At 48.1% G+C, this 138283-nt stretch overlaps 37 protein-coding genes and 1 non-coding gene across 38 annotated transcripts in view; 22 read left to right on the top strand and 16 right to left on the bottom strand.

Moving 5' to 3' along the window:
- Positions 1-24032: 24032 nt before the first annotated feature.
- Positions 24033-25691, bottom strand: J4E88_009170 (uncharacterized protein; the record flags this gene model as incomplete). Its single annotated transcript, XM_049402775.1, has 1 exon — positions 24033-25691. The coding sequence occupies one exon, from the start codon at positions 25689-25691 to the stop codon at positions 24033-24035; it is 1659 nt and encodes a 552-aa protein (XP_049251263.1).
- A 466-nt stretch (positions 25692-26157) lies between these two features.
- Positions 26158-27567, top strand: J4E88_009171 (uncharacterized protein; the record flags this gene model as incomplete). Its single annotated transcript, XM_049402776.1, has 3 exons — positions 26158-26687; positions 26747-26928; positions 26984-27567. The coding sequence occupies 3 exons, from the start codon at positions 26158-26160 to the stop codon at positions 27565-27567; spliced, it is 1296 nt and encodes a 431-aa protein (XP_049251264.1).
- Positions 27568-30914: 3347 nt separating this feature from the next.
- J4E88_009172 (uncharacterized protein) lies at positions 30915-32531 on the bottom strand (the record flags this gene model as incomplete). The annotated part of the gene is made up of 2 exons (XM_049402777.1): positions 30915-31609; positions 31703-32531. 2 exons carry the CDS (start codon positions 32529-32531, stop codon positions 30915-30917), a joined length of 1524 nt encoding a protein of 507 aa, XP_049251265.1.
- Positions 32532-33471: 940 nt separating this feature from the next.
- On the top strand, positions 33472-41330 carry J4E88_009173 (Type I Iterative PKS; the record flags this gene model as incomplete). Its single annotated transcript, XM_049402778.1, has 2 exons — positions 33472-33517; positions 33571-41330. The coding sequence occupies 2 exons, from the start codon at positions 33472-33474 to the stop codon at positions 41328-41330; spliced, it is 7806 nt and encodes a 2601-aa protein (XP_049251266.1).
- Positions 41331-41535: 205 nt separating this feature from the next.
- J4E88_009174 (uncharacterized protein) lies at positions 41536-42755 on the top strand (the record flags this gene model as incomplete). The annotated part of the gene is made up of 3 exons (XM_049402779.1): positions 41536-41921; positions 41987-42435; positions 42553-42755. 3 exons carry the CDS (start codon positions 41536-41538, stop codon positions 42753-42755), a joined length of 1038 nt encoding a protein of 345 aa, XP_049251267.1.
- Positions 42756-45050: 2295 nt separating this feature from the next.
- Positions 45051-46324, top strand: J4E88_009175 (uncharacterized protein; the record flags this gene model as incomplete). The annotated part of the gene is given in 2 exon segments (XM_049402780.1): positions 45051-45056; positions 45074-46324. 2 exon segments carry the CDS (start codon positions 45051-45053, stop codon positions 46322-46324), a joined length of 1257 nt encoding a protein of 418 aa, XP_049251268.1.
- Positions 46325-47627: 1303 nt separating this feature from the next.
- J4E88_009176 (uncharacterized protein) lies at positions 47628-48032 on the bottom strand (the record flags this gene model as incomplete). The annotated part of the gene is made up of 1 exon (XM_049402781.1): positions 47628-48032. One exon carries the CDS (start codon positions 48030-48032, stop codon positions 47628-47630), a length of 405 nt encoding a protein of 134 aa, XP_049251269.1.
- A 460-nt stretch (positions 48033-48492) lies between these two features.
- Positions 48493-49588, top strand: J4E88_009177 (uncharacterized protein; the record flags this gene model as incomplete). The annotated part of the gene is made up of 5 exons (XM_049402782.1): positions 48493-48498; positions 48547-48562; positions 48620-48940; positions 48984-49252; positions 49304-49588. The coding sequence occupies 5 exons, from the start codon at positions 48493-48495 to the stop codon at positions 49586-49588; spliced, it is 897 nt and encodes a 298-aa protein (XP_049251270.1).
- Positions 49589-51086: 1498 nt separating this feature from the next.
- On the bottom strand, positions 51087-53929 carry J4E88_009178 (uncharacterized protein; the record flags this gene model as incomplete). Its single annotated transcript, XM_049402783.1, has 5 exons — positions 51087-52283; positions 52332-52689; positions 52741-53021; positions 53069-53385; positions 53437-53929. The coding sequence occupies 5 exons, from the start codon at positions 53927-53929 to the stop codon at positions 51087-51089; spliced, it is 2646 nt and encodes an 881-aa protein (XP_049251271.1).
- Positions 53930-55735: 1806 nt separating this feature from the next.
- Positions 55736-57499, bottom strand: J4E88_009179 (uncharacterized protein; the record flags this gene model as incomplete). Its single annotated transcript, XM_049402784.1, has 4 exons — positions 55736-55825; positions 56056-56599; positions 56645-57156; positions 57209-57499. The coding sequence occupies 4 exons, from the start codon at positions 57497-57499 to the stop codon at positions 55736-55738; spliced, it is 1437 nt and encodes a 478-aa protein (XP_049251272.1).
- Positions 57500-58376: 877 nt separating this feature from the next.
- On the top strand, positions 58377-60391 carry J4E88_009180 (uncharacterized protein; the record flags this gene model as incomplete). Its single annotated transcript, XM_049402785.1, has 4 exons — positions 58377-58418; positions 58482-58803; positions 58853-59081; positions 59128-60391. 4 exons carry the CDS (start codon positions 58377-58379, stop codon positions 60389-60391), a joined length of 1857 nt encoding a protein of 618 aa, XP_049251273.1.
- A 733-nt stretch (positions 60392-61124) lies between these two features.
- On the bottom strand, positions 61125-61214 carry J4E88_009181. The gene has a single exon. It is a non-coding gene; the product is annotated as a tRNA-Arg (tRNA).
- Positions 61215-64158: 2944 nt separating this feature from the next.
- Positions 64159-64578, top strand: J4E88_009182 (uncharacterized protein; the record flags this gene model as incomplete). The annotated part of the gene is made up of 1 exon (XM_049402786.1): positions 64159-64578. One exon carries the CDS (start codon positions 64159-64161, stop codon positions 64576-64578), a length of 420 nt encoding a protein of 139 aa, XP_049251274.1.
- Positions 64579-66687: 2109 nt separating this feature from the next.
- Positions 66688-68484, top strand: J4E88_009183 (uncharacterized protein; the record flags this gene model as incomplete). The annotated part of the gene is made up of 3 exons (XM_049402787.1): positions 66688-67190; positions 67240-67589; positions 67649-68484. The coding sequence occupies 3 exons, from the start codon at positions 66688-66690 to the stop codon at positions 68482-68484; spliced, it is 1689 nt and encodes a 562-aa protein (XP_049251275.1).
- Positions 68485-69544: 1060 nt separating this feature from the next.
- Positions 69545-71893, top strand: J4E88_009184 (uncharacterized protein; the record flags this gene model as incomplete). The annotated part of the gene is made up of 2 exons (XM_049402788.1): positions 69545-70961; positions 70998-71893. 2 exons carry the CDS (start codon positions 69545-69547, stop codon positions 71891-71893), a joined length of 2313 nt encoding a protein of 770 aa, XP_049251276.1.
- Positions 71894-72002: 109 nt separating this feature from the next.
- J4E88_009185 (uncharacterized protein) lies at positions 72003-74012 on the bottom strand (the record flags this gene model as incomplete). The annotated part of the gene is made up of 1 exon (XM_049402789.1): positions 72003-74012. One exon carries the CDS (start codon positions 74010-74012, stop codon positions 72003-72005), a length of 2010 nt encoding a protein of 669 aa, XP_049251277.1.
- Positions 74013-74311: 299 nt separating this feature from the next.
- LSM3 (U4/U6-U5 snRNP complex subunit lsm3) lies at positions 74312-74711 on the top strand (the record flags this gene model as incomplete). Its single annotated transcript, XM_049402790.1, has 3 exons — positions 74312-74422; positions 74481-74613; positions 74665-74711. 3 exons carry the CDS (start codon positions 74312-74314, stop codon positions 74709-74711), a joined length of 291 nt encoding a protein of 96 aa, XP_049251278.1.
- A 1117-nt stretch (positions 74712-75828) lies between these two features.
- Positions 75829-77836, bottom strand: J4E88_009187 (uncharacterized protein; the record flags this gene model as incomplete). The annotated part of the gene is made up of 3 exons (XM_049402791.1): positions 75829-76065; positions 76114-77679; positions 77825-77836. The coding sequence occupies 3 exons, from the start codon at positions 77834-77836 to the stop codon at positions 75829-75831; spliced, it is 1815 nt and encodes a 604-aa protein (XP_049251279.1).
- A 2678-nt stretch (positions 77837-80514) lies between these two features.
- Positions 80515-82758, top strand: J4E88_009188 (uncharacterized protein; the record flags this gene model as incomplete). Its single annotated transcript, XM_049402792.1, has 3 exons — positions 80515-80519; positions 80590-81541; positions 81601-82758. The coding sequence occupies 3 exons, from the start codon at positions 80515-80517 to the stop codon at positions 82756-82758; spliced, it is 2115 nt and encodes a 704-aa protein (XP_049251280.1).
- A 1163-nt stretch (positions 82759-83921) lies between these two features.
- On the top strand, positions 83922-89134 carry J4E88_009189 (uncharacterized protein; the record flags this gene model as incomplete). The annotated part of the gene is made up of 6 exons (XM_049402793.1): positions 83922-84561; positions 84620-85439; positions 85508-86043; positions 86686-86751; positions 86802-87564; positions 87625-89134. The coding sequence occupies 6 exons, from the start codon at positions 83922-83924 to the stop codon at positions 89132-89134; spliced, it is 4335 nt and encodes a 1444-aa protein (XP_049251281.1).
- Positions 89135-89654: 520 nt separating this feature from the next.
- J4E88_009190 (uncharacterized protein) lies at positions 89655-90587 on the bottom strand (the record flags this gene model as incomplete). The annotated part of the gene is made up of 1 exon (XM_049402794.1): positions 89655-90587. One exon carries the CDS (start codon positions 90585-90587, stop codon positions 89655-89657), a length of 933 nt encoding a protein of 310 aa, XP_049251282.1.
- A 2133-nt stretch (positions 90588-92720) lies between these two features.
- Positions 92721-94653, top strand: J4E88_009191 (uncharacterized protein; the record flags this gene model as incomplete). The annotated part of the gene is made up of 5 exons (XM_049402795.1): positions 92721-92727; positions 92777-93275; positions 93326-93936; positions 93982-94116; positions 94166-94653. The coding sequence occupies 5 exons, from the start codon at positions 92721-92723 to the stop codon at positions 94651-94653; spliced, it is 1740 nt and encodes a 579-aa protein (XP_049251283.1).
- A 139-nt stretch (positions 94654-94792) lies between these two features.
- Positions 94793-95297, bottom strand: SMD2 (mRNA splicing protein; the record flags this gene model as incomplete). The annotated part of the gene is made up of 4 exons (XM_049402796.1): positions 94793-94835; positions 94884-95141; positions 95194-95226; positions 95278-95297. The coding sequence occupies 4 exons, from the start codon at positions 95295-95297 to the stop codon at positions 94793-94795; spliced, it is 354 nt and encodes a 117-aa protein (XP_049251284.1).
- A 742-nt stretch (positions 95298-96039) lies between these two features.
- Positions 96040-99927, top strand: J4E88_009193 (uncharacterized protein; the record flags this gene model as incomplete). The annotated part of the gene is made up of 3 exons (XM_049402797.1): positions 96040-96151; positions 96205-96358; positions 96414-99927. 3 exons carry the CDS (start codon positions 96040-96042, stop codon positions 99925-99927), a joined length of 3780 nt encoding a protein of 1259 aa, XP_049251285.1.
- Positions 99928-100156: 229 nt separating this feature from the next.
- On the bottom strand, positions 100157-101806 carry J4E88_009194 (uncharacterized protein; the record flags this gene model as incomplete). The annotated part of the gene is made up of 2 exons (XM_049402798.1): positions 100157-101672; positions 101802-101806. 2 exons carry the CDS (start codon positions 101804-101806, stop codon positions 100157-100159), a joined length of 1521 nt encoding a protein of 506 aa, XP_049251286.1.
- Positions 101807-102626: 820 nt separating this feature from the next.
- Positions 102627-103433, bottom strand: ARP2_1 (Arp2/3 complex subunit, actin nucleation center; the record flags this gene model as incomplete). Its single annotated transcript, XM_049402799.1, has 1 exon — positions 102627-103433. One exon carries the CDS (start codon positions 103431-103433, stop codon positions 102627-102629), a length of 807 nt encoding a protein of 268 aa, XP_049251287.1.
- A 910-nt stretch (positions 103434-104343) lies between these two features.
- On the top strand, positions 104344-105456 carry J4E88_009196 (uncharacterized protein; the record flags this gene model as incomplete). Its single annotated transcript, XM_049402800.1, has 3 exons — positions 104344-104350; positions 104395-104519; positions 104569-105456. 3 exons carry the CDS (start codon positions 104344-104346, stop codon positions 105454-105456), a joined length of 1020 nt encoding a protein of 339 aa, XP_049251288.1.
- A 256-nt stretch (positions 105457-105712) lies between these two features.
- J4E88_009197 (uncharacterized protein) lies at positions 105713-106717 on the top strand (the record flags this gene model as incomplete). The annotated part of the gene is made up of 1 exon (XM_049402801.1): positions 105713-106717. The coding sequence occupies one exon, from the start codon at positions 105713-105715 to the stop codon at positions 106715-106717; it is 1005 nt and encodes a 334-aa protein (XP_049251289.1).
- A 1684-nt stretch (positions 106718-108401) lies between these two features.
- Positions 108402-110105, top strand: J4E88_009198 (uncharacterized protein; the record flags this gene model as incomplete). Its single annotated transcript, XM_049402802.1, has 1 exon — positions 108402-110105. One exon carries the CDS (start codon positions 108402-108404, stop codon positions 110103-110105), a length of 1704 nt encoding a protein of 567 aa, XP_049251290.1.
- Positions 110106-110315: 210 nt separating this feature from the next.
- Positions 110316-111446, bottom strand: J4E88_009199 (uncharacterized protein; the record flags this gene model as incomplete). The annotated part of the gene is made up of 2 exons (XM_049402803.1): positions 110316-111335; positions 111384-111446. The coding sequence occupies 2 exons, from the start codon at positions 111444-111446 to the stop codon at positions 110316-110318; spliced, it is 1083 nt and encodes a 360-aa protein (XP_049251291.1).
- A 509-nt stretch (positions 111447-111955) lies between these two features.
- J4E88_009200 (uncharacterized protein) lies at positions 111956-113665 on the top strand (the record flags this gene model as incomplete). The annotated part of the gene is made up of 5 exons (XM_049402804.1): positions 111956-112327; positions 112425-112526; positions 112573-113220; positions 113273-113414; positions 113472-113665. The coding sequence occupies 5 exons, from the start codon at positions 111956-111958 to the stop codon at positions 113663-113665; spliced, it is 1458 nt and encodes a 485-aa protein (XP_049251292.1).
- Positions 113666-118392: 4727 nt separating this feature from the next.
- On the bottom strand, positions 118393-119759 carry J4E88_009201 (uncharacterized protein; the record flags this gene model as incomplete). Its single annotated transcript, XM_049402805.1, has 3 exons — positions 118393-118399; positions 118423-119665; positions 119753-119759. The coding sequence occupies 3 exons, from the start codon at positions 119757-119759 to the stop codon at positions 118393-118395; spliced, it is 1257 nt and encodes a 418-aa protein (XP_049251293.1).
- Positions 119760-123124: 3365 nt separating this feature from the next.
- On the bottom strand, positions 123125-124810 carry J4E88_009202 (uncharacterized protein; the record flags this gene model as incomplete). Its single annotated transcript, XM_049402806.1, has 3 exons — positions 123125-123659; positions 123732-124587; positions 124648-124810. The coding sequence occupies 3 exons, from the start codon at positions 124808-124810 to the stop codon at positions 123125-123127; spliced, it is 1554 nt and encodes a 517-aa protein (XP_049251294.1).
- A 545-nt stretch (positions 124811-125355) lies between these two features.
- J4E88_009203 (putative secondary metabolism biosynthetic enzyme) lies at positions 125356-126447 on the top strand (the record flags this gene model as incomplete). The annotated part of the gene is made up of 1 exon (XM_049402807.1): positions 125356-126447. The coding sequence occupies one exon, from the start codon at positions 125356-125358 to the stop codon at positions 126445-126447; it is 1092 nt and encodes a 363-aa protein (XP_049251295.1).
- A 620-nt stretch (positions 126448-127067) lies between these two features.
- J4E88_009204 (uncharacterized protein) lies at positions 127068-128230 on the top strand (the record flags this gene model as incomplete). The annotated part of the gene is made up of 2 exons (XM_049402808.1): positions 127068-127839; positions 127914-128230. 2 exons carry the CDS (start codon positions 127068-127070, stop codon positions 128228-128230), a joined length of 1089 nt encoding a protein of 362 aa, XP_049251296.1.
- A 202-nt stretch (positions 128231-128432) lies between these two features.
- On the top strand, positions 128433-129825 carry J4E88_009205 (uncharacterized protein; the record flags this gene model as incomplete). The annotated part of the gene is made up of 2 exons (XM_049402809.1): positions 128433-128486; positions 128983-129825. 2 exons carry the CDS (start codon positions 128433-128435, stop codon positions 129823-129825), a joined length of 897 nt encoding a protein of 298 aa, XP_049251297.1.
- Positions 129826-131066: 1241 nt separating this feature from the next.
- Positions 131067-132148, bottom strand: J4E88_009206 (putative secondary metabolism biosynthetic enzyme; the record flags this gene model as incomplete). Its single annotated transcript, XM_049402810.1, has 2 exons — positions 131067-131184; positions 131376-132148. The coding sequence occupies 2 exons, from the start codon at positions 132146-132148 to the stop codon at positions 131067-131069; spliced, it is 891 nt and encodes a 296-aa protein (XP_049251298.1).
- A 622-nt stretch (positions 132149-132770) lies between these two features.
- J4E88_009207 (Type I Iterative PKS) overlaps positions 132771-138283 on the top strand; it is a gene marked incomplete at both ends in the record, with an annotated part of 7881 nt that continues 2368 nt past the window's right edge. The window contains 3 exons of the mRNA XM_049402811.1: positions 132771-132924; positions 132984-137096; positions 137152-138283. The exon at positions 137152-138283 is cut by the window's right edge and continues 2368 nt beyond it. Of these exons, the coding sequence (XP_049251299.1) occupies positions 132771-132924; positions 132984-137096; positions 137152-138283 (5399 nt within the window). The remainder of the gene's footprint in view (positions 132925-132983; positions 137097-137151) is intronic.

Raw genomic sequence — 138283 nt, forward strand, 5'->3', positions numbered from 1 at the left:
CGCTATATACCTATAATTTCTATATTCTAGGTAGCTTTAATAAGAGCCTTAAGAGCTCTCTTACCTAGGTAGCTAGATCTTTAGTGCTAAAGATTAGCGTTACTAGTACGTAATTATAGAACTTATAAGTAGATAATAGTATTTATAATAATAGAATTAGAAGAATAGATAGAAGAGTTATATTTAATAAATAAAAGGTTAAATCTATACTTAAGAGTTATAAGAATAATAGACGCCTCTAGAGTGCCTATTCTAATTATATAATTATAGCTTATATACTATATACTACTATTTCTAAGAAGCTTCTCTAAGATAATATTAGTATAAAAACTAAAGATAATCTTAACGCTAGTAAGTATAAGATTAGTCTTTTTAGGTTTTTTAGAGGTACTAAGAATAAGATAAAGTACGTAATTACTAATACTAATTACTAGAAGAATCTAGCTACTTATCTTAACTATTTCTCTATTAGTCTTAATAAAGAAATTAAGCTTAATTAAAGCTTTATTATTAACTAAGTAGACTATAGCTCTACTATTAAGAATTATACTAGCTAAGAGCGCGTAAGGCTTAAAGCCTATACTAAAAATAGAAGACCTAAGCTTAGTAATTAGCTTCTTTAGGTAAATAATTATTAAGACTATATTACCTAGATACTTAGAAGCTAGAGCGCTTATCTTCTAGCTAGATTACTTAATCTTCTTATATAGGCTGCTCTACTTTCTTTTATAATAGCACTTCTAGATCTTTTACTTATTTTAAGCTAAGAGTTTTATTAGTAGAATACCTAGTAGCTTAGATCTAGTAATTATAGTCTATAATTAGAAATATAAAATAGGCTTCTACTTATACTTTGCGTTAGATTTATAGAGGTAAGATTTAAGTAGTAAGCTTAACTACTTCTTACCTAACTTAGTAGAAGTAGAGAGTTAACTTATAACTACGTTAAAGATTATATTAGCTTTTCTTTTTTTAGTAGTAATTAATATCTTCTAGAGAATAACGCTAAATACCTTACTAAGATTACTAAGACTTAATGTATTCTTTCTAAGAGCTATAGCAAATAATTAATTATATTACTACTAGTAGGCCTACTTAGAATTAAACTTCTTAACTATAGTAAGAAAGTTAGTAATTATAAAAAGTTCTTTAACTTCTAAGAGCTTAAAGATTTTTACCTTCTAGTAGATTATTAGCTAGTTATTAAACTATTTCTTAGTAGTTTCTCTCTAAGTTTTCTTAAAATAAGCGTAATACTTTACATAAACTATATATTATATAGTCTAATCTATAGAAGTAAGTATAGTCTTAAGAGTCTTTATAAAAGACTAGACTATTCTTTTATTATTACTTATAGTTATAAGTAATAGATGCTTAGGCGTAATAGTTTATATAATCTAGGTCTTAATATTATTAATCTTCTTACTCTTTCTTAACTACTACTTAGACTTATAGTTCTAGTAGGCTATAAGTATAGTACTATTCTTAGTTTTATAGTTATAATCTTATAAGAAAGTATTATACTTATAGATAGATTTATTATACTTATTCTTTTAATTCTTAGTTAGCTTTACAGAGAGAGAAGCTAGAGCTATAGGCTCTAGAACTAGAAGGTTAGAGAACTTAGGCTTATAAGTATCTATATATTTAATATCTAAAAGATTAGAATTAATCTTTTTCTAGATACTCTTCTTATTATAGTATTGCTTAAGAAGCGTAAACTAGGTATTCTAGTTAGATTACTTCTTAAGAAGCATACCTATAGCTATAATAGCTATATTATAATTACTTATATCTATAGAGTTAGAGTGTAGAATTAATATAAAGATATAGAGAATAATAAAGAGGTAGGTAAGTAAGTAATTGCGCGTAAGAAGTTCTAATTATAGAACGTTTAGAGAGAGTAGAGTAGAAATAAGATTAACTAATCTTATCTTCTAGTAAGCTTTAATACGTAGTAGAAATTAGTTCTATAATTAAGTAGCTAGGCTTATAACTATTAGAGCTAGAGACAATTAATAATTAGAGATAATTAAGTATATTATAATTAATCTACTCTAAAAGAAAGTTAGAATAAAATTCTTAGCTATATACCTAAGAGCTAAGCAATTACGTGTCTATAATTAAGCGATTACAACTACTCTCTAACTTTAATAACTATAATATATAGTAATACTATATTAGTAAAGTCTATTTACTATATTCTTAAAGTAGTTAAAAGCTTTACTCTACTTATAATTACTCTTTATTAGGTAGATATAACTCTTATTATAATACTATATTATAATAAATATTAAGTATACTAATTTACGTAACTATATTATTAATATATCTAAAGCTTATATTAAATTTTTTATATACTTTATTAAGTATATAGTTTATAAGCTTAATAGTAAGTTTAGAATTAGAGTTATTACTTTCTAAAATAGCTACTTAATAGCTAAAGGCTATAATAGTATTAAAGAAGAAGTTATATTCTACTCTATAGTAATAATTATAAGCCTTAAAGTTATATACTAGGTTAAGAAAAAGCTATAAAAGTCTAGTATTATAGTATTATAATAGCGTATTTAGCGCGTAAAGAGTATAAGATTATAAAGTTTTAGAGAAGTAAAAGATATTATTTATACTAAATATATTTTCTAGACTATAAAAGTAATAAATTAGTAAAGAATTAGTAAAAAACTACTTAAGTTAGCTAATAGAGTAAAGTAATAGATAGATAACTTATACTTAGTTTAACTAAAGCTTTAAAAATTATAGCTAGTAATTCTATAATAGTATAGTAGAATATTATAACGTACACTATACTTACTAAAGAGTATCTATAGTGTAGATAGATAAATAACTATAGTAGTACTAGGCACTAACTATTACTTTACGTTAAAGTAATATATATAAATACTATATATTAAATATATCTAAATTTATAGCTCTACTACTAACTATATAACTATCTTAAAGTATAACCTTTATAACTATACTTTTAAGATTATATAGAACTACTTTATATTTACTTAAAGTTAGATATATAGCTATAAATATTATTAAGTTAGAATTACTATATAGATAGACTACTAAAAGCTTAAGCTTTTTTCTAGTATTCTTCTATAGGCTGTACTTGCTATCTAGAATATAACTAGCTAAGATAGTTTTATTTTAAGCTCTATTTAGAAAGTTAAGAGCTATAGCTATATCTTTATATTTATTAACTATTTTATTAAATATATTATTACTACTAATTTTTATAATCTTCTTAGCGTACTTAAAAGCGCTGTAATACTTCTTCTTCTAGCTTATATATAGTATATTCTACTTATTTATAATAATACTAACTACTTTATATAATTTATCTCTAGTATTTTCTATATATATTAAGTTCTTATTATATTAGAAAGTAATATATAGAAACTATATAGCTATATTATAAACTCTAGCTATAAGCTAACTAGTTTATAAGTATATAAAGCTATATTAGATATTTATATTTTTAGCTAAAATTAATTATATAACTTATTCTAGTCTATATATAGCTACGTCTATAGTATTATAAATATCTTAGTCTAATAGTATAACTAACTAGCTAAGTAAAGTATTTATATCTATAATACACTCTAGTATAATAGAGTAATATATATTAAAAGTAGATAATATACTCTATAGATTCTCTATAGAAGCGTTAATATTAGCGTAATTTATAGTATAACTAAGCTAACTTATACTTAACTAAAACTACTAGATAAAAGTAATAGCTATACTAATAGCTATAATACGCGCTTTCTAAAACTAGAAAAAAAAAGTAATAGATATAGAATACGTAGAGATAGACACTATCTCTTTATTATATATAGCTAGTATAGAAATAAGCCTTAGACTAATAAACTAGTATTAATTTAGCCTAAAAAGCGTTATAGAACTTAAAGTAATTAAAATAGATAGCTATACTACTAGTCTACGCGTAGATATATCTATAGCGTTAGCTAAGCTTATAATAAGTAGTTATTTATTTAAATATATTTTAACTATATATATAGTAATTAAAGTAGTATAGATAATAGAATATTATAGTATTAGTTATTAATTAGTAAGTTTATCTTTTAATAGCTCTACTAAAAGATTTTACTATTAAGTACTAGTATTAAAAGTAGACTCTAGATAGTTACCTAAGAATATTAATATATTTAGAGCCTTTAATAGATTCTTAGAAGAATACTTAATTAGTAGCGCTTTAACTTTATTCTAGAGAATAAATCTATCTACTAAGTCTAATATTACTATAATCTTAATACCTAAGTAGTATTTTATACTTTCTACTATTAACTAGTTAATCTTTAAGAAGACTATCTTTATTTATAATTATCTATATATATACTACTTATTATCTATACTCTAACTACTATCTATTTATTAACTAGAACTATATTATAGTCTAAGTTAAAGGCGTACTTTATTTATTTTATTTACTATCTAAGATATTAAGATTTAATATACCTAGGCTTTTTACACTAATACCTATAACTTATAATAGCTAGAACTAGCTTTTATTAGTTTAGTAGTTACCTATAGAGCTAGTATAGTTTAAGAATATAATTAGTATATCTAGAACTTTTATAAACTATAGAATAAAATTTATCTAAGTAGCTAAAGCTTATATTACTAACCTCTATATATTATATAAGGTGTTTATTTAAGAGTAGAAAAGAGTAGCTAAGAAATACTTAAATAAGTTTAGTATAGACTATAATAAAAGTAAAGATAAGAATAGCTACTAAACTATATAAAGCTAGTAGAAGTGTTACTATATAGAATACTATAGAATAAAGGCAGCCTCTATACGTTAGCTTTACTATACTAGACTATATATATCTTTTAAACGCTATCTAATATTAATATACTTAGTAAACTTATAATAAATACTCTTATTTTCTATTCTTTTCTTAAATATATTCTTTATCTTTATTCTACTCTACTCTAGCTCTTATACCTATCTTATTATTACTATAACTAAAGTAAGCTTAAAGTATATTTAAAATATTAAATTATATTCTAAACTTTAGTATAGCTATATCTAGACTAGCGCTACTTATTTTATAAGTAATTATTTATCTACTCTATTATAAAGAAGCTATCTTACTACTTTCTATTACTACTAGCTACTAAGTAAGCTTATAACTTATCTCTATAATTATCTTTATTAATAAGTTTAGTAATAAGTTAGCTTACTACTTAGCTATAATTTTAGTGTATACTATAATCTTTTTCTATTACTATATCTAGCTCGCGCGTATTATATATAGAAACTATCTTTTTATACTTAGCTTATTCTAGATAAGTATAACTAAATATATTACTATATAGTTATTCTAACTTCTTATAGAAAATACTTAATACTATAGCTATTAGATAGCTTTAAGGCTCTACTATTACTTTAGCCTAAAGTATTATTAATACTTTCTTCTCTACTATACTATACGCTATAAAAACTACTATTACCTTCTATTATATAATCTTTAGCTATACTACTCTTATTATATATACTTTTATAGCCTTATTTTTACTTATATATTAAATTCTTTTTCTTAAATACTTCTTTACTATATACTTTATTTTTAATATTATCTAGTATATTATAATATTAATCTAGTATATTATAACCTATATTATAAGCTACCTACACTAGCTTTTAGAATAATTACTAATAATAAGTATAAGATTAACTTTAAGAATAGACTAATTTACTATTTAGTAGTTATTTTTAGTATTAAAGTCTTTTTATAAAGTTAAGTATATTTTTAGTAATAAGTAATATATAATAAGTACTCTATTTAGCGTTTTAATTATAACTAGAAAGTTCTATTTAGAAAGTAATATTTTTCTATTCTATATTTTAAGTAACTTATATATAACTAATAGACGTTTTTATTATAAGTTATTATATACTCTTTAAGCTTTATACTCTTTTATATAGTTTTAAATTATATACTCTTTTATAAGCTTTCTATACTAGTAATACTATCTCTATTTATACTCTAGTATTTCTATACTACTAACTAAATATATTCTACTAGCTATCTCTATCTAGTATAGAGAGATTAAGAATTAATAGTCTAAATATTCTATTCTCTCTTTCTACTAGCCTTTTCTCTAAGAATATTACTTTTTTTAAATTACTTATATATACTCTTAGATAGCTAATAAGTATATTATAATTCTCTAATAGAATTCTAGCTAGGTTATAAGCTAGATTTATATAATATATAGCTACTTTATATAAACTTAGCTTAATTATATTAAACCTCTATATAAAAGTAAGATAGGTTAATATAAAATTATATAAACGTAAACTTCTACTAAGTAATTTAGATAGAGCTATTACTTATAAAAAGTTTCTTTAAGTTTCTATACTAGTAAAGCCTATACTTATATAAACTAGTATAGTCTAGAAAGATCTAAAGAGATCTAGAGTAGTTTATAGCTAAGTAGTTATAATAAAGTCTTTTTTCTTTCTAGAAGTGTATTCTATATAAGATAGAAAATTAAAAAAATTTAAGAAATTATATAAGTACTAAGTCTAGGCTAAAATATAGCCTATATATTAATATTAGAGAATCTCTTTTTAGGCTATCTATCTAGACTCTTTACTTCTACTTATTATTTAGTAAGTATTTCTAAAATCTTTATATATTAGAATTAGTCTAGACTACTCTAGATTAGAGTAGATCTAGGCTAGCCTAGTATAGTCTAGCTTTACCTTTCTCTTTCTTTTACTAATAAGTATAGAAGTCTATTAACTAATACTATTAACTATTATAGATTAAACTTATAACCTTAGTCTAATTAGAACTAGCTTTAATTAAGTAAGAAATATTAAAAGTTAGCTATATAGGTAGATCTACCTATACGCAATATCTTATATAATAGAGATATATATCTAATAATTATAGTATATAGATACCTTTATACTATATTATATTAATCTATATCTTTAGAATACTCTATATTAGGCTTAGTTATTAGAAATACGTTTACGCGTAATAGTTATTACTACTACTACTAATTAGAGTAACTAATTACTATATTAAGTAAAATATCTAAGATTATTATTACTAATACTTATAATAGCTATAAACGCTATATTACGTAATAGTTAAGTAAGTTAGTAAGTAACTTACTAGAATCTTCTATAACGTGTTACGTTATAATAATAAGAATTACTTAAGTATTACGCTAGAAGCCTATAGATAAAAAAACACTAGGTTTACTAAGTAAATATTTATTACTTATAAAAGTAATTACTAATACTAGTAGAAAATAGGTCTATCTAATAAGAATAAGTAGATAGAAAGTAAAGGCTAGCTTTCTAATAAGCGTAACTATATAGTAAGCTCTACACTAATATAAGAAGACTATTATAATAGTAACTAATTCTATATAACTAGATACTTAGAGTACTTTAGTCTCTAGTACTACTTTTAGTAATACCTAAGACTAATTATTATTAATAGGTCTACTAGCGCTTTCTCTTTATATATAAGCGTAACTTTTCTATTATAGAGAGAGCTTTCTATTAGTAGTCTATCTATCTACTTTCTTAGTTCTAGATAGTAATAACCTAAAGTCTATAACTACTATAGAGTTAACTTCTATTAAAGGTAGATATACTCTCTTAGAGTATATATAAGATACTAACTACGTATATTTCTATTAAACTATTAAGTTAGAGTAGTATAAGTTCTAGAAAGACTCTAAGGTTAACTTTAAGACTAGTACCTTTTTCTACTCTATTAGTATAGGCTAATATTATACTAAGAGTAATATTACTTACTATAATAAGATTAATATTACTATTACTAACGCTAAGAACCTCTAGAAGAATATTACTTAGTACTCTAACTTCTAGTAGAACCTTTTTATTAATACTTTAGTTAATTTATATAACTATATAAACTTTATCTATATTTACTTACTATATAATATTAAGTATAAGAAGATAGTTAATAAAATATATATTTAGATAAGTAAGATAGAGTTTACACTAGATATTATATTATAAGCTACTAAGTAACTAGAAGATACTATTACTAGTATCTAGTATTATAAAAAGCTTACTAAGATTTATTATTTTACTTCTAAAGTTAGTAGACTTAAGAAAAGTACTCTATCTAATATCTATAAGAACCTAACCTATAAAGCTATTATTTAAGAACGTAACACTTTCTAGACTAAGTATAATAAGTTAAAGCTATAGCTTAAAGAATATAACTATTATAATAATAAGTTTAAAAGTAGTTCTCTATACACTAAACTTAAGAAAAACTTTTAGAAGAAAATTAATAGTACTAACTAGTAAGCTAATAAAGTAAAGGCTTATATAGAAGTTTATAATAAGTTTAAAGTATAAGTAGACTAATACTATAAAGAGTTATCTAACTATAATATTAAGTATACTAATATAATAAAGAATAAGAATAAAGCTTATAATATTCTTAATAATACTCTTACTAAGGCGTAACGTAAGACTAAAGCTATAACTAATTAGCTACTACTTTATAAACTAAAGTACTAACTATTTATATTATTCTATTATAAGTACTCTTATAAGCTAGTTTAGTAATAGTAATAAGCTTCTACTTCTATATCTATATCTAGCGCTAACTACTTAAGTATTAACTTTTAATAAAGTAGCTATACTTTTATTTATAAGCTATTATAGCTACTATTCTTTTATTAATAAGTACTTTCTCTAATTCTATAAAATCTCTACGTGCTTATAGGCTCTACTACTATACTATTCTATTTTTCTCTAGTACTTATATCTACTATTAGTAGAAGTTATATCTATAAGCTACTTAAGCTTAAGATCTTTAAAGAATAAGTTAATAATAACTATAAGTAATAGCGCAAGATAGTAGTAGCAAAGTATTAGATATATCTAGAAGACTAGTAGGCTATAGACTATCTTAAGTTCTATATCTAGTAGAAAGTATATAAATATATCTATAACGTAAAGGTAAAGTACTTTCTTAACTACTTAGAGATTCTTAATAGCTAATATCTTATATATAACTAAAAAGTAAACACTAAAACTATAATTACTAATAGATTACTTAAGTATAAGCTAGATTAGAAGTTTATAAAATAGAAGTCTAAATTTACCTTATATATATAACTATTAAAATATAAGAATACTATCTAAATCTACTATATACGTAAGTTTATACGTCTAGAACTTACTATTACTATAACTACTAGCTTCTATAAAGATAAGACTATTTAGTTCTTCTTACTATAGGTATAGTATATTAATTAAGGTTACTAGTAGATTAACACTAGCTATAAGGTATCTATACTAATAGTAAAGACTACTACTACTAGATAAACTTCTAAATTAGTAAGCTTTAAGATACTAGAGAGTAGTAGTTATAATAATACTACTAGTACTTATATCTATAAGAAGATAGCGTTTAAGTAATCTAATAAGAATAAAAAAAAGCTTACTAAGCTAAAGCTTTGCTTTAAGTATAGTAAGAATAATTATTAGATATATTATACTTTAGCACTCTACTATAGTAAACTCTTTACTTTTTCTAGCTAGATTCTTACGTTAGCTACTATATATATTAATACTCTTAACGCTACTAATAAGAATATAACTATAGATAATAAAAAACTATTAGATAATAATAACCTAGTTAATAATAAGAGCTTCTATGTAAATAATAAAAAGCTACTTAATTATTTAAACTAAATACTCTTGCGTAGAGTTACGTGTAGAAGCTTAACTAGTATATAGTAAGCTATTACTAGTAATATACTTATTAAATCTATTAGTAAACTAAGATTACTATAGCGTTGCTACTTTCTTTATATAAAACGCTAATTATAGAAGAAATATACTTTCTATCTTTTACTATATTAAGTAAATAACTATTAAAGAACTTTAGTAGATAGCTAGAGTTTCTAGAGTCTACTATAATATAACTAGATTATTAGTAACCTATTATAATACTTATTAATACTAGTACTAGTGTTTACTTTATAAACTAGAAGTAAGCTAATAATTATTCTCTTAAAATAATACTAGTAGTATAGCTTATTTATTTATCTCTTACTAATAGAGGTAAAGTAGCTAAACTTACTAAGGCTATTAACCTCTCTATCTATTATAGTAGCTATATCTATAATATTATATACTATATTATAAATATTAGTAAATATAATATTATCTTAGGTATAAACTAGATAGATTATTACTAACTATTATTACACTTTAGTAATTAATAATTTCTTACCTTCTCTAACTAAGTCTATAAACTTAACTACTTATATAAAAGCTTACTAGAGATAGTATATAATAATAGTATATATTATAGCTATATCTATTTAGTTAAGAGTAAGTATAAAGTTAGAGAGACTACTTAGAAGAATAAAGATAGTTCTAGTAAAGCTACTAAAACTATAGTAGATATCTACCTTATCTCTACTACTACTATAGCTACTATAGTAGCTAAGCACTCTAAATAGGTAATTTAGATTAAATCTTAATACTAGAACTAGCTATAAGCTACTACTAATAAAGAATATAAAAGTATTAGAGTAGCTACTATTTTATAAGATAATTTTAAGAAATATATAAAGAAGATAAAGTAGCTCTCTATAACTTAGAAAGAAATAGGTAAGATAGTTTCTAACTAGGTACTAAGTAAGTTATCTAACTTATTTAATCTATATCTTACCTACTAGTTACTTCTATAATAACCTAAAGTAGACTATTTTATTAATATCTTACCTAATATAGCTACTTTTAAATCTTATATATATAGTTTTACGTATATTAAGATAGAAGTAGTTAAGAAGTATATTAATAATATACTATAGAAAAGGCTTATTAAGGCTAGTAACTTCTTTTATATATTATTAGTGCTTATTATATAAAAGCCTAGTAGTAGTCTATAGATATATATTAACTATAGAGTATTAAATAATATAATATAGAAGAACTAAAACGCTCTACTAGCTATTAAGAAGACTATAGCTTAAATAGCTAAAGTCTAATAAATAATATTAGTTAATATTATTACTACCTTTAATACTATTTAGATTAAAAAAAGAAATAAGAAGAAAACTATCTTTCTTACCTAGTATAGATTATATAAGTATAACGTTATACTTTTTAAACTTTATAATATACTTAGTACTTTTTAGAACTTTATTAATAAAATTCTCTATAAATATCTTAATATCTTTTATAGCGCGTATCTTAATAATATTCTTATTTATAGTAAGAATATAAAGAACTACTATTTATATATTCTTAAAGTTCTTTATAAAATATAAGCTATAAACTTATTACTAGACTTTATAAAGTATAAGTTTAAGATTAAGTATATTAAATACTTAGGTCTTATACTAACTACTAATAGTATTATAATAGACTCTAATAAAGTTTCTATAGTATTAGTCTAGAAGCTACTTAGGTTTATAAAGAATGTTTAATTATTTCTTAGGTTCTATAACTTCTACTAGTAGTTTATTAAAGAGTTTTTATACCTAGCTAAACCTCTTATAGAATTAACTAAGAATAGTAGTTAGAAGTACTTTTTTTTACTTTCTAATAGCGCTATAGCTAAAGCTTTTAAGTAATTAAAGCGCTTATTCTAGAATATAAAAGTACTAGCTTACTTTAACTCTAACTTAGAGATATAGCTAGAAACTAATACGTCTAACTTTATTACTACTATAGTACTTTTTTAGATACGTAATAGTGTTCTCTATTCTATAGTCTTCTTATTCTATAAGATAATATTTACTAAGTATAACTATAAGATCTATAATAAGAAGCTTCTAGCTATAGTCTAAGTATTTAAAGAATAGTATTTTAAGCTCTTAGGCACTAATAATTCTATTTTTATTTTATCTAACTATTAAGCTTTCTAGATATTTATAGCTAATAAGCGTCTTAACTATTAATAGGTAAGATAAACTAAGTTTTTAGTAGAGTTTAACTTTAAGATTAAGTATTAACTAGAGAAGTAAGGTATAAAGCCTAATACTCTAATACAACGCCTAGAAAACCTATCTACCTCTACTAATAATAAAAAACGCTAGTATTAAGTATAAATAATCTTAAAGCTTTTATAGGTTAACCTAGAATATTATATAGTAACTTTATACTTCTATACTAATAGTAGAGCGTTTTATACTATTTATCTTACTAATACGCTTCTAGATAATCTATATAAGTTATCTATTAACCTAGTCTTAATAATATACCTAGATAGTAAAACTAATAACTTTAGTAATAACTATCTCTTTGCGTTAAGTCTTACTAATAATAAAGTTCTTTCTATAGAAAATACTCTAGCTATATAAGATACTAGCCTAGATAAAGCTAATATTCTTAATATAATCTAATAAGTCTACTCTAATAATCTAGTTACTTAGAACGTATTTAAAGCTAAGTTAGAGAGGTAGTAGTATATTCTCTACTACTTTATCTATAGCCTATAAAGAATATACCTTAAGCTTAGTAATTACTTTATTTATAATAGTATATTATATATTAAAAGTAAAGTTTATATCTCTAACTCTTTAACACTACGTATATATATTATTAAATAAGCTTACTAATCTTTTTATAAAGAGTATAGTAGTAAATATAGTAGTTATAATACTTTAAATTAATAGTACTACTAGCTAAAGATAATTAATAATATTACTTAATATATTAAGAACTATCTCTTCTACTACTACTTTAAACTATACTATAATAGTAAATATAGTTTACTCTACTCTCTTCTAGTGTCTAAGAGGTATTAAAGTAGTATTAGTATAGATTATATTACTTACCTACTACTTTATATAAATAATAGCTATATATATATTAATATTCTTATTATAGTTAACTAGTTAAGTAAGAAGAAGAAGTTTATTCTAGTAGTTAATCTTAAGGTTAATATATTAGTATAAGTATTTATAGAGTACGTCTAGCGTAAAAAAAGCTACTTAGATAATATTATTAGTAACTAAAGCGCTTAGTTTCTATTCTACTTTTAGACATATCTCTACTAAAGGCTAGATATATACTCTAAGCTATTAACTAGATATTATCTAGAAATAGATAGATAAACTAAAAATATAAATATATAGCTTAAGTAGTATCTACACTCTTACGTTAACTATAAGTAAGATAATTAGGCTCTCTTTCTACTAATAGCTAAATTTAAAGCTAATAATACTATTAATATAAGTACTAAAAGCACTACGTTCTAACTAATAAAAGAATATAATCTAAAATATAGACTTAAGCTCTCTAAGCTAAATAATAGCCTTACTATACTAGTATAATAAAACTAGAATAACGTAGATAAGTTTATAGAGAAGCTTAACTTATTACGCTAATCTCTTTACTTAGAATTATAATAGACTTAATAGAAGTAGGTATAGTATATAAATAATAATTAGCTATCTACTTCTAAGTTTAAAGTTAGAAACTAAGTAATACTTAATACTAGAAACTTCTATATAACGCGTTTAAGCTCTTTATTAGATTATAAAAACTATAGTTCTTTTATAATTACTAAAGTTATTAATAATATAGTCTATAAGTTATTATTACTATCTAAAATAGATAAGCTCTATAATATATTCTACTCTTAGCTTCTTTACTTATATAAAGAAGTACCTCTACCTAGCTAACTCTATAATACTATATCTACTAAGTTTATTAACTCTAATAATAAGAATAGTACTAACTATAAAGTAGAAGCTATTCTTAACTTATAGTTAAATAAGTAATAGCGTAATTCTTACACGTAAGGCGTTTTTCTCTAATACTTAGTTAAATAGACTAACTACTCTAAAGGTAATAATAATCTATTATAGAAACTCTATCTAAATCTTATAAGATTAACTAATATTATTAATTAGTTTTATAAGCTAAAACTAACTAAGCCTAGACTATATAAGAAATTTATAATACTTATAAGTAAGTAGAACTTACTTATAATAAGCGCTACGTCTAAATCTAGTAGATAGTTTTAAAAGTTATCTAAACTATTATATAGTAAGTATTTACGTAATACCTTATTATATTAGTTAACCTATAGTAAGAAGAATACCTCTACTACTTATTATAGTAAGACCTTTCTTAAAGGCGCGTCTAATAATAGTATAGTAATTATATAGTAAGTAGCTATTACTATAGAAGTAACGCGTAATATAAAGATATAGAGTTAGTAGCGTAGACTAGAAGCTTTTTACTATACCTAGTTAATAATACTAATATACCTAATGTTAATATATTATATATTACTAATATAGTAATACGTCTAAAGGTTAATAAGTTTATAGTAATAGTTTAGACTATACTTAGTACTCTAAATATACGTTTATCTACTACTACTTACTCTTCTCTATAACTATACTTTTTCTACTAATATAGAACTTTCTATAACTATAATAATATAAAAACGTAGATAAGATAGACCTAGATTATAATATATATAAGTAAGGCTATACTTAGTATAATTATATAATATAATTAGTATATAATTTTCTTTATATTTATACTTAATATTTAGACTTATAGTAGCTTTTATAAAGTAAGCTAAAAAGAGATTCTATATTTACTTTAAGTAATAGAACCTACTCTTTTTAAAGAGAGAGGTAGTATTATAGATTAAACTTATAACCTTAGCCTAATTAGAACTAGCTCTAATTAAGTAAAAAATATTAAAAGTTAGCTATATAGATAGATCTATCTATATATAATATCTTATATAATAGAAGTATATACCTAATAATTATAGTGTATAGGTGCTTTTATATTAACTATAATTTAGCGTAATCTTACACTATCTATCTCTATCTTCTACTATTTAGAGTATTCTAGTAATAACTAGCTATTTTTAATTCTAATCTAGTTTTATCTATACTAATCTAGTTATAATATAGGCGCTTAGAGCCTAGTAACTAAAGAATATAACTACTAAAGCTAAACGTAATTTAAATAGTTATATATACTATAGTAATATTTTATATACTACTATTAAGAATAACTAGTAAACTAATTTAGTGCTTTACTACTATCTACTAGATAAGAACTATAAGATATAAGTTAGTGCTTCTTTCTAGAGCTATCTAGACTAATCTATACTAATCTAGATCTTATAAAGTAGAACTACTATAATAGTGTTTTATACTATTAGTAAAAAGAAAGCCTTAACTTTTCTATACTATATTAATTATAACTTATCTAGTTAAGATTATTTTTAAGTATATAATACTATTCTAGTATAATTTAAACTAATCTAAACTAATCTAGCTACCTAAGTATACTATTTTTAGTATTATTATAATATAAGCTAAAATCTATAAGATATACTTTTAGACGCTTTTAAACACTCTAGTTTATAATATCTTAACTACCTCTAATATAGATAAGTTATTTCTAAAGTAGAATATTATAGCTTAGGCTACTACTTTTACTATATAAGTAATCTAGAGTTATTTATACTAATATATACTAATCTAAATAGAAATATATTATCTAATATATTAATAATAAAAATACGCTTTTATACTCTAGTAAGTATATCTAGTTTAATACTAAAGTTCTTAGAGTTATCTAAAAAGCTAAGTTTTATAGTAATACTAATAAAGCTTCTAAAACTTTTAGTAAGCGTATAAGTATACCTCTCTTTATTCTAATCTAAACTTATCTAATTTAGTTTAAAAAAAAAAGAATATAGATTTTTTTAAGAAGAAGATTCTAGCTTTAAAAGCTAAGATTAAAAGTTTTATTAACTTACTATTTTTAATTAAGAGTAAGCTATCTAAGGCTACTAAAGATAGCTTTAAAGCTAATTACTTTACTTTACTCTAAGTTAATTTAGCGTAGTTTAGGCCTATTTAGAGCTATTTTTAGATTAATTTAAGTAGTTTTATTTTAGTTAGTATTTTCTAGTTATAGAGTTTAGCGTCTAAAATACTCTAGTATAGATTAGTCTAGGTTAGGCTTTCTAAAGTTCTTTCTAGTTCTAATCTACTTATTATTATTCTTTATATAGTAATTAGTTACTATCTAATCTAAATAAGTCTAGATTAGTATAGATTAGCTTTAGCTCTAAAAACATAATTCTTAATTTTTTTATACTTATAATTAAAATTTAAGTAATTTTAAAGTCTATTATACTTAGAAAATTTATTAATTTATTTAATTTAATATATTCTCTAGTCTACTTTATTAGAATATTAGACTAAACTAATCTAAACTTATCTAGCTCTTTCTAGGCCTACTCTAGTGTAATTATCTCTAGTTAAAGTATTCTTAGAACTTCTTAAACGCTCTTATAGCGCTAAGAAAGATCTTTTTTAAAAGTAGCTATTAATTATTAAAGTTTAAGTAGTCTATCTATTTAACTAAGTATATTTAAGAATTTTTTATCTTTTACTTCTTAAGTATTTTATCTACTTTATATATATTATTATTTATTTATAAAGTAATATAATAGAGTAAATCTTAGTCTTTTTAAACTAGACTAGTATTAAAAGCGTTCTCTAGTAAGCTAACGTAGAAGACTAAGTAAATTCTACTATCTTTTAAAAGATTTAGTTAGTAGGCTTACTTACTAATTTATTTTATTACTTTAAGTAGACTTTAGTACTTATAGTTTAGTTTTTTCTTAGGTCTAGTTATATAGATATTATATATATTTAGTATAACTTAATTACTAATCTTAAACTTTTTAGGCTTATAGTTTTTATTATATACTTTTTATTAGTACTCTTAGACTCTTACTAAGTTCTATTATACTATTTTATATACTTTTTTATATAGTTTCTAGTCTTAGAGCGCGCGCTTAAATAGTCTAGTTAAATCTAAGCTAGTTAACTTTAGTATAGATAGAATTATATAGCTATATACTAGCTTAAATAGAGTAATACTAGTTAAGTTATCTTTAAAGTTATTATATATAAACTTAGTATTAGCTAGTAAAGTTATCTAGTTATTTTACTTATAGTTTATATAAGCTCTAAAGTATTACTCTAGAACTTAATTTATACGCTCTATTTAGCTATTAGTCTAGAAGTAAAAAGCTATTAATAGTAGTTATTTAGTCTCTAAGTATTAAGTAAAAGTACTTTAGTATACTAATATAAATAGTACTTCTCTATTAGTAACTACTAACTTTAGTAAGCTATAAAAATATATAATCTTCTAATAGAAGGTTTTAGCTAGTTCTAGTATATCTAAGTTACTTTTAGATAGTATAAAGTATACTATTTTAGAGAAGTAGTATATAACTATAAGTATACTATTATACTCTTATTCTTTTAAAGTACTTAGAGATAACTTAGTAATAAAGTCTATTATAATATTCTTTTAGATATTAGCTAGTATAAATAGTAACTATAGTTTTTTATATCTAGTATATCTAGTAGATTTTATTCTTACGCAGATTATATAAAACTAATAGTAGTTCTTAACTATCTATTAGATCTCTAGCTACTAAAATTCTTTTAATATAAAATCTAGAGTTTAGGTAAATCTAAAGTAGCTTACTAAGAGGTTATTATAGTAAGCTTATAAAACTTTAATATAACTTACTTTTAGAATATAAAGTTTTTCTTTATAAAAAAGTATATTATCTAATTTTATACTTTATTAGTCTATCTACTATAGTTAAGTATTATTTAGTATTAATAGTACTTTTTTAGTAAAGTTTATATACTTATTACTAAGTATACTTTTTTTAATAGTATTACGTATAAAGTATAGTAGCTTAGTTTAGTTAGTAGATAATATTAATTAATCTAGAGTAATAGCTTTAGTTATATCTATAACTACTCTAATCTAAAGTTTTCTTATCTTTTTTAAAGTAACTATACACTTTTTAGAGCTATTTATATTAGTTAACTATAGCTTATACTAAAGCTCTACTAGTAACTTTTTATTACTACTAGCTAAACTTACTATATTTTTATCTAACTTATAATTTAGGCGTTTAAATAGTTTATTAGTAGAGTTAGTTTATATAGAGTAGTAGACTATAGTAAAGTAGAAAGTAGCTAGCTATTTTACTTATTTAGTCTACCTATATAATAGTACTTTAGTAAATATAAACTTTTATAAATTATAGTAGTTTATATAAAAAATAATATTATAAGCTATACTTTTAAAATAATACTTTTAGTATTTAAAAGCTTCTACTACTATAAGAAGTTCTTTATTATACGTATTATAATTACGCTTAGTAGAGATTATCTTACGTAAATAGTATATAATTAGGTACTATAGATTCTTACTATTAAGTTCTAGTCTAAACTAGTTTAGAATTCTAAAGATTATAAAGTTTAAGATATTAGTTTCTACTTTATAAAGTAGGCTAAAGTTAAAATAGACTAAAATAGAGCTTATAGTAAATCTTTCTTTAAGAATTTTAAAAGCTTTAATAGTATTAGATTCTAGCTTAATTAAGTATAATTCTTCTTATTATTACTAGTAGCTACTCTTACTTACCTTAAACAGCCTTTAGATAATCTAGTAGAAAGAAGTAGCTATTTTAAAAAACTTTTTTATAAAGTACTAGTAGTAGTTAGTAAAGCTTAGAAAGATCTAAATATCTCTAACTAAAGTAGGTATAAACTAGAATTAAATAGTATTAATATAGTTAGTTTTTATTTTTACTCTTTATAAAGTAACTATAAAATCTAAGTAGCTTACTTTTTAGATATAAAAGTTATACTTAAAGAGCTTAGTATATAGTCTATACTAGATAAGTCTAAATAATACCTTTTAGATTTAGCTAATATATTTCTTCTTATTTTAAAAGTAGATAAGAATATTATTAAAGTATATAATATAGTAAATATCTAGTAAGTCTAATAAAATTAAGTTAATATAATTTTAGAATACTATAAGAGTATTAGTAAAGCTAAATAGTATTATAGTATATTTAAAATAGCTATATCTAGTGTAGAAAGCTATTTTCTACTTATTTCTCTTTTTAATATAAATATAATAGTAAGTATTTTATAAGTCTAGTTTAGTATAGATTAATATAGATCTAAGTTAATTAAGAGACTCTTTTATAAGTAGTAGTAAGTAGTAGTTTTTTATAGTAATTATATTAAGGCTATAGTAGTTTATATATAACTAGAGAGAGCTATTCTTCTTTTTTATAAATAGAATTAGCGCCTCTATCTTAGAGATAAAGTACCTAATTTATTCTTTAGCTAAATTCTTATTAATATATTTATATATTATCTTAGCTTCTATTACTAATAGACTATAAAGTAGTTTATAAAGTAAGTTCTTTCTTTTCTCTAGTTTAATTACTATTTTATATAGTTTATATTTAGCTAGAATAGTAGCGTTTTCTTTAGAAAAAGCTTTTACCTAAAAGCTATAGTACTAATATAGTAAGATACTATTATCTAGACCTATTTAGTCTACTACTAGTAGAAAACTATTATTATTTTTATTAAGAAGTATAGCTATAAATTATTTAGAGGTCTTTAGAGTAATTTTATAGTATTTAGTCTACTTTATAAATTTTATAAATTTTAAGATAAAGTTTAAAGTAAATTACTATTACTCTAGCTATAGTATACTTAAAATTATATTAAATTCTTTAAAAGCTTTTAGATAAAACTCTCTCTACTCTTCTTAGATAGTATTATAGCTATTAGTTATAGTATACTTTATATCTACTTAGCTTAATATAGCTAGTTCTTAGCTATTAAAACTATAGAACTAGATTATACTATCTTATTATAGTACGTATCTAGCTTTACTAGCTATAGCTTAACTAATAAAGTTAGCCTTAGTACTACTATTAAGAAGCGCCTAGATATAGATAAGCCTAAATTTAGCTAAAATAGTACTTTCTATAGTAATTAAAAATAAGTCTACTATCTCTAGCCTAGTTTTATACTTACTACTTATAGTAGTAATAAAACTTTTAAAGTATATAATAAGTCTTTTAAACTATAGAGTTAGATAGCCTAAAAGTATACTTTTCTTTTCTAGATACTAGTAAAGTTAAAATACTTTTTTTTATAGTACTCTTTATAGTAGTAGTTATAGTATTTAACTTAACTAATATTCTTTATACTTATTTAGGCTACTAAAGTAGTTATAAGTTTTCTCTTAAGTAGTATATATAGTTTTATCTTTTAGCTAAGTAGACTATACTAGTTAGTATTATACTATATTTACTTAAAAAGTAACTAGTCTCTTCTAGTATTATCTATACCTATCTAGATCTATCTAACCTAAAGTATAGACTTTAGAGCTTTATACTACTAGTTAGCTTTAGTCTTTAGTACTATAAAGCTATACTACTTCTACTTAATATTATTTAGTTATTTATATATCTTTAAGTTAAGAGTAGAGTAAAAGTTATAAATATAATTTCTATTAGTATTATTAAGAGTAGCTTAAGTATTAAGCTTTTTTTATTATATTTTAAAGTAGTTAAGAAACTTAGTAGAAATATAATAACGCTATTTTATATTTTTAATTTTCTTTCTAGCTATTTACTTATATTTAAAAAAAAAAGCTAAAAAACTTTAGTATAGCTAACTTTAGAGTAGCTTAGATTAAAACTAGCACTTTTAGATTAGCTATAATAGCTTTAGCTATTCTTTTCTAATAGTTAAGTTAGTAGTTTCTAAGCTATCTAATTATAAAGTTAACTTATATAGTTAAGTTAGTTAAAGTAAAGTTACTCTTAAAAAAGTATTTATAAGCTTTAGTCTAGCTATTAAGTTATACTCTATTCTTACCTTTAAAATATATTAGAGAGTTAGATTTTAAAAGTAGAATTTTAAAAAGTCTAGTTTAGTATAAAGTACTCTTAGTAGATATAGCTAAAGCTAGTATTAGTATAGATAGTAATAAAGTCTAAAAGTTACTACTAGTAAGTATAGCTTTAAGAGCTTTATATTAAATATATAAAGTAGTAATCTTTATATACTATTTAGCTTCTAATAAAAGCTATTTTTTTTATTTAAGCTTTTACTAAAAAGTTAATAGTATTAGTTTATTAATAAGTATTCTCTTCTTAACTAGTAGTATTTTTATAGTAGATATTAGAGCTTATAATTTTTTTTTAGTAGTAGTTAGAGCTAATAAAGTATTAGCTAGTCTAGGCTAAGTCTAAAAAGCTATATTTTTTACTATACTATATAATTATAATAAACTTATATTTATAGTATTACTAATAGTTATAGATAAAAGTTTATATTATAAAAGTAAGATAGGTTAATATAAGATTATATAAATATAAACTTTTACTAGATAATCTAAGTAGAGCTATTACTTATAAAAGGTTTCTTTAGATTTCTACGCTAGTAGAGCCTACGCTTATATAGGCTAGTATAGTCTAAAAAGATCTAGAAAGATCTAGAGTAGTCTATAGCTAAGTAGTTATAATAATATTAAGTATAATAATAAATACCTTATACTAGTAGAAGAATTATAGTATTACTTTTTATTTAAAAGTATTATAGAGATTTAGAGAGCTATCTATATAGTAAATCTTAATATAACTTTTAAGCTTATTAGTTTATAATCTTAACTTATAGACTTTAAGTTTCTAGTACTAAATTTATAAGTAGCTACTTATATAATAAATACTTTAGTAGATATATCTAAGTTACTATCTTACTACTAAGTTTTTATATAGTATAAGATTAACGCTATATATAAATTACTAAGAACTTTATTAACTAAAGTAGCTATTACGTATAGTAATAGTAAAAGTAGTTTTTAATACTACTTTATAGAATATAAATAGTATATTTTTATATACTTTATTTAACTATTATCTAAAGTAACTAGTTTTAACTATTTCTTTTACTAGTTTAACTACTAAAACTAATATAGCTTATAAATATACTTTTTCTTTTTTCTAAAGTATAAGATTTCTAATAAGTTTTATATAACTAAAGTAAAGAAAGTAAACTTTAATAGAGCTAAGTTCTAGCTATACTAGCTTTATATAAATTCTACTAATAACTAGATTTAGTAAGTTTATAATATTATATAAGAGACTCTATAAGTATATAGATCTAGTAGAATTCTTTATTAACTAGTCTAGAACTTACTTAATTTTCTAATATAAGCTCTATTATAGAACTATTAGTTACTAATTAACTATATTAAAAGCTTTTATAAAAAACTCTTTTATACTATTATAGTTTAGTATATAGTATATTAATTAGAACTTATTATTATTCTTTTATACTTTAATCTACTAGTAAACTTTCTTTACTATTATTTTAGATAGACTTCTAAGTAGTAATAAGCTTATTTTATAAAGTAAGTTATTTTTTATACTATAATATAGTTATCTTAAAGTACTTTAGATATTTCTATTATTATATATACTAAGAACTAGAAGAGAACTTTATATAGTTCTTTACTTATAGTAACTAAATTTTAATAACTTAATATAAGCTTTTATAATTATTTATTACTTTTTAACTTTTTTAAAGTAAAAAGTAGTAAAACTTATAGTTTTATTTTTATTATTTTATTTAATAATCTTAGCTTTATAAATAAGTAGCGCGCTTTATATAAGTTAAATAAAAGAAAAAATAAAAATAAATAGTTTAAAAGCTAAGTACTATTACTTATAAAGCTTCTTAATACTTATTTTATTTTTATAAACTATTTTATTTCTACTAAAAAGCTACTACTTTTTAAGCTTAAACTAAATTTCTAAAGTAAGATTTAGTAACTTCTAAATTAGGTTTTAAGCTTAAATAACTTTATTTATTTATAAGCTTATAGTTATAATTTAAACTACTATAAAATACTAATAAACTACTAAGTTTTTTTTTAAAAAGTTTATTAAGCTTTTATAAATAAGTACGCGTTTATTAAAATATAACTAAACTTTTTATAAAACTTATAGTATTATAAATTAGGTATTTTTACTTTATTATTTAATACTTACTTTAATAAATATACTTACTTTGTACTTACTACTTTAGTCTAATAGTAGAACGATTCTAGAGGAGTAAGTGCGTACACTTAGTATGTAGACATTAGCTGACTCGATGCGATGGCGCTTAGACAGTGGTGGAACCCCCCACCCGGCATGCTTTTTACTATGCGATCGAAGAACGAGCGCGATGAGGAGATGAGGGTCTATCGCGAGGAGCGAAAGGCAAAAGAAGAGAAGATTGCAAGGGGGGAGATTGAAGCGGAGGTGCCTGTTGCGTGTAATAGCATCAAGAGTGACTATGATCTCAGCCCTCGCTAGGGTTGGGTCGCGGTTACGAGCGGGGAGTATGAACTGCTGCATGCTTTTCGGTCACGAACGAAGTGATGAAGAGTTTGATGTCATCCTCGTGGTAGTGTTAGGGTGGTGATTGCCGCTTCGAAACGCATTAGTCAACCTTGGAAGACTCTAGATACCTGGGTAACGCGCAATGACATGTCCGAATGGTATGACAAAAGTTCGAGGCTGGGAAAGATAGCGGTGTCAACTACAGCTTGAATGAAGGCACGTTGTTTGCTATAAGTGTAATTGGCGCATGTGGGTGTGTGTCTGTGGCATGGCCCACGGAAGGTTTGAACGCTCGTGCACCAGTCGACATAGGGAAAGGCCGATGCTCGATCGGGCTAATGGCTTGGCGCTGCATCTGGTGATGTCATCTCAGCGCTCCTTTTCTCCTACACGGCCAACCAGCATATCACCAACCTTGGAACTCTACTTTGTACGCTTGTCCGCCGTATCGCGACACTCAGCATCAGTCACAGATACAGTTAAAATTTGGGGCTCATGATGTGTCACTGAGGAGCATGCTTGGTGGTATGAAGGGAAGGTTGTTGATTAATCTATTAGGGTAATTGTACATTTTAACCGGTGCAAGGCATGCTTGCATCCGTGTTGGTGTTGTAGTATCCGCGCGTTTCCTTCCGCCCCTGATCTACAGAGGCTAGCTGTGTGCTTCTGGCAATGCAAACTGACAATGGAGAAGCAGGACAGGAACGGTAGTTGACCAAAGCCAGCTTAGGGAGCAGTGCTATCAGCATTCTTCTGGAAGAGTCGCTTGCGAGGCATGAAGATGCTCAAGACCAGGACAAGAGCGCCACCGGCAATAGTAAGGCTGTAGGTCTTGCTGATGGCACTGACAATGGCAGCAAGAACGCGAGTCTTCAACTCTGGGGATAGGTTTTGTACGATATCCGATCGAGCACCGAGGATAGCGGCCTGGATATCGGCCGAAGAGACGTCAGTCAAAATGCCCTCGATTCTGTTCTGGCTTTGGTTGAGAAGGATAGCGTTGGCGATGGCTAGAGCAAAGGTGATGCCCACAGACTGAGCCAGAGTGATGAAGCTGATCGCTGGCGCAATATTTTCAAGCTCGACGACTGCCTGGGCAACTGAAAATGGCGCCTGGAGGAACATACCGACTCCAACACCCATCAGGATTGTGAAGCCGTACACGCGAGCCGTAGCAGTGTCCAGATCGATTGTGTACATGAGGGCGGAGCCGATCACGACCAGGGCGCCACCACCAAGGAACCAAGGCATGACGTATCCCAACTTGGACATCAAGCCACCATTGATGAAGACGGTAACGACCATGACGACGATATAAGGGAGTAACCGCACTCCGGCATCGAGGGGACCGTCGCCCTGGGTAAACTGGAAAAAGATTGGGACCATGTAGATGGGCACAAAAGAGCACGCTCCACCGGCAGCGGTGATACTGAAGAGAATGAGCACCATCCGTGATCGGAAGAACTGCACAGGGATGATGCGACGCGCTTCCGTTGTGAGTATGTTCCAATACTGTTGTATGCCCAGAATGATGAACAGAACACCGGATACGACAAACAGTGCGATAACCCGGCCTGAGTCCCACGGATACGAGATACCACCCATGTTGATGGCAACAATGAAAGTTGTCAGCGCGCCGGCCTGCAGTATAGTGCCTGGATAGTCCATGTCGGTAATTCGCGAGCGGAACGAGACACCGGGCCGAGGATCCTTGCTGGGAATGAGGAACAGGTAGACTGGAGCGCACGCCGCGCCGATGAGTAGGTTGATATAGAACGCCCATCGCCATCCCACAGCAGACTCGCTGAAGGCACCTCCGATGACTGGGCCCAGGACGATGCCGAGACCCCAGGTAAAGCCGGTGCCAGAAACGTAGACCGGACGTTCAGACATGGTGGTAGTGCTCGCAATAAGCGTCATGCAGCCGACGTACAGACCAGATCCTCCTAAGCCCGTAATGGCACGGCCGAGAATCATCACGTTCATCGACGGCGCAGCGCCGCAGATGGCGGAGCCAATCTCGAAGATCGCAACATGGAAAATGTAGAGCCACTTGGCATCGAATTGGCCGTAGATGCGTCCCCAAAAAAGAGTGGTTACTGTAGCGCAGAGCAGGAAGCCAACACTCAGCCACGACAGCTGCTGGATGCCGCCGAATTCCTCGACAATGACAGACTGGAGGTCCGCGACAACCGTAGCGTCAAGTGCGTAGAGAAAGGTGGAGAACAGGATAGACACTACAGTCAGGTACCATTTCCAGCCAGAGATGTCGCGCGGAGGCTTCTCCGGTTCCGCTGCATTCCCGAGAGTGCCAAGGGTCGGCTCCGCTGGCTTCTCGTCGTTGATTGAACGCGCGACTGGTGTCGAAGAGGTATTGGAATCCATGAGAAAGAGATAGAAACAGAGGTGTAGGTTGAGTGTGATTTTACTGGCTAGAGTACTGTAAATACATGTTTCTTTCAGATGTTTTGTCCCCCAAATAGAGCAAGCAGCGTCGGGGTTGGTAATGCACAACATGAGAAAGTGCCAAGGACCGTAAAATGTCGGCCGAAAACGTCGGTCATGTAGGTAAGCAGCGGGATTACCAATTTCACCCTTTCACTCCCACGACTCCCACGACTCCCACCCGACGACCAGCAGCGATCGGCTGACTGGCCCGGACAAGCGACAAACATTACGCACCCGATGTCTGACAACAAACCGGGCCCGACATGATGCGGCAGCTGCACAACCTCAAGCAAGAGCATGATGACCGAAATGATGACTGGCGGCTTGTATAATTTGAGAATGCGTTCTCAAAGCATGAGGGACAGTAATTCATCTTGATCAACGCGACACGCGCAGCGCCATCATGTCAACACAAGCAAACGGTATCGGCGTTAAATCCGCTCCTAACTCCGAAACGGTCGACTTGCTCGCCCTTGCTCAACAGGTTACTCAGCATACGCAGGCAATCGCCGACTATTTGGTAGCAAACAAACATGCATCGCCTACGTTTGCGTCAGACTGCATCGACCGCCCAGAAACGATTGAGTACGCTGAGCTTCATGGTAACTTGAAGCGCTCCCTGGAAGACCTCCAATACCTCGTCGAGGGGCCCAAACGACACTTCCGCGCACTTTGCTGCCAGGGCTACGAGCTCGCAGCCATTCAAGTGGCACTGGACTTCGACTTCTTCAGCATAGTTCCCGCGCATGGCAATATCTCGCTGGAAGACTTGGCGAAACACGCAGGTGTTGACCTGGACAGGACCAGCCGCATCGTCCGCCTCCTGATCACCGAGTCCATCTTCCGAGAACCCGCCCATGGCTATGTCGCCCACAGCCCCAGCTCATATCTTCTACACCATGACGAAGAGATTCGTTCGACGGTGCACTACACGTATGTCGGAAATCGCAGCTGTGGTACATTCGTCCGCACACTGACCCTCTTCAATACAGGGTTGATGAGATGCTCAAGGCTGCATCTTCTACAGCTGATAATGTGAAAGCATCGCCGCTTGAGTACAACAGTGCACTCACGCCGTTTACCACTCGACACGGCCTGCCCATCTTCGAGTTCTACGAGAAGGATACCCAGCGTTCCATTCGCTTTGCTAAAGCCATGGCCGGGTGGGCTAAGCGTAAGTCGTCCTCGTACTGAACCCACCTTCCGGCCTAACACTGATGTGCTTCTAGTAAACTTGAACATCAACGTCCTCAAGGAGGCCTTTCCCTGGGGCAACCTTAAGGGCACTGTAGTGGACGTGGGTGGTGGTAGCGGCAAAGTCTCCATCACCCTGGCTGAGCATTTTCCAGCTCTCAATTTTGTGGTGCAAGACTCCGCCGATATGCACCTAGCGGGTCAGTCTTTGCTCACTGATGAGACCAAGAGGCGGGTTTCCTTCATGCAGCACAGCTTCTTCGAGCCGCAGCCGGTGGGCAACGCAGCTGCTTACATCTTGCGGGCGTGCGCGCTCAATTGGTGCGACCAGGACGTTGTCACCATGTTGCGTTCTCTAGTCCCCGGACTCGAACGCTGCGAGCCCAGCACTCCACTGCTCATCAATGACCTAATTCTCCCGGCCCAGAGTTCGGTAACACGCGACTTTGAGCGTGGCCTGCGTCAGATTGACCTCATCATGTTGGTGAGCTTTGGTGGCAAGGTGCGCACTCGGGATGAATTTGAGGCTTTGTTAAAACAAGCGGATGATAGATACGAGGTTCGCAGCTTCCGTCCAGAAGGTCTAATGGGGCTGCTTGAAGTGTACCTGCAACGCTAAGCAAAGCAGTTGCAGGGTCAGGCAGATTCGGTACACATGCGCGTCGCGGTAGTTTAAAATTGAAATATCCACCGCTAAGATTGCTTGCTTGCTTCCGGTGAATCATGTACTGTGGTCCCAGTTAGATATAGTGTGTAACGTTTGACGAAGCCGGTTCAAAAGATCATATTACTGCTGATGACGCGAGTACGCAACCATCAGTATGCAGTCAGCCCTACTGTATACTCATGCATTGATTATTGGATATGAATGCTTTCGGATTTTTTAGACTGCCGCTGTAGTGCATCTTATCTCTAGCCATTCACCATAACGGGCTTGATGTGCGCCTTCCGTCAGCGCCAGTACTTCCGCTGCAATGCGTGCCGTTCCCTTGCCGTTCCCTTGCTTGGCAGGTGCAAGGGTACCGCGCCAGGCCCTGCAGTGACCACAAGAAATACCACCACCCCACACTCGACCTCGATTCTCCGCGCTTGCTGGTCGTTTCTCATCTTTTTCTGTCTCCATGATGCAGAGCACTGGAAAGAAACGCATCGTGTCGTCGTGCATTCCGTGCTACACACGGAAACAAAAGGTGCGACCGTCTTTTGTTGTTCTCACGTGCCTTGAACCACAACTTTGGGCCGGTGAAGGACGTACCAAAACGCACGAGGGCAATTTAGGCTAACTCAGTATCGCTAATATGTAGTGCAACCGTCGCTATCCCTGCGATCATTGTTCTCGTCGCCGACGCCCGGAGGAGTGCGCATACTACCCTTCGCAGGCATTGCAGGCTGATCACACGTCGCTGCGGACCCAGAGAGTAGAGAATCGTGGGAACGAACATGAGCAACTCACCGCGGATGACGATCTCCAGCCGCATGACAGCAATGCCAGTGGGTCTGCCACTAACGCCCTAACGAATTGGAACAACGCAAGACCGCGAAGTTCCACACCTGGCCCAAGCAGCAACTCTGTTGCGGAGTCTTTTGGATACTTCGAGTACAGCGAACGCAATACAATCGCCTTGATTCGTAAGGTAAGTCAATCGCACCTCCAACTGCATGTCAACCTAGGAAAAGACTGGACAGGTCTAAAGCCTACATTAACATGGACACACGCAAAGTAAGTGGCCTAGTGTTGGTGCAAGCTCTAGACCTGTTCCGCTTTCTCCTTGTGTGAGGTGGTTACTGTACCTGAACAAATGAGGCAATCGATCAATTCATCATCCATCTAACAAGCACCGGTATAAACAGCTAGGACTGAATAGCGGCGAACACCACGGCAATCAGGACGTTACCCGAGAGGCGTCCCCGGAGGTCGAACAACAAATGAAAGGATTGCCTGATCGTCAAATCTGCGACTTCTTAGTCCAGTATTATATCGACGAAATTCACTGGTAAGTATCCGCGCGTATTTCCTTCGTCAACCGTACGAAAATCGTAACCATGAGTTGCGAGGAGGAATACTTCATGTCCTTATCCTTGTCACCAAAGGAGGGAAGATTTTGCTAAAGCTGATGTATAAATATAGGAAGGAGCAGCTTGTGCACCCACCATGGTTCTTAGCACAGTATCAACAACTGTGGAGCTTGGGAACTGTGTCATCTGTCTTCTACGTAGAGTTCGTGGCACTGGTCATGCGAATGTGTTCGTACGCATCCCAATTCCTTCCTTCACCGTCACATCCTATCGACCGCATTCGCAGAATGTCTCTGTCTGAGATCCGCACATTGTGCGATGATATCGCGGAGAAGCTATCTAGTCTATGTGCGCGACTTGATGCCAGAGGCTCTTTACTACGCGTGCAGCATCTGGCGTTCTTGGGACTGCGACTTCAGTGTGAAGGGCAGAACATGGCTTTCTGGGAAACGCTCAACAAAGCTGCTTTGGTAGCTCAGAGGGCCGGCCTCCATCGAAATCACACAGTTCATATGCCAGAGATGCATGGGCTGGAACAGGAGATGCGACGGAGAGTGTTTTGTAACCTCTACATTTGGGACAGGTACGACGATATCTTACTGTTATCAGTGGAAGTGATCGCATGTCCGTTTTGTTATTCTGACGAGGTCAAACCGTAGTATGCTCTCACGCCAACTCGATCGCATCCCGTTTCTTCCCGCCGCTCTAGATGCGGACAATCTACCGCGAATGCATCTTACACCCATTCTGGACGACGACAATGCTCCAGAAGCATTCTCAGAACGAATGTTGCAGGCTCGCTTGGCCGCTTTCTGGCGGAAATTCCCCTCGACATCGTATACAGAGTATGACGCGACTGCGACCGAGGAAAAGTATGAGCAGTTCTGCTCTGAGTTCCTTGCCAATATGCCTGCCGCGTTCGCTCTTGAGCCAAGCGAGCAGTGGGACGAACAATCGCGACGCTTACCCATTCAGCGGCAGATTCTGCATATCGCCATATACGAGAGTCTATGCCAAAACTATCGTGACTTATTGCTCTGTACAGCTGCTCAAGTTCAAAGACTTCCTGCGTACAAGCAAGTCCTGCTAGCCTCGCAGAAGAAGGCACTAGCGGTGGCAGCACTCAAGGTGCTGGATGGAGTCTCAAAGCTGCACGCGAAGCTGGGAGGGTCTCATACCAGATTTCCGGGCATCATATTACCGACATTCGAAGCTGCAGTAATTCTGGTCGGCGTGTGTGAGGACACCGAGTTCCCGGCTGGTAGGGTAGATGGCCCGTGTCATACATCCAAGATCGACCCTCTCGGGTCAGGCACGCCACATCTCAGTCGTCAACGGTGCATTCAGGCTACTAGCGATGCACTCGGTCGTCTACGCACCCTAGCTGAAGTCAGCGTCATGGCTGAAGAAGGTGCGAATGCGTTGTCCTGCCTTCTGAATGAGAGAAGCGCGTCCAGTTCCACAAGCATGGTGCAGCATATTTCCAGCCTCAGCGCAGAAAACGCATCATCACCACTGGACATCGCAAATCTGATCCAGGCACATCAGCCGACGGGCGACACTTCTTCGTGGCCGGCGTCTGATGCGTCTCCCTCAATTCTGGATGCGGGTGCGCTTAACGATTTCTTGTATAGTCCTCTATCGGACATTGCGCCAAGGTAGAAATGATTGCTATTGGGATAATTATGCTGTATTTACGCGAACAGAGGAATAAATTTGTTTGTCAGTGATACGCGATGATGCGCACCGAGGTCTACCCGTTTTGCGCGATTGTATGGCCTCCCGAGGTCGAGGAATGACGCTCAGTCACGTGTGAGACGGCGTTCCGAAGTCAGCCCGGTCGCCCGCGTCATCAGCAGGCACAGCGCGCAGGAGCAAAGACACGAACGAAGACCATCACCTTTCCATCGAGTACAAGGTACCCATACAATGACCAACTATCTAGACAACTCACAGAGTTCTTCTGCCTCTCAATCGCAGATGACACTGGTCCGCCCGATGGACGATACCGTAGCTAGCCTTCGGGTCAGCCAAGTCGGGAGACACATCCAACAAGTCGAAATTCCAGACCACCAAGCAGACCACTAAGCGCAGCTCCAGATACGCCATTCTTCGCCCCCAGCAGCTGCGAGGGCCCATGCCAAAAGCAATCTGCGGTACCGCGTTTGCGTCGAACTCAACTCCAGCAGCAGCAGCAGCACCCACTTTGTGGATTAGCCAGCGCTCTGGATCAAAAACCCGCATGTCGCTCGTCTCCCGCCATCCTCTCGACTTAACGGCCGTTGCACTACGACGCGCACTCTCCACATCGAAAGCTGGCGCGTGAAAGCCTGGCCCGTTGGCAATCATAACAACATTCGTTCCTTTGGGGATGCGGTGGCCAAGAACTTCCGTGTCGCGCTTGGCCTGCCGGGCGATACTCGTCGCGTGGAGTCTCAGAGTTTCCTCCAGCACGGCTTCAAGATAGGGAACGCGCGACGCGGTCAGTTCTGCGAGTGTCGGGACGCGCTTCTCCGCATGCGCATCGCTGCATGCCTGATGCAGTGCATCCCGCAGCTTACTCTGCACGTGCTGAAGACGCGTGAGGTAGATGAATGTCCAGGCAAGTGTCGTGCTGGTCGTATGCAGACCAGCTATGAATTGTCCTGCGATCTGAAGCATGATGCTTTAGCTAAGATCCAAACCTGAAAGAGATTTAGGCTATCCATGACTTACCTCGTCCATCATGATAGGATTACCGAAATCGGCCTTCCGGTTCTGCTTCTCAGCGGCCTTCTTTTCACGCACCAGCATGTGCTCGATTGCGGTTCTTGGCTCGTCCGTAGCTTCAAGGCGTTGAAGAGCTCCCTGGATTTGTTCCTTCACAACTTGTCTCTTTACAGCCGTCACTCTCTTATAGCTGGGTGTCTGACGAATGAACCACATCGCGAGTTTGGGCGACATGGCTTTGGTCACAACATCGATCTTGTCGACCGTCTCATACAGCGCGGAGATGAACTCGTGGACTGGAGCCCTTGGAAACCGCACTTCCCCTCTGGGCCCTACTGCCAAACTGGTTGGGGCTATCCGTGACAGTGTCTCGATTTGTGGGCCGAGTGCGGTGTGCTTGAAATGGCGATCGAATACGAATGACAACATCCCATCCAGCGCACTATGATCCAAGTCATCGTTGACATCGAACGCGGAACCGTTGGCGAGCCTTGTCTTGGTATCCCAGAATCTGATGAGATTCATCGTATTATCGAACATGACGGGCCCAACCACGTTATTGAGAAAAGTCGGGCTCATCAGATCCTGCAGCCACGCTCGCGTCGTCCTCCATTGGGGGCCTGTCTTCATTCGCGCATGGAAGTTGTCCATGGGACTCAACCCGTCCGTGATGAAATTCGATCTGTCAAAATCCGGTCGCCGGGTCATGATATCGTACGCTTCGATAGGGTCAGCGAGCAGGACCCAAGGCTTTGAGAACGGCTCCACGAAGACCTGACATAGCGGGGCCTGGAGCTTGTTGACCTGCTTGACCAGCCACACATTAAGTTCCCGAGTGACGCTGACTTCACGTAGCATATCTGGTGCATCGCCCAGCAGTCTACGTGCTGAGGTCTGGTTGTAGGGGATTCCTGGGAGTGGTCGAGGGAGGAGGCTGCGATAGATGGCGTACAAAGCTCCAAGGCAAGCGGCGACCCCGAACGAGGTTGACAATAGCCCATGTCCAGAGACGTCAATCGATTGAAGGAATATCATGACTTCAAGAAGCGGTCGCAGCTTGCACAGATTGAAAGATAGGTAGTATTCGGATTCGTGTTCACGGTCTGCAAAGCGTTCCAGTGTTCAAGCCAGACGTCTATCAAATACCGGCTCAACACAGCGGCTTCCATGGGCAAACGCCACCTCGGCACAGCTATCACGATAGCCAATTTGGCACACAACCAGCTGCTCAACCGATATCTGCACCGAGAATTTATGCTGTTTCGCCCGACGGACTACGGTTCAAGCGACCTGGCTAATCTCTCCTTCGGAAGTACCGCCAGCTGATCGCCGACCACAATACGTACCCCCACCCGCAGCGGTCTATGATGTTGGCGATACTCACCTTTCGAGCTCGTACGCAAGGGATGGCCTTTCTCCCCCGTATGCTCCCCACATCTGTGCAGAAATGCTGATAGTTTGCATAGCCGGTTTCGGCCGAATTTTGACGGCTAGTAAGCTGACGGGATTCAGCTGCGAAGACTGTCTTGGCATGGGCTTATCTCGTTCTTTGGTAATGAGGCCTATCGGCGCAACATCAGCGGATTACACACGATCTTCTGCCCGTTCATGTAGCTGATCGATTGTAGAGACCGGAGTGTGGGTTCCCCGAGAGGCAGCCTTGGAATTGATAGGACCGTTCAACACATATATCCTCTCAAATTGAAGTGCATTGGCTTGCTTGAACCATTGCAATAGTTCAGTATCGTTTTGCTGTTTGTAGCTTCGCACTTTTACAACGACTATTAGACGATTGAAGATGGCTAGATCAGAAGACCCTGAGCCTATGGCGATAGTCGGGATGGGTATGTGATCGAGCAATACCTGTATAACATGAGCTTGTGCTGACGCAGTTCAGGTTGCCGCTGGGCTGGAGGCGTCCGTAATCCTACGGACCTGTGGGAACTTTTGCTAAACAAACGCTCCGGCTACCAGGATTGGGCGGCGCCACGCTTTTCGGCAGAGGGCTTTTATCATCCGAACCCAGAGAGACCAGGCACCACGGCAGCAAAGGGAGGCTACGTGGTGACTGAAGATCCACGACTATTCGATCCATCTTTCTTCGGGATCTCAGGCCTCGAAGCAGAGACTATCGACCCTTCTCAACGTAAGCTACTTGAAGTGGTGTACGAGTCATTGGAGAGCGCAGGCGAGACGTGGGAAAGTGTTAATGGGACACGCACGGGTGTCTATGTCGCCGATATATCCTACGACAACTCGTATGCGCAGACACGTGACTGGGAGTATGCCAGGCCACATGCTACCACAGGGGTGTGTCACAACATCCTCAGCAACCGCATCAACTACGTGTTCAACTTGCGCGGGCCAAGCGTTACGCTGGACAGTGCCTGCACGTCTGCCATGTACGGACTCCATATGGCGATCCAGGCGATCCGGGATGGAGACTGCGACTCGGCGATTGTGGCGACAGCGAACTACATCATGGATCCAAGCATGCAGATCGCCATGGACAAGTTGGGAGCTCTGTCTGGTACATCCATGAGCCATGCCTTTGATGCCGCAGCTGATGGCTACGCTCGTGGAGAGGGCTTCGCAGCTATTTACGTGAAGAAGCCGCAACAGGCCATGCAGCACGGAAATCCGATTCGTGCACTCGTTCGCGGCAGCGCTATTGGCGCCAACGGTCGTTCCAGCGGGATAACGCACCCAAGTGGGACTGCTCAGGAGGACATCATCCGCAAGGCGTACCACAATGCTGGTAAATTGTCTCCTTCCGAAACTCCATTTCTCGAGTGCCACGGGACGGGCACACGGGTCGGCGATCCACTCGAGGTAGAGGCTGCTGGTAAGGTGTTTGGGCCGGGACGATCCAGCTCAGAGGAGGATCGTTTGTTGATTGGATCCGTCAAGACCAATCTTGGGCATACTGAAGGTGCTGCAGCTCTTGCAAGTATCTTCAAAGTCGTACTCGCCCTTGAAGCCGGGGTGATTCCGCCTAGCATCGGTGTGACGACGTTGAACCCCAGGATCGATTTTGACAAGGCCAAAGCGAGGGTCGTTACCGAAGTCATGCCATGGCCAGAAGACAAGCTGCGACGCGCCAGTGTTACGTCTGCTGGATTTGGCGGTTCTATCGGGCACTGCATTCTCGACCACGTGGAAGTCGTATATCCGGACTATGTCAAGCCGGGTATCGTCAACAGAATCAGACCCGTCAATGGGCACGCGAATGGCCATGCGAACGGCTCGACTCACAGCCATGGGAATGGCTTGGCGGTATCTCAGCTCTCTACGCCTCAACCTCCTACGAAAATTAGAAAAGCAGATGTCAGCACACGTGAACTGGTGCTGTTACCTTTCGCTGCTCACAGCGACACTTCCCTCAATGCCAACATAGACGCACTCGCTCGTGTCATCGATAAACATTCACTAGGAGACGTGGCATACACACTCGCAGCGCGACGTTCCAAACTTGCACAACGGACTTTCCGCATCTTTAGCAAACACGACGTTGCGCAGGGACTGGTGAAGAATGTGGAAAAGACCTTCTCAAGTCCGCCCGATGAGTCGCGTCTAGCTTTCGTCTTCACCGGGCAGGGCGCGCAGTGGCATGCCATGGGCGCCCAACTCTTCGACTACAATGTCTTCCGCACGTCAGTCGACTATCTGGACCGTGTACTCGAATCTCTACCTGGAGCGCCGTCCTGGAATATTGCAGAGATACTTTCTGGAAACTGCGAACCGGACCGCGTGCAGATGCCGGATGTCTCGCAGACAGTCTGTACAGCGGTACAGATCGGTCTCGTTGACCTCCTTGCCTCATGGTCTGTCAGCCCTGCAGGTGTCGTGGGACACTCCTCTGGCGAGATGGCAGCTGCTTACGCGGCCGGTCGCATTACTGCCGCTGAAGCGATTGCTGCGAGTTTCTTCCGCGGGCAAGCTGTGGCGCAGAATAAGAAGAAGGGCGTCATGCTGGCTGTCAGTCTAGATCGTGAGCAGGCCAATGAGTACCTTGAGGGGCTCGAGCAATATATCAAGATTGCAGCTGTCAACTCGCCCGGCAGCCTGACGCTCTCTGGAGACGAGGAGGCTGTGAAGCGGCTCGCTACGACCCTCACGCACGACGGCGTCTTCAACCGACTTCTGAAGACGGGTGGAAATGCATATCACTCACATCACATGATTGCGCTTGGCCATGCGTATGAGACACTGCTCACCGATGGCATGGCGTATCTCGAGAAGTCCGGACTGAAAGACCAGCGCCCAAAGTACCCTCATATCCCTTGGTCTTCATCGGTCACTCCTTGGAAGAGTCTTGCAGGAGCGAACCTTCCGGTTTCATACTGGAGAGCCAATCTTGAGTCACCCGTCCAATTCTCAGACGCAGTCGCCAGTTTGGCAGGGCAGGAAGAACTCGATGTCAAGGCGTTCGTGGAAATCGGACCGCACCCGGCGCTAAGAAGCCCGCTTGACCAGATTCTAAAGAGCATCGGCAAGCCACTTCCATATGCGTACGCGTTGAAGCGAGGAGAAGACAATGCAAGATCTTTGCTACAGCTCGCCGGGTCACTATTTGGTCTCAACGCTAAGATCGACTTGGCTGCCGTGAACGCGGTAGATGCAGGTGTTGGGGCGCTAGAACACGGCACTACCGCTATTGATCTTCCGCCATATCAGTTCACGTACGGACCAGTCGCTTACTATGAGAGCCGGGCTAGCAAGGAATATCGTCTTCGTACCATCCCCAGGCATGACCTTATCGGATCTAGGGTAGCTGGCAACGCGAAACTTCGACCGCAATACCGCAACGTGCTACGTTTGAAAGACCTCCCCTGGTTGAGTGATCATCGTCTGCTGCCCAATGTTGTATTCCCGGCTGCTGGATATATGTGTATGGCAATGGTGGCGGCAACGCAGCTCTACCAGGCAACCGAGGACGCACAGCCAATTCTAGGGCACTCACTTCGCAACGTCAATATCAAGTCAGCACTGAACATCCCTGAGGATCAGTATGGTATCGAGATCATGCTCAGCCTGGTGCTTGACGACAAAGCTACTGCACAAGAGCCGGCTTGGGTCGGTTTCTCAGTCAGCTCCGTTACACGTGAAACGGAGCAATGGACGGAACACTGCACCGGAATGGTCAAGGTGGACATCTCTGAGCACTCGCAAGTTGAAACGATGAGTGTAGCTTCCGAATCTCGAACGGTGAATGCGCGCAGCTGGTACAAGAAGTTCGCTGCGATAGGTCTTGGCTACGGCCCTGCGTTCCAAGCCTTGTCTGAGATACGCGCCGACCCGACCAAGAATCATGCCGCTGCCAGACTCAATCTACAGACTACGGCGGGCATGATTAGAGGTGGAGAATCTGAATATGCTATCCATCCCGCCTCATTAGATGCCATGATCCAACTTGGCCTCCTCGCATCCCATGGAGGCCAAACGGACAAAACGACGACAGCATTCGTTCCCATTCACTTGTCTGAGCTGCGTGTCAAGAGTAATATTGACCAAGCATCGGGTACAGCGGTCGCATACGGCGAGTTCAAGGGCCTTCGATCTGCGTACCTCCAGCTACAGCTTCAGGATGAGGCGGGCGATATCCTTGTGGACATTGAGGACCTCCGTTGCGTTAGTTACAGCTTAGAGGCAACGTCTCCAGACAAGACCGGAGCCAGGGGCTTTTCGAGCCCGTTCACACGTATGGTGTACAAGCCAGATTTCGGAAGTCTCCGTAATGAGCAGGCTCGTTTACTATTCCCAGCACCGTCGGAGAATGTCGCTCAAGGACCAGTGCTTGCTCAGCTCGATAGTATGGCGTCGCTCATCGCCATCGACGTGACTGAGACGCTCTTGAATGACACTGACTCAATGGAAATCGATGGTTTGGGAACAACGGAACGCTATATCGCAAAGCTTCGACAGTTGGCCAAGAGAGGTCAAGCTGAGCAGTCAACAGAACTCTCGGCGGAGGATCGCAAGCGACGTCTGCGAGAGGCATATGAAGGCCACGGTCATCTTGTCGAAGTCAGGTGTATGCAGCGGCTTCACGCACACATGGTTGATATCATGGACAGGCGCAGAAGTGGCGAAGCGGTCCTGGCTGAAGGCGGGCTGCTGACTGACTTTTTTGAGAAGAGCCTGTTCGTAACGGGGGTTCACACTCACTTATCTACTGTTTTCGACTCAATGGCTCATGTCAATCCGAGCCTTCGGATATTGGAACTCAAGGGCGGGAAGGGTCAGACGGCGCGCTTAGTGCTCGAGACGCTCAACAGTGGGAACAGTATCAAGCGATACCGCGACTACACAGTAACAGATACGAGCGAAAATGCGCTGCAGGCGGCGCGATCGCAGCTCAGCAATTACGGCGATGTGCACTTTTCAGTGCTGGACATGGAACAAGACACGCTGCCAGCGGGCTTCGAGGCGGCGTACGATGTGGTGTTTGCGTCGCAGGCCGTGCACACGGCTGCATCGGTTGCAAAAGCGTTGCAGACGGCGCGCAAGCTACTCAAAACTGGCGGAAAATTGGTGCTGGCCGAAGTGACGGGCAGCAGTGCGTGGGTCGACATGATCGGCGGTGCACAAAAAGGATACTGGCACGGTGTGAATGACGGACGCATGCAGCGGCCTTTTCTCGATGTGGCCGGCTGGGACGCGACGCTGCGTTCGGTCGGGTTTAGAGGAGCCGAAATCGTGCTGGACGACTATCCCGCGCCTTGGACCCAGTCGAGTGTTGTCGTGGCCGGCGTGGTCGATATGGCTGAAAAAGCTGTGGATGCGGCGCGTGTGGCTATTCAGCCTGTGCATCTTCTTCATAGCACAGCACAACCACCGCCTCTGCTCGCTCAACTAGCCCGTGTGCTGGAATGTCGCGGAGAATCGACGAAGACGGTACGACTTGACAGCTCGGTCCGCGAATTGCCTGTCGACGCTCGTGTAGTGGCTTTCCTGGATGATGACCATCTATTGCTCGCTGCCGATGAGCGCCAGCTGGAGCTCTTCCAGCACCTTACTCATCATACCAGTAGCATGCTATGGCTCACCTCGACAGGCATGGCAGTCGGCCGTAGTCCTGACGGCGCTATTGCTGGCGGTCTACTACGCACCATCTCAACTGAGGCACCCACAGGCCGCTTCTGCTCAGTCGATATAGACGCCGACCACTTTATTCTGGACGATCTGCAGCAAAGTGACGAACTCCTTCGCGTCCTGGTCGACTGCGAGCAAGCCTTGCAGCGACCCATTAATAGCGAGACGAGCGAAGACCGCGAATTTGCCTGGCATGGCGGCTGCCTGTGGGTGAGTCGCCTGCTGCCCGAGCCTGCGTTGTCTGCTTATGCGGAGCCTCTCGTTACACCAGCTACTCATGGCGCTGAGCTTCTACCACTGGATACACAAGGCCCTGTCCGCGCTGCCTTTGAAACACCGGGTATCCTCAGCTCCTTGTACTTCCGTCCCTACACAGAGCTGCGCAAACAACCCCTGTCATGTGACTACATTGAGGTTAAGGTTACTGCCGTCGGTCTCAACTGGAAGGATCTAGTCTTGGCTACTGGCCGCTTCGACGGCAATAACTTGTCATCTGAGTACGCTGGTATCGTCACTCAGGTCGGCACTGATGCTGCAAGCTCTTTCGCGGTCGGAGACCCAGTCTACGGCCTAGGGAAAGGCCATTTCGGCAACTATGCTCGCGTACCTTCAGCTTTCGCTTGCAAAGTAAGACCCACCGATGATCTTGTTCACATGGCCACCATGCCTGTTGTCTACATGACGGCAGTCTACGCATTCGAACACCTTACCCGTCTGCATCAGGGCCAGAGTGTCTTGATTCAGTCAGCCTCAGGCGGTGTCGGCCTGGCTGCCATCCAATTCGCCCGTGCCAAGGGCGCCCAAGTTTTTGCTATGGCTGGTTCGCAAGAAAAGCTGCAATTCCTTGTAAAGACGATTGGCCTACCCCCTGCGAATGTGTTTTCGGCACGTGAAAAGGCCGAAATGAATCGTGCTGCGGCTGCCACGCGCAACGGGGGCTTCGATGTCATTCTCAGCACTGCTCAGGGTGATATGCTTCATGAGACAGCCAAAGCACTCGCTCCACTCGGCCATCTAATCGACATTGGCCGCGCAGACGTCGAGGATGCCCGTGCAATCGGCCTTGAGCTGTTTCAGAAGAGCGCCAGCTTCTCATCTTTCGATCTTGCCCGTGTCGTAGATCGCGACCCTAAACTAGGTGCCGAGCTTATGACCGCGGTGGACGCTCACTACCGTGCTGGGCGCATCAGTCCCATCCAACCTCTGGCTATCTCGGACATCTCCCAACTCCACCAGACGTTGCTGGCTTTCTCCAAAGGCAAACATGTTGGCAAGCTAGTTGTGTCATTCGCGTCAAACTCACTGATACGCATGGTACAGGCACCACCAGCCGTCACCTTCGACCCAGCAGCCTGCTACATCATCACTGGTGGACTGAGCGGTCTGGGACGGTCTATTATCCAGTGGATGGGTGATCGTGGTGCACGAGAGCTCGTTATCTTGTCCCGCCGTGGTGGGAGCGCGCCCGAAGCGCAGACACTTGTGGACAGGCTCGCCGAATCTGGTATTCGTGTACATCCCGTTGCTTGCGATCTCGGTATTCGAGAGAGTGTCGCAAAAGCCGTTGAGTACGCATCCACCATTGGCGAACTCAAGGGCATCGTCCACTGCGCCGTTTCCTACCAAGATATCTCTTTCGACAAGGTGACAGCCCCTGGCTGGCAGGATGGCCTCGCCGCGAAAGTACTTGGCACGCGGAATCTACACGACACCACCAAACACTTGCCGTTGGAATTCTTCGTCATGACCACTTCCATCCTCTCGGTTCTGAGCTTCGCGACTCAGGCTGCGTACACGGCCGCCAACAACTTCCAGGACCAGTTCGCACGCTATCGCCGCCGTCTGGGTCTGCCTGCTACGGCTGCTCAATTCGGCCTTGTCAACGACGTTGGCCACCTAAGCACCGACACCACCACATTGGATTTGATGGCACGCAACAAAGTCCTGACTGAATCTGAAAGCTACTTCCTCCGCCTTCTCGAGCCAGCGTTTCTTCCCCCTTCCAATGTAACTGCCGCTGACCCCCTCGCCGCCGCTACCTACGTAACATACATGGATCCGGCACACATGCTCGCAAAAGAGCGCGACGACGCTGAGATGGGTATCCGAAGCGTCGCAACACCTCGCTGGCATGGCGACGCTCGCGTTTCCCATGTGATCCGTGCATTCGAAGATGCTTTGCGCCAGGAAGAGGGCGGTGCCGACTCTCCACAGAAGGACACTGCACGCTCATCCACAGCGCAGGTCCGCGACGCATTCGGTGCTGCTGTGCAAAAGGCTCGCAACGCTGCCCCTGGCTCAGATCAACTCGCGTGCCACGCGGAAACCCTCGCACTCGTCACATCAGCCATATCCAACGCGGTTGCGACTATGCTCTTGCTTGATCCAACGACTGTGAATTGCGCGCGTGCTGTGTCGGACCATGGCGTCGATAGTTTGATTGCAGCCGAGTTACGAAATTGGTTCCACGTTGCGCTGGGGTACAAGGTTGGCATGGTGGATCTATTGGATTCGCGCACGAGTATTGCGGCGTTGGCGGAGCGGATAGTACACAGTGTGTAGAACGATTTCGAGTATAGAATGCCGTAGAGAATAGAAAAGAATTGTGATCATCCTTCGTATTCTTGGCTTCTTCTACGCTACCACGCTAATGGGAGCTTGAATCGGCTAGCGCCGATCAGCCCCTGGTGTTCGCATGTGATATCCGATGCCCCAGGTTCCTGGAAACCGTCGTGCAAACATCGTGGGCACTTTGTTTTGTGGCGCCATGCCTCGTCTAATCACTGCTCGCAATGTGGTCATACTCGTCAATATCGTCCTGCTCACCGCCCTCTTCGTCCATCTGAAGTTCGCGCTCTGGGACAAGACGGCGGCCTCAGCTGGATCGGCCAAGTCGCACCTTCCCGACGAACTCTACGACGAGCAGCAGCCAGACGAGTCATCGCACAACCCGAAAGGGAAGCCGCTAAAAGCAAACGATGGCATCAAAGCGCGTCGGACCGCCGTCGTCGTCGCCAGCCAGAGTTCCGAGAACGCAACGTGGCTCGAGGAGTACTTTCCGCACTGGGAGAAGAATATCTACCATGTCGACGATCCGAGCGCGGAGCTCACGGTGCCGAAGAACAAGGGCCGAGAGAGCATGGTCTATCTGACGTACGTCCCCATCTATACTATCTTTCGTCCCATGTCCAGCATGCTAACGAAGAATACGCGCGCAGCTACATAATCGACCACTACGCGTCCCTCCCCGACAACGTCCTCTTTATCCACCCCAACCGCTACCAATGGCACAACGACGACCCGGACTACGACGGCCTCCCCATGCTGCGCCATTTCCAGCTGCCCTACCTCGAGAAAGAAGGCTACGTCAACATCCGCTGCGCCTGGTCCCTCGGCTGCCCCAACGAGATCAAGCCGTTGGCCGAAGCGGGCGAACACAGAGAGGCCGTGCATGCGGGCGGACAGTACAAGAAGGCTTTTGAGAGCCTGTTTCCGGGGGAGAAGGTGCCGGATGCTGTTGGGGTGAGCTGCTGTGCGCAGTTTGCGGCGACGAGGGACAAGATTAGGGAGAGGAGTAAGGAGCAGTATGAGAAGTATCGCGATTGGATTATGGGGACTGAACTGGGGGATGCTATCAGTGGGAGGGTGTTTGAGTACTCCTGGCACAGTAAGTCGACATCCGCTGGCATTTTGCGCCCTACCCCACGACCCCGCCCGTCATGAGGCTCTGCGCGCTTTTTGCTTCTTCCAAGTGGCGTGGATCATGTGCTAACATGATTGATAGTGATTTTCGGTAAACCTCCGGTCCATTGCCCAACCGCGAAAGAGTGCTACTGCAAGACCTTCGGCCTATGCGACCTGGACTGCCCGGATGCGGGAAGTTGTAAGGGACGATACACTTTGCCGCCCTACTCGAGCCTACCAAAAGGCTGGCCATACATTGGATGGGAAGGTCAAGAACGCCAACGCGCTGGCCCAGAGCAGTGATGAGTGCTCGTGGCTTATCTATGAGCTATTGTGATCCAGTTGCTCTGGAGGACGAACATCCACGCCTACAGACTGGACCCCGCTGCGTCGCTTCACTATTCCGCTTCCGTCTCTATGGGCCGATTGATTGCATAGCTCCATGCGACGAGGCACATGAGCAATCGAGACGATCGGTCATGCGCGGCTGTACACGTTGCTACGTGCCACGAGGTTCGGAGCCTATTATTTGGGCGCTGCAAGAACTGGTCAGGCCATACACTTTCGAGGCGTGTAACTGTCTCGATGGACCGACGCGATTTCCCAGTACCGTTCAGACACCATCGAAATAACGAGGCACATATTCATTCGTCGTCGTAGGGGCCACTTGCTGCATTGACGGCCACTTGGTCCTCATTCGAGTAGCCCCCTCACTAAGGATTTCCGCAAGCAGTGTCTCGATATCGTTTTGTACCAAACGGGAAGAGAGCAACACTTTGCGAGAATTGATTACATGGATAGCCGCATGTATACGATGCCCGATAGCGTACGGCACAGTCCACTACCTGTTGGGGCTCACTGGCAGTCTCCTGGATTTTCAGGCTCTAATGCACTATCACCTCTAGGATCACTCCCCGATTCCCCGCTTTCCCGAGAGGCCTCGTCCAAGCTAGAGATTGCAGTGCGGGCCAAAGGCGTTGAGCATGCAGAAGACTACATACATGGAACTGTGCCTCAGGCTGTACGAGTACAGCACTGGACGAATGAGAAGTAGCCTTGATCGGCCCTGGACTTAGCCTGGCGGGTCAAGTCTTCTTCGCGAAGCCGCAACGGTCGTAGGACAAGGCTGAGTATGTACTAATCGTGCATGGATACGCACAGCATGATGGGGTCCAGAATCATTCGGTTTTGTCGAAGCGATATCGCAAAGCATGCCGATCCATCAGCTGCTCATAGCTAGCACTTAGTCTTGATCCCTTGGTTCATGGTCGTGTGGGGTTACTAGCAGGCTAAGAGTACGAGAAGAGCAGGGTTGTGTGGCGTACCTGATTTTGCCTGACAAGAGCAGAGCCGCATGCTTACCGCTAGTGGAACTCCACTGATGCGGCTCACATGGCACAACCCAACTCTTGTCGCACCCAACATCGTCGTATCTCAAGACGCATGCGACACGGCAAATGACCACCCTTGATCGGTATGAGTTTTGGAACACATCGTGGCCCCAATTCCACCCACAGCATACCATCGGGTCGATATAGCCTGTTATTTCTCAGCCTTCCGCCGACGCAACAAGGAAGTGCAACCAGGGATTACGCTAAATGCAAAGCGCTGACGCTATTCCCATGGGTCAGACTTTAACCTAGCATGAAATCGCGCCCTACTTGAGATGCGGCTCTGCAACTGCGAGGCATTCAAAGCCCGTGCTTTCTGCACATCCAGCGAGCAGTATTCTGCAGCTGACTTACGCCACCTACTGTTAGCTTGAAACCTTTTTCTTGTCCAGATCTCAAGATCTTGCTTCTTCTTAGCCAATTACTCGTATGGAAATTCGCTCACGTGCCCTATTTGCCTTGTCTCTATACATCTCTATCTCGTTCTATGACGACTTCCCTTGATCGACTACCTTTTGATTTACTCTTCTGTATCACCTTCGATTTGGATCTCGAGGACATCGTTCATCTCAGCCAAACATGTCGACACTTAAGAGCCGTACTAGACGAAAGGACAGTTGTCAGGCGTGCTGTCGAGGTCAGATGACGCCAAACGGTCAATCTGCTTACACCAAAGGCTGACGCTGCTTATAGATCAACTATCCCCACACCGAGGAAGCGTCTTTAGCCCGAACAGAGAAGATTACCTACAAGCAAGCCTTTCAGGCTATTTATGACAGAAGACATGCTTTGTCAACTGCGCACCCGTTTTCGGCTCGCGTTTTGGGCCAAGGAAATAACTTTTTGTACCGACAGGGGACTATATGTGTTTTCGACGCTGGGGTGATCCACGTCACGGATCTCAATTCGCAGACAGAAGCTATTCGTCTCGATCTCCGAGCTATCATCCGGCCTATCTTGGAATCGAAGTACAGAGCTTTTGGTAATATCAGCGTGCGCTTACTTTACTATGCTGATGAGATCCTCTCTGTGCATGCTATACCAAAGTACAACTCGGATGACAGCCATATATTCGCCATCAACACGGCTGCGAACCTTGCGGATGGGCAAAGAGTGATCGAATCGGTGCGGCTAAGCGAATGCTCTAAGCTTTTTGTTAGACATAATAAGCATTGTTTATACTACGGCACACATACTGGAATCGGCGATGACGGTCATCACAAATGGGAGATTGAAGGCATCTCACTCCATGAAGACTTTCGGATAACCGAACGCGAAAGACCAGTACTGCTTGATAAGTTTCACGGATCTGATGTCGGCTCCACCATCGCATTCGAAATCCACAACAACTACTTTTACGCTGTCTCTAACCAGGGCACCTTTGAAGTTGAAGAGATCGATTATACTTCTTTCTACCATGTGGTCCGTTTCCCACTGGACAAACCAGATGAGGTTCAGAAAGACGAGCGCCTCTTTCGTCGACAGCACAAGCAAGGACCAATCCACGACTCATGGACCGATCTTGCACTACAGCTTGATGAACGTACAAACGAGACGGTGATTGTGGAATCGCGTCGAGAATGGGCCCAAGCATCTTCTCGCCAGTCGCGCACCTTCTACGTCACTAAGATGGACTTTCAAGAAGAGGACGATACCGATGAACCATCAGATGAACTACTCGGACCTGAGGATGATCTCTTCCTCCCACTCATAGATTCATCGAACAACCCCCAATGGAAACCAACACCCGATCTCTACAGCTGGAGCCAACACCCTGAGTTCTCCCCCACAGATCCTTCACCCCGTTCCTTCACCCTGTCCCGAACAAAATTCCGAGCCTACAGCTACCCATGCACCTCCTTCGTCGATCTAGTCGAAGACGACCGCTGCTGCAACAACCCCTCGCAAGCGCCATGCCTCAGACTGCGAATAGGATCTCGCCGCGAACTAGGTCTCGCCTTCACTTCCACTCACAACAGCACCAGCAACAGCAAAGGAAAAGCCCCCATCGACGACACCAAGCCCTCCTTCGTGGATACGCAAACAATCTACCGCCAGTCGCCCGTCCGCATGTGGCCCCCTCCCTCGTCGCGCTGCGCCTGCTCAGCTCGCCTCCACAGCATACTCAACCCAACACTCCCCACCATCAACTCATCATCATCCACCACACGAAGCGTGACCGGCGTCCTCGACTCCCAACGCCTAGTCTTCATGATCAAACCAGGGCGCTCTTACGGCTCCAGCGAAGACAACACATCAGGCAGCATCGTAGTCATAGATTTCTGCCGTCCGCTCACATCTGCGAACACCGCACCCTCAGCATCAAGCTCATCGTCACTAGCGCTGCGGCCATCGTCGCTGGCACGCTGCGATAGTAAGATGGGGGATGAGTTGGTGACGCCAAAGAGGTGTGTTGACCCGTTGGTCTGGCATTGGTCGGATGATTCAAAGGGGCGCTGCAGGCGAGGCACGTGTCAGTGAGTGGTTGGGGAGAGTTTGCCGTGGCCTTCTACAACTGGTAGGAAGTAAAAGGCAGTGAGTAAGTGAGGCGACGAACGAGGGAGTGGAAGGTCGCAGTTCGGTGCAGAGGTGTTGAGCCTCACAGTAGGCAAATGGTGCGCAGACCAGGTTTGTATCGGTTTACTCGGGGGTTCTATTATGTTTTTTTGCCTTGCTGCACGTTCTTATACGATGCAGGTTATATGTATGTGCATATGCACGCCCTTTCATCTTCTCGGGCTCGTTTGGGGTGGTTCCGGTGAAGGACCCCGCACGAGGCTGCGTTGGAGGAGATAAGGGTTGCGAGCACGCCATTGTTGTTTGGTATTTAAAAGTGTGTTGTTGGTCTTTTTTATTTATTGCAATACTCATATCGTTGCTCGAATCTGTTACTTTGGTGTGGTGTTGCCGTGCAATGCTGTTGAGATGCTACACGATGGTCGAATTGAGACATGACCAACAAGACGCGCTCGGTTCTCACTCAAGTAGCTCTTTCCACACGCGAACTCACGGGCAACGTCGTATGCCTTCCTTCGCAAGCATAGCAGAAGCGAAGCTTGACAATCGATAACGCATACGACATTGGACAAAGTGTCTTGATTGGTCTATACTATATGCCGCATCCGCATGCGTAGTCCATCTAAAAAGAAATGCTGCCAATGCCCAAAGCGCTCGTTTGCTATTAAGTCTAGACTCGAGGATCGCGACATGTGAAAGGGAAAAAGAAATGATGACAAAAGTGACGGTGTGATGTTTGTTTCGCCGTGGAACTCCAAGCTATGAGATAGATGATGTATGGGGGAGCTCGGTTTCTCCAAGATGTGCCTGGGCAATGACACAAAGGGTGGCCACTGTATTCTGACAGCACAAAATACAGTGGATTACTCAACGTGTCTGATACCCAAGGTACAACTGTCAAGATACGAGCTCCGTGGTAGGAAAAGGTGCAAAGTGGACAGAACAGCCTAGTCGGTCCGATAGTGGAGAAGTATGTACAATCGAAATGAAGTAGCCGCGGTAAGAATATCGGGCAGTATAGTCGGTAAACGCAGCGGTAACGCGTTTCTACACCGCAGACGCAAGCGAAAGGTATGGCGAAGAAAGTTTCCGGTGAGAATGGTGGAGTGATGACCTCGCGGAGTTTGAAGACTTTGATGGACAGACCCACTCCATTGGAAGCATGCACATGTAAAGTAGACCGCTCACGGCCGACTTTGACCGGCAAAATGTTTTCGCGGTGGTGTTTGTCGTGTTACGACGGATCTGTAGCCAAGTCGTATAGAAATTATAGTTCCATTCCGTCGAGATCTCGCATCACACACGCCATCTGTGCCCGTTTCGCAGCCTCAGCAAGCAGCGCAGCCTGGTTGAGGTAATTTGTAGTCTCAGCAGCTGTCTGGCCGGCTCCCGACCTGTTCGGTTGGTACTCGAAGCTGTTCTGCCGTTGGGCCTGCATGCGAGGCTGCTGCTGCGACTGTTGCGACTGCTGGTTCAGGGAGCCAAAGTACTGGTGGTTCTGGGGGCTCGTGGACGGCGAGACGGGTGGTGCAGATTGCGTCGAGGAGCGTGAGGAGGCGTGGCTTGAGGCGGAGGTGCTGGTGTAGCTTGCGGCTGGGGTGCTGGAGGACTGGAGGGCAGAAAAGGCGGGTCGGCTGGGGGCGCCGTAGTGTTGTTGCGAGTAGTTGGACATGGCTGCGGGAATGGCTGGTAGGGTCGTGGTGGAGTCTTTGAAGTCTTCGATGAGGGCGAGGAGGAGCAGAGGAGTGGAAAGGGTGTACACAGTGGTGAGGCGAGGGTATGGGTAAAGTAAATATGGACCCGTGGTAGCTCGATATTACCCTGTATTGGCGATCTTCTGCGCGTCACCCGGAACAATCCCAGCGAATTCGTCTAGACGTGTGCAATAAAGGCTGAAGTCGGGACAAGGTGAGGCAAAGCAGGATACAGGCAAAAGGAAGGTGGAATCGCCTGCAAGATAGGCACCACAATCCATGGCTTTACTTGGACCGCGGCTCAGACTGCTAGCTCGTGAATTTCGTCACAGGCCAATCTGATCTGCCGACGCTTGCCATCGCATCGAGACGCCAGGTCTCTTTAGTTTTACGCGGATTGCCTCTTGCAGGCAAAGCATTGCTCGCCCTACTCGCATCATGCCCGTAAGTCCTCGTTGAACCTTCCCCAGACTCGCCTACTGACCAGGGCAGCTCGTTTTAATTTCAGGTTCCACCTTCCCCTCCATGCTTTTCCCCCCGCCATTGAGCTAACCCACAAACGAAGGCTTCCCTTCCGCGGGCAAGACGACCAGAGCCCTCCAGCTAAAAGACTACTTCGAGGCCAAGATCGCCAGTTCGCCTCCTGATGCGCGCACTTCCCGCCTAAAAGTCCACCTCATCAACGACCAGTCGCTGGGCGTGTCGCGCGCCGTCTACCATACCGCCAAAGCCGAGAAGGATGCACGTGCGGAAGAATATTCCGCCGTCAAGAGAGTCTTGTCGCGCGATGACATCGTTATCGCCGATGGCTTAAACTACATCAAGGGTTTCCGCTACCAGTTGTACTGCGAGGCCAAGGCCCTGCAGACTCCAAGCTGCGTTGTCAGTATACCGTGTGCGCTGATGGGATGCGCGACTGACAGTCCTAGAGCTGCACATAGGCACGCCCGCCGAACGATGTCGCGAGAACAACAAGAAGCTCTTGGCGGATAAAGATGCCGACGGCGGCTATGAGGAGGAAGATTTTGAGAACCTCATCTTCCGGTACGAGGAGCCCAATGGTATGACGCGATGGGACAGTCCGCTGTTCATCGTCGTCGAGGAGGACGAGAAGCCGCCGTGCGACCAGATATGGGACACCATAGTCAGCAGCGATGGCAAGATGAAGACTGTCAAGCCGAACCTTGCAACCGTGCTGGTGCGTACTCCAGTTCTTCTAATGTGTTGAGATGCCTCTAACACACAGCAGAAACCAGCGACAGAGCAGAACTACCTCTACGAGCTCGACAAGACGACCTCCGATATCCTCGCCCAGATAATGGTCTACCAGAAAGACCACCCAGGTGAAGGGGGTGGAGAGATAGCCGTTGCCGATGTCGAGAAGCCCATCGAGCTCCCTGCGACGCCAATGACACTCCCGCAACTCCAGCGCATCCGCCGCCAATTCATCACCCTGAATCGTCAACACAGCTTCTCCAAAGCACGCATAAAGGAGGTCTTTGTCGACTACCTCAACGCCGAGTTCCTGCGCTAGACTGGCGATGTCGGAGCCATATGGAGCAATGTGTCTTCGGACATGCTTTCATGCATCGCGACAAGGGAATGTCAAGGGACGAACGGAGAGACTGGATGTCGATAGCTCAGCGGATACTGACATGTTGGCACAATTCTCGAACGTTCTCCCAGCGACGACGCATACCACCTCTCCGAATTCTCCCGACCACACGATACCCCTCAACACCAGCTGTACGCCATAACCACGTTCGCAACGATGATTGGCATTCCAGTCTCTGCACTTACCACAATATGGTGTGATCCACCCCGCATTTCCAACGCCCACGCGCTACCTGCTCCAAAGGGCCGACCCATCACCAACATCAATCAGGAATAAGGATGAAGCCTGTCGGACCTGTCAGAAGCGAGTGACAAAACTTTCTCAGTCTCTTTTTGTGATTGGCTACAATACCCCGATTAGCTCCAACTCCTCTATACGAATGTAGAATATGTACATCATGGGAAACAGATCGCGATGTATGACGTGTTGCGTAGACTCCGATCAGGAAAGCCAGCCAAGGACCTTCCCGTCGATCATGACGCTGTGCATGGTGATGTCTTGACCAAAATCCCTTCTTACGAGTACGGGGCAGCCAGCAGTCGAACTGAGCTGAGCTGAGGTGATTCTATGCAGGCGCCCCATTACGTGCTATATACTCAAAGTCATCTCTTACATCCATCCATCCCTAGCGCTACGCCACACTATCTGCCCCAACTACCGTGTCATTTCAGGTTCTCCCATGTGCCAAAGCCATGGCGTTAATAGGCGTCTGTCTCAAGCAACACCGATTACGCAGTATGCCTCCGATCGCGAAACCCTTGCATCGTCATCCCCACAACTCCACTTTCCCAAGCAAAACAATGCAAGTCAACGCAAGGGCCAAAGTGGAAAGCTGACGCTGGAATGGGCTGAGGCTGACACCCCCCGCATATTTCTCCACGTGCGAACCATGTGGGTCGCGCAGTGGGCTAGCTGGGGTGCGGGGTGTGTATGTAGGGGTGTAGGTAAGGGTTGTCTTGTGGTAGTAGGAGGGTGTGTGGCTGGAGACGCACGCGAGGGGAGAGGTATAACTTCCTTTCATCCGGCGAGGTTCATCCTAGGGCGGGAAGTGCCGACAATCGGAGGTTTGGGGACATGGTGATGTACGAAGAGCGAGATCAGAGGCTCAAGGCGATGTAGAAGCGACCTTACGAAAACAAATGAAGGTAGTGAGTTGGAAATGTTGAATTAAATTAACCAAGACTATGTACAAAGATTTCCATTGGAAAAAAAGAAAGTAGCTCGTCCCTCCATCCCAATTCCCATCGTGACTCTCTTTCGCTCAGGCCAGAAGCGTGGTATCTCAAAAGCAGCAAAAGCTCAACCAGACCTATATCGTCAACAGGTGAAGAACCCTCAAACCTATGCGCCAGACACCCAATCTCCGTTTGTACAACCCATCATAATCATCGTGATATCGTCGACTCTACCACCACGTTTACAAACCACAGTAAGTAGCATCCAATCCCGTCAACCCCGTCGTGCTGTCGTAGTCACCCGGAATCATAATACCAGGATACAATCTATCGCTACCAGGCGTAGACCCGTAATCACAAGCCCCGGTGCTGAATTCCTCGCCACTGGTCAGGCTCTCATCGCTGAAGCTGAGGACGCTTTGAGGTGGTGGGGCTTCGGAGCTGTAGGCGCTCCAGTTCCAGACATTTGGCGACCATGTCACGTTGCTGTTGTCTGTGTTGGCGGATTGCGGGGCTACGTCGACGAGGGCGTCGGCTGGAGGGCCGCCGTAGATTGTGTCGTAGATGTTTGTTTGGCCGTTGTCTAGGGAGGAGAGGAGACGCTCCCAGTCCGAGGTCGAGACTTCGGTTTTGATGCCTTGGTTGTTTTGGAGGGCGTAGCTGGCGAGTGGGTCGTTGGCGAAGGAGAGGTAGTCGATGTTGCGTTGCTGTTGCTGCTGCTGTTGTTGCTGGTGCTGAGGTGTTGGCTGACTTGGGCGACGCTTGTTTGGCATCGAAAAGGATGCACGATGTGACAGCGGGCTCAATGTTGGTTCTGAACGAGCGACAGGAGGCTCGGATCGAATGGACGACAAGCTTGTCAACGAAGCATTAGCATGCGCACCCACGCTGGGCGAGAGGGCAGGCAAAGTCGCGCGACGAGGCTCTTGGTCTTGTCGGGCATTTTTCATCATGCTTGGTGAGAAGCGGGCTGCAAGAGCCTTGAGCGACTTTTGGGTAGCACGGAAGGTATCCAGAGGCGCTCCCATGTGGCCCTCTGAGTTGTGTCGTGATAGAGGTGGGGCTGGCATTTGCTCCACCTGAGGAACAGCCACGATGCCGCAGCCCACGCGACGGAACTCGGCATAGCCAGCAGCATTTCCACGCTCAAGCATGTCCATTACAGAACATACCAGGCGGTTGCTGTCTTTGATCAACTTGCCCTCGCGAGCTAGCGTCAAGGTCTGGAAGAGCAGGCCGAAGCCGGCTTGGACGAGAACCTCATTGCGATTGAGGCAGAACGAGAAGCTGAGCTTGCGCTCGTCGAGGAGTTCGACAATCTGCACAATGTGCTTGCAGGCATCGCCAACGGCTACAACGGCCGACGAGCCCTTGTCGCCAAGATTAGCAACAACGGCTGGGCGGTATACAAGCGCCCTAATGTGGTGGTAGACGAGAGACTAGGCTTGTCAGCATTCGGTAGATGTACCAGGAATTGAAAGACATACCAAAACAGGTGATCTGCTGCTGGTGACGTTGGTGCTTGGCTTGTCTTGCGCAAACGTCAGCTTGAGGTGAGGCGCAAGGTTAGCCTGCCAGTCTTCCAGCTCGTCGGAGAGCGACGCGATGGTGCGGAACGAAATGTCATGTGATGCCGATCCGGGGTAGAGGTCCGTCAGCACCTTGGACAGGATGCGCGACAGGCGGAACAGAGCCAGTGCGCTGGAAAGTTTGGTGTACTCGCCGGGCAGGGTCGGCAGGAACCCCTTCTCAGTGACGTATTCGTCATCGGCATCTACCGGATACTCGCAGTGCACATCTTCCTCTCGGATCAGCTTCGGTAGTCCGAGGTGTGCAGCGGAGAGACTAGGAGCGGTCAGTAAATGTAACGGCGGGGTTCGGCCGAAGGCTACTTACCAGTCGACTGTGTACAGCGACCAGAACAGCTTCTTGCGCGTTTCGCTCGTCAGTGCATCGAGTGCGAAGCGCTTCTGGGATTGATGTAAGCCAAGACGTTGCGACAGGCCGACAGCCAAGCCCTTGTACTTGAGCACCCGCGAGTAATCAGCCCTCAGCAGGCAGAAGATCTGGGCAAGGACAAGGCACTGCAGCGTTGCGACGTCATTGTCCATCAAAAAGCTCTCGACAGCGCTCTGCCACTGAGCCTCGAAAGACTCTACATCTTGACCGTCGCGTGGCTGGACAAGTTAGCATTTTACTAGACATGGTTGCGAGGTTTACATACGTCGCTTGACAGCGCGGCAATGCCAAAGACCAAGTTGAGTTGCGCAATCGACTTCTTGTCGCTCATAGTATCCGGGCTAGCCACATACTGCTCGTATAGTGACAAGAAGGTCGGGCGATGGAGAATCGGGAATAGAGGAGCCCATTCTTGGAAGAAGATGTTGATCATCTGATCTGAGACAAGACGTGGAGGGGCCTTGAAGGAGACAATGCGCTTGGGATGAGTCGAAGTCGGTCTTGCTCCAGCGCCGAAGAAGGCGCTCGAGTTGATGTCGGTGGAAAGTCTGCCGGTCTCTTGTGCTTTTTGCTTGAAAGCCTCTGTAAAGTGTTAGACGCGCTGCACGTCACTCGACAGAACGTGTTTCTTACCAACAAGGGTTCGTCCACTCGAGCTGCCCACGAAATACGAATCTCTGTTCAGGTCGTCGAGCAGAAGCGGTGCCTGCTGCACCTTGAACGTCTCTTCTTTCTCTTGTGATTCTTCTCGCACGTCAGAAGAACCCGGAGAGTGTATGGATGGTCGTCTAGCGGTCGAAAACGCTGCTGGCGAGCGCGCGTGCATGCGTGATAGCATGTCAATCTTTTCGTCTTTCTCGTCAAGGAGATCCTTCAGGTCGCGAACCTCTGCCTCGAGTATGCGTACGCGTTCTTCCAGCGATTCCGTGTATCCTCTGGGAAATGCGCGTCGACTGAGCTTGTCGCTCGTCTTGCACTCGAATCCGACATTGGTGCATTGCGTGCAGCTGGGGCGGATGCCGTCGCATCGTATCTTCTTGGAGCGACATCGGTCGCAGGCTTGGGCGATGCGGCTCTGGCAGGCGGAGCCGACTTTGATCACTTTCATGGGGAGTATTCCGGGCATTTTGGCGTCGTTCGTTACGCGTCGTCGGCGGTGTCAGGTGGTATTCGTCCAAGGCCCAATGGGCGATCACTGATAGGTCGTGTCACGTTCTGTCATCCGCTGCTCCGGTACTCGAGTATCGTGCGGGTATCGTAGTTGGATTTTGAGTATGTGGTCGCCAGGCGTATCACAACTTGAATGCACAAGGGCAGAGCAAAAGCAGTCAGGGCGAGTGCGCAAGTCAGACGGGCGAGGAGGGTTGGCGGAAGAATCGGGGACGGCCTGGCAGATGTAAGCTGCCACCTGCCACCCTGGCTTAGTCTTTCTCTGGGGAATTTGTGGGCGGCTGCGGGGCGACAGGCGCCATCCCACAAGGGATAGCACGAGCAGCACATCTTTCGCCGATACTTTCTCGTCCACGCCTGTTCACTAAACCTTAAACCTGGCTTCGCTGCGATCAGCGCGCGGGACTCGTCTGCTTGTCAGAATTACGACGGCCTTTCTCGGCACTCCTCACCAGCCTCTCACAACGGTGACTAGAGCTTTCTGCGGGGTGGTGGCTTCGACGACGGTGAACACCCACGCTCAGATCATGCGAGGACGTCGGTCCGATTGCTGTGATTGAGCCACCCATCACTCCCTCAATTGCAACCTGCTCTAGCCATGTGCAGCGTCCGAAATATCGCGCCCGTCTTAACCGGATGGGCATCGTCTACAAGGGCAGCTAGCAGACAGCCATTCGCTAATAGCCGCAATATTGGCTGTCCGTGTGACTCCAACTCATCAGCGCACTCTATGTGTCACATTCTAGAAGACAAAAGGATCATCGTCCCTGTCGACACGGAACGCGCAACCTGTATACTCTGTCAATACAGGCTTAAAAGGCGGTTGTATCGACCAGGGACGGATGATGAGAGTGCACTGAGTGGGCGGCGCGGCACGCCGCTTATCTCGACTAAGCCACATTGCGACCTGCAAATCAATTCTCCTAGACGGGATCAATGGCATCCTCGCGTGTCTATGATGGCTATTTAGCCGGACCCTGCGTGTAAGGCTGAAAAAGCAATTGATGGATGTCTCAATTATTAGACAGTGGCTGTTCGGCAGGCCGGCCATATGAGCCGTCCGTGCCACATTGTTCGTGTAGAACATGACAAGAGTGTTGTTGTTGGTAAAGGGATATAAGTATCGTGACTGGCATGGCCGACTATAGCAATGACTCCTATTGAAAGCGACATGTGCTCTGGCAGTGGGAATGTTGCCAGAGCTATATATACCAAACATTGGCTAACGACCGTTACTACACGACATCATTCTCCTGACTATAATCATCTCAATACGCCGAAGCTGGACTGTTGCCGTCCTACTCAGAGTCCACGCCTAGTCATATTCTACGCCCTCCTGATCGTCGTATACCTGAGCGTCATCTAAATATCGTTCTTACAACATGGTATGGACAGCCTTGAGACAATGCCGTTTCCGGCAGCAAGTCAGATCAGGCCATCAATGACGATTTGAACCACCCACCCACTCAACGGCACGGATAGCCATCGAAAGAAGAAGTGGTTGCCTTATCCTTTGTAACTCGCAATATCTCATTCTTCCCTTTACGTGGTGTACTATCATTTGCGAAAAGTTCGAGTAGATCTATCAGTTGCTTTGAGGCACAACAAGGTATCAAGCAGTGTGAAATGCATGGTGGAGAGCCGATGCTTCTATTGAAGTTCTACCGTAAACGTACTGCTACCCATGTTGCAGTAAATGCAGGGCGCGTGGGGCTCCACCACGTTATATGAGCTCGTCTATTTGGAGTGGGGTCTTGGGTTATCAGGAGAAATCCTCTTCTTCTTCGTCCTCTCTTCCCTCGTCCAAGCCTAGATAATGGACAACTGCCTCTGTGTCGAGGAGTTTGGCTTTCTGTTTGTCGTCAGTGCGGTTCCGGCGAGAAGATGCAGGAACAGTAATTTGGTAGTTGGTAGTCTGACAGTCTGGGCTCTCAAGCGCATGCAACCAAATTTGGTGCGACGCCACACCACATAAACTGTCGTCGAAGGACATGATGCGACACATGCCCTCTAGCGGTGTAAGGTCCGAAACGTACTATGATGGAGCTCGCACTGCGGGGTATAGAGAGAAATTGGTCTTACCTGGCTGTCAAGAGTAGCAACTGCACGCTTGAGCAAGTCTAGCTCCAAACTTCGGAGTCTCTCCGCAAGTCGCCACGGCATGTCCCGCATTGTACCCGTCCGTTTGGCACCCTCTGTTTCCTGGAGCAGCTCGATCTGCGCATCAACGCGATTTTGTAGGAGAACCGTGGCACGTAGCTGGAAGACATCCCATAATGGGTCTTGTTCAAGATTTTCTCGGAGCTTCACGGTATCGAGTTCCTGCTCTTTCCAGAAAGATTGGACTTCTCTCTTGCCATCGGTGGTTTGTCTGACCTTGAAGTCTAGACCATCTTCTTCGTTGACTACGACGAGCCATATGAAGTCACTTTCCCAATCTATGGTACCGTCTTCCTCAAAGATGCGGAAGCCCGGTGCGACCTTGGACACGTAGATCTTCGCGGGTCTGAGGGGGTCGTCATCCGGGATATCAAGGTCTAGAAATACGACTTTCGCAGACGTCATTGCATCCTCGAGGAATCCGTACGAAAAGATGTTTTCGCATGCGCCTTTGTCGTCGCCGTATCTACATTTGTGAGCGAGTATCCTCCGATTCGTCATGATGACCTACGTGATCGTTATCTCGTCACCAGCTTTAACTTGTTTGCCCTCTCGAAGTAGCAATAGACCATTCCCGTTACCATCAGTCTCGTACAATGCGGCCGTCGCATCACCAGACGCGTGGTTTGCCATGTCGACGCAGGGGACCATGCAGTCACCAGTACCGGGAAATTCCAAAGCTCTAGATCTGTACATGGCATCGACGCACATCCAGTCGTCGAAAGTCAGCATACCATTATCTTCATCCCACCAGTATTTTTTACACCAGCTGATGGATTCTGTCGCAGTCCGCAAATTTTCGAACTCGCGCAATAAGCTGTTGAGCTTTGCGCTGACTGCAGGTTTGAGCGTGGTTCCAACGAGAAGCTCCTGTTCTTCCTCGCTCCAGAAAGTGGGTAGCAGCTCATCTGGAAGGAACTTGACGTATTCCGTAAGAGGATTGAGCACGCCAACATCCTTTGTATTGGGGCAGCAGATGGTTGCTTGGAGGAGTAGAAAAGTAAGAACGGCACCTCTTGTTGTCTGTTTCATGTTAGTGCCGGGCACAATTGCATTTCTTCTGGAATTGCCACACCCTTCCAAAATCTCCAAGGGCTTCGAGAAGTTCGCGCAGATGATGATCGGACTTTGCGATAAGTTCAATATTCTGACGAGAAATGATCAACTCCTTGGGCACGACAAGTAAAGGCTCAGCTTCGCCCCCTTGAAGCTTCTCGTCAGCAATGACTGTAGACCCTCTGTCCTCATAGCCTGGCAGCGGGCCTACTTTGACGCCGTTGAACTTGACGCCATTGAACGTTGCCCAGGTAGGTAAAACATCAATGGACTCTTTGAGCCACCCCTGGGTCCTGCCTCTTCGGATCATCGTAATCTTGATATGGTAGATGAGGCTTTACAGCGCACGGGCGCGGCCCACTGCTACTCTGCGACACACAGGTTTTGTGGGTCGCCAAGGATCCCGCCTCAAACAGCGACAACTCTGTGGAGTCTGTACGATGACAGCTGACTGTTGACAGTTGGAGTAGCACAGAAGAAACAACAACGGCTCGATGGCTGCATGCGGTGAGGACGATCGCGATGCCGACGGGCTCTAGTGCGGGTCGCGCAAATTGTCCGCGATTACTGCAGCAATCGAGATGCAGGCTGCCTTTAGGAGTCCGTACACTGGACCCTGTGAGGTCATGCAGACACGACGACAGCTGCAGGTCCAAAGCCTCGAGCTGCTGGTTCCCTAAGAGACGGAAACAAACAGAGTCGTAGCCGGCGGGACAAGAGATGCTGGTAAACGAAGAGATATGTCTCAGGACACCAATAGGCAGTGCGTCATGCAAACAGCAGGGAGGGCCTCACCAGTTGTTGTGTTGTTATGGTGCTTGGGCCAAGACGTCTAGAGTTGTTATGATGGCGTTGCGGGCATCCCGAAACCATGGAGTGGAGCTAGCGGGCGCGTCCGTGCGTCTGTAAACAACAACAACATGGAGGATGTGCTTAAACCTCCAACCATCCGCCGTCACACATCTTTACAGCTATTCCTTACTCCGACCGCAGCAGGACACGCAGACGCAGACGGCACTTCCGCCACCAGCCATACCGACGACGCATCTTCCTTTGCGCTGCGCTGCCGACATCGCTGCTCTCGTCCCAAGTCGGCATCTCGTCAACGTCCTTCCCAGCTGTAGTCAACACCTGCGGGTCGCACCTTCTTCTTCGCAATGGCTTCACCACGCGATCGAGTGGCCAAGATGTCGCGCGCATCCACCACCAGCTATGGTCAGGTGATCGAGGTGAGCACCACAACACACACCAAAACAAAGCGACTGCGGGACCCGTTCTGATCGATCTCCTAGTACATCCAAGACAGACTCTACCTGGCATCCTACACAAGCCCGCCCGATGCGAACACTCCGTTCCCGTACCCCAAGCAGAGCCAATCGCCCTCCAAGCGGTCGTCGCGCGCGCAAGTAGGTCCTACTGCCGCCGGCCCCAAGGCGCACCCTCCCGTCTACTTTAGTATCGACAAGACGCTCCTGTACAACGCCTTCCACGGCGACTTTGGCCCACTGCACATTGGCCACCTCTACCGGTTCGCGGTACAGCTGCACGAGGTTCTGGGCGATCCTCTCAACGAGGACCGCGCCGTCGTCTTCTGGAGCAGCGCCGACTCGAGGAGTGAGCTACTCCACATTCCTCGCTCAATAGCACCCGTTAACATGCCTAGGTCGCGCAAACGCTGCCTGCATTCTCGCATGCTACATGGTGCTCATCCAGTCATGGCCACCTCACCTTGCTCTGGCGCCCATTGCCCAGATGGACCCGCCGTGCATGCCCTTCCGCGACGCCGGCTACAGCCAGGCCGACTATGTTCTGAACATCCAGGACGTCATCTACGGTGTATGGAAGGCTAAGGAGGAGGGCCTCTGCGGTCTCAAGGACTTCAGCCTCGAGGAGTATGTCTACCGAATCACGCCTACCAATGAATACTGACAGGTCTAGGTACGAGAAGTTTGAGCGCGTAGACATGGGCGACTTCAACTGGGTCACTCCCAACTTCCTCGCTTTTGCCTCTCCCCAGCAACAACCCACACACGAGATCCCGACCTCATCACCGATGTACGCGACGCTTCCCTCCAACATCGCCGAGATCCAGCGATCTGGACTCCCTGGTCCCTTCAAGAACGTGCTCTCGCACTTTTGCGCGCGCAACGTTGGACTCGTCGTACGCCTCAACTCGGAACTGTACTCCTCTTCATACTTCACCAAGCTCGGCATCCAGCACTTGAACATGATCTTCGACGACGGAACTTGCCCACCGCTGTCCCTCGTACGCAAGTTCGTCAACCTCGCCCACGAGATGATCACAGTGCAGAAGCGCGGCATCGCAGTCCACTGCAAGGCTGGACTGGGACGAACTGGCTGCTTGATCGGCGCGTACCTGATCTACAAGCACGGCTTCACCGCCAACGAGATTATCGCATACATGCGCTTCATGCGCCCGGGCATGGTCGTTGGCCCCCAACAGCACTGGCTGCACCTGAACCAGGGTACTTTCCGAGAGTGGTGGTACGAGGACCAGTTCAAGGCAAAGTACGCGCAGACCGTGCCATCGACGCCTACCAAGTCACCGCACAAGCAGCGCCTCGCTAGCAACGGGCAAACCTTCACACCGCCCAACGGATCGTCCAAGCGCGCCGCGCTCGGCGAGATCGAGTCGAACGAGCGAAGCAACTCGGGCCACATTGGCGTGTTGGAGGACAACCTGCCTGCGCCGACACCTGGACAACCGCGAAAGACTAGCAAACTTTACGGCAACGGCTCGCGGTCACCACAGCGCATCGACGAGAACGAGCCCTTCACCAGGTCGCACACAGAGGTCAGAGCGGACATTACACGCTTCGATGGCGAGTCAGACGAGGAGTTCCACCTGCGCCAGATTGCGCGACGCACATCATCGCGCTCTCCTCAGCGCTCGCCTACCCTCAAGGACAAGCAGCGTCGCGCATTCAGCACCACGTCCGTCGTCCAAACGTCAGTCACCCACACCTCTTTCGGCTTCGGTGAGGAGAGCGATCTCGAGAACACTGCGCCGGCTGGCATACGGCCAAAGACACCAAAAGAGAAGAGCGGCAGTGGCAGCATCAACATGGGCAAGATCCGATCGAGTCCCTCGCGCCGAAGCACCGACGGCAAGTCTGCTGTACGAAAAACCAGCGGTCGTGTCGGAAGCATGGGCAACGCCATCTCCCGCCCAAAGTCATGAGCATCGTCACTGGATTTTGCGTTTCTGATCCCGCATCTTCATTCCGGGAGTTCTAGCACGGCGTCTTGGGACACGACCTTCATCGTCACTTCGTTTCTCGTCTCAGTCAATTCTTCGTCGAACAGCATGCCATCGGGCTTGACGCTACACATGTCGTCTGCGGGCGGGCGTTTTTGGATCACTACAAAGAGTGCATAACGGAGTTGGGTCATCATTCTCGGAGTTTACTGGGGGCGCATGGTGTGCTAATGTCTCTTTCTACTGTCTCATTACCCAGTCACTTGTTGCTGCATCTTTACTTTAGTCTTGTCCCTTTTCGCGGTAATCTGGCTGCGGATATGTTCATGACGTGTATGAGTTGATGACTACTTCTAATTGTCCAAAAACAATGGCATGTTCTTCTCTATCATACTTGACATGTCTGATGAATTGTGACTGGGACTTTTTCTTTGCACGACTGAAGAAAGGTCTATTCTCAAATTTGGTTGACGAAAGATTGTGCTGCATACAAGTATCTATCTAACCCTAAGGATATGTTACCCCAATATCAATCAAGATAATACATCCAAGGGTCCTAGACGTTAGCTCTGCTATTTCTACTAAGCCCCTATATATTTGGTGGTGGCGTATAGGTGATAGGTCTCCAACCGAAAAAAAAAAGTTGCATCTCGCCATCATAACCAGCAAAATATTTCGTTCAAGTCAGTGTACACCACTGATCGTGAGCGACATACGATCAGCACGGGACTCGAACCCGCAACCTTGGCCTTGGAATATCTGTAGGAGATAGGAGGGCCACGCGCTACCATTGCGCCAACCGACCGGTTGCCATGAAGAGTTCTTGTGGTGGGAGATGTCTATGTAGCTGTTGAGCAACGAGACGAGTCTACCTGTCCCTGACCTCATAATCTATTTCTGGATTGTAGCAGCCTGGGCTGGTTGGATGTGTGTTGTGCTATAGCGGTGAAGTTTTTGCTGGACGATGTGGAGGGAGGTATGTAGGTGTGGGGATGGTTTGGCCGAGGTTTGTAGAACAGAGCCGAGATGCATACAGTATATCCTAATTGAGCCGCTGAATGTGATCGATCTTATTCCAATTGTCACAAATGGGCATATATGCGACAGAACTCAGATTGAATGAGGAGGTTGTCGTTGACTTGCACGCACGCCTAGATAAGATTAGACGGCGATGACGCGATCGACAATTTTTGGTCAACCTAAACCCCTTGCAGCCAGAACAGTAAACAATCATGTAATACCAATTCCCTTACCCACACAACCTACCCATGTAACAAGTACAAATAGTTACCGCCGTGCAGTTGAATTTTTAAAGTAATTTGTTGTGGATAATTATTGCTGCTGCCCGGCAAGCTTCGGCGACTTCCGTTCTGTGCACACAAGAACTTTGGAAATAGCAGCCAGGAAAGAATCGCGACCCCAAGAAGTGACTGGATATCAACGACCATGGTATGCAGCCAAGGGTTTTCGCTTAGTCTGGACTAAGATGTCTCTCGAATACGTGGCTGACAGGGCTGGCTGCTGGTGTAGGTGCACGCCGACGCGTCCGATTTTGCCGATGGAATGAGTAAGAAGGAGGTTTATGAGCAAGTGCTTGAGCAGGCGAGGTCGCTTTTTGATGGGCAGAGGAATTGGGTAAGTTAACTCTCAAAAAAATTTCACGGATGAGGAAGATGAATAGGATTGCTAACATTGTGTAGGTCTGGTGAGCTCCTACCCTTTCCAAGCGACAAATGTCCCTTCCTAACCAAGACTTTCACCAAACAGCAACTTCTCCAACACAGCATCCCTCCTCTGGCACGCGTACCAATCGCTGCCCTCCCCCTCCTCCTCCGTCAACTGGGCAGGTTTCTACTTCACTTCCCCAATAAATGCGTCGCAACTCCTGCTCGGCCCCTTCCAAGGCCAGGTAGCATGTCAAACCATCAACTTCGGGCGCGGTGTATGCGGGACTGCGGCGAAAGAAGCAAAGACGCAGCTAGTGGCAGATGTAGAGACTTTTCCGGGACATATTGCTTGTGACGGGAGGAGTAGGAGTGAGATTGTTGTTCCGGTTGTGCAGGGTGGGAAGGTATGTTCTTTTTCTTTTGTTCCTTGCTCCAATGAGGGATTGAATGATGAGGGATAGGCGAGCAGCTGAGTCAAAAATGGGCATGAAAGAGTTGCTAACACGTGCACAGGTTGTAGCGATTATTGACATAGATTGTGCGGAACTGAATGGATTTAACGCGGAGGATCAGGCGGCTTTGGAGGAGTTGGCGGAGTTGTTGGCACAGTCTTGCGATTTTTGAATTAAGGACATGGGTATGATAGGGGAATTTTCAAGATAGGGTATAAGGAGATAAAATAGACAGGGTAGAGGGACTGGTAGAATCGTGCATTACTGCATATCGGAACTGTAATTACTCTAAACGCGTTGAAGCAAATACAATGGGTTCAAGGACGCGCCTTGGTGGAACATGGACGTGGCGGCGATTTCTGAAGATACGCTCAATGGACCACGTTGAAAGACCAGGACGCTGTGCATACTTGCCATCTATAAAGTCCTCACTTCTTCATCAGATTCTTGTCATATGTCAGTGCTGTGTCGACAAACCATACTCACCTCTTCTCTACACAGAAGGTTGCCTTTTTCCAGCCATGATTGAATCAACGTCCTTCAATATCCGACGGCCGCGTGCCGTACTAGCAATTTCTCTTTGCATATTCGCCATATAACGTCTGTGGTTCTCTTCCTCTATCTCGCATGCCATTTCAGATATCCATCTTCCTTGAACATCCCTGAACATATCTCTCTTGTCCTTTTCTGTGGGATCCCTAATACGTGGTCGGGTGGAAAGCGGGATCTTACAGAAGACTACGCCCCACCCGCGTACACTCGATATATGTCTCCATACCCAGCGGAACTTTTCGTCGCAACAGATCTTGTTGCTGTCCATGCCGTGCAACCGAAATTGTTCGGTTCGTTCACCGAAGAGGAGAACCCATCTTTTGGGTCTCGGTATTGAGCCAGTCGTTCCGGCATAGCTTGCCATCTTATTGGCTAATTTCCTTGTCGCGTGAATATATGGATGTGTTTGAAAGAATTGGTACGTATCGGATTTGTCATGTAAGTGGATAGTGAGAGTATCGAACCAGAATTCCCTGAATACGAGGGATGGGTCGTTGGAATCAAACAAACACGTATGCGTACGATAGCAAATAGTTAGGTTGCGCCAACCACAGAAAGAGTCAGGTGGAGTGTACACCATCTCCAGTCCAGTGCTTTGGCGTACAACATCGGCTACTTCAGAGATGGCAGTGGCCATGCGTTTGCAAATCTCTGGTTCGAGCTCATGTTGTATTGTCTTGCAGCTGCAGAGAAGACCGGTAAATTGGGTTGGTGGACTATTGGATTTTAAAGGGATGATAGGGACAAGTTCGTCGTAGATACGCAAGCGCAATTCGCAAGGGAGCCCCAATAGAGGGCTGAGCTGGAGCACGGTATCTTCCATGGCGCGTCGAGATGTTGGAAGGCAGGGAAGTAGGTCTAGAGACTACTCCAAGATGAAGACATGTAAAGTGGGTGACCTGACGTCGATGTAGCCTCCAGGGTGTTCAGCTCTTTCCTAGGTTGACGTGGAAGGAAGTTTGTCGATGTTGACGATGCGCCCGCCCCACTTTAACGGTATCACGTGCGGACCCGTTATTCGATCTCGCGCTCAGCCATCCAAAGCTGCCCGCTCTCCATACACCGGCGCAACATCAACATGCCGTCCTCGGACTACACGGCGGCCACAGGCGGCGCGCTGAAACTCAAAGGTGGCGGCGGCGTCGACAAAAAGAAGAAAAAGAAGAAGCCAAAGACTACCGAATCCACGAAACCCGCCGAAGATACGTCCACCAGCGTCGCGAAACGGTCGCCGACCGACGATGACGCGCGCAAGTCACCTTCAGGCACACCAGGCCGCTCAATGTCACCCGAAACTGCAGAGCGATCGATACGAGAGGGCGGCGGCAGGCAGAAGACAGAAGCGGAAAGACGGCACGACGAGATGCGAAGGAAGAGAATGGAGGAGAGACTGAAGAAGGAGGGAGTCAAGACACATAAGGAGAAGGTGGAGGAACTCAACAAGTACCTGAGCGGACTGAGCGAGCACCACGACATGCCCAAGATCGGACCTGGCTAACGCGCCTGGGTGGTGGCTAGCTGCGACATCACGGTGGATCTGCTATACACGAACGCATTTCGAAGACTATCAAGTACAACGCGACGAACATCCGACAGATCGAAAAGAACGAACTACTCCGATAACGGCATACCTTCATCTGCTACGCGTGCAGACAGGCCACGGGGATTTCTGCGACTGTGTATCCGGCACAAGGATATAATCAGGAGGATGGATGAATGGATATCCTGTCGACGGGTTTTGATACTGTGTGTATAAATATCATGGAATTGTACTCTCACGATCTGATACTTGTAACAGTCATTTGAACCCTCCAAACGGGCAACGAATTGCAGACTCGTACTTTTGATCCACGGTGCCAAATACAAAAGAGCTTTCTCTAAGCTTTGTCAAGCTCGAATTCTTCTCTCTTGCGCTAGTGCAATGAATGTAATACTTCATTCAAGGAGAAAAACTAGAATCCCGGGGCCTACGTTGAAGTTGGGCTCACTACTTTTCATGCTTCCAGGCTGATGTAAGCTGCAGACCTGTTCGGCTTTTCTTTGTGTGAGGTGGCAGCGGCTCCTCAATTTAACTAGTCAAGTCTTCAAGCATAAGCCAGGTTCCGGTGGCTTTAACTGGGCGCATGCTGACCGCGTCTACGCGCCTGAAACATTCCAGAAAACATATCCATTGGACGTTGTGATCCGCTGTCAGCCTTGTCGGTGCACAAAGCCTTGTGAGGACACAACTCTTAGGCTCTCGGGATGGTCACATGTGCAAGTATCACGCCTCGAGTACACCCACCTGCCCAAAAGACACCCAAAAGACCGCATGGGATGACGCTCGAGTCAGCTCAGAGCACTCCGGTCTTCGTGCTTCCAAATCGGTGCATGTCATTGGAGGAACGAGAGTCTTGTGCCATCAGTCGGAACCAGTATACGAATTGCCACGGTTATCTGCAGGCTGACGACTCCAATCAAACCCTTGCACGCAGTCTGGCGACACATCTGGCCGAGTAGATTGCGCAAATTGTCTGTGCAGTGACTGCATCAGTGCGGGAGGGGCGGGGGCGTTCTCGCACAGAACGCACGTCTTGTTCCCGCCATTCGCGGAAGCCCATCGCGAAAGTCGTGGTCCAGAGCCATCTCGCACTTCTCATCCCACCGAAGACGAGACGGACTGCGCGAACGCGTAGTGACAGCGATACCACCGCAATAGGTCCGCGCGCTAGAATGTGTTCTAGAAAGGCGTACAATCCGCACGACTCTCGATGCAGCACCCCTAGTAAGCCCACGATAGTGGAAACTGTTGTGATGGGTTGTAGCTTGGATCCACCTGCCGAGAATGCTTAGCGTGTACTAGGGCGCCCGATAGCTGCTTGCTTCAGCGCCATTGAGGCTTGTCTCAATGCCAAATCGCACCTTAAGCGAGTTGGAACGCCCGGCGCCCCATCCTGCGGTCGCGTGCTGGTCGAAGGCGCCTCGGTGTATCGAGAGGTTTGCTTGACAATACTCTGTACGAACGGTATCTGCGACGTGTGAACAGCAACGAGAAAAGGCTGGTTGTTGTACGACAATTTGCGACGCAAGCAGGCATGCATGCCGTGCATAAGCTGTACCCCTCTTTGAGTAGACAAGGCTTGTATCGAAGCTTGTCACTCCAACGTCTACCCCAGTACAGCGATCCCATCCTTATCAGCCCCGGGCGAGGTTAAGGCGATTCAAGGCGGCATAGCCCATACCGAACGGCGACACCGTCTGCATCTTAATCGTATCATTCGCTCCCAATCACACCATTGACCAGTAGGCTTTCCAGACCACACCGGAGCTGCGCCGCGACTAGTCTGCAGAATGACAGTCGCCGCTGGGGTCCAGCCCATGCTCTGCTTTTGCGAGCGGTTCCCGGGTGCTGGGACGAGGGTGCTGCGAAGTTGAGAAGGGAACCCTCGCAGGCGCGTAGGTATAAATGCCGTTTCGTACCCCCATTCACCCGGCTTGCAAGGCTATCTTCTCTCGCGCCTCTACCCTTCTTGTGCTCTCCTGGGTTCTTTATCCCTGGTAGACTCAGGCTCAGTCTTCCACTTCGCTGAGTATACCTCTTGGTGTTCTTATCTCCCTGTCGCCCGATATGTCGGCCAACGACTACGAAAAGCAGCAGTATGTCGCTGGCGAGAGTCCGTCTGACCATGCTGTGGGCGATGTCCACGACATTAAGGACCACGCCCTCAATGAGGCTGCTGGTGTCTATGGTTCCGCTCAGAAAGCCGAGGACTATGGCTACGTCCAGAGAGGTCTCAAGTCGCGCCACATCCAGTTCATCGCACTCGGAGGTACCATCGGTACTGGTCTGTTCCTCGGTATTGCCAGTGCTTTCGCCAATGCCGGCCCCGTCTCTGTCCTCCTTGGTTATACCATCACGGGTGTCGCCGTCTTCGGCATGATGCAGTGTCTTGGAGAGATGGCCACATGGCTCCCGCTTCCCGGTGCTATCCCGCAGTACGCTGCTCGCTATGCGGACCCCGCTCTTGGTTTTGCCGTCGGTTGGAACAACTGGTACAACAGCTCCATTACACTCTGCGCCGAGATCTCTGCTGCCGCTCTCTTGATCAACTTCTGGGATCAGGAAGAGAAGTAAGTTTAACTGTCCAATCGACTTCCAACACTTTCTGACTCCAGTTAGGTACAATCCTGCGATATGGATCTCCATCATCATCGTCATCATCGTCTTTCTGAACATCTTCGCCGTCTCGATTTACGGAGAAGCCGAGTTCATCTTTGCATCCATCAAGATCATAACAATCATTGGACTGCTTCTTGCCGGTCTAGTCATTATGCTCGGTGGAGGTCCTGACCATGACAGGCGAGGATTCCGTTATTGGAAGGAAGGTGCGATGAAGGAGTACGTGGGCACTGGGAATACGGGTCGCTTCACGGGTCTCTGGTCTACACTTGTCAACGCAGCGTTCTCGTACGGTGGTGTTGAGATGGTTGCAGTCGCTGCCGGTGAAGCCGCCGACCCCCGCAGGAACAGTAAGCAACGTCTTGTCTTGACTCTTCATATAACAATTACTGACCTTGTACGTCTCTAGTCCCCAAAGCTGTTCGCCGTGTCTTCTGGCGTATTCTGTTCTTCTACGTTCTGGGATCGTTCATCATCGGTACCTGTATCAGCTCAAACGACCCTCAGCTCACCGACGAGAACGCCAAGGGTGCTCAGTCATCTCCCTGGGTCATCGCCATGAAGAACGCAGGAATTCCCGTCCTCCCCCACATCGTCAACGCTGTCATCTTGACATCCGCAACCTCATCTGGCAACGCTTTCCTGTACACCGGATCGCGCTATCTCTTCAGTATCGCACAGAACGGCCAAGCCCCACAGTTCCTCCTCAGGTGCAACAAGAAGGGTGTCCCGGTCTACGCTGTTGCAGTCACAGCCTCAATCTCGCTACTCACATACATGAGTGTCAGCGCTGGTGCCAACAAGGTATTCGGATGGTTCCAGAACTTGACCACCATCGCGTCGCTCTTTACTTGGTGCACCATCACCTACACATACACCCGGTTCCGTGCGGCATGCATCGCCCAGAACGTCGACCGCAGCACCATGGTCTTCGCTAGCAAGTGGCAGCCATACGTTGCGTGGACTGCCTTCGCTTACTTCGCCCTCATTATCCTCTTCAATGGCTTCAAGGTCTTCACAACCACTCCTTGGGGACCCGATGAGCTGACCAGCTTCTTCACTGCCTACATCGGCGTTGCGATCTTCGGTCTCCTCTATGCTTTCTGGAAGATCTTCAAGCGGACCAAGATGGTCAACCCGGCCGAGGCAGATATCTGGAGCGGCAAGGCGGCGCTTGATGCGGAGGTCTGGCCTGAGCAGATCCCGCGCAATGCGCTTGAGAAGTTCTGGTTCTGGCTTTGCTAGATGGGTGGCGGTGGTATTCGCTTGGGTGGCGTCTTTGTCTTGTCGAAGTCGGTGTATAGAAAGGACATGTTTGTAGCGACTATTATGTTGAATGAATCGTATGAACAACTATATCGTTTTGAGAAGTGAGGAGAGCTCAACAGTAGTTTTTGTGATCTGAATTACTATACACCCAAGGCGCTAGTCGCGCCCTACGCTTACGAAGGTTTGCCGTCGGGCAAGGCGTGGTGCGCCTTAACCAAATACGCGGGGCGCGATCCTCTCCACAGCGCAGGACTTTCAACCCCGGCTGCTATGAACTGCTCCTTCGAGATAATACTCTAATGCTGTGTTGACTGGTTTGATGTTCGCCCGGCACATCTCCGTCGTATTGCTTTGCTGCCAATCACATGCGATGTCGTCACGAGGCACCGTTTGATTGACCAATACTCCGATCCATGCGACAAGTATTGGGGTGCCTGAACGCGTATGCAGTGTATTCATAGGTACTTCCAGGTCATGTCGCAGTGTCGTAGGTGCCTTGGGTTCTTGCAGACTGTCGTGCGACAGTCGTAAATACAGTGTAATCTTTTGATACAACAGCCCAAAGGTACGGACAGCAAATTTCCTAGGGATTGCTCCGAGACGCTAGAGCGGAGATCGTGTGTCGCGCATTGCGGGCTCAATATTTAGCCACAAGTCATCCACTAGACCCACAGGTTTGCCTAATTGGTGCTTCGCGTGTCAGACCCTGTCGCGCGACCTTCGATCAACGGCTTCCCAGGCATCCACGTTCGTCATACATCAAACACCTTACTAACTCGGCACATCGAGTATTCGAAGTTGTCGCACATAATCAGCGACCGTCAATCTCCGCTCCAGCGCGTGTCTCCGACAGACCCTCACAAGATCTACCGGCTCTTGCATGCGCTAGTCGATCTTCCATTGATTACAAACATGGAATTGCGCAGTTAGCAACGTCGAATCTGGATCAAAGACGTTATGCGTGCGCATCTCAAGACGACAGTCATTCAAATATATCATCCTACTACAAGCGGCAAATTTGCCTTCGTCAACCAGAATGTCGGGCCTTGGAGATGACACCAAGTCGCAAACGCTCTGGACCATGAACAACCAACTCGTCAATAGCCCAGACGCGGAACAGCCCCGGAAGTCTCAAGACCAACCATTAAACCGCGCCTGTGAAGCATGCCGCATTTCCAAAGTCCGATGTCTCATGAACCCGGACACAAGCTCGACGCAGTGCCAGCGATGCGCCAAGGTGAACAGAACATGTGTTTTCGCGCCGCCAGCCAAGAGGAGGCAGAGAAAGAGAACAGACGTACGAGTTACGGAGTTGGAGAAAGAGATACAGCAGATGCGAAGTCTTCTGAAGACCAACGCCAAATCATCGAACGATGTTAGCGAACAGGAATCCGGCGATGAGGACACGGACGATCAAGGCCATGTGAGAAAGAAGGAGACGCCTCCTAGCGTATCAAGTCGCCCGAGTGTCGCAACAGCAGCGTCAATGACCACAGCATCAACCATGAAAGCCCCTACTGTCGACTCTACGTCTACTGGCGCGCCGACAGACTTCCTGGGGTCTTCTGATAACGACATTATAGATCGTGGTGTCATCTCGGAAGATCTAGCAGTCGAGCTCCTGAGCATATGGCGCACCGAGCTCGTCGCTGCATGTCCAGGCATCACGATACCCAAACAATGGGACGTGTTTGATCTCCGAGCAAACAAGCCTGCGCTCTTCCACGCAATTATGGCCGCGGCTGCGCATTCGAAAGGTTCTGCCCTGTCTGACAGACTACATGAAGAAACCGTCCTTCTCTACGCACGTTCCGCCTTCATCAAAGGCGAGAAGTCGGTTCAAGCTATCCAGGCGCTCATCGTCACAGTCACATACTACTCACCATCAAAAACACCAGGTCAGCTGCAAATCTATCAGTGGGTCAACATGGCCGCGTCGATGGCTCTGGAGTTGGGCTTGACATCCAAACCCAGAACGCACGAGCAACTCCCCAAACGTGCGATCCGATCGCTCCAGAAGATCTCTTCGCCCGAGGAGTTGCTTGAGCACTGCCGCACTATCCTCTTACTCTACATCATCAGCGCAGGCTTCTCTATGAGACTGAAACGCCCGAACATACTGCTGTTCAACAGTTGGATGGAAGAGTGCTTCAACATACTGGAAAAGTCGAAGCTCTTGGACGATAAGAGGATAGTGGCGTGGTTGAAGCTTCAGAGGATAGCCGACGAAGCAAATACGGCCTTTGGCTTCGACGATGCTAGCACAAGCTTCAGTCTCTCAGAGTTGCGCATGCAAATTATACTACGAATCTTCGACCGGCGAATGCAAGACTGGAGGAAAGGGATTCCAGACGACGTTATGACGCTGAACTTACAGATAGAGTACTACTCCGACATGTTATCCATGTGGGAGTTTGGCATGGATGGGGGTCGCTACGACGGCAAGTCCTCAAGTAAAAGTCGCATCCACCCCAACTAACACAACCCAGTCATCGAATTCCGCAACCGCCACATCACTCTCCCCGCCCTCGACGACGACTGCGTGCAACCCGAATCCCTCCTCTCGCGCTCCGCCCTCCAAATCAACGCAACCACAAAATGCATCTCGGCCGCCCACACCATCCTCGACTTCTTCATCGCCGTCCCCTGCGACAAACTGCGCAAATCGCCAAACGCCCTCTACGTCCGCGCCGTGTACTCTCTCGTTACCCTAATGAAAGCAGAATACGCGGTAGGTACCGACGCGGAAATGGGCGAGCTGCTCGAAAGCCAGAGCCTTAAAGTGAGTTATTATCTTGACACTGTGCTGGATAAGACGAATGAGGCTGGTGGGCCGCAGGAGTGTAGAGTCAGGGTGCCAAGCCATTGGAATTTCTTGCTGCATGAGAAGTTGAAGAGTTGGTGGGATGAATATCAGATTTGGAGGAAGGAGGGGAGGCATCTTAAGAGGAGGAAGAAGATGGGGGGTGGAGATGAGATGAAGACCGCAACCGGGAATCAGACTCCTGCGTTCGCGGAGCAGAATGTGCAGGTCGCGAACACTTCAGCGTCAGAGTCTGCTATCGATTCAAGTCAGGTTGCAGCACAGCAGCAGCAACAACATCAGCCCGCTCCTCCTTCTCTGCCGACATCTTCATTCGCACTGGGTAACGCGTATCCCACACCCACACCATGGAATGCGAATGACATGGCCATTGACCCGCAGCCGATCAGCGATCAAACGGCATTTACCACGGATATGGGCGACTTCTCCGCGGCGTTTCAAAACGGAGATTTATATCTGTGGAATGATATGACGGCGGACAATTTCGGGGGATGGGTTCCACAGGGGGGATCGTATGGTGGTGGTGCGGGATTTGGGGGTATGAACGGGGGCATGTTCTGAACAATTCAATTTCGTCGTGAATATATTGAGGGTCGTACTGCAAATGTGATTGTATTCCATGCAAATACCGTCTGAAGCACATCATCCCTGACACATATGGTCACCCTATCTACAATTTCTTCAACCCGCCCTCAACCCACTCGATGACTTTCTCCAGTAACCCAACATCAGCCTTGGCCTGCTCCAGCGCCTCTTCACCCTCAACAACAAGTGCGCCACCACCCGATGACAGCTCCTTCTGGAACCGCACAGCAGTCTGCTTCAGCACGTCTAGATACTGTGACTGGATGCTATGATTGCTGTTCAACTCCTTGATACCAAGTGTCTCATGTAGATGCTTCGCCTGCAGTAGTAGATAGTAGAAATTGAGTGCTGCAACGTAGAAACCAAGTTCTTGGCGAAATTGCATCCATGACTCTTCTAGGACGGCATCGGTGGCATATTGCTTGGTGAGATCTGGCCATAGGAAGGGTGCAACGGTAGATAGAGCGACTGGCGTGGCGAAGATGTTGGTTTCTTCGTGCTCGTCGTCTGCTGATTGGGGACGCGGGGCGTTGGCTTCGAGGGTCTCGCCTTTGAGCCACGATACCGCGCTTGCTTTGAGGTTCTCGTATGGGCAGTGTTCTAGCGTGTCGCGGATGAAGGTTAGGCGGACGAGATCGTGGGGATGTGAGCGCAAAACCGTTGTGGTGAGGTAATGCGCATGCCCGCGCAAGCTTGGCGACGGCGAGTTTGCGGAAATGAGCGAGATTGTTTGGAGGTATTGGGCAAATGATTCGTCGTCTTTGGGCTCGCCGATGTTGTTCTTTTCGAGTGCGATGAGGCCAAATGTAAGAACTGTGTCGAGCAGTGCTTCGGGCTCCATACCAACGGTCTGCTGCCCGAGAGTTCCGATGAAGTTGCTGAGTATCGTGGCGTGTCCTGGGAAAATGGCAATTGACGATGACTCGTCTTGCTTGGCTGAAGCATACAGTTCCTGTTTGACATTTCGCGCAGCGATAAGCAGAAGAGCGCCTGTTCGTGAGAGCGGTATATCGGCAGCCGTGGCTGGGGGCTCATCTTCTGTTCCTGGGATACCTCGCTTCTCATCCTCCGTATCCATCACAGTCCGCAGCAGCTCCTTGTACTTCAACCCAAGATCCTGAGTCAAGGCTACAATCTGTCCAAGAATCGCAACCCTAGAGGTCAGATCCTCTTCTTCTGCGAACCTATCCGCATATTTCTTGTAGTTGGGCTTGTTCGGTATCCGCCGGGGCTCGTACCGCTCCATCAGTCTGCTGGCCCACGCGAGACCTGGAACATCGTCGTCTGATGTCAACGACAAGACGTAATCCTCGAGAATATGCGTGAGGAATGACTGGAGTAGGCGATTGACAAGTTCGTTCTCCTCACTGCTCGGCGCGTCGCTCTGTGCCTCCGGATCTGGCTCCGACTGATTGGTGTTTACACGTAGCAGATTTCCGCTGCTTCGTCTTGACGGCAAATGCGGCCTCTTAGTGCCGGAAAGCGTCTTGACGAACTTGACAGCGGATAGGGTGAGGTCTTCAATGTGTGTGTTGGCCCTGTTGTATGCGAGCAGTGCAGCCTGCAGACTGGTAGAGAGGAACCGGCTTGGATATTTCGTCTTGACCCGACGATGTAGCGTTGCAAGTATAGTCAAGAGGACCTCGAACTTTAGTACCGGAAGTGGCGGGACTACGGCTGGTTGGAACGCAGGACTTGTACTCGATTCGCCCATTCCGACTTCTGCCGCTTTCTTGCTTCCGCTGATGTCTGCATCATCATCTTCTTCGTCGGTTTGATCGTGTGGTTCCTCGAATTCCAGTAGCCGCAGCGCCTCTGTCACTTTCAAGACACACTCTCTGGGGTTGCCCTTTGCGGCAATGTCTTGCAAACAATCTTCTGACAGCGGGAGCAGCGGAAGGAGCAGATGTATCAGATCCCAGCCGATAGTCGCAGTAAGCTCTGCATCTTGAAGAACCTCGTGTAGGATCGGCAAGTTCTCCTCGGACAAGTTGTATTCAATAATAGTAAGATAGGTGATGGGATCGGTAACCGGCGGACGTGAGGCTAGAAGCGGATGCTCGTCCTTCTGGGCAGGAACCTGGATCTCGGCCATGACTCGTGCTCTTGCTTGTGTGTCCGAGCTGCGTATACTGGATGGCAAGTAAAGTCGAAGCGAGCGAGAAGTGATCGAGAGTAAGGCGACGATGGAAACTGGGATGTTGAGGGTGAATGTACCTAGAAATGTTGGATTGGGGCTGGGCCCTGACGCAATGCCTACCAGCCCACCACTAGATTCGCGTGCATGCTAGTCCCCGCTTCCGCCAAGACGATCGCTCCTGCCAAAGTTCACCGCGGAGGCGCCTTGTAGCTCTCACACGACGAATCGCATCCACGACAGACACATTGCCCGCCATGGACGAGAAAGAAGAGACCAACGAGCCCCTCGACCTTGTGCGCCTCTGCATTGACGAAGTCGTCATTGTCAAATTGCGCGGCGACCGCGAACTCAAGGGCAGACTACACGTGAGTCGCGATGCAGCAGCTTGTATATATGTACATGCATAGCTAACAGCATGTCTAGGCATACGACTCGCATTGCAACCTCGTCCTCGGAGACGTCGAAGAAACCATATACATTGCGGAGGAGGAAGACGAGGACCAGGAGCCTCGCGTGCGGACAGTCAAGAAGCAGAGCGAGATGCTCTTCGTCAGAGGTGAGAGACGTACAAGACTTTTTAGATGACGTGAAGCTGACGGTATGCCAGGTGACTCGGTAGTCTTGATTGCACCGGCAGCGGAAGCAACGCAATGATCAGCATTTCACAGTTTCTCGCACGAATCGGATTTCGACATAGCAAGGGCGCAAATGGGTTGCTGAGGTGAAAAGGGCAACGACGGCACGAAACGAAGCAGTCACGATTGAGATACCCGAATGCTTGGATGGTGGGGCGCATTCGCTGGGGCACACTTGAGGTGGAGGATAGCAAACGTGTATATGGAGGTTTCGGGCGTTCAGCACAGGCATGGACGTGTCATCTGAACCTCTCTCAACGACCGTGAGATGATGCCCACCAAACAAGCAAACATCATCAAGTACAATGGAATCCCATATGAAGTCTCAAACCTAGGCCAGAAGTACATGCACATCCACAATCGAGTTCGCTCACTGCAAGGTGTTCGCACTCATCACTCAAGGTCAACGTTGTTGAAGATGTAAGTATTAAGCGCTTTTCTTGACTCTACTGGAAAGCCCATACTAAGAGCTTCATTGTGCCACGCGTAACGCAGATAGAGAAACCCCATACGCACATAGTGCGGTGTCCATGTAACTCCTGTGCGTCGAAGAATCGCCGATCGCTGAAACCCGACCCAAGAGGAGTGACAAAAGGAGAAAAGGGAAAAAAGACGGCCACCAGAAGGAGAATACCGCGTGAGTTGGAGAATTAGACTAATGGGAGTGGGTGTTCATGACCTCGTTTCGTCGTGATACGGCCGGAAGCGCTTTCCAAAGCAAGTAGATACAGTCGAAGGGAAGTTTGCCAGCTGCCAGGGTATGGGTGACGGTGACGAGAGAGTAAGAACCAGTGACGGAGGGAACGAAAAGACTCAGGCCGGATAACCATAAACTCCATGCACCGGGTGTCCGAACGAAGGTTGGACTAATGTAGACTGGGAAGATTGCTGGTGTTGACCCTGTTCCAAGAAGCCGCCAAAGCGCCGGGTATCCGTGAACAATAAGCAAGAATGGAGAAGATTTCGATGGTGACCATGTTGGTGCTGATGCTGAGTTGTAGCAGACCGGTTGACTTGTACTGCCTGGCTCTTGACGGGCGGGTGCTGGTGGATGCCCTCGGAGAGATGCGCGATCACACGAGCCCTGAGCCACGTTAGAACACAGTCAAGTCAGAGCCATGTGGAGACAAGTGTATTCACTTTCGCCTCCAAGTTTGGCTGGCAAGGCTGTCCCTAGACACAAATGGCAGCGAGAAGCCCTTTGAGACCTCTGCCTCGACGAATATGGAAGCACGCTTATAGCGCTTGTCGGTGTACTTCTCGTACACAGCCGCGTGATGCTTTTGTGGGTTGTCGCAGCACTCGAGGATGACGGAGATGAGGTGTCGCAGTTGGGTCAGTGTGTAACCGGAGTAATGTACGTGTGCTTGCGACTAGGGGATGTTAGCATGGTCTGATATAGTGCATGGGTACAAGCTTACCCAGTCACCCTTCTTCAGCATGAAGCGGGCAAGGCAGTGAGCACCGGCCGACAGGAAGCTAGGAGCGCAACCCACGAAGCGCTCATCCATGACGGTGATCTCCAAGAAGTACTTGGATAGGGTACGAGTCTCCAGGTCGTAGTCATCTGCTTTGCTGATACGGCGAAGGAAGCTCATTGGGCCAGGCCAACCCAGCTCGAACTGAAGCATGCTGAGCATGAAGCGCTCAGCCTTCAGGACCTCATCGGCAGTGTAGGCACCGTCGACCATGTATACGATCTCTTGTACTGACGGGCAGTTGATCTCCTCGTACTTTGCAGCGACGAACAGCGCGGTGGCGCCAACCAGCTGAAGCTTGCCAAGTGAAACGACCTTGCACGAGAGGAAACGGTCGACGTAGTTGACGGCGAGGAAAAGAGTCTCGGGCAGAAGGGTAAAGCGGTTGTGAACTTGAACGAGCCAGTCCATCAAGACGGATCGCATCGACCATTGGATCTCGGCCTGGTGGTCCATGTAAGAAGCGTTGGGCTTCATGCGCTCTTCAAGGGCGTGCATGTACTCGAAAATCTCGTCGCCGTATTCAGCGACCATGGAGGTATCCCACTGCTCATCCTCCACGTCTTCGGCACTCCGATTCGCTTCGACGAAGATGCGAGCAGCCTCAAGTTCGCGTTGTGTCTTTGCAGTGACCCTAGGCGCAAGGACAAGGGTGACACCGCCGGTTGTGTTGTCGCCGCGCGATCGCAGAGACCGAGCAGTAGTGTAGCCGTCGGCATCGTAGTACTCTTCGTCTTCCTCCTCGTCCCAGTACTCTTCCTGGTCGAGACCGTTCAGGCCGTTGACCTTGGCGAGTTCCTCATTGCGCTCCTGCTCTAGGACGCGCGCCTGCTCCTCGAGAGCATCTAGGTATTCGTACCTGTCGTCCGCCCCATTTTTTGACTCGGCTTTCTCTTCCTCTTCAGGGATGGTCGTTGGTTGCTGGGACTGTGCTGAGGCACGGTCCACGTTGGGAAATGAAGATGGCTGGGTAGGGAGAGGTTGGCGAGCAGGTACATCTACGAGAGTTGTTGTGTCGTTAAGGGGTTCTGATTGTGGCTCCTTGAAGACGGCTGTGGAGGACTTCTTGGTGATGACCTTGCGGACTTCGGCGGCTGGCTGGCTGACGTTGACGGTGGTGGATTTGGTGACAGCAGACGCGACGTCGCTTGCCTCTATTGACGCGTTCGCCTTGGCTGTGACGTTTGCCAGAGGGCGTTGCGCCGGTCGTGCTAACGCGCCAGCCTTTGTGGTGATCTCCTTGACCGTGACGGCAGAGTTGTCCTTGAGCACCTCAAGACCCTTCTTCTTCCCATTGACCTGCATGTCGTCCTTTGTTATGGGTTGCCGCGTGTTGCTGACGTCTCCAAACACGGTCCGCTTGGCTGCGGCCGCCTTGATGCCGCCGACCTGCATCAGTGTGGACAGCGCTGGTGTCGACTTGTTGCGCGAATGCAGAGTCTTGCCGGCAGGTAATTGGGGCGGCGCGTTCTCGTCGCGTACTCGGAGAGCCCGCGCAGGACGTTGAGGCTGTGAAAAAGTCTGTCAGCGGCTGTGAAAGGAATGTTGTCTGGGTGACCATGAAAATACTGGAGATGAAGTCGCCAGCCTCGGAACGCGTCCACGCACCGCCATGCCGCCAGAGTGAGAGTAAACGAAGAGAGAGCAGCCTTACCTTTGCGTCCATTATGTTCTGGTCAGTCGATTAAAGACAATAGTCTCGGAATGTATGTTGTGTTGAGAGCGACGGTTGCGAAGTGGACGATAGGGGCAGCGGAGGTGGAGCGCTACAAAACAGTGGCCGATATAAAGAAACTCTCCATCTAAGTTGGCGACGATGAGATAGACGGGTCGACGTTGTCGAATGGCACGAGGAGTGGTGTTGACGACAACAAGAGCTTGTAAACTTATATGGGAGCTTGGAGCTATGCGCGTTTGGATGGGCAATGTTGTTTATTTACTGGACACTATCCCCGAGCGGCCCTAGTGATGATGCACGGGCCGCACCTTCCCGATATGCTTCCGGAGCTGACAGGCACGTCATCTCGCCGAGGCAAACGCGAACTCCAACATCATTACAAAAGACGTCCTGAGATTGCGCTTCCGCACATTGCGAATCTCCCGCTCTATAAACTTTTGCACAGTATCCAAGTGCTACCGAGAGTGTATTCTGACACTTTCAAGGTTTTCAGACACCTGACTGTAGATATACACGTACCCCGCCAAAAGACGCGCTGGTGGTGGATTAAGTCAGCTAGAATCGCGGAATCACGTGACGGCCATCATTCTGCGACCCGGTTGTAAACATCCTGTTTATGCGCTCTATTGCCATAACAACCCATCTCGTCATACTCCAGGTGCTTTGGATGGCCTCAATTGTGGTCGCGATCAGAAGGGTGGTCTGGAACTCGTAAACACGACCCGCCGTCGGGCGCCCACACCCAGTCGATCAGCGCACTGCCACCAGATATCAAACGGCAGCCTGCGCTTGCCTTTGTTGCGCCGGCGTTGTCCCAGGCAGCCTGGAGGAAGGTAATGCGTCTGGGGAACGTTGAAAGGCCTGAAACTGGCGCCGTTATCGCGTCTTTCCTTTGCTTTGTCCCCGCGGGCTGTATAGGCCGAGAAGCTCACCGCCGACTGACTGTGTGGACCGATCCCATCCGTAGCGAGATCGCATGGAGCCAAAAATGCGCACAACGTCTTTCGAAATGGTCCGCGACCGGGATCCCTTCTGAAACGTGTTTGCGCAAAGTGCGGGAGACATGCTGTTCAGACTTCTTGATCGACCCCTCATCACTTAGAGTGGTTGTCCGAGCTTCACGCCACGGATTTGCGAAGTCGCATGCCGCGCTACATGTGTACCCTCGCCATGATCCGCTCGCGCACATGCAGGGTCGGAATCTGAGCAGCAAGATAACAAACGGCGATAATCCGGTCAAAGCATGGCTTCCACACCACAGCGGGTGTGTAGACTATCCGCGGCTTGATTCCTGCGCTTGCGCTACCATCGTCATGAAAGTGTGGGTCCGAGATCATCAGACGATTGCGGGAGCACATGTAGACATAATTCCTTGGTCGCGTAATTCATAAGTAGCACGAGCCTCTAGGGAATCCTGTGGCGACTCATTCAGGGACGGTTGTCTGCAAAGGGGAACTACGGAAGCAGGCGTGTGGCATTGAGTGTCACACGGAGATCTCTCCAATAGACGCCCGGCACCAGTTGCCAACGAATCCACAGCGCTTCACCCACTTTCGGGACCGGAAGCTTCCTTAGCCCTCTGACTAGAATTCTGTGTGAAGGCGACCCGGAATGTAGTATTCGAGTACTCTATGTGCTCGAGATGGCGCATCGGGGTATCAGGGTGCTAAAGCTCGTCCTGTCCATATTCACATGGAACGTACGCATCTCGACCAGCGCGCCGCATATCCGCCCATTGGCCATGTTTGACCTTGTTGAGATCGGCTCTCTTGCGCAGGTATAGTCAACAAGCGATTGAGTTGTCCTGTGGCATGCATTCTAGTCCCCCTCTACCATTGGGCGCATAGCTGCCGCCGAGTTGTCCCATGTTTCGACCTCAAAGACAGGCACACCAGATGGGACGAAAGCTGGGGACCTCCTCAGCTGCTATGCACTCTTCGTCCTTTTGCGTGACTGAGGGACTGAGGTGGGCTGTTTCGTGTAGTAGTGTATATACTAGTTACCAATGGAGGCGCAATCGCATATGTGCAGCGGGGAGGATGCGCTGTACTGTTTAAACCGTTTTGATGATATAAATTTACATGGCAGATTCTGGAAGTGTGTGTAAAGGCGACCGCTCTTTGGTTTGAGGCGCATTCGGAAAGTACGTCGTGACCTGGAGTGGTCATTAGTCGGTGTCTCTCTTGTTCGCTTGCGAACATCTCCCATCTGCAACCCACCCTCCACACCATTCTCCTCCGTCCCACACCACCTCCTCTCTGTAAGCCTCAACCCTTTCCATCAAGCCTGTGGCCCGTCTGAGATCGCACTCTGGCGCTCAGATAGAGTCAATCCTGCCCTGCGCATTCCGGTCGCTAACCTGACGTGCGCAGCCAGCGGCGGTACACTCACGCAATCGGATCGAAGCATCCAGTGCCCATCCAGCGCTCTAGACATATCTGTTGGTAAGTACATCTCTCCATAGGCCTTTGCGACCGGCTTGGGCCCGACAGGTGACTGCGACGCCGCCCCCTGGGGGTTCCGCGCTGTCGTCACCTTCTCCCTGTAGTCCGCAACTGGCCAGCGGTGACGAGCCCCCAACCGCCTCCAGCCCACCACAGGCTGCGCAGAACAACGCGAGAAGCACTCGGAAGGCCATCAAACCTCATCAGCGACCATCTGCTAACATGTCGTCCACCAGACTCGACGCCCGTTTATCCTTCCCCGACCGCCGTCCGTCCAAGCCCTTGCGACACCGGCAGGATCGGTGCGCCGCCCAACCACACACACATACACAAGCTCGTTTTAGAGGCTTTGGAATACACTCTCAACACCAGAGACATTGGCATGCAAGTTTCCAACATGCTTGCGGAACCTCGGCCTGCGGGCGCACAACGCTGCCCTGAGGTGGAAGAGCTCCTAGCGGGCCGACACCACGACGCCATGCAGATGGACTCTGGCTACGACATGCTGCCCCAGAGAGAAGACTCTGGCATCATGGACGTCTACCCGAGCACCGAAACCGGCTCGGCGCACGACTCCCTGTCGCCCTCCAAGCAGACGCCCAAGAAGCACGTCAGCTTCGAGCTGCTGCTCCCCCAGTCGCCAGCACACAAGGCCCGGCTACCCATGCGGGTCGACATATACCCGCACGACACCACAGACTCCATCATCACAACAGTCAAGAACTTCTACGGTCTGTATGAGCGTCGAGGCGTCATCTTCGAGGACCGCCACGGCAACACGCTGATTGCGCGCTTCGAGAACTTTGAACATGGCATGACCGTCTACGTCCGAGTCTCCCCAGAGACTCTTGATGCAGACGACTTCTCTCCTGATCCGCGCCAGCAGACCATCTCGCCCCGTCGCGCTCGACCCCACCTCGACGAAGCCTTCCAGATGCTACCGCCGATCCAGCATCACCAAGGCTCGAGAGCGGGGTCCCGCCATGCGCGCCAGAGCCACTCCCCACATCGTGGTCGGAGGAGCGCGTCCATCAACAAGCGCATGCGCCCGTCTATAAAGAGTCGCGGAAACAGCTCACACGGAAGCTTCGCTGACGCCAATGGCGACGGCTACAGCGACAGCGACGACGAGCATGGCTCTGTCAGCAGCTCGCGACGCTCAAGGAAAGAGCCATTGGCGAGCGCTGAGATCAGCGTTGACAACATTGTCGAGGGTGGCCGCCGAAAACGTGCCAAATTCGACAGCTCGGTAAGTACCTACAGTGGGCATGTATCGTGCATTAGTCTGACACTCGTTCCTTTCATTAGGAGCTGCCTCTGTTCGTACCGCCTCAAGTTCCCATGAATGCTTCACAGTCGTCCGTATCCCCCCAGCGACGCATCAGCGGAAACACTGCTGGCTCGCCATACTCTGCCAACCAGCAGACATTCTCATACTCGCATCCGCTGCCCTCCCCGCAGAGCTACGGTCAGGGCGACAGTTCATATCTCCAGGGACTAGTCACACCATACTCTGCGGCTAGTAGCCAGGCTCAGGGATACAAGTCTCGCGCGCGTGGCTCGGCTCAGCACTCCCACTACCGCTACTCCGGCAGCGGTGGGGTCCTTCCTACCCCTGACACCACTCTTGCGAGTATCAGCGTCATCTCTGATGAGGATGTCGCTCGTCAGCTCATGCGCTTGGGTGATGCGTCCAACTTCTCCGGCCACGGTCGCACGTCTACCTCTACGCTCGATGATGCCTTTAGCGGAAAGGCTGCAGCATCTTCAAGTGACGAGAGTGCTGATGGTAGCGATGACGAGAGTGAGCTTCCTCCTCTCCCGTACAACATGGCTCGTGCAATGAACGACCATACACGTGTCTACGACGAAGCCGAGAGCAGTGGTGAGGACTATGAGGACGACCGAGATGGCTCCTTCAAGGGTGCCAGTGATGAGATGATTGCCGATGAACACAACCACCGCGTGCACGCCGGTATCATCAAGGCTCGCTCCGTGTCGAGCAAGTCTGGCAAGTCCGGCAAGCCCCGTGCCACCTCAAAGAGCAAGTCCAAGGTCAACGGCACCACCAAGGCCCCAATGTCACCATCTTCTCTCCCCTCTCAGTCGCGCAAGGCTTCCAACGCATCGCTGAACTTCCAGCATCAGCTCGGCGTCGATGAGGAGGATCTCTCGAGTAAGCCACGCTGCCAGCGCTGCCGCAAGAGCAAGAAGGGCTGTGACCGTCAGCGACCATGCCAGCGCTGCAAAGACGCCGGCATCGGTGCCGACGGATGTGTCAGCGAAGACGAAGGCAACGGCAGGAAAGGTCGCTATGGACGCCACATGGGGGTCTCGGTCAAGAAGAACTCAGTCTCCTCGGCGACCTCCATGGCGCCTCCCCCAATGCACGACTACCACATGCCGATGCAAGACGCGTACTCCATGAGCACAGCACTGGACAAGAGCAAGAAGCGCAAGAGGTAGCGGTTACACATGGTCAACTCGCATCATGCGTCTCGCTACAAAGTAGTCTTCACCACACTTCACTCACACTCTTCTCTGGCGTTTTGAATAGCGAGCCCCTCGCATTGCATTATTGGGTGGTATCTTCAGCGACTGCCCGTCCTCTCCTTTCAACAAGAGTAAAAGTGTCTTTTCGCACGCTATTCTTATCGTTGCGCAGCGATGCGTGAGCACAAGTTGAAATTGCTATGGTGTTCCCGGTTAGAGTTGGGTGGGACTGGTCAGCGATATGGGCGGCACAGGCTGGGTAGAGGTTTTGGGCGGATTGGGAATGGAGTGTAGGGGTTGTCTATGTGCTTGCTTTGGCGACTCCATATGTTCTACTTACGACTTGTTTGATACAATAGCGATTTTGTGTGCAATAGTCAACAAAGAAATTTTAAAATCAGACGGTCGCTACATATGGTGATACAGCCATGAAATAAATGACTACTTCATACGATCAGGTATACTACCCAAAATTTAACGACTTTGTACCAACAACAGACGTCGAGGTATTCATGCATCCAGGAGGATCGTCGTCAAGGCCACTTATGTCATCTGCATGTACCTGTACGGCACGACCCTATGCACCGGTGAGGATTTGGTAACGGGCACCCGGGGGTACACAGCATAAGCGCAGGCTCTGAAACGTCATGCGAACCTCGTGCCACGACAGATGACAGTCGCGGCGACCAAGGCACGTTGATGTCATTCGATAGTCTGGGAAGGCCATGAGCTATCTACCACTAAGCCAGCACCAGAGTGTCAGCCTTGAGGATCGGTCCGGGCTATTTTGAGACGAGAGGGAAAGCTTAAGTCGGCAGGACGGGATAAAAAGGTGGGGTTGCAGCTTCAGGACTAGCGCGAACTGACAGCCAGCCCCGGAGGCTGTGCATCGTTTCTGCCTGCAATTATCCCTCGCGGTCAGGCGTGCCTCTTGTTGGGCGGACAAGCCTCGTCTCGTCATACTCACAGCTTACACGTTCCTTCACTTACTCTGCTCACTCACTCTGTAGCCTCTCTCTCACCACGCAATGAGAGGGTGCACGTCGACGGACACCACCAATTGATGCTCCTGTTGACTCCACTGAGCACCAGCCACACCTAAAACACAGACCGTAGATCACCCGAACGCGACCGTGATGGCTGAAGGGTCGATCAAGTCGAGGATTGCCGCGCTCAACCTCGAGGAGGTGCACACTCCTACACCGGGCGCCAAGCCGACCTACTCGTACGATGCTTCGACTGCAAAGAAGAAGCCACCGCCGCCGCCGCCCAGCGCGCGCCCTCCCGCCTACTCGCGCCAGACAGTCAATAACCCGCCAGTCCTGAGCAATGCGCCCACCTCCGCGCGACAACTCGGCAACCAGCCCATAGTAGTGAACGAATCCGAAAAACCAAAAGTCTCGCCCGCGCTGCCCCCTCGTCCGCCTCCGCGCAATGCCAGCACGCCTCGCCAAACGCCAACACTGCCTCCGCGCAAGGCGTCTGAATCGAGCGTGCGCAGGCGCGAGTCTTCTGAGTCAATTTCCACAATCGCGTCAGGCATATCAACGCTGTCATTGGGTTCTGTGAAGACGAATGGCTCAGGATATAGCAATGGAAGTACAGGCACGGTATATCAGGTCAGGGCTCCGGCCTATGACCCGTCAAAGCTGCCACCGCTGCCAGCCAAGAAAGCACCCGAGGACCCTAAACAGAGCAAGGCGACGTTGAATGCTATGAAGAGCAAGAGGGATTATGTGTCTCCTCGGGAACTGCCCCCTCAGCTCAAGACTCCCAGTAAGTAGACTAAAGTTGTGGCACGCATCAAGAGCACTGCTAACATGATGCCGTGCAGACCTACCGGCAAGACCCTCTCTACCTCCTAGACAGTCCATCGTTCGCGAGCGATCACCTCAGCCTGTGCCAGCGCTGCCACAGAGGCAATCCTCAAACGACACCTCTCGAACAAACAGACTGATCGCACCACCGCCGCCGCGACGGTCAGCGTTGGACATGGGCTTCAACAATAAGGCCGCTACACCCCCACCTGTGCCTTCAACTCGCCCACCAGCAGTTACATCCGATTCCGCCCCGGCTCTTGGTGCACCACCACCTGTTCCCATGTCGTCCAGACCGAACCTCAGCGCCCTCATGGCTTCCAAGCCGAAACCAGGTGCTGCTCCATCAAGTTGCCTGAAGTGTCGGGACTTCTCAGGTCCAGACAATCACGCTGCGCAGTTCCCTCGTACCCAACTTCCCAACTCAGACGTGGGCTGGCTTGCTCATCAACTATGCTCACAGTTTCCCTCACCTACAGACAAGGCTCGAGCGATCTTCACCTGGCTTCATCACAACGTCGACTACGATACTCACTCGTTCTTCAATAATTCGGTTATGCCTACTACACCCGAAAAGACAATTGCATCAGGTCTGGCAGTATGCGAAGGTTATGCCGGTCTGTTCGCTGCTCTGGCTCTGAAAGCTGGGTTGGAAGCTATGGTATGTTCCGGTGCGTGCAAGGGCTACGGCCACGCACCTTTGGAGCCTGGTCAACCTACACCACCTTATGAATCGACACATGCCTGGAACGCTGTCAAGATCGACAACGGAGAATGGAAGCTTATTGATCCCTGTTGGGGAGCTGGACACCTAGGGTGTCAGAATAAGGGCGAAGGGTAAGTTTTTCGAGATGATACTTCTTTCGCATTTCAACACCCGTCAATCAAGGGCTAACATGCACTAGATACGTACGAGCCTTTGCTCCGCAGCATTTCATCATGGACAACAACGAGTTCGGTTTGAAGCACTACCCTGGAGAAGCCTCTCACCAGTTCCGCACCGATGGACGCATCATGTCATACGAAGAGTTCATGCGACATGACGAGGGCGGGCGCCTCTTCCTCTGCGGCAATGGCATGAAGCTCCACGGCTTCGGCGAGCAAACCTTTGAACCATCACAAGCCAAGATCAAAGTAAACGACCCCTACGCACCAGCGGTAGTCCGGTTTCAAATGTCATTCATCTGCCCGCACTGGGATCCCCAGATCAACGGAAAGGGCCCGCCCTACATTATGCTCCTAAGCATTGCCGGCAGAGACGGCCGGAAGCCAGACTACAAGCCGTTGAACACTGACGGGCGCACTTGGTGGCTCGACTGCCCGCGCATGGACCTCGGTGCGCCGGGCCAGAAGATTTCGATTGTGGCCGTAACAGAATTTAATAAGAAGGATGCACGGGGTTTGAGCCTGGCTACTTGGAACAACAAGAGGGCATACTCGTGTATGTTTGGCGCAGTGGCCACGTGGGAGCTTGTTTGATGCGGGGCTGGGAATGTCGCGTTATCAGTCGAGGCGCACGCGACTTGCGCCTCGCGGTTGATGGAGCGCGATGACATGGAACGATTGTATGGATACCCTGGACTTTTTGATTTGCTTTTAGGTGATGAGGCGGGCTTAGTTAGATGCATACGCGTAATGAACATGAGTTATTCTTCCTTCTGTCTCCTTTCCAAGCGCACGTCATTCAAGGGAAAGTTGAGCGCGTGCCTCGCTGGGTACCATGACAGAGAGAAGATACACCAGAAGTCTAGCTTGCTCTTACACATTCCAAAAGATCCAGCATCTCAAGCTCTTGTAGTCTTTACCCCCTATTCGCTTTCGTTCGTTTTCTTCCATGTGCAGGGTACCTTGGCGCAACTTGTAACCGGGTGTCCCTTTTATGCTGAGCATGTGAAGACGGCCGTTGAGGCTAGACTGTGGCTGACCACTGCGTTAGCGCGAAAGCACGACCCGCGAAATAGTTAGGTTGGGGTTACAACGGACTCGGGATCACCGCTCCACCTCCAACACGTCCGATCTACCGCAAACATGGCGAGCGCTTTCGTCGGATTGTCGGTCGCGGTCACGCTGCAGTCTCCCCCAGGTGCTGTCGTCGTGGGCGTGGTCAGCGCCGTGGACCAGCAGACAGCTACACTCGTTCTCCAAGATGGTACACCGCAGCCAGAATTCGTGAATATGGGCATACGCTGACGTCTTCAGTCTTCTTCCCAAACTCGGGTCACCGTGTCGCTTCCTACACGGTAGAGGGCCAAATGATTGCAGACATCAAGGTCAATCCGTCCGCGCCCGCTCCTCCCCAACCTCTGCCCACGCGATCAGGCCCGCAGGCATACTCACACTCGCAGTATCCTCCGGGCCATATCCAGCGCCAGTCGCAGCATATGGGCCAACAAGTTCCGCATCTTGTTAGCCAGCCGTCCGGGATCCCGCCTGCAGGCGCACCTGCCTACCAGAATGCTCGTCAAGCGCCTCGCCAGACTGCTCCTCAGCCAGCTCCGGCCGCGCCGTTTGTCGATCCTGCGATTCTCAGTATGGGAAAGCGCACTTCTACCGCCCCTATCTTGGGTGGTCCTGTTTCCGCAACCCCCCAGGAAGCCCCTGCGACGCCTATAAAGCCCGTGGCTGCTGCGAGCGCGGCGACTGTACCGAAGAACACGTCCTCGTTCGCAAGCCATGCGAAGCAACACAACGTCCGAAAGCCGAGTGCGGCGACTCTGGAAGGCCCATTCTCGTCGCTGGATATTGCGGACGCTGAGGAGGCGGACAGTGAGGCGCGGACAGCACAGGTGAATGCGCGAAGGGCAAGCATCACCAAGACGAGGACCGGCAAGCCTATGGATGACCCCAGCCCGCAGAAGAACGACGACAATGGCAAGAAGACTCGAAGAGGGGGCAAGTCTCGTAAGAAGGAACTTGCCGCTCAAGAGAGGAAGAACGGTGATGTTGAGGCGGTCAAGAAAGGGTATGTGGGATTCTGGGTTCCATGTCCTTTGTCGCATATCCAGGAGCTAACATCTACTAGCAAAGGCAATGGTTGGAGAAACACTCCCATGCTACAAGCCGCCGAACAGCCACAGACGAGAACTCCCGGAGTCATCGGCGGCAGAGTCGGTCTCGCAGCGGCGAACGCGTCGAATCGCAAAACCAAACGGCAACAGGCGCTCGAAGCTACGAACGGCTGGGCTACGGAAGATGCGACCGATATCCAGGACATGCCTGAGTTCGACTTCCAGAGTAACCTCTCCAAATTTGACAAGCGTACGGTGTTCAATCAGATTAGGAATGAGGACACCACTGCAGACGAGGACCGCCTGGTCAGCTTCAATCGCTTGGCAAGACCTGGTACACACGGAGGAAAGAACCTTCATCCTACGGAAAACGTGTTGGATCGGAAGCTGAAAAGCACGACCAACACAAGCTCTGAGGAAGAAGAGGAGGACTTTGGCAGCGGACGTAACTCTAGACGGGCAATGTCCAGGGCTTCAGTCAAGATGGCACCAACACGGCAAGGCAGCGTACAAGCCGACATGGATATGATGGGCTCAGGCGTGTTGCCGCGCACTAACCGTTCGTTCATCAACCGCCCCTACACGTCCTCACACGCTACCGGTAGCCCCAGGCCAGGGCGCGTTGCTACACCACCAGAGTCGCCTCTCGAGTCTAGCGCTAAGGGCTGCTTACGACTGGTGTCTAACAACCGCAAGTGTTTCGCTATTACTCCTGGCGCTATGCTGGCAGTGGAAGAGACCGCTGAGGTAGATTTCGGCCTCAACGAAGACATCATGGCTGAGAACTCTGGACGAGGTATCGCAGAAGTTGCTCTGACTGCTATAAATCCCGGAGGCATGCGTCTTTCGCGCGCCAATCCAAACGCCAACCCCGTTATTGTAGTTCTCGCAGGCAACCACCGCGGCGGCGCACGCGCAGTAGCAGCGGCACGGCACCTCGCCCAACGCGGGCCAAAAGTCATGGTCGCCCTCCTCGGCTTCGAACGCAACGCAGACTGGGATAAGGACATACGCCGTCAAGTCGAGCTCTTCCGCAAATTCGGCGGCACCGTCCGCTCCTGGAACGCTACAGAAGAAGCCCTAAAGCGTCTTCAAGCACCACCGGAACTTATTATTGATGCTCTGCTCGGCCGCCACAAGGAATTTGAAGCCCTTGGCGACCAAGACCAACGCGTTGTTCTCAATATCGTCGGCTGGGCCAACAAATCGCGTGCAGCATGCCTCGCGGTTGAAACACCCTCTGGCGTCGGCGGTTCGACAGGCGAAGTCTCCATACTAGAAGGCGAGCCCCTCGAAGTCCGCGCAAAGTACATCGTTTGTCTCGGCGCGCCACGCACAGGGCTCGTCAAAGCGCTACAAAATGGCTCCGGACGCGATCCGCAGTGGCTTATCTGGATCGTGGATATCGGCGTCAATCGTCCTTGGCGTAACGCTGGTATCAGCGGGGGTAAAGGCATCAAGTTCGGCGAACAGTGGGTCGTCCAGGCTGTTTTTGAGGAGCCTGGTGGTATACCGGGGGCTTAGGATACCGAGGTGTTACCAGCTGAAGAAACAGAAGAAGTAGAGCGGAGCCCAGCAGAGCGAGAGCGAAGACGGAAGCATTACTTTGCGACACAAACCAAGAAACTTATGGCGAAACAGTGGAGGAGTGGGTTTGATTGAGTGTGGCTGATGGAGACATCGAGGATTGGTTTTTGCATTGCGTGGGCGTTTGAGGTATTGATATGTGAGAGGGCTTTGGATGCTCTTTTGCTTGTATTTGGGGTTGGGGATAGGATGAATTAACGGCATTATGGTTTGGGTTAAGTTGGGATGGAATGGGGATACCAAAAGCTAGATATCGTTGAGTAGGATGTGCTCGAGAGGCAGTGGTGTGCGTGGATAGCATGCCACGGTAATACATTATACTGAAGAATTGTGTGTTTCTCATGTTTCTAAAATTCCGAGACACAGAGGTCTACACTGCTATTCAATCGTATAAAACCGCATCTCCAACTCCTTTTTCGACTGCAAAGACCCGGTCCCAGCCAAACATTGAGCACCACTAACTATTCCATGCCCTCTCTCCACCCAATCCCGTAACAAATTCAAGCACCCTCCTCACAAGATCCTGCACAACCTCTTCCGGATCCCCATCAAGATTATGATGTGCACCCGGTACCACACCACCATCTTCATCATCCACAACACCACCGCCTTCCCGTATTATCCTTGTCCAGCGCTGGAGTAGGGCTGCTCGGTCGATGCTCGCGGGGACGTAGGGGTCGTCGGAGCCGAGGAGGAAGCAGACGGGTGTTGTTGGTGGTATACGGCCGAATGTTGAGGTGAAGTGGGAGTCGGGCAGATCGCTGGAGAAGTAGTCGTCGTCGCCACCTTTAGCGAGGAGGGAGTATGCGCGGTAGGCGTTGAGTGGGCCGCCCATATCTTTGAAGACGGAATTTCTTTCTGGTGATAAGATTTCTTCGCCTTTGCCTGCGTCTACTAGTTCTTTGGATGACCGGATCGCGTCTTCTAGTTGCTTTCTCCTTTCCCCTTCTTTGTAGTAATCTTCCCACGCCTCCCTATCACTTACACCACCCTGTAGTATCACGCCATCTACTTTGTCCCTCCCCTCTGCTCCCTTGCCAAGCATGTATTCCATGATATCCTGACACCCCGTTGAATGTCCCATAAGCACAATCTTCTTGCCCGGTCTCAGCTTCTTGAAATGTGCCACACATTCCCCTAGTTCAGTCGCGTCGCGCGCCAGGCTACCGGTGCCCCAGCCGCTGTACGAGGATGTGAGGAGGATTTCGGCGAGAGACCAGGTGGGTGGGAGTGATGCGGCAATTAGGGAAGGGTAGGGGACGGTGAGGAGGCCGTCTGTCAGCCCGCCTATCCAGAGGATGGTGTTGTAGGAGGACGAAGGGTGAGGCGAGGCATGTTCGAAGGCGATGAGGCCTTTGGTGTATTTATGGGCGGTGCCAGGGTGCGCCATCTTCGCGTTGAGGTTTAGATATAAAAGACAAACGCGGGTTGTGGTATTTTGAGATGATTATTTCGAAGTTCAGCAATACGACGCGTAAATTGAAAGATGAGACGGATTGCCTGAGGACGCGATGGCTGGAGCTCGACGCGACAGGTTGGTGGGGGTGCAGATCAGAATCTTATCAGATGGTGGGGTAGCTTCTCAACGCCGAACCTTCTCCGCGAGCCCCCACACGCTCTCCATCTTGGCGGCCATGCACGTAGCTCTTGCTCTCCCACTCTCTCATCGTGGTGTCCAACCCAGATCGAGCCGAACCCAGGTCGCCTTAATTCTTTGTGACTTTCAATTGCCGCTTTCGAAGATGCGCTCTCCATGTCGGGTCGTCTTCGTTTGACAATTTGCCCAAGTTACGTATAATATCTATCTTCAGTCCGGTTTCCGCTGCTGCTGCTCCTGGCTTGTGAGGCGAAAAACACAAGGATTTGACGTATCTGGTTCGTACCATCGTTTTACAGTGCTCGCAATGTACGCGATGGGTTTGGTCCTGCTTTTCTGCTTTGACGACCCCGGTCTCGGCATCGACTAACCGGTTTATGGTGCTTTCCTCAGAAATTTGTCTGTGAAGACACGCTGTGAAATCGATTTTTTGTAGGACTCTACGCGCTTCTGTATGTAAACCCGAGCCTTTTGCTTTCGAAAAGCCTATGGTTATGTCACTTCTCATGACATAGTCTCCAGACGTCTGATCGTATGTGACGGCACAATTGGTGAAGTATATCTGGCTTTTTTTCAACTCTGTTTCGCAAGTATAGCACCGGAGACCAAAGTACATGGCCTGCCTACCCCTAAGAGATACAGCTCTTTCTACCTTATCTCTCAAGTAGTCCAGAGAGTAAGACCTGTGTGGGCACAGTCTGAGTGTAGAGGAACATTTGCGTTCCTGCCGTGGGCGACAGAGCATGCTCTCGATGAAGTGCGTATCCTTGTGTACATCTGCACAATAAACGCACCAGATCCCCGGTCGTTTGTGGGCTTCTCTGTAGAAGTCGTCTCTCAGAAGCCGAAGATAGACGTCGATCTTGGTATCGCCGACTTTCTCTTCTGGAACAGTGATGGATGGGAAACTTTGGAAGAACTTGGCGCCTGACAGCGCAAAGCAAGTCTTCTCGGCGTGATCCAAGTACCCCCGGATATGGGCTAGGACCTCGTAGGGAAGGGCGTATAGTGGACTTCTCTTTGCATTGATTTTGTAACGTTTCTCAGCGCACGAAACGGAGGTTTCCAGCTGAGACATGATTGTTGAGGCAGGCGAGTAGTGAATGTAAGTGTGAAGCTACATGAGATATTGAGATTCTCCCAGATGTGTGCGAGTCCATGTGGCTCCGCACAAACTTCGTGGTAGCGAAGGTACCATAGCCAGTCGAAGGCTCAGACAATCACGGGTGTGTGCCATCAACTCACACTCTGGGTACCGCTCCATAACTGCAATAGCGGCCTAACGGTAGAAATGAGCGTGTCTCGCCATCTCCTCCACAAGCGCAAGGGCTTCGTGCCCAGTTGATGATCACCACGGCGGCAATCGGTCATTCATGCCCAAAGTCGTATTGTTGGGTAATGAGCTCTGGGCGCGTAGGTGAGGTCCGATTGTCGAGTGCCGAGATCGAAAAAGTAAGCATGGTCATATACAAGAAATCCAGTCTCCCGGACCTGTTCCGCAAGAGGCTCGTCGTAGTTTTCAATGCTTGGTGTAGGAGTGGTCGGAAGACCGAAACTTGGTACGGCATCGCCCAGAAAAGGAAGCCGGCACCTATGCTTGCTGACATCTCGGGGTTCGGGGGAAGGAGCGACCCCACAGTAACGCAAAGCTACCCCTCACGCATCTGCGCAACCCCACTTAGAGCACTGGAGCTCTCCAAGTGCCTGGAAACAAAACGGAACGCGGACGCGATTCCGTGTGGCCACTGGCTATGTCGGCATATGTCAAATGACACGAAGGAATGGTGGAATGATTGCTTGTCGTCGGGTCGGGTATTGAAGGTTTCTTGGTCTTTCGTCATGCTACTTTTGCGATTTCCATCCGCTGTGTTCCGTCGTTCTACACCAATTCGCGCACTCCACTGAGCTGGACATATAGTAATCACAATGTCATGTATGCATTCCCATCAAAACCTATGCGAGCAGATAGTTAACGTACTCAGCGAGACACTTCATCCACGACCCGACACACCTCGTCAACACCGCGCTACTCAGCATCCCTCAGACGAACCCATCCGTGCAATGCGACATCAACAACAAGATCGTCTACCGCAAGAATGGCGCATCGCAAGTCAGCATAGTTTCCGGAGGTGGTAGTGGTCACGAACCCTCATTCGCATCCTTTGTCGGCGCGGGCCTTTTATCCGGAGCAGTCGCAGGTACCATCTTCGCTTCGCCAAGTGCAGAGCAGGTGCGAAGATGTATCTTGCATCGCATTCAAAAAGACAAGGGCGTCCTCGTGATTGTAATGAACTACACTGGCGATGTGCTGAACTTCGGCATGGCGGTGGAGAAAGCGCGCGCTGCTGGTATTGAAGTCGACATGGTGGTAGTCGGCGACGATGCGGGTGTAGGGCGTGCGAAAGGAGGTAAGGTCGGACGCAGAGGTATTGCGGGAACAGTGCTCGTTCAGAAGATTGCCGGTGGGCTTGCTGCTAAAGGGTATGCACCACACCAACATCATGCCTATAAGGAAGCTGACATCCTTGTAGAGCGAATCTCAAAGATGTAACGCAGATGGCCCAGCTCGTCGCAGACAACACCGTCTCGATCGGCTCTTCACTGGCTCACGTCCACGTGCCAGGTCGCCGAGAGGCAGAGGAAGACGAGCTGGCTGAAGGCCTAGTCGAGATTGGAATGGGCATCCATAATGAAGCCGGTTCAGAGCGCAAGAAGATCGATCTACCTGGTCTTGTAAAGACAATGTTGTCGCATTGCCTGGACGTAGCGGACCAGGACCGAAGCTTCTCCAAGATCACCGACAAGGACGATGTGGTACTACTGGTCAACAACCTGGGAGGTGTCAGTCCACTCGAGCTAAGCGGAATCACGAACGAAGTCGTCGAGCAATTGGCGGATAGCTTCAAGATCAAGCCAGTGCGTATTCTAGCTGGCACCTTCATGACCAGTTTGAACGGATTGGGCTTCTCCATTAGCTTGCTTAGAGTCGCCGACGCTTCAATGCTCGAGCTGCTTGATGCGCCTGCCGAGGCAAGTGGCTGGTCTGCGGCGATTAGTAGCAGCACATGGGCGAGACGGGGAGAAGCGAAGAAGAACGAGGAGCAGGTGGATGAAGAGGATATTCAGCCAAGTGATCTGAGAGGTAAGTACCTGCAGAGCTGCGTATGACGCCCGCTAACTTGAGTAGTCAACTATGCCCAGGCCAAGTCAACCTTGACAGTTGCGCTGAACAGACTCATCAAGGCTGAGCCAGACGTCACCCGATATGACACAATAGTCGGAGATGGCGATTGCGGAATCGGACTCAAGCGCGGCGCAGAAGGTAGGCTATCATCACGTGTGCATTGATGCCTGGCGCTGACATCCAACAGCAATTCTCAAGATGCTCGAAGCGGCAAAGGAGACAGATGATCTGCTGATCCTCATGAATCACATCATTCAAGTGGTGGAACTGGCTATGGACGGCACGTCAGGTGCAATCTACGCCATCTTCTTGAATGCGCTGGCGCATGGATTGCGACAAAACGCGCCCTCGTCGCCACAGCCTGTCACACCCGCAATCTGGGCCAAGGCCCTTGACTCATCGCTCAAGGCACTGGGCAAATACACTCCTGCCAAACCCGGTGACCGAACGCTGATGGATGCCCTCTATCCGTTCGTTGAGACGCTGTCTAAGACGGAAAGTATCGACAAAGCGGCTGCGGCGGCACAAGGTGGCGCGCAAGGGACGAAGGGTATGAAAGCGAGCTTGGGGCGAACGGTCTACGTTGGAGGCGAGGGTTTCCAAGAGGTTCCAGACCCTGGCGCGCATGGCCTCGCGGAGCTCCTACTGGGCCTGAGTGACGGGTTGAAGAAGTAGAAGTTGGGGTATCGTTGTTTGATTCGTTCGGTGTTCCTCGCCGATTTCGCGACGGTTATGTAACTTTTAATTCATTCCAACTCCATTTCGTGCGCTCGATCTGGCGCTACCGTCCCAAATCCCCAGTGCTTCCAAGCTCTTATGATAGCAATACAAGAATGACCGAGTCGCCGCGTAGGAACCTATAAAAGTCAGCGCATGCGCAAATGTAGAGTGTAATTTGAACGCACAGCTTGGAGATGAAGCGGTCCTTGTTGACCTTCCTTCCGTAGCTGCCGTTGGCTAACCGTGGAGTCTCAGTCCACATCTCTTTCGCGTTCTCGAGAACCATGTTGCAATGACGGTCGAAAGCCTTGACACGTGCGAGAATCTTGCGGTTGTTTCGGCACGAGATCAGGACTTGTGTGCGCGAGCGGACGGCGGTCTGGAGGATGGAGAGGGGGCCGGTGGTGAGCTCATGTTCTTCGACCTGAGCAACTTCGTACTCGCTAGGCAGCAATGTCAGCACAGGAATTGTTGTGGATTGGAGGGTGTACGTACGTCAACTCCGAACGCGGCTTGGATAGAAGCTCTCTGCGCAAGGTTAGCTCATATAGCGGTGAATGTTCTAGCAGTAATACATACTGAATCTTTGCGTCCACCATGGCGTCGATTTGTGCAAGGTAGCAGGGGGAGGTTTGCTATCTGGGGTTGGAGCTGTTACAGGTTAACTTTCCAGCTCTCGAGCTTCTGCCTGCGAATTTTGATATACGATGCTCAGGGAAGTAGCGCGCAAGGATGGGGCAGCGCAAAAGATATGCACAGACCAAGAGCGGAGAGACTGACCTAGTTTTAGAAAGGAGGAACACCACGGCAACGCGCTTGGATGAGGTGGATCGGTCGGCGACGATATGAGGCAGGGCGATGAAGTGAGCGAGCTTGGCAGAATCGGATCTGGAGCTACACTTTATCCGCAGTTGGAGCCAATCAACGCGTCGGGAGTGGGGCTGAAACTTTAGCATGGAAGGTGCGTCACGCGTCTTTGTCCTCCCCGCGTTAGCGCGAAGCGGGTAGCGTCAAACCTCCGAGCTCGTGCATGCAACTTCACTTTCACCACACGACCTCTTTCACGACGCCCTCTACGTTCCTTCTCTCTGCCACTTTACGCGTGCTGTTGCCTAATTCGGATTCATCTACACGCGAAAATATTTAAAGACCCGTTTACCCCGCCAATTCGTCTTCTTGTCGCTTTTAGTCTCGCTTTTTAGTTCACCTCGAACGCGTTCGCGATGATCGCACGCCAGCCACCGATCGCGATATAACATAGACCACCCCGTCGCCCCCGACAACCTTCTTCTCTCTTCTTCATCACGGCCCGCCTATCCTTTGTCAATCTCATAGGCAGCCATGTCGACGCCCTCAAGTACCACGCCGGATCCTGGTGCGATGCAGCACGCGCCCACACCGTCCGCTGCCGAGGAGAGCACAATGGACGAAATACCGCGCAGGCAAATGCGAGGCAAGCACATCTGCTCATTCATCACGACTTGATCTAACACAGCTGCACCACAGTCAAAGTACTCTACACATTCGATGACCAGAACAAGTCAAACTGCCTGGCCCGTCTGCCAAGCGTGCTGAACGTGCCTGTCGTGTCGCTGGACGAGACCACCGAAGTGGGAGTCATCGAACTCAAGACCTGTATTCAGGCTATTGTGACTGCAAGGTGGGCCGGCTCCTCCGCTTATTGGTTAATTGAAACAGCTTGCTCACTGTCACAGCCCCGAGCTCGTAGCCAAACTAGGCCACGACTACACCGTATACGCTTACGACTTCTCCGAGTACGAAACGCCGCTGGTTGGTCAGGGCATGCTATCATGGATCCTCGCTTCAGCATCGCCGACTCCCAATGCCCCCGCCAAAGATTCCCAGACCATGGTCACTGGTCGCGTGTGCAAGAACATTCTTGGCATCTTTTCGAACGGAATCAAGGAAACCCTGGAGGTCAAACTGAAGCTGGTGCCTGTTCCGACATGCATGCAAAAGGAATATGTCGAGAACATGGAGCGGTACCACAGCCTCAGTCAGCTGATGCCTGAAGGGTTCGATTACAACGCCTGGTCCGACTTTCTCAAGGAGAACCCTGCATTGGGTCACCTGGCCCAACCCAGCCCATACCCCGCACAGCCTTCACCACGTCCTTCCATTGGTGGTGTTGAGCCCTTTCACCAGATGCTTACTCGCCAAAGCCCGTCACAAGAGCCACCCCGGAACGACTCCTTCTACGATCAGTCGAACATGTCCTTCATGTCTCAGCCGACTAGGGCTTCCAGTCCTGCTATGAGCACTCTCTCATTCCATCACTATCAGTACAATCCACCCTCCCGACCAGCGTCACGGACCTCTGTCAGAAGTGAAGGTGCACAGCCGACTCAGCAGTTCCAGTTTAGCGATCCTTATGTCATCGAGCCACAGGAAGACGGACCTCCGAAGAAGAGGGCACGGATCACGCAGACCACGAGACCGAGGAATACACCGCTCAACGCCCACAATGATTCGCTGCGCGTTACAGCGAGCACAGCGGCATCCGTCCGCCTACTTAAGCCTTCTCTCAGCAATTCAGGAGCCGCCTCAGATATGGTGCCCCGTGCGCCAACGCCTCGCCCCGGTGAAAAGTTCAGTCAACGAGGATCACGTCGCCCACCCGCCCCTAGTGCTTTAAGACATGGATCCATGGATGGAGGACGGCCATACGTGTCTCCGTATGAGAGTAGCGTCTTCTCAGACAATGCGATGGAGTCGGCAGATGAAAGAGATGGAAGCCCAGGAGATACACCGATGCCGTCATCCCCGCCAATCGCACCAGTCAGAACCACATCGCCCGATGCCTCAAGCCCCGACCTCCCAACACAACCTCCAAACGATTCCGGTTTCGTTAGCGACATGCCGGCTAGTCGAGACGGCGATAGTATGGATTTTGAAAAGCTTTGGAATGGACAATCCCAGGATCATCGTCGCGAATCTGTGACACAGCCAGTCACTCAGAGCATCGAGATGGATATGACAGCCCATACTTTTGATTTCGACACCATGGACCAGGACATTTTCAACTCAGTCTATTTCCAAGGAAACGACGCAAATGATGACAGCGATCTGATCGCAAGGCTGTCCATGGTACAGCAGGATGATAACCTCGGCGATAAAAACGCTTTACAGAAGTCACGAGCTACGGTATCGACAGCCGGTTCGCCGGATGGCATGATGTCGCATATCTCCCCGACTGCGGAGAGTGAAGCGCAAGTCTACAGTCGCTCTGCAACCCCAAACCTCCCGCCGAAGCAAACTAAGCCGTCTAAGCCGAGAGGACTACCAAGGTCACACACATGGTCTGGAGCAGAGCCCATGTCTGATGCGCCCACGCCCTCCGAGTGTGGCTACCCACGAAGTGGATCCGGCGCGAAGAGGAAGAGAGTTATCAAAGACCGGCTGGACGCGGCTATTCGGAAAGGCGAAATGCCACCACACTGTGTGAACTGCGGAGAGATCGACACAGTCACATGGAGAAAGGCCTACACACGCGTAGAGAATGGCACACCCAAGGACATTGAGCTGTCTACCGATACTGCTAGCACCGACATCATCGCATACGAAGTGATTGAATCATCCTCTGAGGACGCTGAGCCGAAGTACCGTATCTTCAAGAACAACTTGACACGCGAAGACAAGGACATCATGGCTGCGAAGTCTTCTGAGGCATTTGAAGAACTCAACCTCTGTAACCCGTGCGGACTCTGGCTTATCAAGAAGTTTTCGATGAGACCGCAGAAGGTATGGGATCGCGCTGCGCGTCTCGCCAACCGCAAAAGGCAGCAGAAGGCGGGCTCACGCTCCAAGTCTATGACTGGTGGTGATGATCTCATGTCCGACGCCATCATGCCAGAGTCTGACGCTGCTATGCCAGCTGAGCAAGATCAATCTGCTTCATCCATTGACAGGCCGGTTGATGGAACAATGGCACCGCCAGCTGTCGCACCCAGCAGGGGTGAGCTCGACCCTGAAGAAGCTAAAGCTGCCTTCGAGCGAGCCATTGAGTCAAGCCCTGCTGGCGTTAGAGGGAGCAAAACCTCTCCTATTGACATCGACCAAGACCTCACGCCAAAGCCTACAAGGCGGCTACTTTTTCCATCACCTAGGAAACAAGGTCGGCGTAAGACGCTAGCCGACCCACCTCCAGCCCCCGTCGCTGCGACTCCAATTGCCACCCCAATGTATGTCCCTGACGATGACGCACCCAAGAAGCCCCGTTGCCAGCGATGCAAGGAGCTTAAGAGAGGCTGTGACCGCGAACGACCGTGTGGACGTTGCGCGAACGCTGGTATAGGACACGATGGCTGCATTCCGTGCGAGTCAAAGACTATGTGGTACTTCAAGCAGCCAGTGGCGCAAGTGGCCATCGTCGACCAAGAAAATCCGGATAAGGAGAACTGCCCACCACCCCCTGCCGCAGAGACAGACGATCTTGCCCACCTTTTCGAAGACCCTGCTTCTCGGAAACCTACGCCGAAGAGCACGCCTAAGAGGGACCAGATCGCCCAAGATCCTCTAAAGACCCCTACTCCAAGCACGCGCAAACGTGTTGCTCTGACGCCGAGACGAGGTGCAGGGAACGGAGATGCGCCTTCAACGCCATCCCGCAATATCCTGAGTCCTCGTGTCACCCGTTCGACAACAGCTGCACCTGACACACCGTTCACCCGTCAGCTCAATGCTCTTCTATCCGACCACCCGATCTCGTCGCCTTCCCAGACTATCGACTTCTCGGCTTTTCCCACATTTACAACACCCGGTCGCAGTGATGCCCAGTTTAGCGAGTTCCTGGCTGATGACTTTCTGTCCAGTGACATGCCTGTGAGCAGCTCGCCGTCGAAGAACGGCTCACTGGGACTGGGCTTTGACCTCTACGAAGACCCCAACACTTCTACTGTGGGCCTGTGGAGTGGCGATAACATATTCGACAACGAGACCATGATGTTGGACATGGAAAACGGCTCTAAACGCGGAAGTGTTGACGGAAATGCCGGTCCGGATGCCTCTGCATTACTCAAGATGAACGTCGGTGGCATGACTGTCGATTTCGCCGCCATGATCGAGGAAGTCGTCGGCGCTGCCAACAAGGAGGCAGATATCAACGAAGTCACGAGCAAAATCCTAGACGCTAGTATCAAGCTTGAGCCCAAGAGCCCCGAGGACGAGAGGGAGGATATGGGGAAAACACCCGAAGAGCCCACGGTTTGAGGCTGAGGGACATTCACGGCGTTCACGATTCTGCATACCCCTTGTCACACTTTCTGACTTTACCGGCGTTTAGCGATTTGCAATAACACGGCACGAACACACGAGGAATGATTCCATTTTTGTATACTAGTCCATAGATGATTCAGCAAGCCTTGCTCCAAGCAGACAGGCTGCGAACGAGCAACGAGCGTGGAACGCGAGTCTTTATATACCCAATGAATACTTTAGATTAGACACTCTTGCTCTTCTTCATCGGAGTGTACATGTCATCTGAACTGCTGGCTCGCATGGTGCGAGGGCAGAACCGAATAGTCACCCCTTGTGCTTCGAAAGCATTCTCAACCTCTTTTAAAACCTCCGAAAATGCCCCCCACAATTTCGATTTGCGTGTGGTGTGTCTCAACACACGTACGTCTTTGAGTAGGGGATACTTCTGCGCACAGTCCATAGCTAGACTCATGAGTGCAGCCTTCGGACACCTAAAGTACGGCCAAGTTGGTTCGTACACATCGAGGTCAAGCCGACGTAGATCAGGCGGAAGGGAGTTGAAGATTTCGTGCTGTTGCCGGTCCGGGTTCGTTGTTTCGTCGCGATAGAGGGTTACTATATCGGTTCTAAGATACTCGAGGTTGCGGACTTGTTCCAATCGTAGGCATCCTGCCGCAGCTGTGTTGTATATGTTGGGCTCATGCGACAGGTTGGTCTGTAGAGTGAGGCTCTCCAACGATGTGGAATGTTCCATGATAGCTCCGTGCAGGGTGGGATAGTGTAGCGCTGGTACTCCGTATCCGTTGTGTTCGTAGATGGCTCTGCTTATTGAGGGTTCGGTTCTGGTTCCGGCGAACGTCAAGCTGAAGTCTTTGAGATTCCTGATAGAGCGGAGGATCATGGCGACATGCTTTGAGTGGATAGCGCTGTTCTCGATGTGGAGATACTCGATAGGTGAGCTTCGAGGCGGGAGCCTTGCCAGCTGTGCGCATCGTGCCAAGGAGGGATTTATCGGTCGAACAACTCCGTGATTGAATCTGTCCTTGTCCACAAGCTCGCCTTTGAAGCTCAGTGTACGTAGAGCTGGTAATCGAAGGGCATACAAAAGGGCTTCCAAGTCAATGTCTTGATGGCCAAATCGTAGCGTACGTATGTTGGCGAAGCGCTCGGTAAGCCTGGGATCGGGGTATCGCCTCAGCGTGGACCATAAAGATGGCCCGTATCTGCCGTCGCTCATGCGAAATCGAAAATCCGTGTCCATAATTTCCAGGGCTTCTACCCGTGGAGTGAGCACCAAGACTAGAGCTAGTGCGGAACATTTATCCCTCCAGTCGCTAGACTTCCAGTGCGACGGGATATTGGATATGTTGAATACCCGTGCGAGATTTGGTGTCGTCAACGGACCCGACAGCGTCTTGTACCATCCTGGAGTTTCGCTTGGCTTTTTGTCCCAGACGAGTCGCTTGATGTGTGTGACTAGAGTGGGGTCGTCCTCTAGACGCTGAACGAGCTTTCTGCAACGAAAGTGATCGGTCTTGATGGTCTTGTAGAGGTAAGACTCTGTGAGTCGATTGAACTGGCGGCTGGTAGCGGATAGAGAGAGGAGAGTCTGTGTGGTGCCGGGGACATATTCTTCATCGATGCCGGAGCCGACTTCGTCTAGAATTCCGCAAAGGAGTTCTTCGGGAAAATCGCTCAGGCTACACTTAGACAGCTTGGAGTTCGACATGATGAAAGAACAGGGGTTCTGTTCTTGACTGCTTGAGATTGCGGATGTATTATGGCAGTTTTGCTTAGTGGTGGTGACCGAGAGAGGGGTTTGTGAGTTGTGAGATGAATAGGTATGAAGTAGAAGTAGAGAGTATTTATAGGGAAAAATCTCTTACAACATTGTCGCATAATATTCTGCTCGCCTGACTCACAATGGTATTCGAACTTTGGTTGTGTGGTCGGATGCCAAACTGCCGTCTTCTTGCTGGTAGTTTGAAGTTCCTATGGAAGCGATGAGGGAAACGTCTGGAATGAATAGAGTGCGCCATTAACTCAGACTGCAGCCTGGTCCTAGCTCAGACTACTCATGAAGAGTGTACTTTGGTATACGTTATGATTGAGATAGCTTTGGTGTTGTTTACTGGGGTGTTCGGCGTGTCACCGCAGTACCGTGGTTATAGGAAAGGTCCACCGTGCTGGGCTAAGTCGAAATCCCCTACGAATGACAAGATCCTGTTCATGGCAGACGCTTAATTCTCGGCAGTCAACCAAAGTACATCCTGATACAGGTCGCAGGGTGTGTAAAGTAGGTATGCGTGCACGCTAACCTAGGAAAAACCTGAACACCCTAGAGCGTACGTTGACGTTGGGCCATCCACATTGCAGGTCTTTGTCTTGATGTAGTCCGCAGGCCTGTTTAGGTTTTTTCTTGTATGAGTGCTCAGGTGCCCGGGCAGATCGAACCACGTGATGGCGTTGCCTAATCGCGTTTGGTGACGTAAGTCTTGGCAGGGTATGTGGAGCCTTCCAAGGTTGCGCCCACAGACCTTAATCACGACACACAGTTTGAGAGTTGGCACACGCGGGAAACTCATCAAGTAATCTTGTTATGATTCATTCTTTTGTTCGAGCGATGGCTTCGAAATGGGCTCTCTATCAAATGCGCTGGAATACATACAATGCGACCGTCATTCGTTCATCATCACTATCTCAGTCTCGGCTTACTGCGATGATCCACCGGAGATGGTCAGCACTTGACCGTTGACCCAGCCACCGTCAGCTGATGCGAGGAAAGCGACGACCCTCGCAACATCCTCAGGTACGGCACACCTTCCAAGCGGGCAGTGGTTTGCCATGAGAGTCTCGATCTTCTCCGCTGGCCAGTCAGGCGAACCGCCGGGGATGTAATGCCAGGCGTTCTGTGTGAACATGTCCGACTTGATACCTCCTGGTGCGACACCGTTGACGGTGATTCCGCGCTTTCCGAAGTCGGTTGCGAAGGCCTTGATGAAACCGATGACGGCCATCTTGGAGGCGTTGTAGAGGGCGTGGTCCTTGACACCGAGAAGACCGGCAGCAATGGAGCTCATGAGGATGATGCGGCCGTTGTCCTCGATGTGCTTGTATGCGGTCTGACCAACGAAGAATTGCGCTCTTGTGTTCAGGTTGAAAACGTGGTCGTACTTCTCCTCGCTGATCTCCTCTGTTACGTCCCAGCTCTCGGTTCCTGAGTTGCTCATGACGATGTTGATCTTTCCGAATGCCTTCTTCGCCTCCTCGAATAGTCTGTTGATCTCACTGACTTTGCTGACATCGGCCTTGATGGCTACGGCTTTGGCACCGTTGTTGAAGCCCTTGATGATTTCGCAGACCTCGTTCGCTGGGCCTTCGGATGAAACGTAGTTAACGATGACGGAGGCGCCGCGCTTGCCGAGCTCGATAGCACAACCCCTTCCAATGCCGCGACCGGCACCGGTGATGAGAGCGACTTGTCCCTCGAGGGAGGCGGTGGGAACGTTGATGACCATTTTGATAATGTGTTGGTGTTTAGATGATTATGGATCGGTGGATGATGGGATAGAGAGCTTCAAGGTAGGGAGCTCGAAGATGTTGAAGTGGTGGGTGAATATGGACTGGGTATACTGATTACCTTTCTCATCTTGCGCTGCCTCTTTATAAACATCTTGAGTGTTCAGTCTCAGGATTGAAACAAATGGTGTTCACGGTATGCGGGCACGGGCGGGGATCCGAAGAAACGAACACCGAAAATAGCTGCTTCAGGGACCTGCGGCTCTACACCTTCGCGCCCGAAGCTCTGGTCGTTTTAGCTACACACAGCTAAACCTGCCGGTAGACTCTGCACTCCCGTTTCAAAATGTCGTGGATGAAGTGCCGGCTGTCGTGCGGACGTCGGAAGGGGGAGGGGCCATGGTTAACCCCCGAATGAGGGTGTTCAGATCTGCCATGGAGATGCGAGACAAAGTCCGGCGTCGCAAGCACTTCTATTCATACCATCGGTCTTGTTCATAAGCGTTTACACTGCTATCAGGTGCGACGTCGAAGTTCGAGTTTCTTCGCAGCTAAGCTCTGATCGTCGGCACGATGCAGGGCGCATCAGCGGATCTACCCATGGCGCAGGTACCACTGCCAGTTTGACGGACTTTGCCATTGCCCTGCAGCGTTCGCGGACGACGTTTGCGACCGTTCTGTCGAAGAAACGGCCATGCGAAAACAAATATGAAAGCGCAGAGGTGTTGACGCGAAGGATGAGGCGGTGACTGCATGCCACGGGCTTCGGACTTATTGGTAGCGCACGTCACTGTCTGCCCCTCTGCATCTCCATCTCCAATCCACAACACAGCATCGCCAGAACCAGCTGCACTGTCCACATAAGCAATCATGCATATTCTTGTAAGTCCGTCGTATCTTACTAAGCCAATGGCAAGTACTGATCGATCTAGGTCACCAACGACGATGGCCCACCATCAGACCAGTCCTCACCCTACGTGCATTCGCTCGTGTCAACACTGCAGAAGCATGGACACACCGTTTCAGTCGTTCTCCCACATACCCAGCGGTCATGGATAGGCAAGGCACATCTTGTGGGCAAATCGGTATGACACACCACTTCTACTACGCCGCTCGCCATACTCACTGCCACAGATACAACCGACGTACTACCGCCCTGCGCCCCTCCAAACCAACGCCGAAGGACGTCTTATGAACCATGGCACAACCCATAACTCGCCTCTACCGCCCTCTTCTAATGAAGAAGAATGGGTGCTCGTCGACTCCACACCCGCATCCTGCGTACAGATCGGTCTCTACCACTACTTCTCCGACCGCGGCCCAATCGATCTCGTAGTCAGCGGCCCGAACTACGGTCGCAACAGCACCGCCATCTTCTCTCTATCGTCAGGCACAATAGGCGGCGCGATGGAGGCGGCCGTATGCGGCATGAAGTCGATCGCCCTCTCGTACGCGTTCTTCGACCGCAACCACGACGCTAAGATCATCAGCGACGCCAGCGAGCTCAGCGCAAAACTCATACAACACCTGTGGGACAACTGGGACACAAACACACACCTCTACACAGTCAACGTACCGTTGGTAGAGAACGTGGGAGAGCGCAAGATCCTCTGGACAAACATGCTGCAGAACTCGTGGAAGAGCGGAAGCTGTTTCCAGGTCGTCGAAGTACCCTCCGAAGCAGACGACACGCCATCAGACATCGAGGGACAAATCCGCAAGCAAGAAGAGAAGTTCGGGAAGAAGGAGCTCAAAGCGAACTCGGAGATACAGGGTGGAGCCTCTGGCACGGACAGTGGACGAGAGACGCCTTCGGGCCAGGCGCATATGCGGTATACACACAAGCACTTCAAGTGGGCGCCGACGTTCAAGGACGTGTATGAGAGTGTTGAGGCTAGCGAGCCGGGCAATGATGGATGGGCGGTTGCGCAGGGATACACGAGTGTGACTCCGTTACGGGCAAACTTCATGCATGTGAATGGGTTTGAGGGAGAGATCAAGCTGAGCGGTGGCTCGTCGTAGACTTGGACTCTTGATAATACAGTCAATCGAAAGTGGGTATTTTAGTGTCAACACATAGGCACAGGCCGCTCAGACTCTAGAGTCACCCTTTTGATTCATAGCTCTGAGTGCGCAGGCCAGTCATATCATCGGCACAGTCAGTGCGGACTTTTAACACCATGCAACGCAGCATCACTCTTCACTCACACGAGTACCTCAGAAAGACATACTTAGAACGACCAAAGCTCAGCTACCGAGCGACATTTGTCTGCACGATATGACGAACGAGCCGCAGAACAATCAACTCGACATCGAAGAGTCCACTGCTTTAAAAAATCGCGAGAAGGCTGACGACATCACAAAGAGGGCCCGGAACCTTACCGAACGTCGCATGGCCAAATACATTACGATCTTGAACAGATACGATAAGAAAGAAGAGCGCCCCCGGCTCAGGTACCCGGGACGCAGCCGTCTTCTGGAGGAGTCTATTTGTTTGAAAGTGTGGGGAAGAGACACAGGACTATATCAATACAATGGAAACAAGAATTGCACGCCAAAGCACGACTTCCGCAACCTTCCTTCCGTTGCAAAATCATCGATTACCGATTCCCTCAAAGAAATGGGCGACATACTAGGCTACATGCACGGCGACGTCAGCAAGAAGAAGATGTCCTGGGCCGAGGAACATCATAAACTCATGAGTCCTGACTCAGACGACAGAGATAGACTGGATCGACATGTCGATGATTTGAGAAACATCATCGTTTATCTAGAACTATCCGTAGACCCAGACGACGAATCAAATACCTGGAGAGGCGAGGCGAGTCCCAGTTTCAAGACGCTTTTCCGACGCTGTGCAACTGAATACACGACAACTTTTAAGCGTATCGACAAAGGCAGCTCGAGCCTGAGTGACAAGCTACCATCTGGACATATCGAAGGCCCGCGCAACGAATTCATCAGATGGGGCCGTGAAGCCGGAGTTCTTCGCGGGGGTAGAAAATCGTTGGAGGCCAAAATCGTCGAATCAGACAAAAGCGAGAGCCGAGATCAAATCGTCAAAATTGTCTTGTGCATCGAGTCGGCCTTGGGGGCGATATCTGAGTTACTACCGGAGAAGCACGTCTCGGGAGGCGATCTTACGACAGCAGACGCAGACAACAATTCGAATTTGACCCTTAGCCTTACAGAACGTGCGAAAGGGCTGATAGAGCAAATGGCGATGCTCCGCCAATACAACGAGTCTTTGACTAGAGAGACAGAAAATCTCGTAAGGAGATAAGATCGGATCGAACAGCTTTAGTGCGGAGGACGCGGGTTATACTGCGACATATCCGGTGATGAAGGGAGGGTGTAGGATTGATGTGAGGATAATCTGTAGCGGAAGTGGTGGAAATGTACAGCGATAGAGCCTACATGTGGTATATGATTGTTGGCAGTACATCGTATTATGCCGACGGGTATGACGGAGAGATCAAGTCGTGTTGGTCAGAGATGGGGTCAGAGATGACAAGATCTCTGGATCATTCCTGAATGAGTCTATGGTACTCTTAGAGTCACGCTTTTGATTCATGACGATTGCGTAGAGTTTGGTCATGCACAGTCATTGTAGGTATTTCAGAAGATGAATAGCAGCATAGACTTTCCGCTCTCACCATTCATTCCGAGATCCTTCTACTACGGCATGCATTCAGCAAGTACACCAAATCAATACATATGACAAAGATGAGGATACCGGTGAGTACCGATACGAAGCTGGAGAGGATATTAAGTTAACATCTCCAACGACAAAGACAATGATTCCGAAGAACAGGCCCGAGCCGAGTTCGAGCGAGATGTTCGGTCGGCTGGGTGCGGTCAACAAGAAGCTTGAAGATTGGATCGATGCGAACCTCACTCCCATGACGATGTATAAGCGCTGCCTAGCCGCCTACGGGAAGCTGTGGAGCAATATCGACGACCTCGATAAGCCGATAGATAGCGGACCGACACTCGAAGCTACTGGACGCCTGTGTAAGGATCTAATCACATGGGCGGAGATAACCGGATTGTGTTCGAAAGAGAAAGTCTCTCTCGACTACAACACTTGCGCAAGTCCCAGACTGAGAAAGCAGGTCTTAAATCATGTCTTAAAGCCACTCCATAACATCGAAGCTGCGCTCAAAACAATGGCCGCAATCGCGCAAGAAAAGGCCGCCCCAGGAGGACTGTTGGCCTTCGAACTAGACTTGGCACCGGACTCAGGATCGGCCCATGTCCCTACGACAAAATACGGTTCTTTAAGCTACCCAAATTCACAGGAAATAAGGCTCACACAAGCACAAGCGAGCCGACAGCTTGTCTACAACCAGAGTCTTCTTGGGATATAGATGACGCGCAGAAATGGTCCGCCGGACCAAGTGCCTCCTGAAGCCCGCAAGTGTGATACAAATTCGAGTATCTTAATGGAGGAGGGTTTGGGAGAACTGTATGGGTTATATTTCTCATATTTCGAGATTAGGGGGTCTTTGAAAGAATACTCATCGAAGAAGGGTATAGATCGAGAAGGGGATTACTAGCGATGAACATAATGGTGTATCTATAAGGTGGATTTTTTATTCGACGGACGACTGCTGCAGGCAATTTGAACACCCATTAATGAGTCTGAGAGAGAGATCAAGCCTTGTTACTCATTTAGGGTTAGATGTGACGACTTATTGATTTGAAAGGCGTACACGACAAGGTTGGCGGGTCGATACTAGATAATTCTGTAGTGCTATACTATTGGAGTCACGCTTCTGATTCATGACTGATGACTCGACAGACTAGTCATACGTTCTGAAGAGTCAGCACATAATATTTAAGGAGACACAGAGCGGCACACTTTCTGACATACACATACAAACATAAACAAACTCCAGCGACTCCTAAATTATCGATTCACTACCACAATATCACGGCAAATCAATCTCATCGATCTGTACGACATGGTAGACGAACAGAACGCGGGTCAGAATGATGCCGACGATTCCATCTCTTCGAAGTCCTACATGGAACCAGCTTCTAAAGAGCAAGCCTCGTTGTTGAAAAAGGCCAGACACTTTACCAAAGATTGCTTGATTGACTACAAAGATATCTTAGTCGATCTCAAGAACTTTGATGAAGTGATTGAGGGAGCAACACTGCCAACTGAGAATATGAGGGCACAACGCTACGTTCTTCGAAGATGGGCAAAACACGCAGGACTGCATGGGGAGAGAAAAGAGCCTCTGAAGTACGACTTTTGCCTCGTCGATGCGAAAAATCAGGGTGCAATTATCCACACTCTTGATGATCTGAGGGTCCATATATGCGGTCTCGAATCGGTTATTCGAGAAAAGCAAAGATCGTTCGTAAGCCAGAGGGTCCAGCAAATAGAAGGACTCATCGATAATCTGGAACAATTGGTCAAACCGCATCCTACGAGCCGCACTATCAAGACGATTTATCGGCTTTGCATTATCGCCTACGCTCAACTACTTCGTACTATCAAAAAGGCTGAGAAAGACAACGAGGAGAATATCTCACGCGAAGCCATCATGGAAAAGTATGATGATTTGACCGAATGGGCGGAACAGACCAAGTTAATCAGAGATGACAACGCCTCTCTTGACTGCCAGGTTCAGAATGACCCGGAATTACACTCCCAGTTTAACAGGAAACTCTACGAGATCGAAGATACTCTATTGTTAATGGAAAAGTTCATATCAGGAGACTACGCTCCAGATTCAGATGACTCCGATATGGAAACGGCGAATTCGAAATATCAGAAACTGATGAAAGAGTTCGAAGCGAGTCTGGAGGTCCTTGCCGAGAGGAATCGGTCTCTTTGGAGTCTTTGGGAGTCAATGGCAGCGATGGAACTTGGAGACCCAGGCTTAGATGAAGAACACCTTGACAAGCTTCCGGACAGCGATGAAAACGAGACCTCCGATGAAAACGATTCAATCAAAACGCTTGCTCAAAGTTGCGTTCGGGACTACGTTACGGTCTACGAGGAGTTCAAAGCCGCCTCAGATGGTTTGTTCTCGGCTTGGATGATGTTACATAACAAAACAAGGTCTGATGGGAATATCACGACGCTACAGAGTGCGACACTTGATGCGAAGAAGGTGTACATGGAGAAGAATGCGTCACCTGGATCTGTCTTACAGCAACTAAAGGTCTTCACCGACTGGGCCAATCGAAATGGTGTGTTCGAGAACGGTGAAGATTCGCTTGCTCACAGGCTTCGGAAGCCTACTCCAAACTTGAAGGACCCGTTACCAAGCCAGCGCATACTTTCTGAGCAGGGTGACATCATCATGAAGCAATTTCGAAATACCAGGACGACTTTGGGCTTGATGTCTGAGATTTTGATTGGAAAACGTAAGGCAGACGAAGACCTCACGGACTCGGGATCAGACTCGGAAGAGGATGTGTACGATACGGGTATGGAACCAACGCCCGAGCTCCGGCGGCACGTGGATAACCTCATATATTATAACGAGAAGCTTCTCCATATGACGGAGACCCTTGGCGGCCCGGGCCCAAGTGTAGAGAACAGTTATAAAGTTATCGAGAGCGATGGAGACGTTGTCGAACCAGAGCACTCTTACACCGGGAATAGGGGAACAGGAAAGGCATCCCATTACAAGCTAGTAGTTAGATGAGAATGACCGGGCGTGTCGTCATAATGGTCGTGGTATACAACCTTCAATTCACTGTCTTACAATTACCTCCTGGTATATGCTGGGGTATCAAAATGCTTCCAATACGCCGTAATCTCAATGCCGTAAACCAACCCATGTGCTGCAATGCCATGCAAGCGCTATCCAGTGCTGCAATTCTGTAAACCAACGCCATGTATGCAAGACCGATTACTACTCGAAATTGAAGAAGGCATCGTCGAATTGCGACTGCTCGGGATTCTCGTATTCCTCCATATTGAAGAGATCTTCGAGGTTGTCCGTAGTCATGGTGTCCATCATCTCGTCGTTGGTAGTAGTAATCGGCTCTTCCTTCTTCTCCTCGACGGGCGGCTGTTCGGCGGGTTTGGATTCCTCGACCTTTGCAGGCTCGGGTTCTGGTTCCGCTGGCTTCGCGGCTGTCGCATTGTCGCTCGTATTCGCTGTCGCGTCGGTATTCATATCTAGGCCTGGCAGGTCGGCCATGGTGAAGTCAATGTCCATGGCCGAGGCTTGGTTCGCGTCGTCATCGCTGTCCTTGGCGAAATCTTCGAGACCGCGTAGCAGCGAGGGTCCGTCGTTGCCATCATCGAGGTTGAAGTCCATGTCTCCCGAGGTATCCATCATGTCGTGATGCGGGTTGTCGCCAGATGTGTCCATCGCGTCGCCGAACATGGCATCGAAGTCGAACTCGGACTCTTGCGCGTTGCCGGTGGTGGGCGTGCCGTCGAAAAGGGGGTCTTTCGGGGGCTCGACATCGGTCTCGATGGGCGGCGGTGGTGGTGCTTTCGCGTCTTTCGCGTCGTCTTCTTTCTTCGGGGGTTCTTCTGCCTCGGGCTCCTTTGCGCTCGCTGCCTCGGGCGCCTGTTCTGGTTGCGACACGGCTGGCTCGGGCGCTGCTGGTGTCGCAACCTTTTCCACCTTCACAGGCTCTTCCTCGACGGGCGCAGGGACATTCTTCGCCTCCGCTGCCAGTCGCGCCTTCTCAACCTCGTGCTGCTTCGCTGCGGCCTCCTTCTTCTTTCGGTCCTGCTTCAGCAGCGCCATGTCGCGGCGCAGGACGGTCTGCGCCAGGCGGACCTCGTTCTCGAGCTCGTCGAGCGCGTCGTGAAAGCGCTCAGTAGCAGACGGCACGACCTTTTGCAGCTGCTGCCTCATGCGCCCGGTGCCGCCGCCCGCCTGCTCCTCTTTGAGGAAGCGCCCAGAATGGAGGAACTGTAGATGTTAGCGCGATCGCAGAAGCAGACACGTGACACAACATACCACAGCATTGAGCATGCTCTGGAGCATGTCCAGGTGCTGAGTGGAATTTACGGCGGTGGCCATGGTGGGCATGCAGGTGCTAGGCAAAGGTACGGCCGTTTGTCAGTGATGGGTTCGGCGCGGGACCTCAAGAGGGTCCGCTAGCAGGCTGGGCTAGCGGCAGTGCGGTACTACGTTCATAGCTCCCGCTCCTTCGGGTGCCTTGTGGCCTGCGGCGCTAATTCTTCGAACTCGCCCGCTCACCTCTCACACCTCTCCTTCTTCACCCCACAGTGGAGATTATAGCTTTGCCGTCACAGCTCGGCGCAGCGCTCGTCTCTCCTATCTCTCTTCCTCTTGTTTTCCCTTGCCTTTCCTAGTGCTGTCCGCTCTCTATTGGTAGCCTTAGTCGCGCTTTCCATACTGACTTTCCTTGCCGCCTACCCAGCTGCCACCACCCCGCCCGCCAGCCTCGACCTCCCCGTGGCCTCGTCGCCCTGACCGTCGCATCACCGCCGACGTCTTCGATACCCGCCGCCGCCAATTGCGCCTCTTGCGACTCGTTTCTTGTGCGCATCCCCACGACAGCAGCCATGGCCGACCAGCAGAACCCCGGGGCACAGCTGCCTCCTCCCCCTTCCGCTGGCGCTCCCGGCTACGAGAACCAGGGCCAGCCGCAGCAGCACATGCCGCCGCCGCCGCTTGCACCCGTCATTATCCCCCAGAACAACAACCCCATCCCGACCGCCATCAGCTCGCCCATGTCGGGCAACCCCATGAGCCCGACCAGCGGCCAGCCTGGCTACGTCCCCCGTCGCGCCGCCCCCGAGCCCAACAAGCGGGCGCTATATGTTGGTGGACTGGACCCGCGAGTCACCGAGGACGTGTTGCGTCAGATCTTCGAGACGACTGGCCATGTCCAGAGCGTCAAGATTATTCCAGACAAGACTGCAAGTTCTCCTTCTGTAAGATAACACTCCGCACCTGCTGCATAACTCTTGACAGCTGGCCGGGCTTATCTTGCAAGTGTTGCAACATTCATGTGCCGCTGACCGCTAACAGTTCAACTCCAAGGGCTTCAACTACGGTTTCGTCGAGTATGATGACCCTGGCGCCGCCGAGCGTGGTATGGCCACCCTCAACGGCCGCCGCATCCACAACAACGTAAGCGCGCTCGCCAATTACGTGTGGGCGGTTCTAACAGATGCAGGAAATCCGTGTTAACTGGGCCTACCAATCTAACAACACAGCCAAGGAAGACACATCTAACCATTTCCACATCTTCGTCGGTGACCTTTCCAACGAAGTCAATGACGAGGTTCTCCTCCAAGCTTTCTCCACCTTTGGTCCCGTTTCCGAGGCTCGCGTTATGTGGGACATGAAGACGGGCAGGTCGCGTGGTTACGGATTCGTCGCGTTTAGGGATCGCGCCGATGCTGATCGCGCTCTCAGCTCTATGGACGGAGAGTGGCTTGGCTCTCGCGCCATCCGCTGCAACTGGGCCAATCAGAAAGGACAGCCTTCCATTTCCCAGCAGCAGGCCATGGCCTCCATGGGTATGACGCCGACCACTCCCTTCGGACACCACCATTTCCCCACCCATGGCGTGCAGAGCTACGACATGGTCGTTGCTCAGACTCCTCAGTGGCAGACCACGTGCTACGTCGGGAACCTCACTCCTTACACTTCTCAATCTGACCTTGTGCCGCTTTTCCAGAACTTTGGTTATGTCACCGAAACCCGCTTCCAGTCTGACCGCGGATTTGCCTTCATTAAGATGGACACTCACGAGAATGCGGCCATGGCTATCTGCCAGCTCAACGGCTACAATGTCAATGGCCGTCCTCTGAAGTGCAGCGTAGGTTGATTCGTTCTCTTTTGTTATTTCTTAGCTCACATTTTTAATCTAGTGGGGCAAAGACCGTCCTCCGACTGGCCAATTTGAGGGATACTCGCCTGCGGGCGGGCCCAACTCAGCTTATCCTCAGACGCCAAGCGCGTACTTTCCTCAGTATGGTGGTGGGCCACAAGGTGGTCCCATGTCACCCTCAGGTGAGCGGCACCGGAGGAAGCTGCAGTATCGAAACAAGCAATCTAATGCGCGGGCAGGACCCAGCCCCGGCGGACAACCCTTCGCGCAGCAGCAGCAAGCCTTTGGCAACCCTGGCATGCCTTACCAGCAACAGATGCAGCAGCCAGGCAGCGCTGGCGGCTACGGCCGTGGCGCTCCCCAACAACCTCAATGGGGCCAATCTCCTCAGGCAGCCTTCAACCAGAATGGCTTTGGAGGATACCAGGGCTAAGCACCTCGTTTGTTAGATTTGTCTCTTCAGCGCTGTGCCCTCTGTTGTCCCAACACGCCTGTTTGCTTACGGGGGCGCTGTTTTGGATAGCTCCGATTTCTGGTCATATTTCATCAGCTACTCGGTTTTATGTTCTTAGGGAGTCGTTATTAATTCCGTTGTCCAAAATGGTGCAAGCGTTGTTGTCTTATGGCATGGCTGGTACATTTCTTGTGGGATCTGGTTCACGGTCGTTTGGTTCAAAATGAATCTCCTATCTCGTGTTAGTTTTCTGTTGCTTCAGGCCTCGGCTCTGATTACCCCTTCACTATCTATTATGACGTTGAATCTTCTCCTTGATACCAGCGAATTCTCTTCTTGATACCAAAGCGAGTTCTTATGATACCGGAAGTGGATTTCTTGTGGCGCGCGCTGGTCGTCGCGGTATGACTTTGGATAGTATACTATACTGTGGACTAGATGGTAGTACTGATGGTGACGGAGGCGTAATAGAATGGTACGAGGCACTGAAGCCACAAGCACACAACACGTATTCTCGCCAAAGTGAGGTCTGCAACAGTACGTCATAGAGCCGCCTAGAGGCAGCCAAATTCTGTACCTGCGTCAAGGTGCCTGGGATCCTGCATGTTCCATCAAGCTTTCAGATACACCGCAGAAACACCGTTGTGATGACGGCACGTGACGTACTGTCCTAGCGCATCCGCATTGAGACGTCGTGTCGCGTTTTGTGGGCCCGTCCGCTAATTGATGCTAACATTCACACCCCACCGCGCCGGATGGCATGCACACACTCGACATCATCTCGGTAATCCTTTCTTTTGTCGGCGCTCTCTTTGTTTGCTGTATGCTTGCCATCCTCGGGAAGAGAGGTGCGTCGCTTAAACCGTACAATCCGAAACGGTCGCCGCTCTTTTGCATCCCACATCCCGCTCGGACGCATTCGCCTCCAACACGGTCCCTCACGCACCTTCCGCGTACGCGTTTCTCGACATCACACCTGCAGCCGCCGACCGCTTCGCCCACAACACCACCCCGCCACTACTTCGGCTATCTCTTCACTCGCCCGCACACGACGACTACCATGTTCAAGTCAGCGGTCCAGAACCACAATGCCATCGCGTCTACATCACCCCCAAACAACGCCTACAAGCAGGCTTCGCTCGGGAACGCCTTCAATCGCACCGGGTCAAAGACATCGTCGACGCGTCCTGTAGGAAACGAGATGAAAGCGGCCATTGGAGCAACTACACAAGGGACCAAGCGGACGTCGAATGGACTGGTCAAGTCGCTGAACTCGCAAGAGGATGACTTTGACTACCCCTCACTCAACATTGCTGAAATTGACGAGAAGGAGAACGATCTGCCGGCTGCATTCCACACATCTTCGCGCAACAACCCCGGCGTCCTCGCCCAGGCTTTGTTTGATGAAGACGACTTCGATAGCGACATAGATCTCGATGTTGAAGACCCAGCGACAAAGGGCACTGTCACATATCCTACGTTACCTCGCGTTGGTTCGGGAGGCTCAGCCGATTCGGGGTACAACTCGAGAGCGCATACTGCGGATATCAAGCCTGAGCAGCCTAGTAGCCAGCCAATACCGTGGTCTTCCTCGCCTTTATCACACTACAAGACACCGCAAAAGCCCGAGCCGCCGAAGACAAAGCGTCGTACTCTACCGTGGACACAGGCCCAGAAGCAGCAATCGATACAAGAAGAAGACGAGGAGGAGATTGCGCCACCAAGGAAAAGAGTGGTCAAGGAGGCCGACAAGGCAGTGTCAACACCAGTGAAGGAGTCGAAATCGCAATTTCCTTGGAACACGACGCAGAGCGCACTGAAGCAGCAGCAGAAGACTTTTAGGGAAACCAATAAGGCTCAAGCAAAGGCGAACCTTGGCACCGATGAGGACATGAAGGAGGCCATTAAGAAGAAAAAGAAGAACACCATCCACAAGATCTTCCTCAGTGAAGAGCAACAAAACGTTCTGAACCTGGTGACAGAGTACAAGAAGAGCGTCTTCTTCACTGGTTCTGCTGGTATGTGGACTGACATATTCATACGAGCTTTTGCTGACAACGACAGGTACCGGTAAATCAGTCTTACTTCGTGAGATCATCGCTGCGCTACGACGGAAATACGCTCGCGAGCCAGACCGGGTGGCAGTGACAGCGTCAACGGGTCTGGCAGCATGCAACATCGGCGGTGTTACTTTACACAGTTTCGCAGGTATCGGACTTGGCAAAGAGCCTGTAGAGGACCTCGTCAAGAAGATTCGACGGAACCAGAAGGCCAAGCAGCGATGGATGCGTACCAAAGTACTGATCATGGATGAGGTGTCGATGGTGGACGGCGATTTATTCGACAAACTGGAGTCCATTGCGCGGACTATTCGCAACAACGGCAGGCCGTTTGGCGGTATTCAGCTTGTCATCACCGGCGACTTCTTCCAATTACCCCCAGTACCAGAGTCTGGACGGCAGGCCAAATTCGCTTTCGATGCAGGCACCTGGACTACAAGCATCGAGCACACCATCGGCCTGCACCACGTCTTCCGTCAAAAAGACCCCGTTTTTGCGAACATGCTCAACGAGATGCGAGAGGGCCGCCTGACTCAAGACTCAATCCAGAAATTTAAGCAATTGGAACGGCCACTACCAAAGGGAGACGAAAGCGTCGAAGCCACAGAACTTTTCCCCACGCGCCAGGAGGTCGACCGGGCAAACACTACGCGTATGCAACAACTTCACGGCAATGTCTTCTTGTTTGAAGCTCGCGACGGAGGTACGATCACGAACAAGGAGCAGCGCGACAGGCTACTACAGAGCTGCATGGTACCAGCGCAAATACACCTCAAGAAAGGCGCTCAGGTCATGTTGGTCAAGAACATGGACGACACACTAGTGAACGGTTCGTTGGGCAAGATTACGGGATTCATGACTGAGCAGATGTTCAACGTCTATAAGGAGGATGAAGAGGCCTTCCTCGAAGGTGGACCCTCCGAGGCCGCCATCAAGACTGAGATGATGAAGAGTTCGCTCGGTGTAAACAGCAACCAGGTATACCCTGTCGTCCGATTCGCCATTGCAGACGGCACCACGCGCGATCTGCTATGCAAGCGCGAAGATTGGAAGATCGAGCTACCAAACGGCGAAGTACAAGCCTCACGTTCTCAGATCCCACTCATCCTCGCCTGGGCGCTGTCTATCCACAAAGCGCAAGGTCAGACGCTGGAGCGCGTGCGCGTCGATCTTGGTCGTGTCTTCGAAAAGGGTCAAGCGTACGTTGCGCTCTCTCGTGCGACAAGCATGGCCGGTCTACAGATCCTGCGATTCGATCCTAGGAAGGTCATTGCACACGAGAAGGTGCGAACGTTCTACGCCGGTCTGAGTAGAGCGGAGCAAGTCGAAGGCAAGGCGAAGAGCAAGACTATCCTCGGCAAGATGCAGGCTGCGAAGAAGAGGAGCGGTGATGATTAAAGAATACGGCTGTGCGAGGCAGGATAGGGTGTATATTGGGTTACGATACGATGGCATAGGTGGTGTTATTACTTCTGGTGTATCAATGGCGTTCTATCAAGTGGCGATGCTTACATGGCTAGAAAGCATGGCTCTCGCGGCTTGTAGCGTCGTAATCTTCTCTCACGCGGCGTCGTCTGGTTAGGGGCATAGAAAGATACCAAATCATATCGCTGGTCACGGTCGAGACTGAGGATACGTATATACATCTTTTTCTGGTTTCCGCCTTAATGTTCTGCATCATCATCCTCGGTATCCAAACGCCCGCGATCTTCACAGGCTCCCTTCGCTCCAACTTCAGCTGCCCTCGCTACGGCAACCGCTCCATCGCTATTGCCTGCTATCGCATTACACAATATTGAAGGTCTCCGCATATTCCAATGCAAAAAAAGATCACCGGTGCACTGAACAGATCGATGCGGATAGCCGAGGCCTTGCCCCACACCGCCCACCTTCGTCTCCACCACCGAAAAAATGGCAAAAAGAAGCCTAAAAACATACAACAGCGGGGATTCGCTAGTGGTCACCCACCTAACTACTAATCCGCCGGTATCATGCTTGTATATGGCTGAGCGGACGGGAAGCCTAATTTTCATGATCCTATGGTCGTATGTACAAGATAGAGCAAATTTGGGTCTCATATACTCATTACAAAAGAGCTCACCGTATATTGGCGGCCATGTACACTACAGCTACTCAATGGACCTTTGGCGACTGTCAAGTACTTCACGAGGGCAATGGTCTCTATTAACTAACGCTTAGCAGCTAGATCTGAGAAGCTGTGCCTGATCAGAGTACACAACAAGCAGGTTCTTTTACGGTGGAATGTTGATGCAGAGCAGGGCACCAAAACGCGGTTAAGTATACAATGATCTAAATGCGTGTGTATTTCCCAAACACCTTATATTCGCTGTAATGCAGCAGTAACAAGCAGATTCTAACCTAAGAGAACCCAACGGCTCTTTCGACTTCTAGTTATACCCTTAGAGTTATACTCTGCTGTCGGAGAGAGGAGAAACACTTCTGCGGCTCCCATCTGTATCCAAGTCATCCAATGGAACATTCACATAACTCGAATTTGCCGTCGACGACACCGCAGAATCCCCCCTTCTCTTCACACCTTTCCCAGCCATACTTCCCACAAAGCTGACTTCCTTCAGGTACTGCACAAAGGGCATCTTCTCAATACCTACATGTACAACACTATCCTCACCGCCTACATAGCTGCCGTACCCGTACCTGCAGCCCAACTCTTTGAGGTATTTCTCGCGCTCCTTGTTCGTCATGTGAGCTGTACCGCGTAGATCCTTGACAGCAGCGCTTGAAGCAAAGAGCGCGATAATCGCAGCGAGACTGGTAGGCATGCGCGCGAGGTAGCGACCAGGACGGCGTAAGTAGACGATGAGAGAAACGATGATGTAGATGCTTAGGATACATTCCGAGATGATGAATAGGGGAGTGACAAATAGCAGGCGTTCTTCAGGTGTTATGACGATGCCAGAGACCTGTGGCGTTGTTGTGTTGTTTGCCGGTACGAAAAGAAGCTCCCTGTTTACACCGAGCCAAATGGCAAAGAGTCGTGAGTATGCTTGGTTCATTGGCGTCTCCACGTCTGCGAATGTGGGTAGTGGCATGTTTGGGTCCGTCAGCCTGAGCGATCCTTCAGCTCGATTCATGAAGTAGTGAATGAACTCGCTGGCAAAGGTGTCGTTGTGCCACCTAGGCTGTAGAGTTCGAAAGATGAATAAGCTCGATCGTGACATGAGTTCGGCACCGTCGTTCGAGAAGTATTTGTCAAGTGCTTGAGAGCTTTGATCCTGATCGGGTGCGAGATCTCTTGCTGGCTCTTTCAAATTGCCCGTTTTGTCGACCAGTACGGTAGCCTCGCCGACTTGGATCTCTGGCTGACACAACATGAGGAAAGTGTTGTTGCTGGCAGCATCTTCAAAACCTGGATAGTAAAAACCCGGATAAGCAGTCTCCTGATCCACGTTCGGGTCTGTCATGAGTTGTCTTCGCGGAAACTGGTTCGCACCAAGTGGTCCATCACAGTAATGATGCGTAGCCCGAATCCATCCAACTGCGACTGCAGATCTGCATATTGCCTTTTCTTCTCCGGTGGCGTCAAGGTCGGCCTGGAGGGTTGTCGCTATTTCTGCTCCGACTTTGCCGTCACGACAGATAGTTCCATTATACTGAGGATGCCAACGACTGCTTGATCCGTAGTATGTGGCGAACATGTTGCCATCCGTACCATAGCATGTGGTTTGCCTTCCGCTTGCAGATGTTACTGTGACATTGAAAATTTGTTTCCAGTCGCCCATTGAATCGGTCCATAGATGCATATGATAGTCTTGGTCGAACATGAGAGGTTTGCATCTTGGTTCTGCAGCAAAACATTTGGTACGAGCTTGATAATAGCTCTCTGCGGACAGACTGACTGCTTCGCTATTTTTGAACGAAGCGTAGGTAGCCTTCTTATCTGTCCAGGCCGGTAAGGGAGTATGACGTGTCAAGTTAGACTCTGCCAACAAGAAGTGGCTCTCCCCCGTGGATCCCTGGTAAGCACCTGACATCTCGGGCGTCCAGCCAGCTGAGGTCAAAAACGGATTTTCTATAATTGGTGGACCTGACGAGCCGTTGATGTGTATAAATCTTGCCTCGAAAGGTGGCGAAAATAGTGCTGACTGGGGGAGTGACAGTGTTGCGCTGAAAAAAAGACCCGCGAATGCAGTTGCTAACAGGTTTGCTAATAGACTCATTGCACAGACTGCTGCTAATAGGTAATGACCAGCTCGAGCTGCTTTGAAGAGTGTAAATTGGGGAGGGAGAGAACCATAACTGAGAGTTATGCTCCGGGACGCAGCTGCTCTCGGGCCTCGCATTTGCTCTATAGGCTGCAAAACACAAAAGAGTCTGTTGATCATAATCCAAAGCGGTTCGATGAGAGTAGCAATAGCTGTGGGAAGATACTGGGTAACGATGTTCTGAACGATGCGATCATTCGACGGTAGAGATAGCCCTAGATGGTATCAGTAAGAACGATTGCATTTAATCAAGTCAGGGTCATTGTATGTCATGGGTTGCGCGACATCACTTACCGTGTGGCCGAGATCGAGTGAAAAGAACGGCAAGGGCTATCACTAAAGCCACAAAAAGGCTGATGAAAGGAACTCCAGTGACCAAACGGAACTCCATAGGTCTCATGGGCTTTGATAATCGTGGTTCGTTGGTTTTGAGTAAGGGCTGTTGCAGCTCCGAGCTGAGAGCTACATTTCTTATGCTAGAATATGTGAGTTGTGTACGCTGTGAGATGCTCAGAGTACTGACCCATGATCTTTTTCGAGTTTGAATCCGCTCGCACGGAGCTTTTGATTGAAATATTGCGTTGACGCACAATCCAGATCTCCAAATCTGGCAAGTAGTTCGGCATTGTCTGCCATCATCGACATGATAGAAGCCAAAGAAGCTGAACATGAGTAAGAGGCTATGAATACGATAGGTGTCATGCTTACCAGGGTCGTCAATCAGTGCTCTTTTTTTCTGCCCCACGTGCCCGATACAAATGAGAGCTATCGCTGCCATTGAGATCACGGCAAGAAACCCCTCAACCACGTACGTGAAGATGGGTTCAAGCACTACTGCTTCCATTTGCGTCCGGAACGACCCTAGCGATTTCGTACTAGTTGGCGTAGAAACTTTGGGGTTGAGGATGTCAGCCATCGCACGAGCGAAGAAAAGTTGATACACAATCTCATATGCGCTTGCTAGCTTTTCCGAGTCCAGTAGCTCTGGCAAACGATCTTTTGATACGGACATAATGGTTGTCATCATAGGCGAAGCTGTAGATGGTGTCAAGTCTGTATTGTACAAGTTTTCGAGGTACCGAGGCAAGGTGCTCATGGGCAAATTGTCTTGTCTTGTCTGAAGCAAGCGAGTACCAGAGGCGAGTGTTTCTTCGAAGACGGTAGTGTTGAAAACCTCTGCGGGAATCTTGCGCCTTGCGCTGAGAAGACTAACGTTTTGAGGTTTCCCAGTTGTCGCGTCTACGCTTGCCTCAACATCCTGCTCATAGTAAATTGGCCTACAAAATATGGCCGTAATATTGCTGGGCGGATCCTGCTTTCTTTCTTTGTTTTGGGTGAATGTCGCAAAGAAGGTCCCGTTTCCCCGAAATCGACACCACCGCTGGTCTTGGAGAGATTCTATTCCGACCAAAGATGCTGCATGAGCTGGAGAGAAATAGCCCATATACGATGCAGAGAACTTCTTGAATCGAATCCACTGCTGCCGGCTTGTGATGTCTCCAACTACGGCGCCGTTTTGTTGTGGCGAAGACACGTAACAGCCAACAGAATTATTGAAGCCGGCTTCACTTGAAAAAGACCATGTCATGTTGCGTAGAACGTTAGTCCCTGGTCCAACCTGCACTAGCCCCTCTTCTAACCAGGTTTGGTTTCTTACTCCTGCTTTTTGCGCCTTTTCGCATTCAAGACCCATACTATACATGATAGTACGTGCTGTCCAAGAGTCGCGAGCACTAGGTATGAGACCTTGAGTAGTGAAAGGTCGTAGGGTATAGTTGCGAGTGGTAAAGGCTGGCATTGTTTCGTTCAACTCCAAGATGCCATATACGGATTGCGCATAGCTCAAGGTCACAGCCTGCTCTTGCATTGATGAGTGTATAAAATCATTCGATGTGTCGAAATTCTGCACGAAATCCCTGGTGATCGGCCGTGTCGAGAATATACCTGCTTGTAATGGTACAACGCCGAATGTAGTGAGAACGGTTGCTAATGAGGCCCAGAACACAAGCCAATGCCTATACAGACTTCGTTAACACTTTTTTGTTCTTCTTGAAGTGTGGTGTGGGACTCGCCTCTTTTTAGCTGCTATTATAGGTACAATCGGGATGTAGTCGAAAGGATAGTGCAATAGAATGGAGTTTGCCGCTGACGCTCCACACGGCCGTGCCATGTGCCGATAGGGCTCATAACGCTTAGCATCGTGGTCGATCCAAATAATGAGGATGCTGAAAGTTACAGCAATGATCGTTGGCAGATAGAGGTACCAGAATGAGCGACGTAAGGGAAGTGAGTTCACCGTTGTGGCAAAAATCACTCCACCTTGAGTCTGGCTTCTCCGAAGAAAGTATTGGAGAACAGCAATAAAGGTCCAGCAGAGTAGTGCAGTTGTGGCGAGGGTCCACCATCGTAGCGCGGGAGGGTACCAGCTTTGACGGGATTGTGGGCCATCCTTTCGTTTTGGGACTAGCGTCGACAGGCGGAATCTGAGCGCTTCGAATCGTACCATTTATTTGGTGAAAAGGCCTGCCTACTACAACAGCGTGCGTTAAGGAACTTCACCTTTTTCCTCCGCCTGAATATCGTTGAGATGACTTTGGAGTGCTAGTAGTGGTGCTGTCGAAGTGTTAATTTTGGCCCCCATACACGGGTGGAATTGATTGATGGTGATAGTTCCCCGAGGCGGTAGCATGTTGTCTTATCTGAAAGTCGTCAGCGCATAGGAGACGGAGTCGCCTTGCGCACCAACTGGTGATACCAAGGCGATGTGCGGACTGGTAACATCCTACGGGGCGCAGCCGTAAGCAAGCGCTGTGGGGCGGAGTCAGCTCGGTCATTGGTCATTGGAACATGGCCCTGTCCTCCACCTCTGTTATTAGAGCGGGCTGTGACTTCAATTCGCCCAACAGAGATCATTTGCTTTGCGCATGGTGGTATGTACAACACAAGGTGTTTTGGCGTAACAAGATGTCAGCGGCGGTAGATCTGGGGCCCAGCAAAGTGCGCCTTCTATATACAGGAGCTAGATAAGCACCTCGTCTGACGTGCAGTCGTTCAGCGAGGGCAACGCTGTGCAAGCCGAATGTTGGCTACCAGTGGTGAGTGTCGGCATACCACTGGCCTCCGATGCATCACCACTATCCGACAACGCCCTTCTTTCTCGGCACAAATCTACATATCACGGGTTCTGCACACTTAAGGTTAAGCTCAACCTTGATCTTCATCTCCTCTGATCCATTCTTCCCACCACCAAGACCACACCACTCTATTCCCTCGAACTCCTGCAGCAACCGAACGAGCACATACTGAATCTGAAACCTGCCGAACACTCTCCCAGGACACTGTCTCGGGCCAATGCTAAAAGGCAAGTAAGTTCCATATTTAGGTGACCAGGACTCCCAGCGCGATGGGTCCCAGATGTGTGCCGTGGGGCCGTATAAAGTGGGGTTGCGTTGTAGACCTGCAACTGAGTATACGATGATTTGGCCTTTCGCAACGGAAATAGGTTCGTTGCCTTCTAGACCGCCGCCGACGGGTAGGATGGCGTCAGTGCGGGCTTCGCGGATATTGAGACCGAGGGGGTGGTACATGCGCATCGATTCTTTGACGGTGTTGGCGAGGAGGTCGAGTTTGCGGAGTTGGGGGGTCGTTGGGAGGGTGTCCAGACCGATGCTGTGGAAACGATGTCGGTTAGTGGTATGTCCCTGTCTTTCATGCTGCCGTGGAAACAGATGTTGCACTTACTACTCTTCTACCTCCCTCTGTAGTTTCTTCCACAACACTGGGTCGCGGGCGAGGTGGTATATCGTCCAAGTCGTCAAGATAGCACCGGGGTCTTTGGATGCCATCAGGACGGCAATGAGCTGACCGCGGATGAAATAACGATCATTTGGATGAGTAGAGACAAGATCTTCGACTAGATTGAACTCCTTTTCTGTTTTCACATCGGTTTGGTTGTTGACTGGGAGGGCTAGTGTCTTTTCGATCAGATCATCGATGTAGTGTGTTAGATCGCGGTATGCTCTTGGTGCAAAGAGCCAATCGGGAAAGAGGTTTGCGAGACGTCCGAAAAGGAGACGATTCGTATTGAACGTAAGGAGTTCTTCCATGGCTTTGCGAAAGGGCTGCTCGTCTGCGGAGAGGGAGTTCGTGGATTCGCCGAGGAAGACTTGGGAGACTAGGTCGAGTTGGAACCTGTCAACCGTGTCGTACACATCCACCCTTTCTGGTGAGTTCTCGATCAATCTCAGAAGCTTCTGCATGTGGACTTCAGCGGTAGGAATATCATCCGGGCGCACTCTCGACACGTGCGGCTCCAATTGCTCCCTACTCGTCTTCCACAAAGGCCCGTCCGTGGTAAACACTGAGTCCCCCAAGATACTGCTAAACACATCATGTGGCGTCTGGCCTTTCGCGAAGTCCGTAAACTGATCTGCCTGGATGGCCTTGATGTTCTCGGCTCGGTCGGTAATGAAAATGTCGCTGCCTAGTAGGTTCATTTCGACTGTGCGGCCCGGTATGGAGAGGACTTCGTCGCAGATGTATTCGACGAAGGTGTTGGAGTGAAGGCGCGTTATTAGGTTCCATGCCATGTCTAGTCCTGTGGTTCATGAGGTGGTCAGTCTCACCGTCATATCCAAGTGACGCGAAAGCTGCTAACCAAAGGGTAGTTTGTACGGGAGGCGAGGAGCATGCGGGATGGATGATCTCGTCTTGTTGCCATCTTTCAATTTTGAGGCTAGAATAACAAGGAAGATAATCGTCACTACGCCGTACAGCAGCAACTTTGAGATATCGCCCTCTATGGTAGTTAGAACGCCCATCTTGGTGGTTGATTACTGGCCAGATGAAAGTCTTGATGAATAGAGGATGCAACGTCTTCCTCTAGGTATGCAAGGACCGGCACACGATGTATGTGCTCATCTAGTCCGACTCCAGCGCTAGACTCGCTAGGAACTTGGAGGGAACCAACGGACTGGACCACGATCAACAGGGTACTGAGGCTCCAAGTGGGTTATGGATTAGTCAAAATCGTTCACCATGGCTAGATGAGAGATGAAGCCGCTTGGGTGGGACTCCAGGTGCGTCGATTCGGGGTGACGTCGGATCGGCATGACTTCGGATAGGCTGATCTGGGGGTACTGCGGATGGAGCTAACGGGACGACTTCGGATAGGGCTATACATAAACGTTGCGGTAAGCGTTTTGCCGTACAACGGCAAGCTCCATGAAGCCAGTGAATCGTGCCCCAGCCACAATACTTTTGTACTAGCCTCCGGCTCAGATTGTAAAACCCTAGCTCCAAATGGCGGAGGATGTCAGTATTCTGGTAACTATCTCTATCTCCCGGAACAACTGCTGAGCCATCCATGCCTGCACTGGCCGACTTCCCTCTCAAAGGGCTAGCCCTTATCGCCAAATGCGCCTTCGAGCCCATCGTTACCGGCCCTCTTCTTGGCTTATTGCTATACGCCCCAGAGAAGACATGGAGATGTGTCTTGGAAGCAACATCTCTTTCGCATATCGTCGATGAATACAACCTGCTCCGCGTACTGGGGTTTCTAGCTGCTATCGGTATAGTCAGGAAGACCAATGCAGCTCTGAACGCGTGGGCAACAAATAACTGGCAAATATATGCCGGTCGTGGCTGGAACTGGCCTACTGAAATCGCAGTGGTCACTGGAGGATGCAGTGGAATTGGCAAAGCCATCGCAGAATCTCTCACTTCTCATGGAATTCGCGTGGCAGTGCTCGACGTGCAGGATGCGCCCAAGGTATCCGCATCGAACAACTTGTCGACATACTTCCGGTGCGACATCTCCAGCCCCGAATCGATAGCAACAACAGCCGAGAAGATTCGCAAAGACCTTGGCAGTCCCTCAATTCTCGTCAACAACGCCGGCATCACGGGTTCTCACACAATTTTGAAAACGCCAAGCGAGTTCCTCAGTCGTATCTTCGACACGAACATTCTTTCCCACTGGCGGCTAATTCAACAGTTTGTGCCGGACATGGTCGCAAAGAACAAAGGCCATATCGTAACAGTCGCGAGCGTCAACTCGTTCCTGACGAACTCGGCTAATGCGGACTATGTGGCAACCAAGACCGCGGCTTTGGCGTTCCATGAGGGTCTTACGAGCGAGCTGAAAATCTGGTACAAAGCTTCGGGTGTCAAGACTACGATTGCGCATCCGAGTTGGGTCCGCACGCCCCTGATTGAGGAGATGATCTTGAGAAGTGGCCAAGACCCAAAGATTCTCGAGAAGATGTTGATGCCAGAGGAAGTTGCTGAGGTCATAGTGAGGCAGATCATTAGCAGGCGTGGTGCTCAGTTGTTCATTCCTAGTATCGCAGCGCCTATCTCATGGTTGAAAGGGTTGCCGAACTGGGTACAGGAGCTTGTGAGAGACGCGTTTGGGAAGACGAGTGCTGTCACCAGTAGTTCGATGATCGCGTACTAGATGTCAACACTTGATTCAAACGTGTATTGAAGCATGGACGCCAGGTTGACGTTCCAGTATTTTCAGTTTCTTGCTTGTGCCAAATTTGTCGTGAAGGCGGTACCAGTCGGACGGGATACTGCCAAGTGACATTGGTTGCGTCTCAACCCTCTAGACCGCTACAATACTTCCCAGGTACACACAACTGCATGCAGGAGTTCTGATACGTGTCGAGAACACGTGGGAGACTTGTTGCGGTGAATCGAGCTAGAACGGGTACTGCCGGTACGAAGAAGGGCCTTTTCGGCTGCTTAGGGCATGGGCCCATGTCTAGTCGAGAGCTCGGTAGAATTCCTATGGTTAATCTCGTGGGCTTCTGATTCGTGTTTCATTTTGGTACGATACCAGGAAACCTAGCTGGGCTACTGTAATGTCGAGTGCGGTCACTCGCATGACGGGAATGAGGCGTTACCAGTACAGGCATTCCACACAAACCTAATTCGCAGGACCAGGACTCTTGCTTATCGTGCACGATCTCTTGGCTCTGTAGCTTTATTCGACGTCTTCGCACAATCGTGGATTCTGGTGACCAACCATCGCGTTCCGTTCAGTGTTGCTTCTCTTTCATCCAGTATCCAAACATGGCTGCCGAATTCTCTCTGGCCGAGACGCCAATCGGCAAATACTTCGCATCCATGGCGGAGATGGGCGTATTGCGCGTCTTCGTTGAGCACGGCATCTTCGACGCCATTCCAGAAGAGGGTATCTCTCTCAAAGACCTTACGGAAAAGCTGAGCATAGAGTACAAACTTCTGGAGCGCTTCACGGCCTTCTTTCTCGCTATTGGCATGCTGACTAGCCCGGAACCTGGCCGTGTGGCGCATACACCGGCGTCAAAAACATTCACTGACCCCCGCGTCGCGCAATTCTATTCGTACCTCTTCGACTTCTTTATGGGGCCAACGACGCGGTGGACAGACTACTTCGAGGCGAACGGGCTCGCTGAGCCGGCTAGATCGAATCGGTCGCCGGGAGGATTTGCGCTGGGCATGCCCGATAAGACAGCGTATGAAATCATGGCGGCGATCCCGGGGTTGGCCACAAGGATGAATGGGGCGATGGCCATTGACGGTGATATTCCTGTTACGGGGGTGTATGATTTTGGCTGGGTAGCTGCATTTGCCGCGGGAAACGTCGGTTCGGAGAGGGAGCTGATCGTTGATGTCGCCGGAGGGAAAGGTCAGGCGTTGAAGGCCATCTTGGAGGAGACGCCTGCCATTCCTGCCGCCAGGTGTGTCCTGCAGGATCAGCCGCATGTCATCGCTGAGGCGGAGGAAGAGCATAAAGATTCTGCTGTTTTGGGTCCGGTGAAGAAGATTGGGCACAGCATCTTTGGAGAACAGCCCACCAAAGGTACGGAAATCGAGTTCTATCCTCTCAGGATACACGATACTTGCGCCAGGAAACAAGCTGACGGACCACTCTAGGTGCTCTCGTGTATTACATACGTCGCGTCCTGAACGACTGGTCCGACCACGAAGCTCTTCAGATTCTGAAGAACGTGCGCGCGGCTTGCGCGGACGATTCGCGCGTGTTGATTGCTGAGTATCTGCGCCCTGAACAGCCAAGTGTATACACTAGCACGGTCGACATGTTCATCTTAAACATCGGCGGAAAGGTGCGCAGTGAAAAGGCGTTTGCCGAGCTTGCTGCAAAGGCGGGGCTGATGATCGCGTCGGTGGTGAGGCATGGAAAGACGGAGTCGGCGGTGGTTGAGATGATACCCCAGCCACCGCCGATCTAGCTGGAGGGTGTCGCGTCCGTGCGCACAGAGACCGAAATCCCAAAGCGTACTAGTGCAAACTGCAGACATGCTCGGGCCGTTCCCTACGCCTCTGTCACTCTAGCCGTAGAATGCAACTAGAAATCTATCGAGCGTGTATCATCGCACACAAACTGCTAGTTGCTGTTGTCGGAACGTTCCTCGGCCTTAGCCTCACACCGCCATGTTTGATCTGGATTCTGTGACCAACTCGTCCGCCGGCCGCGTCGGCCCCTCTGTGGGTACCTTAGATGCTGGCTGACGTGCAACAACGGCGACCGGCCATCTGTAGTAGTCAATGAGTCGAAGGGCCCACGGAGCGTGGTGGGAACATTGCACTACTCCACCGCGGATGCATGATCCTGGCTGGAGACCGCGATTTAGCCGCCGTGGGAAGCATTGAGACGGCATGCAATGTAAGGCTCGGTGCAATCGTCTTCCATAGTTGACTTCGAAACTGCGGGTGTTGAGCTGTCGACCTCAGCAATCATCTTCCCCAGTGCATGGGATGCTGACACAACCCGTATTTCCTATTCGTATACACTGCGAAAGAGCGTTGATATCAAGCTTGCTTCATGGTGCGTACAATGGGCTCCGCAAGGACATGGCCTCTCAATGCGCTCACTGAGCATCAGGAGCTCCTCTCATTCTGGGTATTGTTAGAAGTAGCCCTATGCGCCGTATGAACCCCGGACAAATGACACGTAGGACACCTCTACTGACGTACGCTACAGGTCTTTGGCCATATAGTATGGTCCGTCGTATACAATCTCTACTTTAACCCACTTAGGAAAGTGCCCGGACCTTTCCTGTGGTCTGTATCGCCACTCCCACTCCTGTTGATGTCATGGTCAAGCACGCCGCACAAACAGATCCTGGCATTGCACAGGAGGTACGGCGACGTTGTCCGCACAAGCCCAGACTCAGTATCATGCCTCCACGCAACAGCATGGAAGGAAGTGTACGGGCATCGTAAGCCCGGTCAGCCAGAAAATCTCAAACACCCAGGCTTCGTAGCCGAAGTTGCCTCAGGCATCATCGGGGCCGACACAGAATCTCACACGCATCAACGTCGTCTGCTGGCGCCCGCGTTCTCCGGGCAAGGCATACAGCGCCAGGAGCGTATCATCCACCACCATATCGACCAACTCTTCAGCTGTTTTGGAGAGCACTGCGCCGAAGGTCAATCCCTGAACCTAGCCAAGTGGTTCAACTTCTTCTCGTTTGATGTCATTGGCGATCTCAGCTTCGGCGAGCCTTTTGCGAATATGGAGCGGAGGGAGTTTCATCCATGGGTTGCGACAATATTGGAGTTCTTCGTTGCGCAGCATGACATGGCACACTTCCGGCGGGCGTATCCGTTGTTGGAGGCGATGATAAGCCCGTTTGTTAGAATGTTTGCCAAGAAGATCATTGCGAAGCATAATTTGTTCATGCGTACTCAAGTTGCGAAGCGTTTAGCCTTGGAGCCCAGCCGGCCGGACTTCATTGAAGAGATGAAATCCGACAATGCTCAGGAAAGATGCGTGAGTGCATCCACAGTGCTCTCTTGGTTCCAACCCCGCTCATGGATCTAACGGCTGGGCGATAGGGCCTTTCCTTCGAGGCAATCTGCCACAACGCAAGCATCTTCGTCGTAGCCGGGTCCGAAACAACTGCAGTTGCGTATGACGAAACTTTCCCTCTTTTCCCATTTCATTTGGAAGTATCAATGTACTGACCATCTCTTGTGTCAGACTTGCAGGGGCAACTTATCTCCTGTGCACCCACCCTGAGCCGCTCGCTAATCTAAGGAAAGAGATCGACGCATCTTTCGATAGCGAAGAACATATCACACTCCTCAGTGCGCAGCGTCTCAGATACCTCTCGGCTGTCATAGACGAGACCTTGCGTATTCATCCGGCTGCCGTAGGCTCAGTGCCACGACTGATTCAGCACAATGGCGAGGTCGTCGGGGGGCACTTTCTGCCCGGAGGGGTAAGTATCCAAAGCATTCCCGCAAATCCTTCTGTGAAATTCTGAGCACGTCGCTGATTGCAATGGGGAAAACCTAGACCTGCGTGGACATTTGGCACTGGGCAATGTATCATAACCCGGCCAACTTCACGGAACCAGAAGTTTTCGCCCCAGAGCGCTGGCTCGGAGGTCCTCGCTTCGAAGCGGATAAGAGAGCGGCATTCCAGCCCTTCTCGACAGGAAAACGCAGCTGTATCGGTCAGAAGTACGCCACGTCCTGTCTCCGGTATCAATACGAAAGGTTTCGCTGACTGAGAATTCGCGACTAGTTTGGCACATTCCGAGATAAAGCAGATATTGGCCCGGCTGCTGTGGAAGTACGATATTGAGCTTGTGGACCGCGAGTGGCTTGAACAACCGTGGCACGATCAACGCGTGCGCGCATCTTACGTGCAACCGCCTTTGAACGTGAGGCTTATCCTCAGACGAGAGAGGTTAGATCCGGAGTAAAGATGTAGGAACAGCTGAGGTTGCATTGATGATGAAGCCCAGGTATTCTCTGCCCATGGGTAGGCGGGAGGCAGAAACTTCGGAGGCTGGAGCCGAGGCTCCGAGGGCTTGGCATGGATCTCGTCCCGCCATGTGTCGCGTCCCGTCGCGTCGCGCACAACAACATTCCTCTTCTTCAATTCTTCAAACGCAGCTACCACTTATTTTACGGGCTAGATTGTAGCTACATAAGGTATCTTCGACCAGCACAACTTCACCAGTAAGAAAACTTGATGCGGAAAGAGCTGCTTGCGTTTTGATGACGTCAGAATCTTTGGCACTGCGATATGGCAGTTTAATCTGACCCTCCTAACTAAAAGTCTTGCATTGCGCTGTGCGAAACGTCCATGGACTCCAACATCTGCCTGGTCTCGCTCAGAACCTTCTTTTCCAGATCGTCACCACGTTTCGAATACATCAGAACGGGATAACTACAACAGTGTCAGCGAAAACCTCAGTCAGAGTGCATCGTTGCAGTTTCTCGACTTACGGACGTACTCCCCACTCACTCAAGAAGCCCCCATGGCTTTCTTGGCCTGCCACCACTACAGCATGAACATAAGTACTGGCACCTTCTGCCAAACTCCTACCAAACAAAGCGAAGTACACTATCAACATATACCTCATGACAGCGTTTGCGTTCAATGTACGCCAGATCTCCGTTTCTCCTACCAGCCCAGGACAAACTGTGTTGACAATCACCTCATCGGAGTTCACAAGCGATGCCAGCCTCCTCACAAAAATCATCTGTAACAACTTCTCGCGCGCATACCATTTCGTAACATCATACTTCTCGTCGAACTGCGGCAAGATTGATTTCCCTTGGTCGAAATCCGCAAAATATGCCGTCGTCGACGTTACAACTGTGAGCCTCGCCGGCTTTCCTACCAACCCGGTTTTGGCTCTCAATATCGGCAGGAGAAGCACCGCTAACATGATAGTCGAGAGATAGTTGACCTGGAAAGTCTGCTCTTTGCCTGTCTTGGGAGAGACAACATGGTCCTTATTCTGCACACCGGCGTTCAAAACGACCATGTCCAGCCTACCCAGAGTCTGACATCGTCTGGCAAACGCCGCGACAGATTCGGGATCTTCCATATCTAGGATCCAGACTTCGACTTCAGCGCGTATAAACTCCCTGCGGAGGGCTTCTGCTGCAACGTCGCCTTTGGCCTGCGATCGGACGGCTAGAATGAGCCGAGAGAGATCTAGCTGGAGGAGCTGTCGCGCTGCCTCGAACCCCAGGCCGGTATTCGCGCCGGTGATAATGGCTGTCTGACCTTCAAGAGCGACTCCTGCTGCGATTGGCGGAGGATGCATGAACAGTTGGCGGTACATGAAGCCTATACCGCTTTGGAAGGTAAGGCGACTGTTGATTCGGTCCCACAAAGACATGTCGACTGCGTTGTGTTGGAATTCGGAGATACTGTTTGTGATCCATCATCAGAACACGTTACTATCTGGACGACTTTAGTGGCAGCGGTGAGCCCTCGAAGGTGAGGTGTTTGCATTTGTGGGTCAAAACAGTCCCTGAATCGTACTCGTATCATACGTAAAGCCACCGAGCTATGGCCTAACCACCGGAGTAATACCTAGCCACCGGATTACCCCCTAGCCACAATTCATAGAGTCCGGCCGGTTCAACAGCCACCGAGGTGGGTACAATCGCATGCGGTACTGACCGGTTTAGCGTCTCCACATACAGTAATGTGCCTGACACCATGGTAGCTACTCTGATCCTTTGACACAAGGAAGGTACTCATGGGTCATGACTATTATGGAAGCGGTTTTCGGCGAGACGCTTGTTGTATTTAGCAAAGCTTGGTCACTGTCTTTTCAACGAAACGAGCTTCTACATATCGAATTCCCAGACTTGAACTGTACTTGCGACCATCCCAGGTAATCTTCCACGAACTTTATCGTTAAGCCTAGGAACATCTACGCTTGGCAAGAAGGTTACAGGACGTTGAAAAGCTTGTATTCGTTAAGCTTGAATATCATACCAACTACCGCAATCATGGCTACTATCGATAAGACAACTCCCATAGCCATCATCGGCATGAACATGAAGTTCCCAGGCGACGCCGTATCCGCCTCCTCCTTTTGGGAACTGATAATGAGCGCTCGAAATGTATCCAAAGAGATCCCCGCCGACCGCTTCAACATAGATGGTATGCAACCATTTCCTCTACGGAAGTAAAAACGAACATAAGCTAACTTGAACGAACAGCATTCTACCACCCCGACCCAAACCGCCTAGACAGCCTACGCATCCGCCATGCGCACTTCATGGAAGAAGATCCCCGCAGTTTCGACGCCCCCTTCTTCAATATGTCCTACGCTGAAGCTTCAGTCCTCGACCCGCAACAACGCGGCCTCCTCGAAGGCGCCTACCGCACATTCGAAAACGCCGGAATACCGATGGAAACACTCTCTCGCTCTTCCACATCTGTCTACTGCGCCTCCTTCTCCCGCGACGGCGAGACAATAACAGGTCGAGACTTTAGTGCGCAGTCCCGGTATCATGCCACTGCGAACGGGTCGTCAATGCTGAGTAACCGCATTAGTCATTTCTTTGATCTCGCAGGGCCGAGTTTGACGGTCGATACGGCGTGTTCATCAGGGTTGTACGCGCTGCATCTTGGTGCGCAGAGTATTCTTGCGGGAGAGAGCAAGATGTCGCTTGTCTGCGGCGCAAACACATTCATCACACCCGAGAGCCAGGCGCTTGCGCTCAGTAACGGCGGGTTTCTGAGCGTGGATGGAAAGAGCTATAGTTTCGATGCCAAGGCGAATGGCTACGCGAGGGGCGAGGGGTTCGGCTTCGTCTTGCTGAAGCCGCTGGATGCGGCACTGAGGGATGGCGACGTTGTCAGGGCGGTCATCAGGGCGACTGGTGCGAATCAAGATGGGAGGACGCCGAGTATCACACAGCCGAGCCAACAGGCCCAGCTGGATTTGCTGCGGGACACGTATCGTGTTGCAGGGCTCAATGTTGCTGACACCGACTACGTTGAAGCTCATGGGACTGGTACGCCAGTCGGTGATCCTATTGAGGCGGCTGCTGTAGGGCAGGCTTTCCGCGATGGTCGAAATGCCGACAGGCCGCTTTACATGGGGTCTGTGAAAGCGAACATCGGTCATTTGGAAGGCGCTTCGGGTATGGCTGGTGTCATCAAGGCTGTTCTTGCGTTGGAAAATGCGACGATCCCGCCAATAGCCATGTTCGAGAAGCCAAATCCTGCTATCGATGGAGCGGGGTTACAGCTCGCGTTCCCGAAAGAGGCAGTCCCATGGCCAGTAACTGAAATCCGCCGGGCATCCGTTTCCTCCTTCGGCTACGGCGGTAGCAACGCCCATGTCATCCTTGACGACGCGTACAACTACCTGCGCACCCATGGCCTTCAAGGCTTGCACCAGTCCGTTGGAGAGTCCATACATACCAACGGACAAACCAATGGGCACACAAACGGCAACGGCATCCTCGCATCCGCAAACCCCTACGCTATCATCCCCTTCTCAGCCGCAGATAGTGACGGCACGATGCGCCAAACAGAAGCCCTCCAGACGTTTCTCTCATCAAAAGAGGTCACGAACAGCGCAAACTTCCTCTCAGATCTAACACACACGCTCTCATCCCACAGATCTCTCCTCCAATTCCGATCTTTCGCCGTCGTCTCCTCCACTACCGATGACCTCACCACTATCGTCTCACCAAGCGTCTTCAGCAGTACTTCTTCTGCCCCGGATTGCTCCTTCGTCTTCACAGGGCAAGGCGCGCAGTATGCGCGTATGGCCACTGGCCTGCTGCATTATCCCGTCTTTCGTCAAAGTCTTGCAGACTGCGATGCCTATCTCGCCAACCTTGGTAGCACCTGGTCTGTGCTAGAGGAGCTCGAGAAGAACGAGGACGCGAGTCAGGTGTCCAAGCCAGCGCTGTCACAACCTCTCTGTACAGCTATTCAAGTGGCGCTCGTTGATCTACTTCGCACATGGGGTATCATCCCCCGAGCGGTAGTCGGACATTCGTCAGGTGAAATCGCGGCTGCATATTGTGCAGGTGGACTGGATCGCGAGAGTGCGTGGCGAGTGGCCTACTTCCGCGGTGTTATCGCCGATAAGCTGGCGTCTGACCCAGCGAGACAGTCGACGACGATGATGTCTGTAGGTTTGGGCAAGGAGGCTGTTCAGACGTATTTGAAGGCCGAACCAACAGTGACTGTGGCATGCGAGAACAGTCCTGTCAACGTCACGTTATCGGGACCCACAGTGGCTATCTCGCGTTTGTTCGACACGCTGGATGATGATGAGGTCTTTGCACGGAAGCTACCTGTGAAGATTGGGTATCATTCCGAAGCGTTGCGGGATGGCGCGGTGGAGTATGAGGGTTTACTGGCTGGGATACGCGCACCGGTAAGGGAAGGCAAGGAGCCAAGCACTGTCGCCTTCTTCTCATCCACCGAAGGCAGCTTCATCACACTGGAGGGTCTTGCGAGTCCGAGCTACTGGGTGAAGAACCTGCTCTCCCCAGTCCTGTTCACTGACGCAGTAACAGCGCTGGTAAGCGAACAGAAGCAGGTCTCCAAATTCTTCGTCGAGATCGGCCCTCAATCCGCTCTCCGACGCCCCGTCAAAGATATTCTCAAGCACCTAGGCGAAGGCGAGGAAAAATGGTCGTACGCAGCTGTGCTCAACCCTCGTCAGCCTGACGTCCGCACCCTCCTCGAAACCATCGGCGCTCTTTGGAGCGCTGGCCTCCCCATCGACCTCAACTTGCCCAACCAAGCCACTCTCAAGCCTACAGCCAAGCCAAAGCGACTAACAGATCTTCCCGCCTACCCCTTCTCCCGGGCCAAGCTCTACTGGGACGAACCCCGTCTCAGCGCCCTCTACTCCCAGCGCCCCTTCCGGCGACATGCTCTCCTGGGTCTACGCGAAAACGACTTCAACTCAGCTCAACCCACCTGGCATCACAAGATACGCCTCGCGGAAGCTCCTTGGATTGTTGACCATGCGCTCGAAGGCTCGCCACTCTACCCCGGCACGGGTATGCTCGTAATGGCCATCGAAGCTGCGCGTCAGCTGCTTCCGCCTAGCGCAGCCATCAGCGGGTATAAACTTGGAAACATTCGTTTCATGCGCTCTATACCCGTGAACGAGACGGAGAAAGGCACGGAGGCAAAGATTTACCTACAACCGCGCCGGCACACAGCTAAAGACGCTGCGCAAGGCGTATATGATTGGCGTGTCTTCACTCTCGGCGGAAATGAGTGGATTGAGTGTGCATTTGGCAGCATTCGCGTCGAGCTTGAGGAAAGTGAGCCTTCTCCAGAGACAACCTCGCGTAAAGCTAGATGGGAGAAAGCTGTGGGCGAGGAGCACGCAAGCGCGGCGAAGCAATGCACGTTGAGTGTGCAGAGCGCCCAGCTGTACGAGAATTTGAGTAAAAAATCTGGATTCGACTATGGTCCGTACTTTCAAGGCTTGCGGGACATTAAGTACTCGCGCAACGGGTGTGCGACTGGCACTCTTGCGCTGCGAGATTATGCGAAGAGTATGCCGTATGCCGCCGAGGACCCGTGTGTGATTCACCCCACAACGTTTGACTCAGTTTTCCACGTGGGCTTTGTCTCGCTGAGTATGGGTGGGTGGGAGCCAATTCCAACGCTCATGTTCAGTAACCTCAAGGATCTGTGGGTATCGCACAAGCTGTTCACGCTGCCTGGCAACCCGCTGCTGCATGTCGCGACAAAGGAGGTGGCTCGCACGTTCAGAGAGTTTGAGTGGGATGCAAGCACGTTGCTTGCTGAGACGGGCGAGCCGGTCATCGTCGCCAAGGGTGAGCGCGGAACTGTCATCGCTGGTGCGGGCAGCAGCACACGTGACGATGATGGTGCAAGTCGTTTCTCATACGGCATCGACTTCAAGCCCGACCTCTCGCTGCTAAGCAAAGCCGAGACAGAGACATACTTGAAGGCGCTCTTCGCGCGCGACCCGCAGTTCTCTCCTGACCCCAAGGACGCTGAGGCTGTCGACCGCGCGGACGCCATTGCACTTTATTTCATCGAGCAAGCGCTGGATAAGATCGAGAACGGCGAGCCAGTAACGTTTGACAACCACCTGACCAAGTACGTGGACTTCCTACGCAAAGTCCGTGCAAATAGGGAGAAGTATACATTGGAGTCCCGAGGATTAGGGCATTTGAGCATTGAGGATGTCTTGCGCGAGGCAGATGACGAGCCGACGCAGAAGCTGGTGAAGAAGGCTGGTGAGCATTTATATGGGATCTTGACCGGGGCGGACAATGCGCTACAGATTATCTTTGAAGGCAATCTGGCTAACGGTAAGTTGAACAACTCATACCGTGGACATGAACAGGTAGACTGACACAGAGACAGATTTCTACCACTGCGACTTCTACTCGCGCCACTACCGTAAGGCTGGCGCGTATATGAACATCCTTGCACACGCGAATCCTCAGCTCAGGATCTGCGAGGTTGGCTCAGGGACTGGCAGTGCCACCTCCAAAGTGCTACCGTTTCTGGTAGATGATGAAGGTCTTCAGGTTGATCAGTTGGTGCGCTTCAGCGAGTACGCCTACACCGACATCTCAGTCGGCTTCTTTGAGAAGGCTCGCGAGAAGTTCGCATTCGCAGAGAAGCATATGCGCTTCGCCAAACTGGATTTAGAGATCGACCCCTCTCTCCAGGGCTTCGAGCTCGGCAGCTACGATGTGATCATGGCCTGCAACGTAATTCACACCACATCGGATCTCATGAAATGTCTTCGCGATCTCTACGCCCTCCTCCGCCCTGGTGGCAAGCTCATCATGATGGAGACCACCGTCGACAACATTCGCGATGGCATTATCTTCGGCTTATTGCCAGGGTGGTGGATGCGCGAGGGCCATTGGTGGGAAGGCGAGGAAGTTGACGCCGTGCCCGGAGAAGACGAGGCGCTGGGACCGATTTTGACCGAAGAAGGATGGGACGCTGCGCTGAAGACCGCGGGCTTCTCAGGTGTCGACATGGTGTTTAGGGACAATGAGTACAAACCTCGGCACCGTGTCTCAACGCTCGTCGCAACGAGGCCAGAGGAGGCTGAGGTTCAAGCTGCGCTTGAAAGGTGGGTCATCATCGCGGATGCTGCGCAGGCTACTTCTGCCGATACGCTGATGGCAAAGCTCACTACTTTGCCGTGGATCGGCAAGACTGAGACACACACTCTCGAAGGTATCATTGCCGCTGGATTGGATTTGAGCAGCACCAAAGTCATCAGCTTGCTCGAGCTCGACACTTCCATTCTCGGCACCATCGCAGAACCCGAGTTCGAAGCCCTCAAAAAGATCAGCTTGGACGCCAAGACAGTCCTCTGGGTGACACGCGGCGGCAGTCCTGGTGCTGGCAACCCCGCCGCGGAGATGGCAGTCGGTTTCTCGAGAAGTATTTGCTCCGAGCGGGGTGATCAGGCCTTCGTCACCTTGAGTTTGGAGACCAACGACCCAGCTGAGGGAGCGAGCCATGTGGTCCG

The sequence above is a fragment of the Alternaria novae-zelandiae genome (genome assembly GCF_023758075.1).
Source record: "Alternaria novae-zelandiae strain BMP 2774 chromosome Unknown scaffold_23, whole genome shotgun sequence".
Classification (NCBI taxonomy): Eukaryota; Fungi; Ascomycota; class Dothideomycetes; order Pleosporales; family Pleosporaceae; genus Alternaria; species Alternaria novae-zelandiae.